The sequence below is a fragment of the Pan troglodytes genome, chromosome 19 (genome assembly GCF_028858775.2).
Source record: "Pan troglodytes isolate AG18354 chromosome 19, NHGRI_mPanTro3-v2.0_pri, whole genome shotgun sequence".
In the NCBI taxonomy this organism is placed as follows: domain Eukaryota; kingdom Metazoa; phylum Chordata; class Mammalia; order Primates; family Hominidae; genus Pan; species Pan troglodytes.
The window spans coordinates 55,767,226-55,911,404 of NC_072417.2; the positions used below are offsets into that span (position 1 = coordinate 55,767,226).

General features: G+C 38.8%; 1 long non-coding RNA gene across 1 annotated transcript; it reads right to left on the bottom strand.

The window, feature by feature from the left end:
• Window positions 1–33,180: 33,180 nt before the first annotated feature.
• On the bottom strand, window positions 33,181–100,703 carry LOC107969243 (uncharacterized). The gene is made up of 3 exons (XR_001710941.2): window positions 100,366–100,703; window positions 95,147–95,301; window positions 33,181–35,257 (listed from the first exon to the last, which is right to left on the bottom strand). It is a non-coding gene; the product is annotated as an uncharacterized LOC107969243 (long non-coding RNA).
• Between the last annotated feature and the right edge of the window lie 43,476 nt (window positions 100,704–144,179).

A 144,179-nucleotide genomic window follows, 5' to 3' on the forward strand; every position in this document is an offset into this window, starting at 1 on the left:
CACTGCAAGATAGGAGTGGTATATTCTGGATTGAGCTGGACAAGGTTCAGAGAGTATAGGTGGCCTAGACATCAGACCTCATGTCAGTTTCCTCTATTATATCAATGCCTCTCGCACAGCTCACACCTTTCATCTCAAGAATCATTCTCTATGTTCAGAAGGCAGAGGAGAAAATCTCCTGTACTTAATACATAAATGGACTCAGATCGGTAGGTTTGTATGAACTGGAGATGAACTTCTTCATTCTAGCCCCACTTAGAGGTGGCCGTGAAAAACAAATGAGAAGAAAACTTATCAGTGGGCAGAGCTTCAGGTCATGCTCATTGCCATCTGCTTTGTATGGAGGGAGAATTGACCTGAGATTAGAATATATATGGACTCAGGACCAATGCAAATGGCTTAGCTGGTTGGTTAAGGAAGTGGGAAAAGCAAGATTGGAAGAGAAGACAAGGAGATCTGAGGAAGAGTTATGCAGATGGACATGTGGGAATGGACATCAAGTGTGATCATCCTTGTACTGCATTTTATGCCCACCATAGAATATCCACTGAAGAAGAGGCACCAACACCCAACTGGAAAGGTTGATGCAACCAGTTAATGGCAGCCAACCTCATTCCCTGACCACTCCATTGTTTAGTGAGTGGGGTTGCCATTACAGTAGAAATAGAGGCTATACATCTGTCTAGCAACACTGGCTTCCTCTCACCAAGACCGAGACTTGCCAGGTTGGACTTCAACTGTTTAACATCCAACCTGCCAGTAAAAGAAATCAAATTGAGCAACTACATGGTACCATGACATCAGTAACACCAACCAGCTACTACTGTTGGCCATTCAGTTACACCAGATCCCTTCTTCTCTGGAAATAGCAATTCATCTTAATCACAATTGGTATGTATTCTGGATACCAGTTTACCTTTTCTGCCTGAAGTCGCTCTGCCAGTACCATTATTCCAAAGGCTCACGGAGGGCTTGATCTTCCAACATGTAATCTTGCATAGTACGTCCTCAGTCCAAGAGACTGGCAAAGAGTGGCACAGCAGTGGGCACATGGGCATGGTATTTGCTGGTCTTACCACATATTATACCATGTAGAAGCTACCAGCCTGGTAGAACAGTAGAATGTCCTTTGGAAAGTGCAGCTGAGGCCTCAGCTTTGAGATGACACCCTCTAAGGATGGAGATTTAAAAATGTTTGGAGTGCGTCTCCAATATAGCTATTGGAAGCAGTATTATTCTAGCGAACACATGGGTCCAGGAACCAAGCAGTAGACTTAGGAGAGCCTCCTATGACTTTCATTCCAAGAGGCCCTCTTAAGGAACTTGTGCTTCCTGCCCCTGAGTGTGAGTCTCAAGTTCTGGTTCTCAGAAGGCCTGTGCTTCCATCAAAGGACCCAGTAAACATCATGCTGAACTTTAAATTGCATTTACCACATGGTCACTTTGGGTTTCTCATGCCAATAGACCAGCAATTAAAGAAAGTAGTTACCATGTGTCTTGTGAGGGGCTATAGCCTAATCATCACGAAGAGGTAGAATTGTGATTAAACAAGGCAGGCAGGGAAGTGATCCACTGGGGTACCTCTGGGCACTCTCATGCCCAATTATAACTACAAACAGGTATAGAGAAGGAAAACGATAAAATCAAGTAAAGCCTTGAGATCAAGTACAGCAGCAGGGGTATGATTTATGCTGTTCTTATCAGTTTCCCCAGAATTTACGACCCAGCAGGATCATGGAGAAGCTGTATCCAGATGGGGGAGAACTTAGCGCCAGAAGCACCCATAGGGCTGAGAGCTAAAGGAGTGGACTGTAGTAGTTGCTATTGGTACTTATGCCACATTCCCCTTACTACCCAGCAAACCCACCCCTCAGCCCCTGCAAGTACCGTGGCTAATGGTTCACACCTGTAACTGTCCCTATCCTCTTTCTTTTGCTACTACTGTGTAGCTGCTTATGCTGCTGTTGACCCTAATGTGTTGCAACTTTAAGGAGAGTCACTTTCCTCTACTGCTGACCCCTACTTCTAACTATTCCCTAGCATCTGGGAAGAGACCCTGGTCTCCCTGACTGCTCAATCACAATCACAGTAGTAACTGAATTTCACTACTACTAACTAACTAAATTTCAGTTTAATTCAGGGAAGATGTTCTTCCTCACTCACTGGATATGGTCTACATTCCACAGCATAGAAAACTCACTCCCAAACTTCAACAGTGTCCTGATAAGGTGTGGCATGGTCAGCCTCTCAGCAACACTGTTAATCCAGGTACTCCAGCATCAAATTCAGTTCAATCCCTGCAAGTCTATCCTCTAGCACAGTGGTCCTTACTGTCTCACTTAAAGCTTCTGCATGGCTCTCAAACAAACTGGTTGGGGGCCCTATCCTTTAACAAGGAGGAGCAGTCCACTTCTACAGGCCCAGACAATTCAAGGCTCTCCAGGGCGCCCACCCAGATGTCCTCTCCAGAGTCTCAGTATCCCACCCTATAAAGACCTAGACTTTAGTTTAGGAGACTTGCTGGGGCTGATTCGTCAACCTTTTCTCAAGTTCTGGTGCTCTTACAGATAGATCGTGAGCCTGGTTCTCAGAATGACCAGCCCTCCAAATATAAGAGAGAAGCATTTCTTTAAAGGATGCCAAATAGGTCCTCTGGTGTTCACATTTTACTTTGAATTTTTGATGATCACCCTAAACCTCTCATTTTCTCTCTTCAAAGCCTCAGTGGTGTTCAGCCACCCAGTTCCTCAGTTCTTATAATTACCATTTCCCCCATGCTGCTCCACTCCCAGAGAAAGTGCACAAGCAGGGGCATATCCTTCTGCCTGTGTCCCAGCCCAGAGGCTGAGAAATCTTGCTCTAGCAAGAGGAGCCTGTCCTCCCAGTCGTAATGTGGCTTTCCAATCAAAGTCTGGCTATAAACATAAATATCTCTCTCAAGAACAAGCTATACATTTAAGGCACAGAGCAATTTAAATCTAATTTAAAGAAAGCAAGTCTCTAATTCTGTGTTAATCTTGTCCCTAAAAATGTTTTACCTAGTTCACGTAGTTGAACTGAAAGTTAATATTGCTCAATCTGAAATTATCTACATTTAAATTAGTTCACCGATTCTAGACAGCATTGGTTACATGTTTGTTTCACAGCTATGCCACAAGAGGGTTTGTCTTCCCTAAAGGTAACTTCTATCTTCCATCTTAAAAATGAGGCGAGAACTTGCAATGGCCCCAAGGACAGTTTTCTAACTTTGAAAACATAAAGATACAGCCTCTATCAAGTACCTGTTCCATTTAAAGATCAATGCATGTGTATAGACAAATTGTTACACCAAAGAAAACAAACACTACCCAAAGCTAATTACTCTTAACACGTTGATATATTTCCCACCAGTAATGTTTGCTCAGAAGACGCACATCAGAATGGATGCGTTTTCAAAAATCTCAAGGAGATAATTTATATTATTTATATTTTGTAATTGCAGTGTGAATTATTTTTGTGTGTAAGTTATTTAGAAGGTTACTTCAAGGTTTTTATTTCTGTGGCTTAATAATTTGATCATTTTTAGTTTTATTTTATTCTGGTAAGAAAAAAGGACGACAGGAAAGGCTGTACCGTTCATTTATCGTTTTTGGTTTTTTAATTTGAGATTTTTTTTGTAACCTAAAATGCTCAATTTAAAAAAATGTATTCTATAGATGGTGAATGTTGAGGTTTATTGCTCATTTGTAAGAGGTATCCATGCTACTTATTGAGTAGATTTTGTAGTTTCTATATACACACTTCATCATTGCTTGTTTGACCTATCATGAATAGTGATATATCTTAATATCCTCAACTATTACTGCATGACCATTTTTCAGAGGTTTTGTTAAATCTGCCTTGCTGTTTTATTCATCTCATACATGTTTGTACCACTCATCAAAAGAAGTGAACTTTTGCTCCCTTCAATATTTTTGTCTTGAAGTTGGTGTTTGATATTCTTGCTTGTACTTCTCCTTCCTTTTGTTTGATTTTGATTGATGTATCTTTGTCTAATATTTTTCTCTTCACGTTCTGAACACCTTTGTTTTAGATGTTCTCTTGTGGATAGTAATTGGCTAAATTTTGAAAAAAAAAAAAAAACAACTCAAGAGTCTTTGCCTTTTAAGAGCCGTTTAACATCAGCTCTGACTACCACAAAAGGCCTATTTCATGTTCTAACATATAGTTTTATACTTTTTAAATATTGTTTTATGCTGTTTCATTTGTGACTCCTATTTGCTCTATAAACCATGTTTTCTTTGCTTTTACTTTCTTTGATGTTTATCTTTTAATGTTTCAAAAGCCTCTGGCTGCACCTTGACTAATTCTCAGAGTCAAGAAGGAAAGGATCTTTTGAGTACACAATCCTCCATGTTCTCCTCTCTCCACATTTCTCAGGCTTTGTTAATATTAGCTGACGTTTTAAACTCAGATTTTTTTCATAGAATCATGAATTTTACATTATTTTAAAAGGAGCAGATGTTTTGATTTTAGATTCATTTTACAACTAGATTTACATTTATCCTGGAGAGAACAAGATAAATATGAAGCATGTTTATCTAGTTTTAGAGCTGAATCCTGTCAAATTTAATGCAAAGTCTCCATTTTTCAGTTTGTAATATTTTAGTATCTCTCAGTGAGTTGGAGATAATCTTTAAATAATTGTTTCCTATGGATTTTTTTGGAGTTCTTAATACCTACATCTTTTTTTATCACTTCCATTGATAAAAGACGACTTGTATCTCAACAGTTTTTGCTCCAAACTGTGACTGTTGCTCCACTACCTTGTGGGATTGATACTGCAGATGAGAAGTTAGAAGATAGCCTCTAATTTGCTTTTCCTTTTCTACATAACCCTTTCTTTTTTTTTTTTTGAGACGGAGTCTCGCTCTGTCACCCAGGCTGGAGTGCAGTGTCGCGATCTTTGCTCACTGCAAGCTCCGCCTCCTGGGTTCACGCCATTCTCCTGCCTCAGCCTCCCCAGTAGCTGGGAATATAGGCGCCCGCCACCACACCCGGCTAATGTTTTGTATTTTTAGTAGAGACGGGGTTTCACCATGTTAACCAGGATGGTCTCGATCGCCTGACCTTGTGATCCACCCGCATCGGCCTCCCAAAGTGCTGGGATTACAGGCGTGAGCCACTGCGCCTCTACATAGCCCTTTCTTTTTGCTGAAGTATTTTTTAGGTATATTGATCCTTTTAATTTAAACATTATTCCAAAATTAAATGAACATGTTCATACTATTTTGCCTAAGACAGCATGGGAATTGCAATCCATACACAGAGGTCATTTTTTTTTTTTTTAACCTTGGCCAGTGAAGGGTTGATTTGTATTTTTTCTTTGATAATTGCTTATGCTTTATTTCTCCCCTTGATCTTTACTCCTGGTCTTTCATCTCTGTTATTTCCTTTCTTAGTATTTCCTTTCAGACCTTTCCCTCTGTATCCTTAAGCATGGATTTAATTTGTTTTGCAGCATCAACTGTCTTCTCCGTTTTTTTTTTTTAACTTTTCCAATGATAATTCGTGGAGGTTTTCATCCATAGAAGCTCCATTCTACAAGTCTGACATCTTTGTCCTCCACTGTTCCCCTGATCCTCCTGATCTTCCAGCCTTGTGGAGAAATAGAATTGGCTTTGGGGTCCCATCTGTGCTCTGCCCACTCCTGTGTCCTTGTCCTTCCTTTCCTTAGCCAGGCTCTTCCTCTTAGGATGTATTGCACCATGGCCACTTGTCACCACTGTACACTCACTGTTCATGGATATTTAACCTCCAAATAGATTTTAGAAAGACAGGAGGTGGAGTGAAGAGAGAGAGAAGGGAACAACTGCACTCTTGGGGTCTCAAAAGAAGTTTCTTGGGTACTCTCCATTGGGGTCCTCAGAGTTCTGGTTTGCACCAGTCCTCGATTGCTTTTTCTTTTTCTTTTGAGACAAAGTCTCACTCTGTTACCCAGGCTGGAATGCAGTGGCATGATCTCAGCTCACTGTGACCCCCACCTCCTGGGTTCAAGCAATCCTGCTTCAGCTTCCCAAGTACCTGGGACTACAGGTATGCACTACCATGCCCGGCTAATTTTTGTATTTTTAATGGAGACAGGGTTTCACCATGTTGGCCAGGCTGGTCTCAAACTCCTGACCTCAGGCGATCTGCCCGCCTTGGCCTCCCAGAGTGCTGGGATTACAGGCATGAGCCACTGCACCCAGCCCAGTCCTGGATTGCTGATGGCGTATCTCCCTCTCCCTTCGGGGTCTCCTTCTCACCAGAGGAAGGTTTTTCTCAATCCATCTTCACCTGCCTCCTCACTCAAGTTTTCCTCCCAGACTCAGGCATGCAGTTGCCTGCTAGTCACAGGCAAGTCCACCTTTTAAATCCATCCACTCTGCCATCTCCGGTATCTCCCGAGAATCTTTGAGAAACTGCACCAGGGGCTGCTGCTCAGATGCCCTTTTAGAGTAGAGTGTGGTTACTCTTCTTTACAGAAAAAAATGAACAAACAATATCAAACTAGCTGTGAAGAAAAGTATGAAGGATGTAGGAGGTATCCCATAGGAAGCAAAACTTAAAAACCAAGTTACTGGAAAGATAAGGGTGATGTTGGTCCTCAGGAATAAATGGAACCAGGGACTTCAACACTGCTACAATTCTTCTTCATCATTACCTATATTTATGTGACATTTCATTCTCTCTCTCTGTCTCTCTCTCTTCCTCTCTCCGTCCCAATTCTGGATCAATCTATTGTAGCCAAGGAATAAGCTTATCTTAAAAAATGTAACCCTCCATAGAAACCATGTGTTTAAAGTGGAGGAATAAAATTGGCTGAGAAAGAACAGTTTGCATTTTCAGAATAATCATGGGGAGAAAATGGACAGAAAAAACAATCAAACAACCAACGACCAAATAACTGAATAAAAAAAAAGTGTCCACTACATCATCTTCTGTTCTTGTTCATTAAAAATTTATTTAATGATACATACATACATGCTTTAAAAACTTACAGCATTACAGTAGTGATAATGAAAATCAGCAGTCCCAAGTCTTATTCCTTCCCTGTACCCTGCCCCCTAAGACAACTGCTTTCATCTTTTAGCCAATTTTTCTAGTCTAAACCTCCATATTACCAAATACTATATTGGCACTGCTATATTTCTTAATATCATAATTGTAGACATTATTAAATTTTTAATTGAAAGTGAACATCCAATTCTTTTACATACTCACATACGCTTATTGTCTTTTCTCTACTCTCAGTATAGCTAAATCATGCTTATTGGCAAATTCAGAAGTTTGTCATGTTATTAATATTGTGATAGCGTAAGTATTATTCATTACTAAGCCATGTGGTATACTGTAAATAAATATATTTGTCTTTTTTTTTTTTTTTTTGAGACGGAATCTCGCTCTGTCGCCCAGGCCAGAGTGCAGCGGCTTGATCTCGGCTCACTGCCAGCTCCGCCTCCCAGATTCACGCCATTCTCCTGCCTCAGCCTCCCGAGTAGCTGGGACTACAGGCGCCTGCCACCATGCCCGGCTAATTTTTTGTATTTTTAGTAGAGACGGGGTTTCACCGTGTTAGTCAGGATGGTCTCCATCTCCTGACCTCGTGATCCGCCGGCCTTGGCCTCCCAAAGTGCTGGGATTACAGGCGCCAGCCACCGCGCCTGGCCATATTTGTCTTCTTATGTAATGTTTTTCCCCTTGCAAATTTGTAATTGTCTTAACTTTTTTGTTTTTTTATCATTACTACTAATACTTCCCCAAATATGTAATGCAATTATTAAACTACTAATTTTTATTTTTCCTCGTGGTCAAGAATTGATGCTAGGGAAAGCTCAGAAGTCATTGGAATGGCATAATACTGGAAAGAACGCCTTTCCTGATTTCTCAGAACTGGAAATAATTTCTCCTTTGAGAATTCCCATTGACTGTATCTCTCACGGTCCTGAACCTTTCTGACTTATCATAGCTATTTGTCTATGCATCTTATCTTTTCTACTAGACTGTTTTTGCTCTTTGAGGGCAGGATCTATGTCGAATTCATTTTCCCAAGTTCCCAATCCAGTGTTCTTATGAGAGGCCACCCCATAAATACAGAGAGAATAAATAAACTCTGCAATTCACTCTAATATTTTTACATTTTTTCTGTGTTCATGTTGAATAGGTACAATGATGCTGATGGAGGGAGATTGAATTTCATGAACTTAATCCATATGCTGTGTTGAAATACTTAACAGAGAGTTATATAAAGGAAAGTTAGTGGTTTTAAGTAGCTTCTCCAGTAAGTGGAAGAACTAGGGTTCGAAGCCAACTGTAAATCCTGTGCCCTCATCCACCACATTCCAGGCTCAGGTCAAGGCCCAAAAATAGGTGGCTATACATTAGCATGTTGCTCGGGTCTCTAAGATGTTTCCCATTTTTATCATGGTGGTGCTAACCTTTTTTTGTTCCATATAACCTCAAAGTCTGTAATTTTAAACATGAATATCCTTAAATTCTAAAAAGATTTCATTTTTAGTGGATGCGAACATTCCATCTGAAAAGCTTCTAAAACCAGTGTTTGCCATCTCTGAGCCCAGGGTACTCTTTAAAAAATTGTAATAGAAGTGAGCACAGACACCTTCCAGGATTTGTAAAGACATGAAAAGAGTTTTCTTCAATGAGGTATGGCCTGGTTTGAGCTTGTTTTCCGTTTGTAAACCCCTGAAGACAAACACCTGCATTCTAGGTCATTTCAGGAAGAACGAGGATCCCAGAATTGTAAAAAAAATCTTTCAGCATTTGGTGGTTTTCTGTCGAGTCTACCAGTAGAGGGCGCCTAACCATCAGCAATCTTCTCAGAAACTTCTCTCCATGCGCTCAGGCACCAAATTTATCTTGTACTTTTTCAAGCTGCCAATTAACAGAATGGGCAAACCCATTTTCTCTTCATTTTGCAATTGTCTCGCATTGTGTAAATGAAAATGCCTGCCTGCGGGGTGGTGGGGATTTGGGGGGCTGTGTAAGAGAGGAAAACACAGCTTTCCCTTCACATAGAAAATTGGAATAAATTATAGACAAGATGTTATTAATTCTGGCACTGTGTTTACCTGGTTCATCCATCGCAACTTGGCGACTGGCATGCGGCTTTCTCAGCTATTTATAAGGCCTTGTATATGATTATGCCAAATGTGTTTTTTTAACTCATCCCTATGAACTTATGCCAGATGTCAATGAATTATACAACCTCAGACTGTTAGCAGAGACAACGGTGATCATTAGTAGACACTGGTCAGTATACAGATGAGTAGACTGATGCCAGAGGATGCAAAGGTCTTCGCCAGGAATCCCCAGTTAGTTAAAAGAACAGTGGGTACCAAAACCCACTGCTGACCACGCACCCAAAACCACTTATTTAATCCTTTGGATGGGAAACGCATTTAACACTTCTGAGTAGGAAATCCCCTGTAACCAGTACCTGCGGGAACCCAGGTCATAATGTCAGAGCCACTGGAGCAATGAGATTAATTTATGAAGATTTTTAAGAGAGTTTAACTCAAATGCATACATGTGGATTGGTTTTAGTACTGGGGTTTAGATTGGCTCTCGCTCATGTAGCCCATTTTGCCTTCTTAACTTCTCATGCATGCCTTTGTCCTTCTGAGCTAATATTGTCCACTTTTTTCTACCCTAGGCCACCTCTAGGAGACAAGGCTTTAAAGGGAAAGTCATACCTGTTACCATGATACACAAAATCCTGCATGATCTAGCCCCTAGCTACTGACTGATCTGCACCGAAATTTGCCTGTACTTTGACCCCCTGAACTAGTGCCCTTCATTGACACTGTAAACTCATCCCTGCCGTAAAACCTTTACATAAGCTGTTCCCTTTGCCTGCAGTTTTCTTGCCTCAGATCTTCTCATGGCTGGGTGTTTCCCCTCCAAATATCAGCTCTTCCACCATGAAGCCATCCCTGACCAGTGGAACTAGGTGGTCACCCACTGATGCTTTACTCCATCAACTTGTGTTATTTATGTCGCCTTGTAACTCACTGGTAATTTTTTCAATTTTGTGTTTACTTTTGTCTTTCAACCCACTCCCATGACTAGAATGTGTATTTCATGAAAGCAGGGACCTCATCTTCCTTTTTCACTATTTTCTCTCCAACCCTCTGAACAGGTACTCAAGTGAGGCTACAGAGAAATGTTCCTCTGAGCTGTGCGTAGGGAACCTTTCCTTAAGCCTGTTGTCATACAGCATCCACAAGCCACTTTCTCTTCAGAGGGAGTTCAATGTCTTCACGGCCTTTGGAGGTTTCTTTTCTTTGAGTGAGCTGCAGGCTGCAGTTGTTGCTAACTCTAAGGTTTGAATGGCTTTGGGGTGTACCCGCCTCCTCCTCAACATGTAGACAAATCTGGTCTGGCTGCGTAATAAGCACAAATCACCTGCCTTTGCTGACTCTCCCTTGGGACTCCAGAAGTCCCTCACTAAGGTTATTTCCGCCATAAAACTCTGTGGAGCAGAGTCACATGGAGGGCATAGACGAGTTGTGGCTGATGAGTTAGGATATTATCTGGAAATTGACTTTAAGGGAATGAGCAAAAGCAACTTAATCAGTTAGTCTCATGGGACTGTGAAACATCTTGGGATATCCAAGGTATGTGATGAGGTCTGCCCACTCATTAAAGTTATTAGATCCTCTGGGAGGACAAGTTTAATAAATTTCCTTCGTGTCTCTTAAAATAAAACCTAATGTTGTTTCTTTTGGAAGAACGAGCAAGGCCCTTCTCTCTGCTCCGTATCTCAGACTTGTGCTACAATTGGTGGGGCGAAATTAGGCGTTAAGAGGAGTTTGGGAGGGTCAAAAAGGAAGGAATTCCACTGCACGTAACTGTACAGCTATCACGATTTCTGCCCTCTCTCTCTTCAACCCACGTCAAGGAGCAGAGGTACAACTGAATACTCAGTAAGGTGAATATTATTATTGGACTTGGGTATCAATGGTGTCTAATATTATTATTATTCCTAATAATTAGGACTAATAGACACCATTGCCTGAATACTTGTTCTGTGCTAGGTGCCATTCTAGATGCTTCCTATAACTGGTTTTATCTAATTCTCACAACAGTCTTATGAGGAATTAGTTTTCCATTTTGCAGATAAGAACACCAAGGCTCAACGAAATTTAGGGCTACTATCTCAGGCCACTTAGATGGTGAAGTCATGATTCAAATGTGGTCCTAGTGCCCTCCACTACTTCACAGCGTTTCCCCATACTACAATGCTGTGAGCCACCAGAATGTCTCTTTCTACAAGCACTGACTCTTTAGGGATTTACGGAAGCCAAAAAATTTTAAGGGGTCACTAGTGATCTCACAGTTAAACAAACTAAAAACACATGAGTCATTCAGACTGAAGTGTGCATGTTGGTTACACTGTTGGCAATAGAGACTTCATGGTGATAGAAGATATTGCATTTCTTTATTTTCAAGCTTGAACACTCATCAGTTCAAGTTTACTACTTTTGGTTATTTATTTAGCAAATATTAGGTGCTTAAACTGTCAAGACCAGTGTTGAGCACTGGTTATAGGGTAGTAGACAAGGTCAACATTGCTTCATTCTCTGAAATAACTTAGTTTAAAATTCTCATTGAAGGAAAATAAACAAAAATCATAACTCACATTGTCTAAATTTCCTTTAACTTGCCAGAAAATTGTTTCATCCTTAGCAAAAGTTACTAAGAAATGACTTCTGTTGTCACATTGGTTCTGGCCCTTCTCTTCAACTTGTTTCTGATATCACTCACAAGATGTGTATTTATAATAAAAGGTTCCACTATGGGGTGGCCTCTGACAGAAAGGAAGGCAGGTGGATTACTTACCCAGCCCTACTGGCCACGCTTTACAAAGACTAATGACCAGGCCCCCATTGATTCTATTCTTCATAGGGCCCCAGAGCTGGAAGAGGTCATTGCTATTCTTTAAGAGCCCCAGTAATAGAATAGAAAATACAGGTCAAAATTTAAAAAGGGAAATTTAATTAAAATGAAGAACTGAATCTCCAGATTGAATAAATCACTTTCAGGAAAGTAGTGACAAATTCTACCAACAGTAGATATATTCAGGTTATGCTAATGAAAGTCAAGGCTAAAGAAAAACTAGAAAAAAACTTATGCCTTCTTTAAAGCAGAAAATTATCATGTAGGTCTCAGGTTTCTCCACAAAGACCATTTCAACACTGTAAGAAAATGGAGTGGTGTCTACAAGTCTAAGAGAAGGAAGCACGACCCAACACTATTATACCCAGCTAAGTTGTTCAGGAGTGTAGGTAGCATGCAGTCATTCTCGAACACAAAACAACTTAGAAAGTATTGTACCCATGACTTCTCCTTGAAAAAAACAAAACAAATTTTACTTGATGAAATTTAGCAACCAATGATGAATGGAAAAGCTAGTTACTCATGCCTCTGAGGAGTTTCCAGACTTAGGAAGCAAATAGTGTTGCTTGGATATAAGATCTTGCTGAGCTTTATGAAAACTGTGTGGGATAGTAGAGAGAGCCCGGGATCCAATCTTGGTTTTATCACCAACTTACTGTGTTCAAGAATATTTCTCTTAACACCTGAGCCTTAGTTTTCTGCATCTGAAAAATGAGACTACCCTAGCTATGTACTCTCCATATACAATGAAAGACACAAATTTAGACATCCCCAAATAATGGTGCCATTTCTCTCCCATCAAATTCTGCATCTGCCTACAACCCTGGATTGGTATTCTTTTTTGATTCCTGTTTACACTCCATGTCAGTGATATTTGGGGCATTCCACAGTTGGTTATCCCTCTGGTCAGTTTACTGCTTAGTCAAGGCTTTTGTTAAAAGCCAAGGCTCATTCAATTGAGGCCTCATCTTGCTTGCTATGACATCATTAATCATGGACTTGGCTGGGCAGCCACTCTGGGACTTGGCTGAGCCCCAGCAGCTGTATTGTTAGCAGAAGGTTGCCCTGAAAATTGTGATGCTGCTTTTCTTCCTGGGTTTGCAGCAAAAGCTTCGTTTGCTGGCAAGGTTTTAGGGAGGACATTCGAAGAGAGGACTTTTTAGCTCTACAGTTCTTTGCTTTCACCTTTCCTCTGATGGGGACACTTGTGAGATCTGTCTCTCTCGAGTTTTCTTACCACACTGACAATAAAACAGCTGTCACTGCCTTCTCTACAGCAACAGATACAGAGATTAAAATGGTGAGAGGAGGGACAGGAAGGCTGACGCCTGGCATAACTGCCTGTTCTATGGGTGCCCATGACATCCTGTGATTCTTTAGATTAGAGCACTTGCCACAGTATCTACTTGTTGTATCTCTCAACAGGCACAATTCTGCATTTTATTTGTAGTGCATCACTAACAGCACATTCCTGCTACATAGGAGTGCCATTAATATTTGCTAAATAGCGGAACTAATGGATGCCAAGGCAAGGGAATCACAGGGGGAGAGTTGATGGTAAGCAATGTAGGTAACACAGGGTTTATTGATTCATTGGCACAAGTAATTCATTTGTTTGACCCAGCACACTGGAAAGAGTGTCTACAACGGACACACTCAACATCAGGTCCTAGCTATCCTTCTATCTTATACCTCCATACTTCTTTACCCTACCTTAGCCCCAACAGCCAAGGTGATGAACGTAGTCCACTGTCCATCATCTTTCTATGGACTAGAAACCATTTGACACTAGGTTCTTATTTAGCCACACGGATACTGTAGACTATTGCTTGTGTGACTGCACCAGTTATAGTAGAAATGATGGCCTGGCAGCATGCTTCTCTCTTGTATTGCTCATTTTGGAGCCAGTGCCCAGATTTTAAACTTCCACTCACTTATTTAATGAGCACATTCTTTTTGCCAGGCACTGTTCTGAGCACTAAAATGCCTCAGACTCAGTTATCTGCCCTCAGGAGGCATTAAACCTAACTATTGACTCATGCCCTCTAGTAGCACTTCTAATAACCTAATGCCTTTGGGTTGACTTGCTCATCTTCCTTTCTAGGGCTTTTTTCATTGTAATGATGGCATCTGATGAGGCAATATAGATATAAAAATGTACATGAGTTTATTTATTTGGAGTGGCCATAGCCAAGGTCAATAGGAATATAATAGGCCAGTAAAACCTATCATATATCTAAATAAACAGGACCAATTTTTCCTTCTGTACACAAAGTTCAAATTCTCCTCATAGTCTCATTTTTAGTATGTGGTACAATCTCTAATCCCCACATAATGTCTCCCCAAGGTGGAATTAGCTGGACTGTAATTTCTTTCATGAGTCTTTATGTCATTTGCGTGGGGCTCTTCCCATCATTAGAAGGGGCTGTGCTGAAGGTACCCAAGATAATGCATGCAAGGTGGGCTCTTGGTGACAAATATTTGCATTTTGTCTCCATTCTTGAGTCACTGCATTCACACCAAAGTTTTAAGAATAGAAACATTTTGCAGCTTCCTCCTCTGGTTTTTCCAAGAGGTCTTATTAATAACCTGTACCATCTTCCTTCAATTTACCAATAATACATTTCATTCCCACTTCCCAAACCTGCGTATTTTTTCCCTCCTGCAGTATAATGGATTCCTCCTCTTCCCAATACTACCTATCCAATATTTATCACCTCTAATTCCATGAGTTAAATTAAAATGAACTTCATCTTTAATACAGGAACTTTCTCCAAATTTCACATTATTCCAATGATGTCCCTATTCTATAGTTTCCTATGACAGAAAACTAGGAGTTATCTTGTTTCTTTTTCCCGTCACCTCTGTTGAATATTTTCTTGAACATTCTTTCTCTAACCTCTTTCTCCAACACTACTGTAATCTCTTCAGTCCATAAACACTCATGCAAATGCACACACCTGACCACTACCACCACACTGCCTTACATACAGACCATGACCATAGATTTTTAGCTGATCTCCCTGCTAGCACACTCTTGAAATGCTAAAGCATCCTGTGCTCTACCCCCAAATTCAACTTCCTGAAATCTTGCTTTCTGTAATTCAAAGTCAATACTTAATGTCTCCCATGGTGTTAGCCCATCTCTTCCTGCCCGTGAGACTGCCTCCATCACAAACCACCTCCTCTCAGGTGCTACTTCTGTCCATGTCTGCCAATGTTAATTTCTCCTTTCATTAAACTCCTGTCAACATCGTGTCTTTCTTTCACTCTTAATAGCTTTGAAATTATTTTCATGTGTTAATCTTGTCCATCTTCTCCTCTGGTATCCTAAAATTCAGGAGGTCTGCAAAAAATAATTTGGCATTCACTTCTTTAATATTTCACGTATTTTAGTCTTGTTGCCCCAAGCCAGATCTAGGCAAATTCATATGCCTTTTAAAAAATTCCTGAGAGAGAGTCTTTAGGTGAATTTATTCCTTAATCTTCTGAGTCACTCTTTAACTCTGGTTTTGGACAACTCCCCTCTCCACCTTTGAATTGCCTAAGAATTGCATCCTCACCAGTGAGCCCAGCCTCTCCCCCTCCGCATCCTCTCTAATCTGATTCTGATTCCACCTCAGCTGGGACAGCTCAACTTGCATCCTCCCATCTTCCTCCCTGACCTCTTCATGACTGAGCCGCGTAAGAGCAATACATACGAACAACAACTAATATTTATTTAGCTCTAACGATGTACTCAGACTGTGTTAAGCACTTTCTCTCATTTAATCCTCACAAAAAACCCCTCTGAGGTAGGTAAATGTTTTCTGGAAAGAAACCACAGAGGGCCTGTGCCACTTCCATGGAAACAAAGGCTGTTTTCAAACACTGTTAAGAAACTGTTTCTATCTTAGGCTTTCAATGACCTGGATTGTCCATGTGTGGAAGAGGGAAAAAAAGTAAGAGAGAGAAAGAAAGAAAGAAAAAAAATTGCTAAGGGAAGCTCTTCTTTTAATGCATTGGTTAATTAATCAATTAATTTTGGGTTATGCACAGGCACTTTCTTCTCTGTGATTAGAAGGGGAAAAAAAGCAGGACTTTGTACTTCTGGGGAATGCTCTGATACTGAAAGGTGCAGGCTTTTGCTGCTGAAGTTTCCCTTTTCTCCCCAAGACCCATCCGTAGGTATTTCAGTGTTGAATAAACAGGCCTGCACGTTGTGTGCCCGGCTCAGGACACCCTGCTGAGAGTATGTCCTTAATACCAACAATGCCACACATTTATTCTAAGCTGACCCCACTGACCCTCAAAAGTTTGTTCCCTCAACTGGGTCTCCTTGGTCCTTTCATTCGCCTGAATTCCCTACACAAAGCCCTTGTCACATTCACAGTTCTCTTGCAACTAAACTGGGATGGGAAGAGAGGGGGAGTGGAAAAGAAGTTGAAAATAGCCAAACCTTGATCCTCCACCTAAAAGAAAGTGAGGACATTTGCATGTTAAACCATCCGCACACATTTCAGCTTCCTCTCACCCACACCCACCCCCGTTTTAACACATTCTTTTCTAAAATCCTGAGAATTGGGGCCCACATCCCCATCTGAAGGAACTAGAGGTCAGTGTAGATAAGAAACCCCACTGCGAAGAAAGCTCTTTTCTCTCCTTTACATTTGTAATTATCAAGAGTTTTAAAAAACATTTATATTCCAAATGGAAGGCTCTGGCTTTTAGAAGGAGGAGAGAAAAGATACTCTTGGCTTTAAGGGTGCATTTTATTCCCGGTTTCTGCCCATGCCTCCTTCCCACCCCTGGCCTGTTTGTTTATCTTTGATCTGTGGAGGCAGTATTTCAAGGAAGAATGACATCATTGGCTGTGAAAAAATATTTTATGTTTTTCCTCATCGTTTAATTATCAAATTCTTCTTTGCCACTCACCCACCAGGAATGGAAACTGCCTATGAACTTAGGATGGACTGGCTTACTTCAAAGAAGAGTCTTTCCTAGCCAGCCTCTTCTCATTTTTCTTTGTTATTAGTTTTATCTCTTCAAACCCAATGTAATGAGAACGCTCCCTTGAGTACAAGTAAAGCAGATAAAGAACTCTGAGGGTACATTTGCGTTTTTCCACGTCTCCATGAGGGGAAAATAATAGGCCAATATACACTTTATTTCATTAGCATTCACACTTGAGCCGGGGAGGACTCACTTTAATTTCCCATCATGCATCGGCTCCCACAGCCCTTTGACCCTAGGAATCGCCTCTGAAGATGGGGAACAATGGTGAGAACCCTTGTGATATTTGACATCCTGATGAACGGAGATTATTTTGTTGTTGTTGTTTAACCTAGGGGAAATTCATGTAACATAAATTTAACCATTTTAAAGAGAACGAGTCAGTGACAATTAGTACTTTTACAATATTGTGCAACCATCACCTCAATCTAATCCTAAAATATTTTCATCACCCCCAGATAGAGTCTCATACCCATGAAGGAGTTTATCTCCACTGCTTCCTCACTCTAAGATCTTGGCAATCACCAATCTGATTTCTAGAATGTATTTACCTATTCTGGATATTTCCTATAAATAAAGTTATAAAACTTGTGACCTTCTGTATCTGGCTTCTGTCACACAAGACAGTGTTTTTGAGTTTCATCCATGTTGTAGAATGTATCTGCATTTCATTTATTTATATGGCCAAATAATATTCCATTGTATATACCATAGTTTATATATTCATTCTTTTCTTGATGGGCATTTAGATTGTCTTCAACTTTTGGCTATTGTTTTCCACTACTGTGAACGGTGACACTGTGAACATTCCTGTGTAAGTATTTATTTGGGTTTATTTATTTATTTTGAGATGGAGTCTTGGTTTGTCACCCAGGCTGGAGTGCAGTTGTGTGATCTCGGCTCACTGCAACCTCTACCTCCCAGGTTCAAAAGACTCTCATGAGTCAGCCTCCTGAGTAGCTGGGATCACAGGTGTGCACCACCATGCCCAGCTAAATTATTATTTTTTTGTATTTTTAGTAGAGATGGGCTTTTGCCATATTGCCCAGGCTGGTCTCAAACTCCTGGCTTCAAGAGATCTGCCCGCCTCGGCCTCCCAAAGTGCTGGGATTACAGGTGTGAGCCACCACACCCGGCCCCTGTCTTTAGTTCTTTTGGTAATTTATCAAGGAATGGAATTGCTGGGTCATATAGTAATTCTGTGTTTAACTTTTTGAGGAATTGCCAAATTATTTCCCACAGTTGCCGAACCATTTTACCTTCCCACTGCAATGTATGAGGGTTCCTATTTTTCTGCATCTTTGCCAACATTTGTTATTTTCCTATTTTTTTTTTGTTTTGTTATAGCCATCCTCATGGGTATGGCACCTAAATGTATTGTACATCCTAGTGGCATCTCAGTATAGTTCTGATATTCATCTTTTTACCTACTAGTAATATTGAGCATCTTTTCATGTGATTTCTGGCCATTTGTACACCTTCTTTGGAGAATGCTTATTTAAGTCATTGGCCCATTTTTAAATTAAGCTGTTTGTTTTTACATTGTTGAGCTATAAAAAATTCCTTATGAATTCTGGATACTAGACCCTTATTCAAGCAAATATTTTTTAATTTGATAAAGTCAAATTATCTATTTTTTTCTTTCATTGCTTGTACTTTTGGTGTCATATATAAGAATCCATGGCTAAACCCAATGCTATGAAGATTTACCCTTATGTTGCCCTAAGGGTTTGATGGTTTTAGTCTTTGTATTTAGGTCATTGTTCCATTTTGAGTGAATTTTTGTATGTTATGAAACAATCCAAGAGTGGAGTCTAACTTTATTCTTTTGCATGTGGATGTCCAATTGTCCCAGCACCATTTGCTGAAGGGACTGTTCTTTTCTCAGTCAATGGTCTTAGCATTCTTGTAAAACATCAATTGGCCATAGTCATATGAGTCTATTTCTGGAATCTGAATTATATTCCATTGGTTTATATGTCTATTCTTATGCAAGCAGCACACTGCTTTTTGTAATTTATTTTCAATTTACAAATAATAGTTGTGCATATTTATGGGATACAATGTGATGTTTTGATCTATGCATACATTGTGAAAAGATTCAATCAAGCTAATTAACATATCTATCACCTCCTCAACTTATAAGTTTTTTTGTGGTGAGGACATTAAAAATCTATTCTTTCAGCAATTTGAAATAGATAATACGTCATTATTAACTGTGGTCACCGTGCAGAGCAATAGATCACTAAAACTTACTCCTCAGTCTAAGTAAAACTTTGCACCCTTTGTTCAGCATCTCTTTTTTCCTTAGTCACCCCCGCTCTGCCACTGTATCCCCAGCCTCTGGTAACCACCTTTTTATTATGTTTCTATGAGACTGACTTTTTTGGATTCTACATATAAGGGGATTACACAGTTTGTCTTTCTATGCCTGGCTTATTTCACTTAGCATGATGTCTTCCAGTTTCATCCAGTTTTCGTGAGTGACAGAATTTCCTTCTTTGCAAAGGCTGTATACTATTTCATTGTTTGATTGCTATAGCTTTGTAGTAAGTTTTGAAATTGAGAAGTATGAGTCCTCCAAATTTGTTTTTCTTCGTCAAGATTGTTTTAACTATTTGAGATGCTTTTCAATTGCCTATAAATTTGAGGATTAGGTTTTCCATTTCTGAAAAAAAGACCACTGGAATTTTGATAAAGATTCTGGTAAATCGGCCGTGTGCAGTGGCTCATGTCTGTAATCCCAGCACTTTATGAGGCCAAGGCAGGTGGACCACCTGAGCCCAGATTGCACCACTACCCCCCAGCTTGGGCAACAGAGCAAGACCATGTCTCAAAAAAAGGCTGGGGGTGGTGGCTCACACCTGTAATCCCAGCACCTTGGGAGGCCAAGGCTGGTGGATCACCTGAGGTCAGGAGTTCGAGACCAGCCTGGCCAACATTGTGAAACCCCATCTCTACTAAAAACGCAAAAATTAGCTGGATGTGGTGGTGTGTGCCTGTAATTCCAGCTACTTGGGAGGCCGAGGCAGGAGAATCGCTTGAACCCAGGAGGCAGAGGTTGCAGTGAGTCAAGATTGTGCCATTGCACTCCAGCCTGGGTGACAGAGCAAGACTACATTTCAAAAAAAAAAAAAAAAAGATGATGATTCTGGTAAATCTACATTACTTTGGGTAATAACTCTCATTTTGAGAGTATTTACTTTTCTAATCCATGAACACATGACATTTTTCCATTAGTTAGATCTTCTTTACTTTCTATTGGCAAAAGTTTGTAGTATTTATCATACAAGTCTTTTACACCTTTGGTTAATTTATTCAAGGGAATTTTATTCTTTTGGGTGACGTTGTAATTAGATTTTAAAGAATTCTACTTTTCCATTATTCATTGCTGGTGTATAGAAACACAATTGATTTTGTGTGTTGATCCTGTAGCCTGAAGCTTTTTGCTGAATTTGCTTGTTAGTTCTTGTAGTTCGTGTGTGTGTGAATTTGTATTTTCTTTATATAAATCATGTCATTTGAGAATAGAGATAGTTTCACTTCTCACTTTCTAATTTGAATAACTCATTATTATTTTTATTGCTTAATTGTTCTGGCTAGAACTTCTAGTGCATGTTGAATGACAGTGGTGAAAGTGGGAATCTTTTTCTTGTTCTTGATCTTAGGTGGAAATTTCAGTCTTTCATCATTGGATATGAAGTTACCAGCAAGTTTTGATAAATACTCTTTATCATATTAAACAAGGTCCCTTCTATCTGTAGTTTTCTGATTGCTTTTTTAATTATAGAGGGCATTGGTTTTAATTAAACGCTCTTGCTACATCAGTTGAGACTAATTAATTTTTGTTCTATTAATGTGGTGTATTGACTAATTTCCTTTTTGAACTACTCTTGTTTTCCTGATGTACACTCTTCTTGGTCACGGCATAGAATCCTCTTAATATTCTGTTGAATGCATTTTTCTTTTAAAACACATAGGAAACAAAGAGAGGAGTTACAAGCTAATAATAGTATTAATTTTTACATTTACCTATGTAGTTATCTTTACCAGAGTTCCTTATTTCTTTAGATGAGTTCAAGTTACTAGAGTCTTTTCAGTTCAACCTGAAGAACTTCCTTCAGCATTTTTTAATAAGGCAGGTCTGCTAGTGACTAACTTCCTCAGCTTCCGTTTATCTAGGAATGTCTTAATTTCTCCATCATTTTTAAAAGGACAGTTTTGCCAGTATAGAATCCTTGGTTAATTTTTTTCTTTCAGTACTTTCAATATTTTATCCACTGCCATCTTGCCTCCATGGCTTCTACTGTAAAATTGTCTATTGATTGTATTGAGGATCCTTTATATGTGACAATTCACTTCTCTTTTGATTTTAAGATTGTCTTTTTGTGTTTGGCTTTGACAGTTTAATTATAATGTGTTCTGGTATAGATTTGAGTTGATTTTACTTAGAGTTCATTGAGCTTTTTGAATGTGTTGCTTTATGTATTTCACCAAATTTGAGAAGGTTTCCTGCCATTATTTCTGCCATTTTTTTTCTTCACCTTTGTATTTTTCTTCTCTCTCTGGGACTTTCATAGTGCATATCTTAGTATGCTTGATAAGTGTTCCATTGGCCCCTTACATTCTGTTCATTTTTTAAATTAGTTTTTCTTTCTGCTTTTGAACATGAATAAATCCAGTTGTCTTTTTTTCCTAGTTTTTGCATTCTTTCTCCTGTTTTCTCAAATCTGCTATAAAACCCTTCTAGTGAATTTTTCATTTTAGTTACTGTGACTTTCAGTTACAGATTCATTCTTATACTCTGTATCTCTCCATAATCCTTATTTACCTTTATTTCTTTATCTTTCTTCTTTATCTATTTATGGATACTCTGTATTTTTTAATACATCATTTTCCTGGTTTTATTTGTTTGTCCATGCTTTCCTGTAGTACTTTGAATATATTTAAGACAATTTGATCAATGAGTCTTTGTCTAATAAGTTCAATGTCTGGGCTTCCTCAGGGAAAGCACCTATCAATTTGGTTTTTCATCTGAATGGACCGTATTTTCTTGCTTCTTTGTGTGCCTTGTAATTTGTTTTTGTTGAAAAATGGAAATGTTTAATATTATAATTTAGTGACCCTGTGATTCAAATTATCCATTTTCCCCATGGTTTTCTGATGTTGATTGTTAAGGGCTATGGCCATCTGTTTGGTCATGTTTTTCAAACCATTTTTTCTGAAGACTGTAATTCTTGTCACATGTGTTCACTGAGGTCGCTGTTAAATTATCCCAGCAATCAACAAATGACTTTATAGAAATTTGATTATCTAGAGCCAAAAAGAAAAAAAAAGTTATTCCTCTCTCAATCTTTATATTTTGACTCTTAGCTGAGGCACTCCTTCACTGTTAAGTCAGGCTTCCTACAACTCTACCTTACCCTTCACCTCCTGCTTGCAGGAAGCTCATAATTTGTCAGAAGTGCAAGTCGAGATCTTCTCAGATTTTATCTGAGTATGAATCCAGTCCTGGCCTTACATGATGTGCTCTATCTTCCTCAGTACATTCAAAGGCTTTTCTAAACCTGTGTTCGCTCAAGAACCTCCCTCACTAGCCTTCTCTTTCCTGTGCTCTTGCATTTGCCTGCTGCTTGCTTTGTCATCCATTGATCCAGGTGGGCACTGGTAGTGTATGTTTTAAATCTTTCTGCAGAGACCATTGCTGATGCCTCCCAAAAGCCAGATCCAGCCTGAGGAAGTGTGTCAAAACAGGACTGCCAAACAGGTAAAAGTGCATAACCACTGAAATTTAAAGAGTAGGTCAATATTATCTTCTTCACACCAGCAAGACATACCAGGAATGTGAGTTGTAATAATCATGACTGCTGCTACAGTACTAGGGAACTAAGAATGGTAGGCAGGCAAGCAACAATGCCACAGTACTCTTCGTTAAAATTCACTTACTTTTTTATTTTTTGTATTTTGCCAAGGACTCTCCTGGTTGTTGCGATTCTTTTATTAGAATCCAGAATTCTAGAAGAAGTTGATTCTGTCATTTTTTTTTTGCCAACTATGGCCATTTCAGTGGAGGGACCATTCTTTGAGCACCCTACTTTGCCATCTTCCCTGATGTACCTCCCTAATCTGCTTTCATCTTTCTTATTTTGTGGGCTCCCAGAGGAAATGGCAAACCTATTGAACAATGTGTGTGTATGGTGGGGGAGGGCATATAAAAAGAGAGGTATAGTAGGAGAGAGGGGTTGTGGAAGAGGAGCAAAAATGTGAAACTCAATTTAGGACTTCCTTCTAAGAGAAGCTGTAGTTAATCTCTTTCTCTTGCATACCTTCAAAGCCCACTATAATCAAAAATATATATTTTGTTAAGGAGGTATAAATTACACAAATGCAAAAAGGACTGCTTGCTCTCAGACATGCTGCCAGAACAAAGGACGCTCTTGCGAAAATGACAAGTTAGTGCTCTTCAAATAATGTTTGATCTCTTCATGAGCTCCTGCCCAAAAACAAATTAACTTCAACTGCATACAATAGTGTGGATGAATCTCACAAAGCTAACGTTGACAGAAATAAGATGAACAGAAAAGCATACACACTTATTATCTAACTTATACACATTTCAAAAGCAGACAAAACTATTCTACGGTGCAAGACATCAGGTGGTGGTTACTATTGTGAGGGTCAATGGTCAGAAGATGCTCCTGGGGTGGCGTCTATAGTGCTGGTAATGGGACGGAGAGCTGGCACCGCATGTTCAGTGGTGCTCCAGCAGGGAAATATTGCATAACATGTTTATAGACAGAACATGACCATAAGAAAAGTTGGTCAGCCATGCAAACACAGAAAAAAGAAATATACAGAATCCAAGCAAATAATAGGAAAGAGTACTCTGCTTAAGTTCATACTTTAGTTGGGATTATTTTGATTGTACCTATCAGAAAATCTTGACTCAAATGGATGAAATAATATTGAAAATATACCTTTAAATAAGTACCTTGGCTCCAAGATTAATTCAATAATTTAACAATTAACCACAGATTCAGATTCTCTGTTTTCTTCATTTTGCCTTCTTTACTAAAATCCCCCCCGTATTCTTAATATAGCTGTTCACAGTTCCAAGTACCACATATGAATTGAACATGACATGACAGAGAAAGGAAACATGAAATCCATATTATTTCCCTGTATCTTTTTATCCATGAAGAAAAAAATGTCTAGATCTTCAAGAGTATTTGCTTCAAGTGGGAACTGCATCATATTTCACTCCTAAACCATTCAATGGCCTTGAATTCCATGTTTTGCGCTATGTTTGTCTACATCTGATTTCTTTTCAGTTTACATTTTCCTGGTATCATGGTACCTTTATTTTCAACTAGAGCCATGTTTCTTTTTTAGAAAAATCAGATTATCTTATTAAAGAATTTAACTAAAATGTTCAGAAAAGGCAAATACATATAGAGAGAAAGTAGACTCTTTGTTGCCTGGGGCTAGGATGGGAATGGGTAGTGAGTAACTGGAATGGGCGTGACAAGTCTTGTGTGAATGATGCAAATGTCCTAAAATTACATAACTCTGTAAATTTTAAAAAAATCTTTGAATTGTATTTTTATGTTATGTAGATTATACATCAATAAAGCTGTATTTTAAAAAGTGTTTAATTCATTCTCATTTGCTACAACAAATTTTTAGATCCTCATTCATCTTGTTTTGAATTTGGTTTTATTTACTTACTTATTCATTTATTTATTTATGTTTTCTTGAAGTAGCTTCCCCTGGTTTTGTTATAAGGACCAAATTTACTTGATCATGTTTCTTTAGTGGTCTTAAAATTTTACCTTATGATTTTATTTTATTGTTATTCATAACAAAATCAATTTCCTCCTACATACCAATATAAAGACAGAGACGGTAACTACTTACTTCACCTTATAAAAGATGAGATGTAAAATACCTTACTCATTACCTCTCACTCATTATCCTATCACTTCCTAGTTTCAATAAATAATTCTGGAATGTTCTGATCAAGAAAATTTTCAAATAAAATCCATATTACACAAATCCCAGATACATTCAGTTTTATAATTATGTTACACCTCCTTTCAAAGATTTAATTATTTCACCTATTTTATTGCTCACCATCACTTCTTTTGTATCCTGTTTTATCTGTTAATTTCTTAGTTCAGTATATTTTCAATAATTTTAACATTTGATTAAGCAAATATCTATTAAGAATTTAATATGAGCCAAGTATTGAGGCAGGCTCTGGGGTTATAGTAATGGAGAGGATTAATTTCCATACATACAATGGTTATTATACATTAAATGAATGGGTATCGTATTTGAACTTTAGCATTCTTACATATGGAATGAAATTTTCAGGAATGGTAAGAACTATGTGTTGTATGTTCTATTCATTATTATTATTATTTTTAATTTAGGAGGTCATTAGGCTGGGTAGCTCCAGTGCTTTAAGTAAGCAAACTGAAGCTCAATGTAAATAGTAAAATGAAACACGGGACTTTACCAATCAGAAAACAGCAACTAGCCTCTTAACTAGGGTCTTTTCACTTTAACCAATCAAATAGGCTTTCTTTCTCTTACTTCTACATCAACCTGTAAAAGCTCACTGCGTATGCTATTGCAGCAGAGCTCTTGGAACCTCTTCCAGTTCTGAGTGATGCCCATTCATCAATCTTTCTTTGCTCAAAGAAAGTCTGTTAACAAATTTGTTTAAAGCTTTTTCTTTAACTTGTTATATGTCCAAGACTGTATTTCTGTTGTTCTCCTACAAATTATAGTTTGACTGATTATAAAGTTGTCATATTTTCTTCTTCTCAAAATATGGGACATTATTCCACTTAGCATTATAAAAGAGAGCTTTCATGTCAAGCCAATTTTTTCCTCTTTTAGGCAATCTGATTTTATTTGAATTTTATTGCTGTTGTCTCTCCTCAATACACACACACACACACACAATCATTATTTGTTTTATCTTTGGAATTAGAAAAATATTTGAATGAGAATGTGGCTGAATTAGGGTCTGTTGCTTCTACCTGGGAATTAGTGAATCCTCTGAACTTAAAAGAATTTTCTTTAATTCATTCTCTATTACTTCTTCTGGTATTTTCTCTATTTTGATAAATATATGCTATAAAATATATAAATAATCTCAGATCAGTTTTACTGTTATAGCTAAGCCATGTTGCAGTTATACAAACTTCAACATTTAGGGGCTTAAGTTTTACTTCTTGCACAAGTGAAGTCTGGTGTATTCAGATCTTTCAGGGTGATTCCCTTCATAGCAAAGATCGAGAGATCTAAGATTGCTTCTATTTTGTATTTCTACTATCTTAACGTGTGACTTCTATGGTGGCTGTAGAGGATGAAGTGAGAATCCAGAGACTTTCTGCTGCTTCTTCAGTCCTGAAGCACATGACTTCAGCTGGCTGGTCAGAGCTAGTCCTGAGCTCCAACCTGGGGAGCACATGGAATATTGAATGAGCACCTCATGAGGTCATCCCTACATCCAGATGACTTGTTTTACTTTCAGAAGTGTTACAACCTTTTGATAAATGAGAGGTTCTATCAAGGGGGAATTTGATCAGATGTTTTAGATTTGTCCCCATTTCAGTTGCTTCCTATGTCCCAAATGTTCAGATTTGGGGAGAGAAGTCTATGCTTGTCCAATGTTGGAAGCTGAGATGGGTTCTCTCATGGATCATATAGGCCCCATATGAGTTTTTCAGGTCTGAATGAAGAGGGAAGTGAAGCCTCTAGTTTGATTTCTGTTTTCTTCAACTAGGTCAGAGCTTCAGCAGCTTTCCAGGGGTGAATAGCCCAAATATGAAAGATGCCAATGTCCAAGCTAACTGCAACAGGGAGATTCAATTATCTCCAGAAAATTCACAGAAGAAACGCTCACGATCAACACACACATTAAAAATCGTTTCTACCCCACTTTCACCTGGGTGGCTACTTTGTCTCTAACTGGCCGTTTTGTCCAGGAGAGCTGGCAGAACTAAATGGCAGGAGAAAATCCACCCAGCAGGATGTATGAATCCCAGTGTCAGGTCCATTTCCTAGGTCACTGGTCATCACTCACTGTCTGCCTCCCCCAGAGCCCTCACTACCAGCCACTGCTCTTAGGAAATGTTAAGGAGAACTTGTCCAGTGTTTTTTTTTTTCCCCCCTTACTTCCCAGGAGAGTTTTTTCTTCATATGTGGTGAATCGCCAGTTGGCCAAATCTTTCCTTGGCTTGGTCTTATTCATAATATAGAGAGCAGAAATACTTTTGAATTTCTACATATGGATAGAACTCTTCCATAGTTTCTAATTCTGATAGAAAACTTATATTTCTTGGCTTATATATTATTTTTAATATTTATTTTTCTGATTAGAAAAAATCAGAAAAAAAGAGTAAAATGGTTGTTGCAAACAATCCAAACATTTCCAAAATGTGTAACCTAGAAAATGGATGTCGAGTTGAAAGGGTCAGAGATAAAGACTTAAATGTTTATTGTGTGACCTTACATTGCTTAAATTTTATAAAATCTTTATACTTGTGAAACTGAAAATATACACATGCAAAATTTAATGAAAGTCTTAATTTCCAATGTAACTGCTATGTTCCTTTATATACATACTTACATACCAACTGGTTCATTTGTTAACTTGCATACATATATTTACATATTAATATATATTTATTATATTTACTGATATGGTTTGGATCTGTATTCCTGCCCAAATCTCTTGTTGAATTGTAATATCCAGTATTGGACGTGGGGCCTGGTGGGAAGTGATTGGATCATGGGGGCCGGTTCTCATGGTTTAACACCATTCCCCTTGGTGTTGTCATCACAATAGTGAGTTCTCATGTGGGTGACACTTCCCTCTTCGTGCTTTTGTTTGTTTTTGGTTTTCTGTTCCTGTTAACAGTCTACTGAAGATAATGGTTTCCAGCTTCATCCATGTCCCTGCAAAATTAAACTAAAGAGCTTCTGCTCAGCAAAAGAAACTATCATCAGAGTGAACAGGCAACCTGCAGAATGGGAGAACATTTTTGCAATCTATCTGACAAAGGCCTAATATCCAGAATCTACAAGGAACTTAAATTTCTAAGAAAAAAACAAACAACCCCATTAAAAAGTGAGTGAAGAATATGAACAGACACTTCCCTTCACACTCGTGCTCCTGCTCTGGCCACGTAAGATGTGTCTGCTTCCCCTTCGGCTTCCATCATGATTGGAAGTTTCCTGAAACCTTCCCAGAAGCAGAAGCCACTGTTTTCTCTGTACAGCCTATAGAACTGTGTGCCAATTAAATCTGTTTTTTTTTTTAATTACCCAGTCTCAGGTATTTTATTATAGCAATGTGAGAACAAACTAATACACTTATAAATGTTAAATTTATTTTACAGAAATGAGATACAAATTATATAACTAGTTTGATCTATTTAATATTTTTTCTTTTCTTCCATGTCACTACCTGTAGACTTTTCTCAGTACTTTTCATGGCAGTATATTGTACTCTTTCATTGTTTCAACAAGGATCTGGATTGAGGAGGAATTAAATATATGTTCTGAATTGTTATGTTTTCTGGAAATCTGTCTTATGACTGTTTCACAGTAAACCTCCTATTCTCTTTAAATAAAGAAGTTGATAGATTTCAAATTTCCAAGGGAGTTTGGTTTATATCACTTGTGACTGCTCTGTTCTCATGAGATGTACTAAACTCTTTCGCTTTCGGTAATCAGTCCTCACATACATCTCTCAAACTGGTATTTTTTTTTTTGAGACACAGTCTTGCTCTGTTGTCCAGGCTGGAGGGCTGGAGTGCAGTGGTACGATCTTGGCTCACTGCAACCTCCGCCTCCTGGGTTCAAGCAATTCTCCTGCCTCAGCCTCCTGGGTAGCTGGGATTATGGGTGCAACACCACCAGGCCCGGATAATTTTTGTCTTTTTAGTAGAGATGGGGTTTCACCATGTTGGTCACACTGGTCTCGAACTCCTGACCTCGTGATCAGCCCACCTCAGTCTCCCAAAGTGCTGGGATTACAGGTGTGAGCCACCGCGCTCGGCCACATCTCTCAAGCTTTCTTCCAAGATTCACTATTATAGGATATTCTGTTTGGACATGATGTACATAAATACAGTCTTCCATGTGGTCCTTTTCCATTACTGGCAACAGAAGCCAAAGAAATAAAACCTACAACAGCAACCCTGAAGGTAGAAGGATAGTGTTGAAGATATGACAACAGAATCATACCAGCCTCACCAGGAAGCTTCTGCCTATGTATTCTCATCCATCCATCTTTAGAGCCATCAGATTCAGATAACTGATGAGCTGAAACATGTAATGCCCGCCATGCTGGAATTTGCTTCTTTCTGGATCAACCTATGTTGCCGTTTCACTTGTTTTATGATAGAGTTCACCTCAGTATTTAGATTTCGTTTAAACATTAAAACAGTGAAGACAGTAAAAATAAACACTTCTCTTTAATGCCAAAGGTGAAATTCAGTTCTCAGCCAATTAAAGAACCCACACACAATAGACATGCTGTTTGCTGAGGAAGTGCTTTTGGAGAATCGCCTCTTACTTGGTTTTAGCTCTGTGTTTAATAGCAATCAAAGTTTGTCTTCTAAAAAATGTGCCACAGATAAAAAGCATTGTGTTCACAAAATAAAACCATGGACAGAATCCATGGATGTGTAACCAGAATGTAACCTAGTTCTTGTGACAGTGACTTCAGGGATCTTTCGTCTAAGGCCATCTTCCCCTGAACTTGTCTTTGTGTTAAAGGCTCACCTGATGCCCAGTGGAGACCCACCTGAGCCTTCTTTCTTCAGCTTGTTTACTTGTATAACCTTTTCATTCTCATCCTTAACACATATCAAGGTGTGTCTGTGCCTCATGATTGATCTTCAGGTGAAAAACAGCTAACCTCATCACCTAATCCATGTTGGCCACAAAGTCTCCACAGTTTTTATTGTGAAACTGAAGACATAAAAAGAATAATTTTTTAGACAGTGAAATGATGGCCTGGATTTTCATACTCTTGAAAACCTGTTCATTCATCCATTTTGCACTTCATTCACCAGTTAGAATGCATAGAGTATTGTATTATTCTTATGGCGCCTCAACTCAGGTTATAATTCACATCCAGGTGGAAAAATTAGAGACTCGACTTGGAGAAATTGTCTTTCTTTGCTCAGCTCAATACCTATGATTTTTCCTCAATCAGAATTTGCTTCATTCCTTCAACCCTATACAATCTAGTCTTTTTGTCAGCTTATAGTCCTCAGGAGGGAGGGATGAGAAACTTTATGATTGGACTGAGATACACTGAATTTAATTTAAAAATGGATTCTCTGAGGCCATCTGAGACTTCATCCTTTTAAGTCTTCTCACCTTGGATCACTTGAGGCTTGCAAGATTCTTGGCCCCACTGATCTCTATCACACACGTCAGATGGGTTCTAGTCTTGAACTTGTGTCTCCTCTGTCCTCTTCCCTCCTGGCTCAAATTTTATAAGCCTGTCTTCTTTGGGATCTTCTTTTCCCACCTTCCTGGTGCTTCTCTTGTCTTGTCCTTCTCCTCAGCCTCCTTACATTCACTTTGCCCTGGATAGAATCCACAGTATTTATCATCATTTAGTGTCATTTTGTCCACCTATAGGATGACCCAATACAAATTTTTGTTTGAAATAACATAGCTTTTCTCTGTTACCCACAGTAATACCCAGACTATGCAGATCTTGATGATGGCTGATTTTGTAAATGGTAGAAGGCAAGTACCAAGGATTTTCTTCTGTTTCTAGTTCACAAGTGCATTTCAGGAGGGGCTTCATGAAAGCGTATCTTGTGGGAAAGCAAAGCATAGCAGGATAGTGGAAAAAAATAGAGTGGAAGAAAAGCATTCAAGTTCCCCTCCCCTTACAAGTGATGCCCTCCATCTCTTGCGTACAGAGTAGTTTTGACTCAGCATTCAGGAAATGACAGTGGCTATTTTTGCTTAGACAAAATAGGCCCTTGGGCTTTGGCCTGAAGCTAGTAGAAACCCGTAATGAATAAAAAAGAATGCCCCCATTTAAAATTAAAGCAGTATCACTGCCTGTGTCCGAAGAGCTGTGCTAGGGACTAAAAGCCTACAAAAAGCTGTGTAACATCAGCTATCTCCGTTTAGGATATGCACACTGAATTGAGGAGGTATTTATGGAGAAAAAATTTTAGACATCCAATCCCATGATTATGATGATCTAATAATTAGAATTTGTAGGACTAAAAAGGTAAGGTCTACTTTATGAAATAATGGAAGCAGCTCAAGGAAAATGTAAACAGTTGAATTCTTTGAAAGAAAAAACTAAAAACAAATAGATGACTTAGATGCACACTGACTAAGAGTCAATGCAGAAGACAGGCCCTGTCCTCCAGAACAAAGCTAATGAGGGCAGCTGCAGTCAGACTCCATAGTTTAGATAAAAAATGCACATAAAACCTCAACTTGGTGACACCAAAGAAAGTCTGGCATCAAATGACTTCACAGTTCTGAGATACGCATTTGCTCCTCCAGTTGCTGATAAGTGGAGTGGGTGTGGCAAGGCTCATTCCTGACTAGATTATAAACAATCCAAATTATGGGACACTTGGAATTGAATGAGCTCATAGCATTGACAGTGAAATCAGAGAAAAGGATTTCTAGTTACAACAGTGGTGGACATTATCAGAGCTCAGTCCCCTATTAAGAACACTATATCCTAAGAGGATGTGCACCTAGTCCTGGGAGGTGCTAGGTGTTTCAGTCAAACATCAGGCAAGAAACAGGAGAGTCCTGAAATGGACAGGACATCTGTATCTTACATAGAAAACCTCAGATACTACAAACAGACCAATCTCTGTTATTTATATGTAAAGAGAAAGAATGGATGGAAATAAATATAGTGTAAGAAATTCTGGAAGAATGTAGGGATAGATGTTGAACCTTTGTTGGTCATGTAGTCAGAAGACAAATGGGCATTTAAAAAAAATTTTAGAGTGGTCTATTTTATGACAGACAGAAGGTACTTAAAACTGATGACAGGATGGTTTATCTCATGAGAAAGTGAGGTTAGGGAGGAAAAAAGTTTAATAACAATGAGGGGTTCACATATATGTTTGTAAGACAACAAAGACAGGAGAATGAGGGTGTAGGAAAAGAAACCTCCAAACGTTCCAATCTACTGGGAACATGAGAAAAAGAGGAGGAGAGATGAAATGGAACAGAGAATCAAGGGCAGGGGAGTTGGGGTGTAGGAAGAGGCAGCTAGACAGACAGAGACAAGAGGACTTTGCAGAGGACTTGCTGAGACTTTTGGGACAATGTAAAATGCTTGGTGCCCAAGGATGCTTACCCTAAATTGTGCCTTGAGATATGCAAATTCTGAGAGGAGGTGCAGAGATGATCCTGATCAGAATCAGGATCCTGATTCTTTTCAAGAATCTATAGCATCAAGATAATTTGACAAAATAGAAAAGAAATAGTCTTCATGTTATTTTAAGTGGAAAGAAAAGTCATTTTGCTCTAACATTCTCCACTATATTGTCAGGTCATCAATTTCCCTTCACATCTGAGAGGCTCACAATAAATTATTTCTTGTAATAGCTGGAGATTATACACATTATAAAATTTCAAAATATTAATTAGTTACTAGACCTGTATTAAATGAACTGTTTTTTCTCTTTGAAGGCTTGCAGACCATGTAGCCTAATCTTTTGTGATTTTTCTCCCCAAAGCCAATGGTAAACTTAAAAAAAAAAAATTAAAAGATTCCCTCATTTTCTTTTGTTACTTTTTAGAACTAAATTTCTTTTGTGATTTGGTCATGCAAGCTTTGTAACTTCTACAATAAGGCTTTTCTCTATGGAAACAAAAACAATAAAAATAACTTTTAAAATGTTACATGCAAGACATTGAAAATGAGATTTTTAAAAGGAGAAAGGATCTGGGATACAGGGAACACAATTCCTCCCAGGGCCATTTGCATCATAAAATGTGATTCATCAGCCATTACATCTGCATGGTTCTCCAACTGATGGACACTGATTGCAATAACCAGGGGACGTTGCTATTCATGGTGCGTAATGAGCAAGTCTCTGAGACACACTGCCAGTCATGGGTCAGGCAGAGGGTTGGGGTTTCAGAAAACTCAAGAGATCCAAACACCACCACCAACACAGCACCTTGCAAAAAATAAACCCAAACCAAACAAACAAAAACACCCTCTCCTTTATTTCCAGTTTTCTCTGATTTTGGAGAAAGTTGTTGATAGCTGTCTGGTATTTTGCATATAGAATATACCTTATGTAAGAGTTCAGATACTTCTTTCTATATACTTCTTGAAGAGTTTAGAGGCTCGAGCTCAAAATCTAACTAGCTTGAAACAATAAAACCCTCAAAAGATGAAATACAGCGACTAGTCCATTTCCAACACTGTAGCCTGTCTGAATCAACTACTTTCCTCGCCATTTATAGAAGATACATAGTCTCTGGAAGTTTAACAGAACTTAATTGAAGGTGTTAGAATGTGTGCTCATATATTTCTTCCAAGGTTTGCTCAGTTTAGATTATGCAAACACACCCAGTCTTTGCAGAGGCTGTAGGTTATTTTCAGAGACTTCCATTAGTGTCACTCTTTTAACCTTATTACAAAAAGTAAAGTTTACAGCATAGAATTGAAGGTTAAGAAGTGGTTACTTAATACTTTACAGATAGACTTACTTTCAAGGAGTTCATATTTCTGCTCCTGGTGAACTACCATGAGCAAATAAAGCCACATTTTTCAAAAAAATTATTTATTTTTTTCTTTTGGTAGAAAATTGTCCATTTTTTGTTGTTGCTAAAGCAAAAGTCTGATGTGAGTAAAGGGAACCATGCCTCCAAATGACTCCAAAACTAAAGAAAGATTTACTCAGCGCTTCAAAGGGATTCTGTAAACTTTTCAAGGTTTTGCAAACTATCTTCAGATTATTGATCTGCAAACACATGCAGGGGTGCAGGCACATGTACACATAGTAAGTACGTGTCTGGTTGAATTATATGGTCAGTTAAGTTAAATAACAAGGCATTTCAAACAATAAGTTGACTGATTTTGTATTTTGACTAGTTAAAATTCTTAAATGTGTTATTTTGTGAAAACTTAGACATATTCATGCCGCATTGTAAGAAGTTATAGTGGTTCCATAGTTGGTGATTTTTTTCTCCCAATGTTTTCTTTCAAGTTCAATGAAGATTTCTTTCTTTGATTCCCCCTTTTTGCAGCTGATTCTTAAAAAGAACATTATTTCTTCTTCTGAACAAGAACTATCCATTATATTTAAAGCTTATTATTTAAGGCATTTACCCATGGAGCCCCAAAGGACTATTTCTAAGTAGAGACAACTGCTCCAAATGTCCCTAGATTTGTTTTTGTCATTATGCAAAGGAAAACATAAAAGGGGAAGAATGAGTCCTCAGCGCTTTGGGACATTTATTGATCTTGCTGGAGGATGAGCTTCAAACAACAAGTCTTCCTCTGAAGACACAACTTTGTTATGACCAGATGCTTTTGAACATGTGAATTAATCCTGCATCACTGCATGGATGATTGATGTTTTTACTCTGAAAGCTCTGGGGCCCCTGTGAAATTTCTGAGGTCCAGTGATATTGAGACAATGATAACCTTGGCACCATTGATTTTGCTGTGAATTGGGATCATGTTGCAATATGTGCCATGTCAAAGATATGTACTCAAACAATACACTGTGCTATTCTAGAAAACTCAGCAAGCTTCTTCTCCCTTTAAGCAACAAAAGCTCAACAAGCTAACAGAGCAAAGCTTCCAGTGGAGATCTTTACTCTTTGATGTATGCCACATGTGTCTTCAGACTACAAATCAGAGCCCTGAGCTTCTTGGCTGGCAGTATACTTCATCAGTATTCATCTTTGTGGGAGGCCACATAATTAATAAAAAAATGAATCAAGAGTCTCTGGGTGAAAAAAATTCATATCAAGCTTGTTTAAACAAATAGGGAAATTTATTGGGTCAGTAAAAAGGAAGCAAAGAGGTGCATTTAGCTTCAGGCAAGGCTGGAACCAGGGCTCCAACTAGGTTGGTAGAGTATCTTCTCTGCTCTGCTTCAGTTGGTTTGCTTTCTCAGACAATCTCACCCAATGTGGCCACAAAATGACTACAGGTAGCTTTAGCTAACATGCTTCCAGTTTGGCAACCCTCATGGAAAGAAAATGCACTTTCCTAGTACTTCCTGCAAGAGTTCCATGCTGGATTGTCTCAGTTTAAGCCTGTGTCACCCTAAAGGGAGAAAGGAAAGTAAAGGAGCATGTATGGGTTGTAGCCCACTTGAATCTCATGGGCAGAATATTTTCTCAAATGGATGCCACACAGGAGAAACAAAATTCCTTAACCAAGCATCTCACAGCAGGGAATGTTGCACCATATTCACAGTTTATTCTTGATTGGTTTTTAATAAAATAGTTATAAAATATGAATGTATATTAATCCATTAATTTTTTAAATAATAAAATTTGTCTAGACTATTAGCTGACAGAGTATAACGTAACTCAAAACACTTATGGCCAGGTGCGGTGGCTCACGCCTGTAATCCTAGCACTTTGAGAGGCCGAGGTGGGCAGATCATGAAGTCAGGAGATCAAGACCATCTTGGCTAACACAGTGAAACCCCATCTCTATTAAAAATACAAAAAATTAGCTGAGCGTGGTGGCGGGTGCCTGTAGCCTCACTTACTTGGGAGGCTGAGGCAGGAGAATGGCGTGAACCCAGAAGGCGGAGCTTGCAGTGAGCCGAGATCATGCTACTGCACTCCCGCTTGGATGACAGAGCGAGGCTCCATCTCAAAACAACAACAACAAAAACTTATACTACTTGTCACATTTTTAAATGTGTATAAATTTGCTTGTAATTTCAAACTACGTGAAAAGAAACAAATATGTCTCAAATTTATCCTGGATGAAAGGAAATTAAATTAGAAATAATGAGCCACTCAGAAAAAAATAGCAAAGAACACTACTTGAAAAAATATTTCATAAAACAACCAAAGATTTAGTCAGAGGCAATTTCATTGCCTTGTAATTTTATTAAAATAAAAAGAAAAAAAGTAAACATATTCATTACCAAAACTAGGTCAATGAAGTAAAGAAGAAAAGTGAAAAGAAAAGTAATGAATTAGAAGACAGAGCAATAGAATTGATCAATTCAGAACTTATTCTTTGATGTATCATGAAAAAGTGACAAAAATGTCATATATAATAAAGTATAATAAATGATATGAACATAAGAAATATTTAACAAAAAAAGTACAATATAAAATTTTGAAAAATTTATATATACTAATAAAAATTCTGTTTGAAATAGATATTTTGCAGATTAGTGACCAAAACTGACTCAAAAAGTGAAAAACTATACTAAATTAGTGACAATGACAGTTTATTTAATTTATTCTAAAGAACTATCTGCAAATGAGATCCCTGGCTCAAAAAAATTTATGGGCAAATGTTTACATCATAAATAATTCTCATGCTATATAAATTGTTTCATTTGATATCAAAAGCTATTATCATCCTACTTAAGATGTCTGCAGAAACCTGAAAAAGATGCAACAGAAAAGTAGATACATATTTTAAAAATTGTAAAAATCCTCAAAAGTATAATTAAATATCTCAGAGTATTTCAAAAGTATAGCACATCAAGCCCAAGATAGGCTTTTTCTAGTAATGCAAAGATGGTTCAATATCTGGAAAACTTCTAATATAATTAATCATTCAAATAGGTTAAAAAGTTGAGGACTTCATAAAAATTTTAAAGGCTGTTTTTTTGTAAAATAAGACATTTATAAATAAATATTGGGATACATCTTTAATATAATAAAGATGTTTTCCCCAAGACCTGCTCCTATTTCAGTACTCTTAACAAGTCCAAACCAAACTCTTATTTTTCTCTTATAAAAAGCTAAGTTGTTCATATCCTTTGGATCAACGATTCTACTCTTAAGACCTTATTGTTTGATATATTCATATACATTCGTGATAAAATATATATGTTTGGAATAGCAAGGAATTGTACACAAACATGTCTTTCAGTGGGATACACGCTGGTTAAGCACATGCTACATAGAAAAAAATTTACAGCCACTTCTCCGGGGCCAGCGTTTCGCAATGCTATCGCGTGCACACCCCCCAGACGAAAATACCAAATGCATGGAAGTAATGTCTACGAACTGATGTGAAAGATCTCCAAGACAGTATATAAAATGCCCCCCTCTTTTCTCTCTCTCTCTCCTCTCTCTCTCTCTGCCTCTGTCTCTCTCTCTCTCTCACACACACACACTTCAAATAGTAAGAGTTCAGAGAACACATATAATGAGATTCTATATTACTCAAATCTATTTTATTTCTGAGTTTCAGATAGTGAGAGGAAAATCAGAGGGTTTATAAAACACAACTTGTTAGATCTATTTGGATTCCAAGTTCTGACCACGACAGTCTTGTGTGTATACACATAAGTGTATGTGTTTATGTAGATAGAATTAATTCTCAGGAGAATATACTATCAGCTAGATTCTGATTACAAGGGAAAAAAATTCAATCCAAGTTTGCAACCAGGGAATTCCTTATCTCTTATAAACTCAAAAGTATAAAATTAGACTTCACATATAACTGGGTAGGGTTCAAAACCATACTATCAGTCTCTGATTTCCTCCATATCTTGGCTCTGCATTCTGTTTGTTGGTTTTATTCTTGGGCTCTACGTGGTGTGATTTCTAACAGCTCCAGATGACATCTTGACTATACCAAATTTAAAGTGTTTTTTTTTTTCTTCCTCAGTAGTTGAGATAAACCTCCTAAAATTGAGTCTTGTTGGCTCTTGTTGGCCTGACTTGTATCATATTCCCTTTCCTGATGGAATTTCTGTGACTAGGGAACCTCATCAACTTTGGGTTAAAATCAAATCCACAAAAATATATGAACTGAGTTAAAGTGGGAAGGGATGCTTTATGCAAAGCTAAATTATTAAAGACGCTGCAGGGAAAACAATTATTTACTGCAGTGCAAAACAACAGCAACAATAACAAAAAATAGGAAGACTGGTTGTCTTTGGTAAGAGAGATAAAGCTATAAATGGAAGGAAGGGTTTCTTTTCTCTTGTGCTTCATTTATGGTTTTCCTCCATGTGCATACATTATTTTCTCAGTAGTAAAAAACAACTTGAAAATATTTATGGAGAGTGAAATAATGGTAAAATAAAATCCCTACATCACACCATATACTAAGCATACATTCTAGATAAATAATTTATACTATCCAAAGCAATCTGCAGATTCAACACAATTCCTATCAAATTACCAATGTCAATCTTCACATAATTATAAAAAACAATCCTAAAATTAATATGGAACCAACAAAAAAGCCCAAATAGCCAAAGCAATCCTAAGCAAAAAGAATAAACTGAAAGTGTCACATTACCTAGCTTCAAATTATACTACAAGGCTATAATAACCAAAACAGCATGATACTAATATAAAAATAGACATATAGATCAATAAAATGGAATGGATAACCCAGAAATAAAGTCATATACCTACAACCAACTGACCTTTGACAACATCAACAAAAATATACACCGGGGAAAAAGACAGCCTCTTCAGTAAATGGTGCTGAGACAAATGAATAGCCATGTGCAAAAGAATGAATCTGGACCCCTATCTCTCACCATACAGAAAAATTAACTCAAGATGGGTTGAAAAAGTAAGACCTGAAAAGATAAAAATCCTAGAAGAAAATCTAGAAAAATCTCTACTGGACATTCACCTAGGCAAAGAATTTATAACTAAGTCCTCAAAAGGAAATGCAACAAAAGCAAAAATAGAAAAATGGGACTTAATTAAACTAAAAAGCTTTGCACAGAAAAATAATTGACAGAGTAACCAGACAACCTACAGAAAGAGAAAATATTTGCAAACAGTGCATCTGACAATAGGCTAATATCCAGAATCTATAAGGAACTGAAACAACAAGAAAAAAAAAATCTCATTAAAAAGTGGGTGAAGGACACGAACAGACAAAACAATATTTTTTCAAAAGAAGGCATACAAATGGCCAAGAAACATATAGAAAAAAAGAAGTTCAACATCACTAGTCTTCATATAAATGCAAACTAAAACCTCAGTGAGATGCCATCTTATACCAGTCAGCCTTGTTAATATTAAAGAGTCAAAAAATAACAGATGTTGGTGAGGATGCTTATACACTGTTGATGATAATGTAAATTAGCACAACCTGTATGGAGACCTCTATGGAAAACTGTATGGAACTTTCTCAAACAACTAAAAATAGAACTACCCTCTAGTAATCCCACTGCTGGTATTTACGCAAAGGAAAATAAATCATTTTATCAGAAAGACTTCTGTGCTCATATGTATATCACATCACTCTTTACAAAAGCAAAGATATGGAGTCAATGTGAGTGTCCTACAATGCATGATTAGATTTTTTAAAATGTGGTAATACTACTTGGCCATAAAAGAGAAGGAAATTGTGTCTTTTGCAGCAACATGGATGGTACTGGAGATCATTATCCTAAGAGAAATAACTCAGAGACAGAAAGGCAAATATAGCATGTTCTCACCTACAAGTTGGAGCTAAACAATGGGTGGCTTCAGCTTGTAAGTGACATATAGAGTGGAATAATAGACATTGGAGGAGGGTGGGAGGGGAGTGAGAGATGTAATACTATCTATTGGGTACAATGTTCAATGTTGGGGTGATGGATACCTGAAAATTCCAGACTTCACCAGTATGCAATAGATCCATAACAAAACTACATGTGTACCCCTAAATCTGTAAGAATAAAAATTTAAAAAGTAAAACATATATTAAATAGTTTAAATATGAAATTACTCATTTAAACTGTGCTGAAGAATATAAAAGTAAATACTTATTAATTCTTGTATTCAGGGAGATCTTCAAAGTGAGCCACAATTGGCAAGGTCCACAAGAAAAATAATGATATTTCCAACCCATTTTTACAGTAAAATAAAACAAAAATACCAAAAAAACCAAGCTGAATATAAAGCTTGTAAGGTGAATACCCTTTTAACCACCATCCACATATAGAAATTTAACTTTGCCGCCCATACCAGAAGCCCCTCGGTATGCCCCATCTTAATCTTAAGCCCCTTCTTTTTCCCCACAAAGTAACTCCTATCCTCATTTCTATATCATTATTTCCTTCCTTGTGTTACTTCACAGTTTTATCACCCACGTGCTCAACTCGACACAAGAGTTTAGTATTGCCCATTAAAAAAAAGGATATGTCTTCTAAATCTCTTTTACTACATAGATTTTCTTTTCATTCCCTTCTTCCCTTATGATTTATTGTTGAAGAACCCAGGCTGTTGGACCTGTGCAATTTCCTGCAGTCTGGATTTTTCTGATTTTGCACCTGTGGGGCAGTTCACCATGCCCTCTACCCTCTGGAGTTCCTGCATGTTGTCCATTAGACTGAGACTGGATCAGCCTGATCCCAATGGTAAGACTGTAAGTGGAGCTGGGCTCTTTCATCAGGAGGGACATGATATCTCAGTCTCTTTTTTATGATGTTGAGCAACTCTTGATGCTTACAACTTAGATTCATTAATTCAGTGGGATTGCAAAATAGTAATATCCTATTATTTATTTGTCATTTATTAGTGGAAAACATTTACAAATAGGTACTACCCCTCATCTACTACTGGATGCCTTAAGTGAAAGTTCATACAGAAAAGACAAAATAAATGCTAGGTTCTTTTTCTTGATTTACCAGTTTTAAATAATATGTTCCCTACTCATCTCCACAGGTGACTTTTTAGGTTTAGGTTTTTAAAAATATGTTGTTATGAGTTCAAGGATTTAAATTTTTGATGGGTTTCAAGCCATTGCAATTGTTATCAAAGCTCAAATTGTTCACTTTTGACCTGTGAAAATGTCTTCAAATTAGCTTCTGCTTTCTTTTCTACATGAGTCTTGTAGTTTGGGATAGTACCCACACATTTGGTTTGAAAGATATTCCAGGGTAATCCTGTACAATTCCTGCCACAGATGTGGATCAGCTGTTTCTCGAAAGATAAAAACCAACCAAACAAAAAACCTTGATTTCTTTTAATAGAAAATAATATTTCAAGATCTCTGTGTGGACTCTAGGGATGTTCTCTATTACTTGATTGCTCATTGTTTCTAGATCTCTTCAGTAAATAAAACTAGAAAATATGTATATAGCACCTGTAAAATAAAACATCCCACAAATTCATACAAATATTTACAATACAAATTTATAAGTACAGGCTTTTTAAACAAGATTTTTGTTTGTATTGTGTGGCTACCTTCTTTCTTCAACACTGAGAATCATGGTTCTTAAGGACACAGGGGATCATAGAATTGGAATATCCTAATGATTAATTTACCTTATTACACATTACATAGACAAAAGCCTCAGTTTAACAATATATTATAGCCATCCATTATAGTTTTTGAGAATAGCTTAAAAAGTTGGTTTTGTCCATAATCTCAATATTCTTTCCCAGTTTTTGAAAAGAATTGAATAAAATTTGAAACAATTTATAAATATTTGATAAATTTAAAAAATTAATTTTATTCTTAATAACTCTATTATATACTATACATTCTGTAATGTAACCCCTTTAACTCTTAGTTCTACTAGTAACTATATGTTTATGCCCCAGTCCCTATTCCCATGTGACCTGAATCATTTTGGTTGTCTAAAGCTGGTTTTCTGGCCAGGTACAGTGGCTCATGCCTGTAATCCCAGCACTTTGTGAGGCTGAGGCGGGTGGATCACTTGAGGTCAAAAGATTGAGACCAGCCTGGCCAACATGGTGAACCCCCTCTCTACTAAAAATACAAAACTTAGCTGGGCGTGGTGGTGTGTGCCTGTAATGCCAGCTACTCTGGAGGCAGAGGCAGGAGGATTGCTTGAACCCGGGAGGCAGAGGTTGTAGTTAGCCGAGATCTCACCACTGCACTCCAGTCTGGACGACAGAGTGAGACTCAGTCTCAAATAAATAAATACATAAATATAAGGAAAAAAATAAAGCTGGTTTCTTGATTACTCCTCAAGAAGAAATCATGGGAACAAAATTCCTTGAGTTCTTGCAATTTGACAGCCAATGATCTATGCCCTTTATACTTAAAAGTCATATTTGCTAGATATAAAATCTTTAGCTCACATTTTTTTGAGTTCCTCACGTGTTATTATTCCATTTTATTCTGGCATAAATTATTGCTGTTAACAGTCAGATCATCTATTCTTTGCCTTACTGTTGTTTTGTACTCCTACAAAGCATATGGTAATTCTATGTTTAGCACTTTGAAGAAAAGTGACTGTTTTTTAAGATGTGGTAATTTTATTAGAATATGCCTTTATTGTCATTCTAGGTCAATATATTTTTTTTAACTTTTAAGTTATGGGGTACATGTCCAGGTCTGTTATACAGGTAAACCTGTGTCATGGAAGTGTGTTGTACAGGTTATTTCGTCACTCAGGTATTAACCCTAGTGCTTGTTAGTTATTTTTCCTGATCCACTCCATCCTACCACCCTCCGCCCTCCGATAGGCCCCAGTGTCTGTTTTTCCCCCTACGTATCCATGTGTTCTCATTATTTAGCTCCCACTTGTAAGGGAGAACATGAGGTATTTGGTTTAATGTTCCTGTGTTAGTTTGCTAAGAATAATGGCTTCCAATGGATCAACTCTTAAACACGTGGTGTGTTCTTGCAATACATGCTGTCGAATTTTTTTAACTTTATAAAAAAGTTTTTTTGATTTATGGTTTTTGTTTTGCATTTTGATTTTTTTCTTTGGGAACTCTCATTATCTGTTTATTGAACACTATCTTTACCATTGTCCCTTTCTCTTAAATTCATTTTTATCTTTTCCATTATTATTTTTACTCTTTCCTAACTTCTACCTTCTTGGTGTGTATTTTACTCTTTTTCTAGTTTCTTAAAGTGAAAGCTTAAATTCTTGATTTGAGGCCATTTTTTTATTCTAATATACGCATTACTTCCAAGGAAGCAGTTTTACCTGCATCCTACAAATTTTGATGTGTTAGATTTCATATTTTCTCAGCTAAAAACATTTTCTATTGTTCTCCTGAAATGTCTTCTTTGATCCATAGATTATGTCCAAATGTGCTGTTTAATTTTCAAGTATTTAGAGATTTTTCCTTTATCTTTCTGCTGTTAATTTCTGATTTCATTCCATTATATTTAGAGACCATACTATGTATAATTTTAATTATTTAAAATTTGTTGAGGTTTGTTTAATAACCCAGATATGATCTATCTGGCTGAATGTTCTGTGTGCCCTGAAAATAATGTGTATTCTGTGGTTATGAATTAGAAAGTTCTATATGTGTAAATTAGATCTCATTTTATGACAGTGTTGTTTATTTCTTCTATTTTCTTGCTGATTTTCTACTAGTTCTACATATTAGTGAGAGAGGAGTGTTGATGCTTCCAACAGTAATTGTGGATTTATTTCTTTTTTTAGTTCTTTGTTTTTGCTTCATGTATTTTTAAAGTTCTGTTGTTACATGCATAAACATTTAACTTTGTTATGTTTTCTTGGTGAATTAATCTCTTTTATTAGCATGGAATGTCCCTCTTTAACCCTGCTAATGATTTTTGCTCTAAGATATACTTTGTCTAATATTAACACAGCCACTCCAGCCTTCTTCTGATTTATATTTGCAAAGCCTATATTTATCCATGCTTTTAATTTTTTAATTTTTAATGTTCCTACAATGTTATATTAAAGTGAGCTTCTTGTACACTCATAACGTAGCTGTGTCATTTTCAAATTAATTCTGACAATCTCTGTCTTTAATTATTGTCTCTAGATCATATACACGTAATATAATGATTGACATATTTGGATATAGGTGTACCCTTTCACCGTTTGCTTTCTTTTTACTTGTTTTTCCCCCTTTTCTCTTTCGTTTCTTCTGTGATATGTGAACATTTAAAAACCTTCCCTTCTAAGTTATCAACTGTATAGTTTAGAATATCTCTCTCTATATACATATATAATATATATATAGCTGTTTTACCAATTGCTGTAGGGATTAAAATATGCATAATAATAACAGAGTTCTCAGTCTATTTGAATTAATGTTTTATGTAGAAATTTCACCACCCCATAGATCCCTTTACTTTCCCTATTTTATGTTTTAGTTGCCTTGTGTATCATTCACTGAAAATTTCACAAGACAATGCTGTGATTTTTGCTATTAGCTGTAAAGCATATTTTAAACAACCTAAGAGGTGAAGTCCAGTCTATATTTGCTCAAATATTTACTATTTCTGATATTTGTTCTATTTTTTCAATTAAAAAAATTCCTTATTTTCGCCTTCTATTTCTCTTAGGGCACTCTTTGTTTTATTCATTTTTTCTGTGTTTCCATGAGTTTGTATTTTGATTCTAATTTTTTACATTTTTTTTTCTGAGTTTTGGCACCTCATTGCTGAATATTGCAAATTCTAATTTATGTTGTTCTTTTATGATATTGTATGACACACTTAAAGTCTTTCATCTTGTTTTGAAATGAAATGTTATGGTTTTGATATGTTCAAAGGCATGCTTATGGGATGCTTTAATTATCTGCGGGGATATTATTTGGCTTCTCATTGTCCTTCATCTAATAGTAAAATTTTGTGGGAAGCTTTCTGTTTCTAGACATAATTTATTCTTGGACTAGTCCTCCTACCATTTATAACTATAAAAGTGTTACTATATATAATGAGGAAATGGCTTTCAGGCAGTGAAAAACAGGCAGTATAAGACTGCAATCATTCGGAAAAGGGAAACTCGTTAGAAACCCTATAATTGCTTTGTTCTTTTCCTTGAGACAATTTTCCGAGTAAAGAGGGAGCTGGATTCTGAGCAGAACCCAGTAGTTTTTTAACCTGGTAGGTAGTTGATAAGAAATAATTAAAAATTCAGAGCAGCTGAAGTGTCTAGGATCTGTGAGGGCAGCAGAGCTGAGGGAGCTCTATAGAGGGGCAGCCCCTAAAGTCTGTTTAGAGGAGTCTCCTGTGAGTCTGTAGCTACACATAAGAGAGCGACTTCATTCAACAGAGATCAGTTGATTTGGGGCTGAGATATAACAGATACTAGAGGTCAAGCTATGCTAGGGGAAGAGTACTGCCCAGGGATGTGACAGCTATGGTCCTACAGAGTAGAGAGATTTTCATAATTCATCAACATCTTGGCATCCCACTGAAACACCAGAAAAACTATATCTTCAGAGTGAAAACCAAGCTTTAGAATAAAACTTGGTCTAGAGCCACCCTAGCTAAGCATACAATCAAGCCCAAACAGACAGAATCTGATGTCAGGTCCTGCCAAGTTAGAGGTTCCTTGAAAGCCTACAAGCATAAAGTAATCAGCCAGTAATTTACCTGCTTAGCAGGACAAGAATGAATACTCTCTAGAGATCATTAACAGAACCCAGAATCTCTATTACATATTTTTAGAGTACTTGTATTATCCATTATGGCAATTATTTTATTTAAAAATAATGATTCACATAAAAACAAAAACAATAAAATATATTTTAATAAAGACAAATTTGTTAAAGAATTAAATAAAAATATGATCTCAGTTAATGAAAATATAGGGAATCCAAGCAGGAAAAAAAGTATTAAAAATGGAAATTCTAGAACTGAAAAGGACAAAAAAAATTTAAACTACTGGATAGACTTAGGAGCACATTAGAGATGGCAAAATAAATACTAACCCTGAAGACAGACCAATAGAAATTATCCAATCTGAAAAAGAGAGAAAAAATTAAATGGACGAGCCTCAACAAGGGAAACAGTATCTAATGGTTTGATATAAATGTAATTGGAGATCCTGAAGAGGAGAGTTATATTTGGATGGAAAACAAAACTGAAAAATATTGAATAAAAATATTTGAGGAATAATAGCTAACAATGTCAAAATTTGATGAAAAACACTAATCAACAGATTGAAAAAATTCAGCAAAATCCAACTGCAATAAGTATAAAAAGAATGGTATCTAGACTCATCCTAGTCAGACTGTTGGAAACCAAATTAAGAAAAAATGTTGAAAGTAGTAGGGGAATAAAGGAGTTTATAGAACACTTTATGTACAATAATCCTGCAATAAGAATAATCGTTGACTTCTTACTATAAGTAATGAAACTGGGAGATAATGGCGTAACATATTTACCATACTGAAAGAAAATAATTATCAACCTAGAATTTTATATCCAGAAAATATGCAAGCAAAATGAAGATTTTTTAGGTAAGTGAAAACAGAACGTATTGTAAGCAAACTTGCTTTCTAAGAGATGCTAAACTATGTCTTTCAGGCTGAAGGAAAATGATATTAAATTGCAACCTGGATCTATCCAGAATGGAACGCACTAGTAAATATTCATAGTTAGAAAAATATAAAATATCATTTTTTCATAAATTTTCTTAAATAACCAACTGATTAAATTAGAAGTAAATACACTGAGGTAAGGGTTACAATATACATAAAAATAAAAGATAACAATTGCATAAAGGATGAGGGAATGAGTAAATGGAATTGTACTGTTGTAAATATATTACATTTGTAAAGTAACAATGAAAAGCAAAAAGTAGGGAGTATCTGGTCTGAACTGAGAATAAAAAAGAATAAAGCAGGAGGTGTGAAGAATCAGGAATAAAGTGTGAAAACATACAATATTCATTCTAAGTAGACTGTAAGATAACAATGCCTAGCTAAAAGACAACAAAGAGGCTTGCCTAGGAGGCAATAAAGGAATTGTAATTTAACACTAACACTTATTCAATAAATTCAACAGAAAACGGGAAAAGAGAAAACCAACAAAAACAAGAAATTACAACAGAAGATACAAAAAAATACATAGCAAGATAACAGACTTAAACCTAACCACATCACAGTTACTACATTAAGTATAAATGTACTAAATGCCCATAGTTAAAAGGCAGATACTAAGTGGATAAAAAGGAAACACCAAACTAGAATCTGTCTACAAACTAGAAACTGCAGATTTTAGTTATAAAGATACAGATAAACTGAAAAGAAAAGGCATGTAAAAGATATGCTTTGAAATAATTAAGCCCAATAATTCTAAATATATCATATATAATTAGAAAAATGAAATATACATTTAGAATTATGCTAAATATATATTTATAATTATGCAAAGTATATATATTTAGCATAATTACAAATATGTACATATTTAGAATAATCCTAAATATAAACCTATATATAGGAATAATACTAAATATGAACATACATATTTAGAATACTCCTAAATGTGTGTATATATGTGTGTGTGTGTGCGTGTGTGTGTGTATATATATATATGCAACTAATGACAGAGAACAAAAATTCATGAAGCAAAGTAACGTGACTAAAGGGAAAATAATCATATCTATAATCACAGTTTTACACCACTTTCTCAGTAATTTATTAAGAACAAGTAGCAAAATGAGAATTCAGGAGCCTAAATTGGTACTTACAGTATCCTACATAGCAAAACTACAGTGAAAAACACTATTTTCAGCAAACGTGGAATATTCATCAAGATATGCCACATACTGGACTATAAAATGTCTCAATAAATGTCAAGAAATTGAAATATTTCAGATTATCTGATCCTGATAGAATTAAATTAGAAATCAATAATAAAGTATTTCAAAATCCACAATATTGAGCATTAGATAAAAAACTCTTCTAAATAATTCATAGACTAAAAAGGAAATTATAATATTAGAAAAATGAAATTAAACACATTTTTAACCAAATGATAATGAGAATACAACATATCAAAATTTGTGGAATGGCACTTAGCAATGCTAAGAGAAAAACATATAGCTTTAAATTCCTGCATTAGGAAAAAAGTGATCTTTTTTCCAAAATGGTGAATTAGAGGCTTTTAGCATGCCTCAGCCACTTGGAAATGGCAAGAAAGTGCATAAAGATCAGTTCTGTGAGCTTCAATTCCAGAAGGAAAATGAGAGTCCACAGGAATCAGGAAGGTCACTCCAGAATCCAGGAAGGAGAATGCGGGCAGACAGTCTCATGATGGCATCTGGCTAATAAAAGGGAATGCATCCCCAGTATGTGAGAGAGGCAGAGAGCCTCCCTCATTCCACTCCCCGACCTTTTCACTGGGCATCCGAGCAACCCAGACTGAAGGAGAGCACTCTGCTTCTCCAATGCCCTGAAGTGAACCTGGGGAGAGGCTTGGAAATGCCGTGAGGGAAAGACATTGGGGAAAAAAGCTGCAGACATTTTCTCAGGCCTGAAACAGACAGCAGAATGCCCTTGTTAATCTGGGTGCAAACAAAGTCACCCATTCCCTTTGATGACCTGGTAACATGGCCATGCAGACAATTTGGTCTCAGCCCAGAGACTGCAGTGAATGCTCTGAAGCTAGGTAGGGTCCTAGGTAAGGTCCTCCTCAGCCAGAACAATGGAAAGCATCTCACCAGTAAGCACTGGATTGTGCTCTCCCTCATCACAGGGGCAGGAAGAAAGCTGCTATAGCTATAGGTTTCTCCTGGGCAATGAGACTTGCAGAGTTAGGTTGGCAACCTGGAACTGGTCTGTGTATGCCATACTGGGTGCCCCTGTCTGCTTCTCTTAGATCGTGATGCAGTAAGGCCCTCTCTGCTTGATGCCAAGGCAGATTTCCAATCATTCAGAGAAGCTGCTCATCTGAATCATCAGCCTGAATTGCCCCACCCCTCCTGTGCATAGATTTTGGTGCAGAAGGGCCCTCTCCATTCCATACTCAGGCAGATCTCCAAGCATTTGGAGGACCCACTCCCCTGGATTTAAAGTTTAGTCTACACCCCATCCCCGTGCAGAGAACTTGGGACCAAGGAGTTTTCCCAACTCCACACCCACGGATAACTTTTGGTGCTTGGTGGCCACCCACCAGATCCTCCGTTTGTGCTTGCCATCAGCAGACCGGTAGGCCAACCTACAGGTCCAGCCCTGTCCATATTGGTCCCCACCAGCCAGGGGCTGAGCAGTGAGCTCATACCACTGTGCACTCCTTGAATCAGCTCTGTGCCTGGGGCAACAGAAAGCTTCTCCCAGTAAACAAAGATCAAGTATATACCCAGCAGTGTTGACTGCAACCAGCTCTTACCTATAAGTGCCATCTACTGGCTTTTATGTTGAACTGCACAGCCCAATATAAAACCTGCTGACCTGAGTGCATAGGGCTACAGAAGCAAAGGCAAAATACCTACCCAGCAAGCTCTACAATCACATTCTTTAGGAAAGGAGGAGAGGAAAAAGGAAAGAAAAAAGCAATAATATTATAGGGAAAGAAAGAAAAAGAAAAAAATCTACCCACACGAAAATAATTACAAAAATCAGAATTGCCAGCTTCTCCTGATGAGAAGGAACCAACATACGAATTCCGGCACCATGAAAAATCTGAAAGTGGTGATACGACCGAAGGATCACACTAGCTCTCCAGCAATAGTTCCTAACCAAAAAGGAAACTCAGAAATAACAAATAAAGAACTCAAAGCATGGATTGCCAGGAAGCTCAACAAGGTGCAAGTCAAGGTTAAAAATTAACACAAAGGAACTTCTGAAGCAACCCAAGAAATGAAGAAAGAGATAAACATCTTCAATCAAAATTAATCAGAGCTTCTGGAATTGAAAAACTTACTTAAGGAATTTTAAAATACAATTGAAAGCTGTATTAATAGACTGGATCAATTAGAAGAAAGAATTTCAGAGCTTCAAGACTGGTCTTTTGAATTAACCCAGTTAGACAAAAATAAAGAAAAACAAATTAAAAAAATTAACAAAGTCATTGAGAAATATAGAACTATGGAAAGTGACCAAACCTATGAATTATTGGCATTCCTAAGAGAGAAGGAGAAAAATTATACAATCTGGAAATCACACTTAAGTAAATATTTCAAGAAATTTTTCCTAATCTTGATAGAGAGGTAGATATCCAGATATAAGAAATCTAGAGAGTACCTGTGAAATACTACACGAAATGAACACCACCAAGGCCTATATTCACCAGAGTGTCCAAAGTCAATGCTAAAGAAAAAAATAATACCGGTAGCTAGAGAAAAAGATCAGATCATTTACTAAGGGAATTCCATTAGGCTAACAGCAGACTTCTCAGCAGAAAACTTACAAGCTAGAAGAGACTGGGGACCTATTTTCATCATTTTTAAAGACAAGAAATTCTAACCAAGGATTTCATATCCTGCCAAAATAAGCTTCATCAGTGAAGGAGAAAGAATATCTTTTCCAGACAAGCAAGAGCAAAGGGGATCCATTACCAGACCAGCTTTACAAGAAATCCTTAAGGGAGTTCTAAACATGGAAAAGAAAAAACAATATCTGCTGATATGGTTTGGCCGTGTCCCCACCCAAATCTCATCTTGAATTGTAGTTCCCATAATCTCCACATGTTGTGGGAGGGACCTGGTTGGAGGTAATTGAATCTTGGGGCAATTACCCTCATGCTGCTGTTCTCGTGAGTTCTCACGAGATCCTATGGTTTTATAAGGGGCTTTCCCCGCTTTGATTGGCACTTCTCTCTCTTGCCACCATGTGAAGAAGGATGTGTTGCTTCCCTTTCTACCATGATTGTAAGTTTCCTGAGACCTCCCCAGCCCTGTGGAACTGTGAGTCAATTAATCCTCTTTCCTTTATAAGTTACCCAGTTTCAGATATTTCTTCATAGCAGCATGAGAATGGACTAATACAGTAAATTGGTACTGGTAGAGTGGGGTGCTGCTATAAGGATACCCAAAAATGTGGAAACAACTTTGGTAACAGGCAGAGGTTGGAACAGTTTGGAGGGCTCAGAAGAAGACAGGAAAATGTGGGAAAGTTTGGAACTTCCTAGAGACTTGGAGGGCTCAGAAGACAGGAAGATGTGGGAAAGTTTGGAACTTCCTAGAGACTTTTTGAATGGCTTTTACCAAATGCTGATAGTAATGTGGACAATGAAGTCCAGACCTAGATTGTCTCAGATAGAGAAGAGGAACTTGTTTGGAACTGGAATAAAGGTGATTCTTATTATGCTTTAGCAAAGAGACTGGTGCCATTTTGTCTCTGCCCTAGAGATCTGTGGAGCTTGAATTTGAGAGAGATGATTTAGAGTATCTGGTGGAAGAAATTTCTAAGCAGCAAAGCATTCAAGAGGAAGCAAAGCATAAAAGTTTGGAAAATTTGCAGCCTGACAATGCAATTGAAAAGAAAAACCCATTTTCTGGGGAGTAATTCAATCTGGCTGCAGAAATTTGCTTAGGTAATGAGAAGCTGAATGTTAATCACCAAGGCAATGGGGAAAATGTCTCCAGGGCACATCAGAGACCTTCATGGCAGCCCCTTCCATCAGAGGCCCAGAGGCCTAGGAGGAAAAATGGTTTCTTGGGCTGGGTCCAGGACCCCGCCTGCTTTGTGCTGCCTTGGGATGTTGTGCCCTGCCTCCAACCCTTGGCCACTTCCAAGTGATGTTGAACCCAGGGGTGCACAGAAATCAAGAATTGAGGTTTGGGAACCTCTGCCTCAATTTTAGAGGATGTATGGAAATGCTGGGATCTCCAGGCAGAAGTTTGCTGCAGGGGCAGAGCCCTCATGGAGAACATCTGCTAGGGCAGTGTGGAAGGGAAATGTGGGATTGGAGCCCCCACACAGAGTCCCCACTAGGGCATTGCCTACTGGAGCTTTGAGAAGAAGGCCATCATCCCCCAGACCCCAGAATGGTAGATCCACCAACAGCTTGCACTGTGTACCTGGAAAAGCAGCAGGCACTCAAAGCTAGCTCATGAAAGCAGCTGGGAGTGGGGCTATACACTGCAAAGCCACAGGAGTGGAGTTGCCCAAAGCCATGGGGCCCCACCTCTTGCATCAGCGTGACCTGGATGTGAGACACGAAGACAAAGGAGATTCATTTTGGAACTTTAAGGCTCATAGGCGGAAGGGACTTGCCTCATGTCAGATGTGACCTTGGACTTGGAGTTTTAGGTTAATGCTGGAATGAGTTAAGACTTTGGGGAACTGTTGGAAAGGCATGATTGTGTTTTGAAATGTGAGGACATGAAATTTTGGAGGGTCTGGGGTGAAATGATACGGTTTGGCTGTGTTCCCACCCAGATCTCATCTTGAATTGTAGTTCCCATAATCCCCACATGTAGTGGGAGGGATGCAGTGGGAAATAATTGAATCACGGGTGCAGTTACCCCCTGCTGGTGTTCTTAGGATAGTGAGTGAGATCTCACAAGATCTGACGGTTTTATAAGGGGCCTTTCCCCCTTTGCTTGTCATTTCTTTCTCTTACCGCCATGTGAAGAAGGATGTGTTGCTTCCCCTTCCATTCTGATTCTAAGTTTCCTGAGGCCTCCCCAGTCCTGTGGAATTGTGAGTCAATTAAACCTCTTTCCTTTGTAAATTACCCAGTCTCAGATGTTTCTTCATTGCAGCATGAGAACATACTAATACACCTGCTACAGAAACACACTTAAGTACATAGCCCATAGACCCTATAAAGCAACCCCAGAATAGATCCTATTGTGAAATAAGATCAAAACCTCACAGATCAATATTAACCTTGAATATAAATGGCCTGAATGCCCCTGCTTATAAGGCACAGAATGGCAAGTTGAATTAAACAACAAGATTCATCCATTTTCTGTCTTCCAAGAGACTCATCTCACACATAATGACTCCCATTAGCTCATAGAAAGGGTTGGAGAAAGATCTATCACACAAATGGAAAACAACAATGAAAAAAAGCAGAGGTCACTACTCATATATCAAATAAAACACATTTTAAACCAACAACAGTAAAAAAAATGACAAAGAAGGACATTACATAATGATAAAGGGTCCAATTCAACAAGAACACTTAACACTTCTAAATAACATACCCAACATTGGAGCACCCAGGTTCATAAAACAAGTACTTTTAGACCTAGAAAAAGACTTAGACAGCCACACAAGAATAGAGGGGGACTTCAACACCCCATTGACAGCATCAGATGGATCACTGAAGCAGAAAACTAACAAAAAAATTCCAGACATAAGTTCAATGCTTGACCAAGTGGACCTAATAAACATCTACCAAATACTCCATCCATCAATTGCAGAGTATACATTCTTCTCATCTGCACATGGAACATAGTCCAAGATTGACCACATGCTTATCCATAAAGCAAGTCTCAATAAACACAAATAATTGAAATCATACCAACCATATTTTCAGACCACAGTAGAATAAAAATAGAAATAAATGCCAAGAAGATGTCACAAAACCACACAATGACATGGAAATTAAACAACTTGCTCCTGAATGACTTTTGGGTAAACAACAAAATTAAGGCAGATACCAAAAATTCTTTGAAATAAATGAAAACAGAGACACAACATATCAAAATATCTGAGATACAGGAAAAACAGTGTTAAGAGCAAAGTTTGTAGTACTAAATGTCTACCTCAAAAAGTTAGAAAAATCTCAGATTAATGATCTAACATTACATTTAGAAGAACTAGAAAAATAAGACAATACTAACCCCAAAGCTAGCAGAAGAAAATAAATAACTAAAATCAGAGCAGATCTGAATAAAATTGAGATCTAAAAATCCACACAAAGAATCAAGGAAACAAAAAATTGGTTATTTGAAAGTGAAAACAAGATCAACATACTGCTAGTTAATTAACCAAAGACAGAGGGAGAGAGAGACAGAAGAGTCAAATAAGCACCATCAGAAACAACAAAGGTGACATTACAACTGATCCTACAGAAATACAAATGATCCTCAGAGACTATTATAAACACCTCTATGCCACACAAACTATGAAATCTAGAGGAATTTGACAAATTCCTAGAACCACAAAATCTCCCAAGATTGAATCAGGAAGAAATTGTAACTCTGAACTGGCCAATATCAAGTTCTGAAATTCAATCAGTAATAATAAAAAAAAAAAAATCTCCCAACCAAAAAAAAAGACCCGGACCAGATGGATTCACAGCTGCATTCTACCAGACACACAAAGATGAGCTGGTACCAATTCTACTGAAATTATTCCAAAAACTCAAGGAAGAGGAGGAGGGACTCCTCCCTAACTCATTTTACAAGGTCAGCATCACCCTAATACCAAAACCTGGCAAAGATACAATGAAAAAAGAAAACTACAGGCCAATATTCCCTCATGAAGTAGACATACGAATCCTACACAAAATACTAGCAAACCAAATTCAACAAAACATCAAAAAGTTAATTCACCATGATCAAGTAAACTTCATTCCTGGGATACAAGATTGATTCAACATATGCATATCAATATATGTGATTCATTACATAAATAGAATTAAAAACAAAAAACGTGATTATCTCAAAAGATAACGAAAAGTTTTTGATAAAATCCAGCATCTCTTCACAACAAAAACTCAAGAAACCAGGCATTGAAAGTACCTAAATAATAAGAGCCATCTATGACAAACCCACAGCCAAAATCATATTGAATAGGCAAAAGCTGGAAGCATTCCCCTTGAGAATTGGAATAAGACAAGAATGCCACTCTCACCATTCCTACTCAACATAGTACTGGAAGTGCTATCCAGAGCCATCAGGCAAGAGAAAGAAATAAAAGACATACAAATAGGAAAGGAAGAAGTCAAACTATCTCTCTGCACAGACAATATGATTCTATACCTAAAAGGAACCTAAAGACTCCACCAAAGGGCTCCTGAATCTGATAACTGACTTCAGTAAAGTTTCAGGTTACAAAATTAATGTACAAAAATCAGTAGCATTTCTATACACCAACAACATTCAAGCTGAGAGCCAAATCAAGAATGCAATCCCATTTATAATAGCCACAAAAAATAAAATACCTAGAAATACATCCAACCCAGGAGGTAAAAGATCTCTGCAAGGAGAACTATGAAACACTGATGAAAAAATCATAGATGACACAAAAAATGGGAAAACATTTCATGCTTCTGAATTGGAAGAACTAATATTGTTAAAATGGCCATACTGCCCAAAGCAATCTACAGATTTAATGCTATTCCTACCAAACTACCAATGTGATTTTTCAAAGAACTAGAAAATTCTATCCTAAAATTCATATGGAGCCAAAAAGGGCCTGAATAGCCAAAGAAATGCTAAGCAAAGAGAACAAAGCTGGAGACATCACATTACCTGACTTCAAACCATTACCCAACTTCAAACTAAACTATTGGGCTACAGTAACCAAAATAGCATTGTATTGGTATAAAGACAGACAGACAGACAAATGGAAGAGAATAGAGAACCCGGACATAAAGCCACACACACATCTATAGCCATCTGATCTTTGACAAAATAAAAAAAATGGAAAACAAGGAAAAGACTTTCTACTCAATAAATGGTGCTGTGACAGCTGGCTGGCCATATACGGAAGAATTAAACTAGATCCTACCTTTCACCATATATAAAAATTAATGCAAGATGGATTAAAGATTTAAATGTAAGACCTCAAACTATCATAATCCTAGAAGAAAGCTTAGGAAACATCATTCTGGATATCAGTCTTGGGAAATAATTTATGACTAAATCCTCAAAAGCAATTGCAATGGAAACAAAAATTGATGAGTTGGAGCACAGGAAAAAAAATCTGCCAATAGAGTAAACAGACAACCATAGAATGGGAGAAAGTATTCACAAACTATGTACCTGACATAATCCTAATATCCAGAATCTATAAGTAACTTCAACAACTGAGCAAGCAAAACCCAAATAATCTCAGACAAAAAATAAAGGAAACAGCCAGGTGCGGTGGCTCATGCCTGTAATCCCAGCACTTTGGGAGGCCAAGGCAGGTGGATCACCTGAGGTCAGGAGTTCAAGGCCAGCCTGGCCAACATGGTGAAACCCTGTTTCTACTAAAAATGCAAAAATTAGCTGGGCGTGGTGATGGGTGCCTGTAATCCCAGCTACTCGGGAGGCTGAGGCAGGAGGATTGCTTGAACCCGGGAGGCAGACGTTGAAATAAGCTGAGATCACGCCACTGCACTCCAGCCTGGGTGACAAGAGTGAAACTCTATCTCAAAAAAAAATAAAAATAAAAATAAAAATAAAAAAATGAAGAAAACAAAGGCAAAAGTTGATTTATTACAAATATTGGTAAAATAAAAATCTTTAGCAATAATATTCAACAAAAAATGTTGGAGTAATAGAAATACAGAAAATTGGAACTAGAATCCAGAAACAGATTTTCACTTATAGAATAACTTGACACGTTTCAATGTAATTTGTTTTCATCTTTGACAAGACAAAAATCCGTATTTTATAATTTGTTAACAGCTTTATTGAAATATAATTCACATACCATAAAATCCACCCACTTAAAGTATACAATTCAACGATTGTGCTATATCGCATTATTAACCTTTAAAAATTATAGTAATATATAACAAGATTTGCCATTTTAACCATTCTTAAGTGTACAATTTAGTGGCATTAATTATATTCACAATCTTGTGTAGTCTTCATCACTATCTACATAAAAACTTTTTAATCATCCACACACAATAAGTCTGTCACAATCAAGCAATAACGCCTCACTCCCCTTCATCCCTAGTTCCTTCACAGCCTCTAATCTACTATGCTAGATAGTTCATGTAAGTAGAACCGTACAATAATTTTCCTTTTGTGTTTTATTTCACTTGGCATAATGCTGTCAAAGTTTATGCATGTTGTAGCATGTTTCAGAACTTTATTTCTTTTTATAAAATATAGTAATCTTCCGTTATATGTAGAGATAACATTTTGTTTATCCATTCACGTGTTTATCACCTGGGTTGTTTCTACCTTTTGGCTATTGTGAATAATGCTGCAATTAACATGGACATACATGCATCCATTCAAGTCCCTCCTTTCAAAAACACTGGGTATATACACCTAGGAGTTGATTTGCTAGGTCATATGACATTATGTGTTTCGCCTTTTCAGGAACTGCAGAACTGTTTTCCACAGTGGCTGGACCATTTTATATTCCCACCAGCATTGTATGAAGGTTTCAATTTCTCCACATTCTCACCCACACGTGTTATCATCTGACTTTTCAATTATAGACATTTTTATAAGAGTGAAGGGCTATCTCATTGTGGTTTTGATATGCATTTCTCTGATGACCTATGATGTTGAACACTTTTTCTTGTCTTTTTTTGGTCATTCGAGAATCTTCTTTGAAGAAATTTTTATTTCTATGTGTTGCTTATTTTTTATTTGGGTTATTTACCTCTTTATTATTGAGTTGTGTCATTTATATATTTTAGACATAATTTCCTTACATGAATGACTTGAAAATATACTCTTCCATTCTGTAGTTTGTCTTATCACTTTCTTGATAATGACTTTTGATACACAGAAGTTTTTAACTTTGATGAGGGTAAATTTACCCATATTTCTTTTGTCGTCTGTGCTTTTGATGTCATATCCAAGAATCCATCACCAAATCCAAGATCATAAAGATTACTTCTATGCTGTCTTCCAAGAATTTTATGATTTTAGCTTTTTAAATTTAGGCCATTCATCCATTTTGAGTTAATTTTTATATATGATGTTGAGGTAGGAATCTAATTTTATTTTATTTTATTTTTGCACATAGAAATCCAAATGTATTAGCACCGACTTTTGAAGATACTATTCTTTTCCCATTTGTTGGTCCTGGCACCCTTGTTGAAAAATCGGTCGTCCATTGATATGTGTGTTATTTCTGGATTTTTAATCTATTCCATTTTTCTCCTTGTCCACACTGTTTTGATGAATGTAAAGCTTTTAATAAGCTTTGATGTTGAAAAGTGTAAGTACTTTAATTTTGTTCCTTTTCAAGACTGTTTGGCTATAGAGCATCCCTTGTAATTCTTTATGTATATGAGGATTGTCTTTTCCACCTCTGCAAAAAAACTTGCTAGAGATTGCATTAAGGGCTGGGTGGGGTGGCTCATGCCTGTAATCCCGGCACTTTGGGAGGCCGAGGCAGGTGGATAACAAGGTCAGGAGCTCGAGACCAGCCTGGCCAAGATGGTGAAACCCCATCTCTACTAAAAATACAAAAATTAGCTGGGCGCAGTGGCGGGTGCCTGTAATCTCAGTTATCCGGGAGGCTGAGGCAGGAGAATCACTTGAACCCAGGAGATGGAGGCTGCAGTGAGCTGAGATCGAGCCACTGCACTCCAGCCTGGGCAACACAGTGAAACCCCATCTCAAAATAAAATAAATAAATAAATAAATAAAGAGATTGCATTAATCTATAGGTTGCTTTGAGTAATACTGACATCTTAACTGTGTTACGTCTTCCTGTCTGTCAACATTGGGGTATCTTTCCATTTATTTTGGTCTTATTTAATTTTTTTCAGCAAAGTTTTTTATTTGTCAATGTACAAGTCTTTTACCGTTTTGGTTAAATTTATTCCCAGGTATTTTATTCTCAATGTTACTGATTTTGGGGTTTTAAAAATGGTGTTAGAACAACTGGATATCTATTTTAAAACGGATAAGCCATGCCTTCTACCTCACATCTTACAAAATTACTTGAAGTGAATCACAGACCTAATGTAAAAACCAAAACTGTAACATTCCCAGAAACACAGATGGGAGGAACTCTTGCAAACCTGGAACAAGAAAGGATTTTCTAGGATACAAAAAATATTGACCATAAATGAGAAAACTTTTGTTGTTTAAATGATACACCCAAGAGAATTAAAAAGCAAGCCATACTCTTAGAGAAAATATTTGCAACTCATATATCTGGCAAAGGGCTTTGACCCAGAATTTATAGAGAATTCTTACAACTCAGCAATAATAATAAGAAAACCTAAAAATGATCAAAATACTAAGTAAAGTCAATGGGAATGGAGAAGTAAGGACCTCTGAAAACCATCTCACTCATAAAAGCAATAAGAAAACTGGCAAAAATGCTCAGAATCAGTTTTTTCAAAACTCTGGAAATTAACCAAAGGCTTGTTTGCAGCAATCCAAAGAGTCTCACTCACACACACACACACACACACACACACATGTCTTGGTAAAAACAATGAGGTTTGTGTTATTTTATTTTAATAATATGTAGTCCCATTCCCTCCTCTCCTCTTGAGATTGCCTGTAGTTTCACATAGGACAAAATCAACCCTCCGCAATCACAGCCCCAGGAAGGAGTAGAATGCAGTAGGAACTCCTTCCGAGTTGCAGTTTGAGAATTGTTATTTGACCTGTCGGATGGTTTCCTGGAAGACCTCACCTACCAGGTTTATCTTTCTTGCACTAACCTCAAGGTCACTTAATGTGAACAGACTTAGGGCGTTTGCCAAAATCAATCAGAGTTAATTGTTAAACATCACAGCTGCCTGAAGAAATGGATACTGTTTGGACAAACAATGGGTTGGCAGAAAACTTAAAAGGAAAAGCTGGGGTATGAGACACCCAGGGGGCTTTGAAACGCTCCAACATATTCTGGGACTCTGGAAGGCCATGTGCACATGCAGGGCTGTGTGTAAACCCAGGACTGTACACATGCTTAGAAAGGCCCAAGAAGGCCTTAAATCCTCACCTCTGGCTGACTTTGAGGCTCTGCATTAGCAAAAAGTGAAGACTAAGGCAGGGCTGTCAAAATTGCATGGCTGAGTGTTAAAGGCGTGCCCCAACACACAGTTTCTCAACAAAGACTGGGAGACTTACTTGTTACTGGCATTAAAAAAAAATGTCAGTCCAATCATTGACTGACTACTAAGCTAACCAAACACAGATTTGAATGGCCACGCACAACAAAGAATACAGACTTTGAAGAGTTAGTTCAGAGAGGTCACTAAACCAATAAGCAGCAGGAACAATAAACAGCATAAACAGCAAACTCTGTAGAAGGGGTAGAATCTGATTTCGAGTTTTCACATGATATTATTAAAAATGTTCATTTTTTAACAAAAAATTATGAGACTACAAAGAAACAAGAGATCAATCTCTCCACTTCAGAATAATTAACTTAGAGCATAAATTCTACTTCTCTAAAAGTAGACAGTAGCATTGTCTCTAAATATGATGCGTCATTCTTTGTTTTCTAAACTGGAATTACCTAGTTCACAGAACTACAAACAGTAATCTTGTAGTTGCACCAAGTTACTGAAGCAAGAAAGAACACAGAAATACAGTGCAATGAAAAATGTTTGTTGTAGAATGCTAGACATAAACAAAATTACCTCATTTATTTTAAGGACCATTACCCTATTTTTTTTTTCTCTTTAGCCAGACCATTATTCTATTTCTTTTTTCTCTTTAACCCAGAAGTGATGTTCTAGTAATGATAATCACAGGGTATAGATGTGGTCTTTATCTCATGGATATTTTTATCTGGATTGCTAAATGGTTGCCCTTTTCTGAGAAAGGTATAGTAAAACATCCTATCATGCTCTCCTTTTTATTGTCCAGAAGGTCCAAAGGGACTAAGGACTCTCGGAGGGACCAATGAAGAGGCCCTCTGAGCTAATCATTAATAAAGGTTGTCTTTAAGAAGCTCAACTTGTTTTGGGCCGGGTGCGGTGGCTCATGCCTGTAATCCCAGCACTTTGGGAGACCGAGGCGGACGGATCACCTGAGGTTGGGAGTTTGAGACCAGCCTGACCAACATGGAGAAACCTCATCTCTGCTAAAAATACAAAAATTAGCTGGGCGTGGTGGCACATGCCTGTAATCTCAGCTACTCGGGAGGCTGAGGCAGGAGAATCACCTGAACCCAGGAAGCGGAGGTTGTGGTGAGCTGAGATCAAGCCATTGCACTCCAGCCTGGGCAATAAGAGCGAAACTCTGTCTCAAATAAAAAAAAAAAATCTCCGTTGGTTTTGACACTGAACAATGAGGATCGTGGATTTGAGCTTCATTCTGTTCACAGACAATCTCATTTGCAGATGATAGCATAAGCCTGTCCAAATTTATTACTGCAAATGATGCAGCCAGTGTATGGAGGACTCAGGACGAATTCCTCTCTCAGAAAACCAGCAGCACATCCTAACAATGTGCTACTCATCTCACTCTTTAAGGCACAGCAGATCACAAACTTGAAGATTATACAGAGAAAGAAAGCCATAGATCCCACAGCCGAGCAACTTGAATCCGAAATATCATATCTGCCTGCCTACTTCTCTGAACTGACAAAACTACAAAGAGTATACATTCTGCCATTAAATTCCCCAGACCTTTAAAAAATTCAGCCAACTATTTAACTACCCTGTTGTAAAATCTGATGTTAAACCACCACCAAAAAGTTTGAATTACACAAGTTTCCATAAAAGCATTTTTCTCACTACACATTCACTTTATTATCCTTTTTATTGGAGGACTGAAATAGTCGGGTCTCACGTCCTCACTGCCATCTGGTCAGAACAGCTAGTGACCTCGGTCAAGGTTTATGCTGACAGTTGAGCATAAGAGTTTTCTTAAACAGCACTTTTCCCAAAATTTACCTTATGGCAATGTGACTCTTAAAGCTAAAGGTTCATATTTGATTTAGGGATAATTAATGAGACTATATTATGGCACCAAAATGCATTCAATGGGAATGATGAGTAGGTAAAGCATGCAAGGCTGCGAAGGTAGACATGGGGCAGAACATGGTTGGGGAAAGGGTTGGTACACAGACATAAATCCTGGAGAGAATTTGTTTGTAGCTCTATGAATGGAGGTGAATTTGCTTCCACTCCCATCCCCAACTGAGGGTAGAAGCGAATGTACAAATCAGAATGCCAATTATGTGTCAACACCAGGCACACACTGTCACATGCATTTTCTCATTTGTGGCATATGAACCCGGAGTAACAGTTTATGGTTTTCTGCTATCTGGTGGCTTTGGCTGGCATATTAATACTTACGTAGAGCAGGCAAAGAGGAACAGACTTTTTAAAAAAAACTATTCTTCTCACCAAATCTTATGATGACTATCTACCATAAAATGAGTAGATAAGTGTCCAAAAAGTGTTGACAAAATTAAAAAAAAATGCTACATGTAATAATTTAAGTCTCATAGATTAGATACCATTTTTCAAGAATCAGCTGTAAGGATTTTGGCTGCCAATTTATGGCTATTCCAGCTGCATCTGAACTTTCCTTTAAATATTTCCCTTTCCCTTTTCATTAGGGTTCTACCAACAAGCAGTTTTGTTTCTGAAGTGAAGGACAGTTATATGTATATTTTTTATGAATAAATATACATTTGTAAAGAAGCAAAATCAAGAATAGGACTAAATATTTATGAGAATTCAAGTCAAAATGAAAAATTTATCTTTTACTACCTTATAAAACTCTTTAAATGATACAAATTTTTGAAAAATAATAATTTGAGTCAATAAGACATCACAATACCTGTTCAATGAGTAAAAGATTCACAAGCAAAATATCAAGAAGATATTTTATTACTAAATTCAAGAAAATATTTATCATGCTAGATATTTATCTTTGTATAGGCTAAAGCAATAAAAACAAAATAAAGCCCCAAATGGCTAAATTATTAACTGAAAATAATCAAATCTGTTTTATTTCCACAATGCCAGACACTAAAATTTAGAAAAATGAAAATCATTGATTCTGTTCTTATGTTGTGAAATTACCTAGGTTTCTGCTTTGTTTCAACAAATCTTTAAGTGTCTATTGTGGACCATAAACTTTCTAAGTATCTGGGATACAGAATAAGGTATGATCTCTTCCTTTGCAAAGCTTAGAATCTGGTTGTAGAGATAATGCTGAGCAAACGAGCCCACAAATAAATAAGAACTTAGAACGCCCATGAGTAATCTGAAAGAGTAGCGGAAGGTATTAGTGATGGCATAGAAGGGAGGAGTGGGCCATAACAGGCAGGTCAGAAAAGACAGCTTCGAAATGTGCCACTTAACACAGGGAGCTCAAAGAAGAAGAACTCAAGTCAGCTAAGGAAAGGATTTGAAGGAGGAAGATAGGTTCAGGTAGAGGGACTGTCACATATACATCCTGAGTTCAGATGGAACATGTCATGCTTGTGCAACTACAAAAAGACACTGCGGCTAGATTACAGAAATAGCATGTAAGAAAGTGTGGATTGAGATAAGACAAGAAAGGTGAGTTCAGCCAAGGAAGGTTTTATGGATTACATTAAGATTTCTTGCCTTCAACTAAAGCCTGGGAGAAGCTTAAATATGTTTAGAGTCGTTTAATGGGAATAAAATCCAAGGAATAAAGTTAATTTTAAATTTCACCAAATTCAAAGCAGCATAGGACTTAACTTTAAACTATTTATTAAATCTACTCTAAGTTTTATGAATTCCAGTTGGTAAGATAGCAAAGGGAAAATTACTTAAAAATATATTGCATAAGCTATGAGTCACTCTTCCCTAAATGGACACATCATTACAACTTCTATTTCATAGATTTTTTTTTATTTGGAATGTTCCCAATCTTTTTTAGTATATTTGGTCCTGGATTTCAGTAATGGTTGACAAACCTGCGTAGAGTTTTGTAAGTTCTGGGGAATGGTTAGGCCTGTGACCCAGATTGTTAAGAACTTGGAAATCTATACAAATTCACTGCACTTAACTACAAAGAAAGAAAGAAGGGAGGAAAAGAAGAAAAGGAAGCCAGCAAGCGAGCAAGAAAGAAGCCTGGGGGAGGGAGGAAGGGAGAGAGAGAAGGAGGGAAAAAAACAGGGACACAGTCAAAAAGAGAGGATTAAAAAGAAGATGGAGAAAGAAGAACAGAGAGCAAAAAAGCAAGGCAATATAGCAAATCCAAGAGTATGTTGAGAAGGAGTATTGGCAGGTGCTATCAACTTTAATCAAATGGAAATGCTGGCTAAGTTTTGAAGAGAATTGCATCACTGAATAAGACAGTGATTTCAAACAAGCTTGGGACCCCAACTATGATCAACAGGTGGTATTCTGATGTCCTGTTTAGAAGTGGTCACAGTGGGACAAGAAAAGGGAGAACTTCTCAGAAGAAGAGAATTGTTCCAAGGGTTCTAAGGGCTCCAAACCAGTAGACAGCTTAGTGAGAAATGCAGAAATGTTCTATAACCTCAGGGGAGAGGTCTCCACAATGATTTCCCAGGGAGATTTCAGAATTGCCATCGAGTGGTGATTGCTCTTTTTTTTTCTCATTCTCCCTATTTCACTATTTTATATTGAGTATGTGTGGAGATAATTTGTCTTTTAATTTCAAAGGGCTCTAGACCAAGAGGAATCACCTTCAGTCCTAATAGAGAGATTGTGAATATCACTTAGAGATTCCAGACACCAGACACCATGGTGGATGCAGTGAATTTTGTTTCCTGTGAATGAAGAGAAGGTGTGTTCTGTTTGTGAAAGAATATTTTGTGGGAAGAAGAGCAGATAATAGTAGGTATCAGTGTGGTCCACGAAATATCCGTTTTTTCTTCTTGCTGTGAGGCAGTATGCCTTTCCCTGCCCTCTCAAGGTTGAGTTTGGCTATGTCTGACTTGCTTTAGCCAATAAAATAGCAGATGTGGTATTATTTCTCTTGTATATAGAGCTAGCAGTGCAATTGCTGGGTCGTATGGAGACTTTACATTTAGCCTTTTAAAGAACTACTAGACTCTTTTCCAAAGCAGGTGCAAGATGTTACATCACCATCAGCAATGAATGCAAGAGTTTCTTTAAATTTCTTCACATCCTCACCAACACTTGTTAATATCTTTTTTATTAAAGTCATGCTAGTGCGTATTAGACTGTGATTTAGATTTGCATTTCCCTGATTACTAATGAGGTTGAGCATCTTTTCATGTGCTTATTGACCATTCATATATCTTTTTTGAGAAATCTCTATTCAGATCTTTTTCTATTTTTGGAGATCTGTTATTATCCTTGTGTTGTAGGAATTATTTATATATTCTAGAGACAAGTTCCTTATTATATACAGTTGACCCTTGAACAACCCACGTTTGAACTATGTAGGTCCACTTACATGTGGATTTCCTTCCATCTCTGTCCTCCTTGAGACTGCACGACCAACTCCTCCTCTTCCCCCTCCCTCCCCCTTAGCCTACTCTACATGAAGACAAGGATGAAGACCTTTATGATGATCCATTTCCCCTTAATAGTAACTATATTTTCTCTTCCTCATGATTTTTAAATAACATTTTCTTTTTTCTAGCTTACTGTATTATAAGAATGCAGTATATAATACATACAACATACAAAATGTGTGTTAATCAACTGTTCATGTTATTAGTAAGTCTTCAGGCCAACAGTAGGCTATGGGAAGTTAAGTTTTTGGAGATTCAGAGTTGAATGTGGATTTTCAACTGTGCTGAGGGTTGGTACCCCTAACCCTTTTGTTGCTCAGAAGTCAGCCGTATATGATTTGCAATTTTCTGTCATTCTGTTGTCTTTTCACTTTCTTCATGATGTCCTTTGAAGCGTGAAAGTTCTTAATTTTGATGATGTCTAGTTTATTTATTTATTTACTTTTTAGATGGAGTCTCACTCTGTTGCCCAGGCTGGAGGGCAGTGGTGCGATCTCGGTTCACTGCAACCTCCGCCTCCCGGGTTTAAGTGATTCTCCTGCCTCAGCCTCCCGAGTAGCTGGGATTACAGGTGCCCACCACCACTTCTGGCTAATTTTTTTTGTATTTTCAGTAGAGACAGGGTTTCACTATGTTGGCCAGGCTGTTCTCGAACTCCTGACCTCAGGTGATCTGCCCGCCTCAGCCTCCTAAAGTGTTGGGATTACAGGCATAAGCCAGCACGCCTGGCCCAGTTTATTTATTTTTTTCTTCTTTTGTTGCTTTTGCTTTGGGTTTTTTTTTTTTAATCGCCTAATTCAATGACATGAAGATTCACATCTGTTTCTTCTACATGTTTTGTAGTTTCTTCTCTTACATATAGGTCTTTGATTCATTTTGGGTTTATTATTGTATGTGGTATGAGATATGGGTCCAACTTCATAGTTTTACATATTCAGTTATCCCAGCTGCATTGGATAAAGAGACTCTTCTTTCCCCCGTTAAATTGCCTTGGTGCCGTTGTCAAAAATCAATTAACCAGAAATGTGATAGTTAGTTTCTTGATTCTCCATTCTATTTCATTGATCTATGTCCTTATGTCAGTACCCACTATCCTGATTACTTTAGCTTTGTAGTTAAGTTTTAAAGTTGGGAAGTGTGAGTACCGTAACTTTTTTCTTTCTTAAAGATGCCTGACTATTCTGGGTCTCTTGAATTTCCAAATGAATTTTTGGACCAGTTCGTCAATTTCTGTAAGCAAGCCAACTGGGATTTTGATAAGGATTATGTTGAATCCGTGGGTCAATTTCAGAAGTACTGTCATCTTAACAATGACAAATCTGATTTATGAGGATGGGGTGTCTATTTACTTAGTTTTCAATGTTTTGACATTTTTTATAGATTTCAACAATGTTTTGCACTTCTTTTGTTATATTTCTAGGTATTGTATTATTTTATGCATACATTGAATCACTTTCTTAATCTTTTTTTTTTTTTTTTTTGGCGTTTGGGTGGGGGAACAGGGTCTCACTCTGTCGCTCAGGCTGGAGTGCAGCGGAATGATCTTGGCTCACTGCGACCTCCATCTCCTTGGTTTAAGCGACTCTTGTGCCCCAGCCCCACCAGTAGCACGAATTACAGGCATGCACCACCATGCCTGGCTGATTTATTATTTTTTTTTTTTAGTAGACATGGGGTTTCGCCATGTTGGATAGGCTTGTCTCGAACTCTTGACCTCATGTGATCCACCTGTCTCTGGCTCCAAAAGTGGTAGGATTGCAGGTGTGAGCCACAACACCCAGCCTGAATCACTTTCTTAATTTCAATTTCAGTTTATTCATTGCTACTGTATAGAAATACAGTTACTTTTTACATATTGATCTCGCATTCTGCAACCTTGCTGAGCTCATATATTAGTTCTAATCAATTTTTAAATGGATTCTTTAGGGATTTTTATATAGAAAATCATTTCATCTGCAAATAGAGATAGTTTTATTTCCTCTCTTCCAATCTGGATGTCTTCTATTTCATTTTTCTTGCCTAATATGCTCTCATTAGCCTATCCAATACAATGTTAAATAGAAGTGGTGAGAATGGACATTCTCCTTTCCTGATTTTTCAGTGTGAGGTTAGCTGTGAATCTTTTATAGATTCTCTTTATCAGGTTGAAGAACTTTCCTTCTATTCCCAGTTTGTTGAGTATTTTTATCATGAAGTAGTACTGAGTCAAATTTTTTTGTGTTGACTGAAATGTGTTAAAAAATTTTTAATTCAATATTTGTTTTATCATTGAGTTTCCTTTGAACCCAGTTTGAGAGACTTGTTTAAATGACATGATAACCTCAATACAGAGATACGCAGGCTACTGGTAGGGTTAAGATCTGAAGGTGTATAAAGAGTGCAACTAAATTTGTATGTGGCACAGTATGAAAAATTTTCACAAACCAGCTGAAAAATTACATTGAGTAGTGTTTTAAAAGAATAATACATCATGAGTAGGAATGCTAGGAGAGCTCAATATATGATCTATTAGTATTATCTTTTATAAGCAGAAGAGAAATGTCTGAAGACTTAACGATCATCCCTTGATGATAAGAAAACATTTGGCAAAATTTCCATTTACAGTAGTTAAAAACATTGCAGTATCTAATGCATTTCTGGCCCCTGCTCACTAGTACCAGTAGCACCTCAAGGTTGACATAGAAAATGTAAAATAAGCATTTTACTTAGCACTAGAGGCATTTCTATTAAAAATTGGGTGCTCATTATCTTTCCTATTATAGCCATTATTCAATATTGTGAAAATCTCAACAAATGCAATTATACATGAAAACAAAAACTTGTAAATACTGGAAAAATCAACAAAGTATTATTTTCAGATGCTTTCATTGTCCACCCAGGTAATCTAAGGGCCAAGTAGGAAAGTGCCAAAGTAAGATTTCAGTAAGATTGCCTGTGAAAAAATGAAATGCCAATATCTATCCAATCAATATATCAGCCATATATAAAGAGAGGAAACAATGGGGAAAACGCACTTATAATGGATAGCGTAATTATAATATGATGTCCAGGGAAAGATGGAGCCATGAGAAGTGGCACCTGTTTGACGTGGTCAAAGGTGAGTTAAATAGCATGAAACCAGAATCGCACTAAAACTAGAGAGATGTGTCATAGACATGCCTCAAACTTTGAGGAATTTTCTATAAAACACAGTGCAGATAACAACAAATTTAATGAATTCACTAGAACTAAGTAATAATTCTTTTTTGTGAGAAAGAAGTGTAGTACCTAGGGAAATAAGTAAAGAAAATCTTGGCAGAAGGCCACCAACACCTTCTAATTTGGAGGCACTAGTGTTCTGGCAGCAAGAGCAGGAGTAGGAATAACCCTGTCTGGAGACCCTCTTCCTGCTACAGATCAATCCATGCAAAGACAGCTGCACCACAGACCTGAGAGCAAAGGTTATGGGGCCGCCATGTCAATGCTCGGACAGTCTCCAAGTGGCCAACCACTTCCCTGCACATCTGGCGCTTTCTCCAAAACAGGGGGCTTTGACTCTCAGTTGAGGAAACTCATGAGGAAAAAGACATTCATTTGACAACATTAAAACCACAACAACCATGACAATTCAAAAGCAATTCAAAATAACATGAATATATTTGCAACACAATTAGATGCAGTGCTAATATTATTAGTATGCAAAGACCCCTGCAAATGAATTAAAAGATCACCCAGTAAAAACGGGCCGGGATGGATGAGCAGTAAACTCACATCCACCCAAACACAGAAAGACCAGTATGCCAGTATGTGCCAAGACGCTCCCCTTCATTAGTAATAAAAATATTTAAACGTAAACATTGAGAATTCATTTATTTGACACATATTTTCAATAGTATAATACTTCAAAGAGTACATATTGCCAATGGGGCAAAAATCGGAACAACTTATCTAGAGGAAAGTGTGGCAAATATTTCAAAAGTCTTGAAAATGTTCTTATCCTAACCCAGTAATTCCAGTGCAGGAAATTTAACTGTAAGGACATAAGCATAGATTTAGTTATAGGAATGTTCACTGCCGTGCACTGCGGTTTGGAGAGTGGAAATTTGGAAACCACTTACATTCCTGACAAAATGAATTGCTTTAAAACATTAGAGAGCTGTCATATAAATACCAAGGAACTATGAAAACACAGCACGTGAATATTGATATTCAAAGAAGAGCTTCATGACCATTTTAAAATCCAACTGAAAACATGGTTTTATACACTTGTACACGTATGAGAAGCCAGAGTGCGAACTTAGTTTTTCCTCTTGATGGTGCATTATTACTTTGTTGTTCATTTGTAACAGCAAAAGGAATAAAAGCTCATAAATGGATAAAAACGAACTAAATGACATTTAGGAAAAGGTGGGCCCAATGAGAAAGGAATCCGTTATTTTTTCGGTACCAATCATGAGGACACTTTTTTTTGTATGTCCCAATCAAAGAAAAAGTGTCAGACTCCAGATCTTGCCTAGCGAGTAATTTGTTTGGTTTGGACTTCATTCAATGTGTCAAGGAAACTGTTTATTCTCTTTCTGAGTGGACTTTCAAGCTTGAATCCCAAATAGGTAAGGCTGATTGGATAATGCCCTGCTTGCTCAAACATCTGCTGACTTGAATCTGCTGCTTTTGATGGTGGTACCCATTGTCTGAACTGCAAACAAATCAACCTTTAACGATGCATCCAACCAAACAAAACAAGCAGGTGCAGCAGCTCTGGTTGTGGAGAGGTTTCTTGAGTGATGGGCTTTGCACTGTCTGCCTCTTTGACATAGCTAAAGACATCTATAAGGGACAGGGGAGAAGAGGAAGAGTTTAAAGGTTCTTGGGTAGGTAGCCCAGGGTAAAATGTGGAGTCTATAATCCTTGCAGATTTCAGTGTGAATGCTAGCCCTGACTCACCTCATTCTGTGCAATGGGATTACAAGAGCACTATAGCACTATAGGTGGACACACTGGCAAGGTTGTTAACAGATCTGATCAGGCAAAAAGAACATCGTAAATGGCACAAATTCCTGGAACCAATGAAAGTTACCTGGGCTTTATAACACAAAGCGTTTTACTTGTGTTATCTTAAATTCTCACAATAATACGGTGAGGAAAAAAAGAGCAGGAATTTTTTCTATTCTTCTGATGTAGAAAGTTAGAATTTTAAATGATTTGTTCAAGGTCAGATAGGGCTTCTGGGTATCAAAAGAAAGTTTTCTAAAATCGCAGAATAGGGTTGTTTCCACCTATTATTTTGAATTCACACAGTAACAAAAAAAATTTGTGTGAAGAAGCTTTGAATGTCAGAGTAAGAAAGTGGCAGGGGAAGGGGTACAGAGAGAAAAATGAGTTGCATTCTATTTGGGGAGGAATAAATGAGCATGTCAGCATGATGTGGCTTGCTTGACTCTGCTCCCTATTTTTTGTTTGTTTGTTTGAGATGGGGTCTCGCTCTGTTGCCCAAGCTGGAGTGCAGTGGTGTGATCACGGCTCACTGTAGCCTCAACTTCCCAGGCTCAAGTGATCCTCCTACCTCAGCCTCCCCAGTAGCTAAGACTATAGGCATATGTCATAATACCTAGCTAATTTTTATTTATTTTTTGGGTCTCACTATGTTGCCCAGGTTGTCTCAAACTCCTAGGCTCAAGTGATCCACCTGCCTCAGCCTCCCGAAGTGCTGGGATTACAGGTGTAAGCTACCATGCCCAGGCCTGCTCCCTCATTTTTTCAACTGCTATGTATTGATCACCTATAATGTGCTGAAAATTGGGATGGAGCTTTCAAGTATGTGCATACAAGCATGTCTGGAAGATGGAATGGCTTTCAAAAATCATCTCAAAACATTCCATTTCAATAATATAAAATGATATCTCTTTCATATTACTACTGACTAATTCTTCTTTATCCAGAGATATATTTTAAATGCTAAAAATCTTATTTCTGAGTATAAATTGAAAACCACTGCTGACTAGAAAAACTTCTATTGAAAGAGATTTTTACCTGTACTATAAATTACAAAGAATCTCAAATGTAGAGTGCAGGTACAATAATGCATCTACTATGCTTTACTGGTGAATGAGGTCTTGTCAATGGTTGTATGACAGTTTTTTTCATAAAGCCAATTACAGTTTCCATAAACAGAGATTCCTAGCAATCTCTCATAGATGTTTCTATCAGTGAAATGATCCTCACACTGGATGTCTGCACATAGTTTACAGTAGTAATTGTCATAGTTATGTCTTCACATTTTGACTGATGGCACTATTTTCCATAGAACTTATTACATCAATGCATAAAGGTAATTTTCACTAAGATAGATAGATATGAAGAATGAAGATAGATAATTGCAGGCAGTGAAAACCTAAATATAAAATACTTGTTGAGTTGCAAAAGCAATAAATGCTGATTATAGAAAAAGTTAGATAATATTGGATTGAAAGAACAAGACTAAAATCACCTGTATTGCTGTTACCCCAGAATCCCACTGTTAGAATTTTAATATATATAATTCTAGAACCTATTTATGCGTGCACAAATCAATACGTGAAAAGGCCTGTACTCTATTTAGTTCTTTAAATTTCACCATTAGATTAGCATGTAGGCAAAAACATATTCTTAATATGAGGCTTCAATTTTTCTACTGTATAGATGTACCATAATTTATCCATTCTCTTATACTTATTAGCATAATTTTCTAGCACTAGAACTTTTGGGTCAAAATTTACAAACATTATAAATACTTTTAAAGTACATGTTGCCAGTTGTCCTGCAGAAAAATTATATTTTACATTCTCAACAGCAGTACATGTAAGAGCTTTGGTTACTCAAACCTTAGCCTGCAGTGGACTTCTCAAATATTTGCCAATCTCATTAGCCAAAGTAATAGCCTTCATATTCAGATTTTCTTTTCTCTGATGACTGGCAAATGGCCTACTATTTATACCCTTATATAATTATTCCTGTGACCTCTTTTTATATTGGTGTGAACTCTTCCTATAAGAGATTATCAGCCCCTTGCCATGTGTAGCCAATGCTTTCCCAAATCTGACATTTATGTTTCAGCCAGTTGACCTTCTGATGTCAGCCTTTCCTCTCCTCATGACTCTCAGTTCTTGTTTCAGAGAGGCCATGGTTCCCTGTGCTTTGAAATCTAAGATATATTATCTTCCTTGGCATACCATTGCTTTAAAACCTCAAATGCCATTCCATTTTCTATCTGTGGTGTGATTTTCTCTTTTCTTCATCTTTGTCCAAACTGTTATGTGAACTCTGCTAACCAGTCAGGATAAGTGGCTTGCACTTGGCCCTGCAACCCTTCTTACCTTCACTTGCCCAGTGACAAACTGCTTCTCAAAGTCAGAGGTAGGAATGCAGGTTGTTGTGCATGGCTTCAAGTCCAGGCCCCAGTTTATAACAGGATCTAGTGTATCCCTGCACCTTCAGGAGAACGCATCTTCCTCTTTTCTCATTACCTGGTCCTCTTCTTCTCTGATCTGACATAGGCCAATCATCAGCAAGCATCTCCACCACAGTCCTTCCTATCTCTTCCCCTACCACTTGACTTGAAGCTCTTTTCTTCTCTGTAGGCACTGGGAGTTGCCTATTCTGCAGCTTCTGCTTTATTCCTAAATGTTTTGTGGGATCCTCAATCTCTGTCTGGTTGTAGAAGTGCATCAGGGCTAGAAGGTGGGAGTAGCAGGTCAGGGGAGAAGAGGGAAGAGAGGCAGAAAACTACTGTATTTTGATAGTCCCAGGGAGCAGCATCAGAAAACAGAGGAGGCCAGTTGCCCCATGTTTTGGTCAATACTCACTCATCACCTGTCCCCTGATTCAAGGTACCTTCTACCATTTTCCGTGACCTCTTGTTTTCATGATTCAAAGTTCAACCATGAGCTGAAGTCTGAGTAGAACTTTTCTTAATCCACTTCTTTCTGTCTTATAACTAATACCACTTCTTCAAAATTTCAGGCATACTTAGTGGAGAATTCAATGACCTTCATAGTTATTTTTGAAACAAAAGCAGAGAATAACTGAAGTGCAACAACTGTTAACATGTATCTTCTATCCACAAATGGTCTCTGGGCCTCTTCTCCCACTTCCTGTGTAATGGTTTACTTTTATAGAAGATTCTCACTGCATAAATAGATATTGTATCATGGCCCTTAGGTTATGGGGAACACAGGTAAGGCAGATTTTAAAAAGTGATTCATGTGCCACACCTTTTGAAAGGATTCTTATACAGGAGAGATTGTACAACATATAGCTAGGAATAATTTTTTTAACCTTGAGGTAGTGGGCTAATGTAAGAAATAGCATGTTTGGGAAGGTAAAGGGCAGATTTCAACTTTCTAATTCGAGAAGAAATGAAACAAACATCTGAGCATCCACCACTTGTGTATTAGTTACTTATTGCTGTATAATAAATGATCCCAAAACTTAGTGGCTTAAAACAATGAGAAACATTTATTGTAACATGCAATCATGAGTTCAGGAGCAGCTTGGCTGGGTAGTTCTGGCTTGGGATCTCTTTTGTTATTGCAGTTTGATGTCAGCTAGGGTTACAGTTATCCAAAGGCTTAACTGGGGCTGGAGGATTCTTTTCCAAGGCAACTCACTTACAAAGCTGACACTTTGGTAAAGGATTTTGGTGGGAGGCTTCAGGGTCCTCCCCATTTGAATGTTTTCATAGGGCTGCTTGAGTGTTTTCATGACATGGCCTGTATCCAAGACAACAAGGCAGAAACTGCAATGCCCTTCATAATCTACTCTGATAAGAGAAGGCTAGTCTTGGCCTCACAAGACTAGCTGTGATTGAGTGTAGAAGGACACCTCACAAGAACGTGAACACCAGGAGGTGATTATTGAGGGCCATCTTGGGAGATGGCTACCAAAATACGTCAGATCCTCTTTTATTTCTTTTTATTCCTATCCATTTTGTGTAACACATGGAAAAAATAAAGCACAGAAACTGGTAAGTGACAGACGTAGGATTTAAACCCAGAATTCTCTGGCACCTAAATCCATGCTCTACCCACTGCAGTGGGCTTCAGAGCAGGTGGCTGTGTCTCTGTCACCTGGGATTCTGGAGGAGGAGCCTGAGGCAGTAGTAGTCTCAAGGCATCATGGCTTTCCAGGGTTAGTAAGTGCCTGAGTAGGGGTTCACAACCAAGGATAGTTGAGTTTAATTTGTAGCTTGAGACCACATGGAATGTATGAAAGGAGGACATGGAGCAGATTGGCTCTGGAATGAACTACAGGTTGAATGGGCAGGAGAGGTGACCAGGAGTAGAGCAGAAGAGTATGTGCATTAGAACAAAGGCTAGAGTGATTTGCATTGTCTAACAATCACTTTAAGGGAATGTAGGGCCTGTGGTTATGGGGATAATAATGAGGAAGATAGTTTCAATCAAATTGTGTGTAAGACAAAAATGAGGCTAGAGTAGAGATGTCATCTGAATCCAGGTGTGTCAACTTACTTGGTAACAAAGGAACAGCTCCAGTTCTGTTTAGAGTGTGAGAGTACACAATGATTATGCTCCAAAGGGCCCCTCTGACACAAAGCTAGTTGCCTGAAACAACCTTGAAACAGACCCATGATCTCTCTTCCAGGTAGTTCTCTTCTGAAATTGGGCATGTTTTGGAAATAATTTAGCTCCTCTCCCTTCTGATGTTTCTCATTCGGAGAGCTAAGTGGATTTTAACTATGACTTGTCTGATGATTATCTGCTTGGGAAAAATGGCTCAAGCCCCTGAAAAGTTTCCCATGGAACATGCCTAGTGAGAAATGCTTAGTTTGTGGGGAAGTTGATCTTTTAGAGGTAATGATGCAGTTCGGGCTCTATTACCTGCTTTAAGCTTCAGAGAAAATATTCTTTAAATGGAAACAGATTGAGAGGGCAAATGGCAAACCTGTGGCTCTTGAGCTCTTCTTCCCCATTAACCAAGACTAAAAGGCAGGCCTTGGAAATCCCTTTTCAAGAGCTGCCAATGACATAACTTCATTTTAATGTACTACAAGTCCTTACGGGCACATGCTTGATTTCATTTTTTCATCTGAACTTCTGATGTAAAGGAACCCAGTGCAACTTTTAACTTGGCCAATGTCTGAAAACCAGGTTGCTGGATTCTGAAGTACATCATCAGTGGAATGAATTCTTTTCATCTTTGTTCTCTACTTTTTATTTGCCTGCATAAAGGAGAGAGAGTCCCTTTAATGTTGTGTGGATAAAAGCCACAAGAAAGAGATAAAGCATGGAACATGCACGGGGCCCTCGGGGTAGACAGAGCAAGGAGTTTTGGATGGCTCTTTTCAACAAAGAAAGGCACATTGCTAGTTTAGACAATTACAGACAAGACAACTGTGGTTTAATTTGCATTAATTGAGAACTGTCCCATTGTGTACAAGGAGATTTTGGCAATGACAGATTAAGACTGATGTACATCTATAACCAACAGTCAAACAGATTATTACATTGAGGGGAAAACAAATAGCTTGAATGTTGCTTTAAAGCTATTCACTTTTGGCCCTAAAAAGTCACCAGAATTTCCAAGCGTGGCTTAAAGCAGAGTCTTTGCCGTCTTCCTGCTTTCTCCAAATTCCTTATCAAAGGTCAAGAATGCAGTGCCCTTGGCATATTATCATGTCTGCATGTGTTCCTTTTCAGCCACTGACCTAGTGTTCATTTTAAGGGCCCAACTGTGGATATTCCTACTGTGTCCACCCTCTTGTCTGACTATATTTCATTAGTCCTACTTACTACTTTTAAGACCAGCAGAAGGAATGATTCATCCCTCTCCTTGTTAAATTTAGGAATGTGTTCTTTTCACATTACAGCAGCAATGGCCACAGAAGAGAATTTTATTAAGGTGGACAAAGCCCTCCCTTAACTTCCTTTAAATTCCAACGTTCAGTTAAGTGGAGTGAGATCATCCTCCTCAGGGAAAACTATTAAGCCCTTAATTCATCGAGTTAATTTTTGTATAAGGTGTAAGGAAGGGGTCCAGTTTCAGTTTTCTGCATATGGCTAGCCAGTTTTCCCAACACCATTTATTAAATAGGGAATCGTTTCCCCATTCCTTGTTTTTGTCAGGTTTGTCAAAGATCAGACAGTTGTAGATGTGTGGCATTATTTCTGAGGCCTCTGTTCTGTTCCGTTGGTCTATATATGTTTTGGTACCAGTACCATGCTGTTTTGGTTACTGTAGCCTTGTAATATAGTTTGAAGTCAGGTGGCCTGATGCCTCCAGTTTTGTTCTTTTCGCTTAGGATTGTCTTGGCTATTCATGCTCTTTTTTGGTTCCATATGAAATTTAAAGTAATTTTTTCTAATTCCGTGCAGAAAGTCAATGGTAGCTTGATGGGGATAACATCGAATCTATAGATTACTTTGGGCAGTATGGCCATTTTCATATTGATTCTTCCTACCCATGAGCATGGAATGTTTTTCCATTTGTTTGTGTCTTCTCTTATTTCTTTGAGCAGTGGTTTGTAGTTCTCCTTGAAGAGGTCCTTCACATCCCTTGTAAGTTGGATTCCTAGGTATTTATTCTCTTAGAAGCAATTGTGAATGGGAGTTCACTCATGATTTGGCTCTCTGTTTGTCTATTACTGGTGTATAGGAATGCTTGTGATTTTTGCATATTGGTTTTGAATCTTGAGACTTTGCTGAAGTTGCTCATCAGCCTAAGGAGATTTTGGGCTGAGACCATGAGGTTTTCTAAATATACAATCATGTAATCTACAAACAGGGACAATTTGACTTCCTCTCTTCCTATTTGAATACCCTTTATTTCTTTCTCTTGCCTGATTGCCCTGGCCAGAACTTCCAATACTGTGTTGAATAGGAGTGGAGAGAGGGCATCTTTGTTTTGTGCCAGTTTTGAAAGGGAATGCTTCCAGCTTTTGCCCATTCAGTATGATATTGGCTGTGGGTTTGTTATAAATAGCTCTTATTCTTGAGACATGTTCCATCAATACCTAGTTTATCGGGAGTTTTTAGCATGAAGGGGTATTGAATTTTATCAAATGCCTTTTCTGCATCTATTGAGAAAATCATGTGAGTTTTGTCACTGGTTAAGTTTATGTGATGGATTATGTTTATTGATTTGCATATGTTGAACCAGCCTTGCATCCCAGGGATGAAGCCAACTTGATCATGATGGATAAGTTTTTGACGTGCTGCTGGATTCGGTAAGACCTAAAAATATAAAAATCCTAGAAGAAAACCTAGGCAATACCATTCAGGACATAGGCATGGACAAGGCTTCATGACAAAAACACAAAAAGCAATGGCAACAAAAGCCAAAATCAACAAATGGGATCTAATTAAACTAAAGAGCTTCTGCACAGCAAAAGAAACTATTATCAGAGTGAACAGGCAACCTACAGAATGGGAAAAAATGTTTGCAATCTATCCATTTGATAAAGGTCTAATATCCAGAATCTACAAGGAAGTTGAACAAATTTACAAGAAAAAAAAAACAACCCCATCAAAAAGTGGGTGAAGGATATGAACAGACACTTCTCAAAAGAAGACATTTATGTGGACAACAAACATATGAAAAAAAGCTTATCATTGGTCATGAGAGAAATGCAAATCAAAACCACAATGAGATACCATCTCATGCCAGTTAGAACGATGATCATTAAAAAGTCAGCAAACAATAGATGCTGGAAAGGATGTGGAGAAACAAGAACGCTTTTACACTGTTGGTGGGAGTGTAAGTTAGTTCAACCATTGTGAAAAACAGTGTGGTGATTCCTCAAGGATCTAGAACCAGAAATACCATTTGGCCCAGCAATCCCATTACTGGGTATAAACCCAAAGGATTATGAGTCATTCTACTATAAAGACACATGCACAGCTATGTTTCTTGCAGCACTATTCACAACAGCAAAGACTTGGAACCAACCCAAATGCCCATCAATGATAGACTGGATTAAGAAAATGTGGCACATATACACCATGGAATACTATGCAGCCATAAAAAAGGACAAGTTCATGTCCTTTGCAGGGACATGGATGAAGCTGTAAACCATCATTCTCAGCAAACTAACACAGGAAGAAGAAAACCAAACACCACACGTTCTCACTCGTAAGTGGGAGTTGAACAATGAGAACACATGGGCACAGGGAGGGGAACATCACACACCAGGGCCAGTCAGGGGGTGGGGGACTAGGGGAGGGATAGCATTAGGAGAAGTACCTAATGTTGATGACGTTGATGGGTGCAGCAAACTACCATGGCACGTGTATACCTATGTAACAAACCTGCATGTTCTGCACCTGTATCCTAGAACGTAAAGTATAATAATAATAATAATAATAAAAGAAATTAGTAAGCCCTCACATTTCTTTCAGGTGTCTTACTTTTTCATGAAGCTTTCCATATCGACCCATTCCATAGATGAGCAAATAGAGACTTGTGAGACCTGCAAAGTTAGGCAACCCGAGGGGAAGTTTCTGGTAATACAATCCAGGTGAATTTTCTAACACCCTATGAATGAGCTGCAAGCCTAAGGCTAAACGGAAAACCAAGCCCCAATAATTTTCACCTTTCCTTCAAATTAAGGAGACAGTATTTTGACATTTGTACAGCCCCAGAGAGATCTCCTGCTCGTGAGCTGAGCTTTAAAGTATTATTGCATATGCTCCATTGAGTCTTCAGGTTTGAGCAGCATTTATCCAAAAGGCAAAACTTCAACATATTTCTCTGAAAATCACCCTGGTTTAAAATATCCAGGCTGCTCTGTGAAAGCACCTTTGCCTTTTCTCCTCTCAAGCTTTCTTCATATGCTCAAGTAAACAAGCCACGCTGAAGCTGAAGGACTCAGACCAAAAACAAAAGTCAAGGGGAAGGCCCAGAAAGCGCGGCCAACACATTCCCACATTTCCATATTTCCAGATTTGGGGTTCTGTGTTCAGAGCATGAACTCTCTCAAACGTTCTGCTCCCATCGGTCTGCCTTTTTAAGCAGCAAGATTTGTTGCTGGATAATTCTAAATGACCATCGCATACTAACAAAGCCATCCTATTTAGACATGGGCAGATGAGATAGAAAATGGGTGGTTCGGGCAGATTTCATGAGGTCTAATAAATCTTCAGTAAATTAAAGCTCATCCCCCGCTCCTCCCTTCGTGGGCTCTTTGTCTTGCTAATACACATTAGGCCTTGCCTGGCTTCACACTTTCAGGCATTTCAGAGGTGAGGCCTGTACAAAGCTGCAGATGTGGAGACGGAGGAGACCTTTGCCCCAAATGTTACCCATTAACATTAGCGTGGCCCACAGAAGAATTTTACTATGGTTCTCCCGTCTCAAAAGAGCTCCCAACCAGCAACTTGGGAGCTTAAAGCAACAAGAAGAGAGGTGGTGAAGAAGCAGAGAAGGCCACTGTATATCTCTGTTTCCAAATTGTGTGGTCCTGGTTCATTCTTTTAAAATATCCAGAGAGAGAGAGAATGAGACATGGCCTTTGTAATTACAAAAACAATACAGTTTGAGTATGTATAAATGATAGTACTGACTGGTGTAGAGTGAAAAGTTAATCACCCTCTCTGCCTACATTTTGATAACTAATGTTAAGTTTCTTATGTATGCTTCATGAAAATTTCTAAGCACTTGTAAGCACACAACCACCTTTGAAAAAGGAACACATACAAATGGGATCATACCGTCCTGCAGGTTGCTTGATGCAAGAAAAGTAGCAAACTGGAAAAACATACATGACAGAAGACTAATTTCCTTAATGCATAAAATACTGGTGTAACTCAATAAAATAAGGAGTAGTTACCCTATGGAAAAATGAGCAATATATTACAAAAGCAGCCAACAACAACAAAAGAAGTGGCCAAAGAAAAGTTTCCCATTCAATTGAACAAATAAAATATTAAACAACAAGCTGCTACCATATTTCTCCTATCAGCGTGGCACAAATTCATAAGCTTACTAATTAATATCCAGTGTTATCAAGGATGCAAGAAAACATATTCTTATAATCGGAGTAGAAATTTTTGGACAGCAATTTGACTAGGTATCAAATGAAATATCCATATATCCTTCGACTTAGCAACTTTCTATTGGGGTTTTTCTTATTGACAGAACTTTGTACGGTCCTACAAATGTATGTACAAGAATGTTTACTACAAGCAACACTAATAGGAAAAAAGAGAGGAAATCTATATTTGCATAAATAAGAAATAGTTTAAATACAGACTCTCTATGAAATGGAACACTAAAAGTAGAGGCTGTCACAGAAACCCTCCTTCAAAGGGATAAGAACTAGGAGGGGCCTTAACCGATTGTTCGGATTTGGCCAGGTAGATGAGAGGAGAGGAGGGAAAGGGTATTCAAGAGTGGTTTGTAGTGAAGACCGCTCCTCTCCCAACAATCCTCCAGATTCAACCCCATCTAGCCCCATGGCTGCACAATCTGGAGGGTAGGTCGGAGGCAGCAGCAATAGTAGAAGGATAAGCAAGGATTTAAAGTGAATCTACCCAGAATCAGAAGGCACAGCAATTAGGAGCTATGGTGACAATGGGGGGGTTCTATTTTTCCTACTCACAATAGCTCATTGGGCACCTGCTGGCCAGGCAATGCACTCTGGGAGAAAGAGTCATGCATATGCCAGGAACAAAGTCCTGTTCTCATAGAAATTCATGTGTTTTCTTTCTCATTCCATGTAGCAAATATTTTGGTCTGGGAAAATGAGCACATGCTTCTTTTCTGCACCTATCTCTTTACCTATAAATTTAGCCTCTCATTTCACTTGTGGCTTCTGAATTGCCTGGATCGCAACACGCATTAACAAACACACACACAGTTATAGCCAAATCCACCTATAGGAATTCTGAAGGGGATTAACCTCACACAGGTCACATTCTGAGCAAGGCGTGGCCACATCTCCATCTCCTTTCTTCCTGTGCTGTCTTGGGCTGTTTCTATCTTAGACTTCCATGGCTTCATTTTCTTCCAAATATTTCCACTGTGCCTTCTGCAACTTTGTCCCATAATAAATAAATTCTGTCTCTTCACAGAACATTTCTCCAACCTTTCCTACCTGGCCACAGCTCAGAAGTGGAGGAACCATTGTTTCACCAAATCTTGCAAATTCCAAGCATTTCCTTGTGCTTTTGTTCTTGCATTACACTCAACCAAGAAAATCCCAAACCTGGGAGAGTCTAACAAAAGCCTCCCGAGGGCAGCCCTGCACAACTAAGTCCTGCTAGAAAAAAGACTCACAACAGAGCAGATGGATAAGCAAAGATTTGAAGTGAATCTACCCAGAATCAGAATGCATCTCCTGATGTGTTCTGCTTTCTGTAGTGACTGTTGTCATACCTCCTTTGCCACTCCTTTTCACCTTTGACTTCCGCCCATACCAAACAAAGACCAATTTCCATCACCACGACTACAACCCTCGCTCCCGCCTCTGCACTCATTGTCTTCTCTCTCCAGTTAGAGTGCAGGACATTCCTCTCCTGCATTCTAAGACCAACTCCATCCATTTTGCCTCCTCACTGACCTCATTTCCTCACCCACATGCATTTTCAATTTTCTTCTCTCTCTCTTACTCTCTTCTCCCAGATCACTGCCTTCAAAAATCAAACATGTTCCAGGTTCTCCCATCTGAATGAACTCTCACTGCATCCTGCATCTTGAGCTGTTCTAAACAGTTGTAGATACATACCATCTTCTCTTCCTCCTCCATTCAATCTCGCACCCTACCATTCTATTGAAATTGCCTCAGGAAAGGTCAGCATTTCACTCCATGCAGCTAAATAAGAGACAGTTTAATCTTCATTTGTGCTTTCAAGGGACTCCTTCCTCCTTCTAGAACTTTCTCTTCTCTTAGTTTCCATGACACCTCTCTCTCCTTTCTTCTATTTCTCTGGCATTTACCTCTCAGCTAACTTTTCTGACTCACCCTCTTCTACTAACTCCTTAGAAATTGGGGCTTGCCCACCTTCTTGCTCTGTACTTTCCTTAGGCAAGTTTATCAGTCTTTTACATTTAAATAATATCTCTATAAATAATGTTATTACTACTATTTACAAAACTAATAAAATTTATCAAGTTATTTGCACATCTTAGCTTATCAGTAACTTATCACAAAAACCCTATACAAACAATAAGCATATTACATAAAAAACAGGAACTGGCTCAGTAGGGTAAGATTTGCCTAAGGTTGCACAGTAAATTGTAGACCCTGTTGTCGCTAGTCAAGTCCCAGGCTACTTGACTTCAAAACCTTATTCTTCATCATTGTACTCCTAACAATCCTACTGATAGGATTTCAAGTTCCTATCTCCAGTCCAGGCACTTTTTTGGAACTTCAGGATCAGACAGTCAAGTGCCAGTGTACCTACCACCTGCTTCAGTTCAACATGCTCAGAACTGAACTCTGAACGCCTTCCTCCCCCAGATCTCTTCCTAATCTGCTTTTGCCTTGAATTCCCCATCTCAGTAGATAACACCCTGATATGGTGTGAATATTTGTCCCCTCCAAATCTCATGATGAAATGTAACCTCTAGTGTTGAAGGTGGGGCCTGCTGGGAGGTATCTGGATCATCAGAGTGGATCCTTCATGAATGGCTTAGCCAATCCCCACGGCAATGAGTGAGTTCACAGGAGATCTGGTTGTTTAAAAGTGTGTAGCTCCCCTTGTCCCCCCTCCTCCACTTGGCTCCTGCTCTCATCATGTGAGGCACTGGCTCCCGCTTCACCTCCCACCATGATGGTAAGCTTCCTGAAGCCCTCACCAGAAGCAGATGCCAGCACTTGAGCACAGCTTGCAGAACTGTAAGCCAATTAAACCTCTTTTCTTCATAAACTACCCAGCCTCAGATATTTCTTTAAAGTAATATAAGAACTAATACACACCCTGTTCTTCCAGTTGTTCCAATTTGGATTCATTAATGATATCTTCTATCATCATTTATCCAGCTAACAAGGCCTGGAAATACACACACTCACACACACACATACACATATGCACACACAGATTTCTCTCCAGCTTCTTAAATAGTGCAAATTGATTGTCATGTCCCTCTTAAACTCCCCCTGAAGCTCTACAATGATTTAATGATAATGTCAAAAATTATTTCCATGATGCACTACACTCTCCATGATTTGTCTTCTTCTTACCTCTGTAGCCTTATCTCCCAAACTCTGTCCGGTAATAATTTCCAGCCACCCTGGCCTTCTCTGTTCTTCACATGTGCTCTTTCCATGGGTAATTTTCCTGCTAGGTCCCTTGTTTTCCTATTATCCCACTTCACATCCCTCTTCTTAACCTTTAAGAACCAGATTAAACTTTTTTTCTCATTTAATCTCATTGCACCTTGGACATTTCCTTCATAGCACTTATTACAATTATAAAATTGTATATGTTAAACACAATCATGTTTACATGATTAAACATGATTAAACACAATCACGTTTAATATTTATTTCCCAATAGACCAAATGCTCTATAAAAACAAGGAATGGCTATCTGGATAACTTATGCATCCTGAACCTTGCATAGTGCTTGAAATATACTTGAAATTCACTAAGTATTTGTTGAATGAATAAATAAAGCAAAGGTATGACGGCATACCAAGCAGAAGTATCAAAGACTAGAGAGCAAGGTCTAGGTATATGGTTCTCAAATTGGGGTTCCCAGACCAGCTTATGATGTTGCTGCTGGTTCCAGTGCTTGTAGGCAATAGTTTTATCTGTGAAATGGGAATAATTTCTCTCAAAAAATGCTATTGGGAAAATTAAATCCTAGTATATGAGAAAGCACAGTGTCCTATAAAAAATTAGTATGAAATAAATGCTAATATCTTTCCTTGGTCTCTATTGTTCCCCCCAAACAAGTGTTATGCTATTTAAAAGGCAGCCTAAGTAAAAAGATTATTTGGGTAACTGTTATCTGTGCTGAGACTTTTAGAAGCGTAAGGTAGAATCAAAAACCTCCCTGGACCAAAATGGAATATATAAAGTCTTTCAGGACCACTCCAACCAATTTCTTTGTTTGGAACAAACAAACAAACAAACAAACAAACTTTCTTTGTTCTTTTCAACTGGATTTTAGCTTAATAGTAACCTAGGACATCTAAGTAACACTTAAACCTTAGTAAGTAGATAACGGTTCCCAGGAACTGACAGTATTTCTGGAAAAGGAAAAGATCAAAAACTAAAAGGATTTTCTACACTAAAGCTCCGATCCATGAGCTCTTCTTATGTTGCATCCTGTTGGATCCAAGAGATAGGCTAACATCTGCTTCTAAAAGATAAACTTAAGATAGTGTGATTGAATGTGTATGATATTCCCCCCCTCTGTTAGTCTTGGTCTTGGCAGACTCCAGCTTCCAAATTTATGGGCTGTAGGATACTGATATCTAATGGGTTTAGGAAATGTTGGCTGGAAACATGACCTTCTTGGTACAGGTCTTGCCATCAGTTAACTACTAATTTAAGATTCAGTGAAGGAAAATAAATTCAGATCTCAGTGACAAAAATTGCCCTTAACGTCTTTCTTCTTTGTTGTTAATGCTAATGGCTAATAAGGGGTACAGAATCCTTAACCCAACTCTGTCATTTTTATGGCACAGGGCAAATGGAACACCCTGGAGTTTTAAAGCCTAACAGCTTTAAGATTGTGTTTTTGTTTTCAAATCTCACTGCCTTAGTTCAGTTTATTACCACCTCTCTGCTGATGATATCACTTCTCATCAGGTTTTTTGGTGCCCAGTCTCTTCCTTTCCCAAGAAAAGAGGATTACTGCCCTATTCATCCCAATTAATATCACCCAGTGAGATTACACATAAAGGATGCAGCCAGCATCTGGCATGTCCACTTCTATAGTGAGTTATTGAAAGTGAGATATTAGAGATAGACGTCTTAGATTTTCATGCCAATCCCGAAGGGTGAAATGACTTCCAAGGTTACAAAGACTGCTCGTGGCAGAGAGGAGAGTAGACAAAATGTCAAATTCTTTCCATCACTACTTTTAGTCTGGACTTTTTTTCCATCCTAAAGATCAAGATCACTAATTATTCTTGTAATAGTAACAACAGTACATAGATTCTAACATTAAAGGGTATCATATAGAAGCAATAAGAGGCATTCACAATTTTCCTTATTCAACTAATTTTTGAGCATGTATCATGGGTTAGACACTTTTCTAAATGCTTCTGATTCATCATAAGCAGAAGAAAATCCCTTCCTGCATGCAGTCTGCAGACTGAGGGCGTGTGTGTGTGTGTGTGTGTGTGTGTGTGTGTGTGTATGTGTAGAGAAGTGAACCAATTAGAAAACAAATGTAATATGTAACTTGTTAGATGATTAAAAACTATGGGGCTAGGGGTGAATTAGAACAAGGTCATGGGCATTGGGAGTGCCAAGGGGATTACAGTGTTAATTAGGATTGTCCAGGTAGGCTACAGTGACATTTTAGAGAATACTTACAGGTGAAGGATTTACCTGAGTGAATATTTAAGGGAAAAGTTTTCCAGGCAGAAGAAATAGCCAGGGCAAATGTTCACATGATAAGTCCCCTTAACAGACAACTTAGCTTTATTAAGATCCCCCTGCCCTTTCTGCCACCATTGTCCTTATAGTGATGTTGGGGACCATATGTTAAAAGAAAGACACATGAAGCATTAACCCCTCCTTCTAAGAGGACCCCCACCCTTACCGGCAGTTGTTTGTGGCTTCATAGAATATGACTAGCAGCCCTTTATCATCTTCCAGATGCTAGGGATATAGAGATCTCATAGAGATTGCGTAAAGATCTCATTCAATCTCACAACCACCCAAGGAGTAAGTTAGGTGCTGTCTCCACATTACAGAAGGTAGAATCGAGAGTCCTGGAAGAGATATCCCCTACCCAAAGGAACATTACTCTACTTTCAAATCCTATAAAACATTTCTTCATACCAAGCTTCTTTCTTTACAAATTATCTATATTGCAAGTATATACATTTTCTATATTATTATTATATATTAATGTTCTAAAGAATATGGAAAGGTAAAAACTAAAATTTGTCTTTTCAAATCCTTGGACACCAAAGCCATCTTTTTGGTAGCAGGGACATTAAATCCCAAGTCACGTTTTGGGGGGCCCTTCTCCCTCCCCACATTGCTTGGAATCTTTACAGTCTTCTGCTGTCCAGACAACTCAGAGAAGGATTCTCTGGTTTTCAGTCCATATTGGTCACCTTTGATGTGATCATTGTCTGGATTTCTATGTTTTCTTGAAAGCAAGAGAAACTGATCTCCACTTTAGGCTCAAGGGCAATGTCCAAGCCTGATAGCCTCTCTGTTCCTTGCCTGGCCTGCCTGGGGACCCTCTACCCAGTCCCATCTGATAAAAAGCCCCCTTCTTGGGGGAGGAGACTTAAGTCCTTACTACTGCTCATGGAAACTGCAAAACCTAATTCCCCTAGGTTTTCAGTCTTTGAGGGCTCTACAAGCATCTGAATTTCTAGAATGAGTCACTTCTACCCTTCTAACTCCAAGCACTGGACTCCAATTCCACATACCTGGACCCCCACATTAGTGTCCTTCATGAGCCTGACACTGTAATAGCTTTCGTACTCTTTCAAGAAGGAGAATATAAAAAAAGCACAGACCTTTAGAGAAACTAAATTCTCTGCATGTGGGAGAAGAAGAAAAAAAAGGAGATAAATATAATTTAGTTCTTTTTCTTTAATAATTCATATATTTTTAATTATATAAACAAGTTCATTTCATCCTCATATAAAATCTTGTACCTTGTTTGGTCTCACTCAAAATTACCTCTGAGATCTTTTATCAGTTTATGCATAACAATCCCTGTACTTTTTGAGAGCTGCATTGTATTCTAATAGCAGCTTCCATATTGACAAACTTGTTTCCCATTTTGTGACTGATTACTAACAATGCTGCAGTAAGCAATCCTACACAGATAATTCAGTGCACTTTTATGAATATAGCCATATAGTTAAATCCTAGCAGTGGAACGGCTGAGTCATTGCTTGGGGTATGTGAACTTAAATATAGTCAGATATTTCAGACTAGGCAACATGGCAAAACCGCATCTCTACAAAAATTAGCTAGGTGCGATGGTGCCTGTTTGTAGTCCCAGCTACTCAGCAGGCTGAGGCAGGAGGATCACTTGAGCCCAGGAGTGGAGGTTATAGTGAGCTAAGATGGCACCACTGCACTCCAGCCTGGGTGACAGAGTACAACTCTGTCTCAAGAAAATCAAAGAAAGAAAGAGAGAGAGAGAAAGAAAAGAAAGGAAGGCAGGAAGGAAGGAAGGAAAAGAAAAGAAAGAAAGATATCATTAACTGTCCTCCAAAAAGATTGTTCTAAGTTCCCAACAAATCAAAATTGTAGCTATTTTTTGCACACTCCTTCAAAGTCTAACATTTATTTAGTGCATCCTATGTGAAAGGCTCTTTTCTAAGTGCTTTTTGTATATTTTCTCACTCTATCTTCTTCACAACTTTGTAAGTATTTTTTTTTCCATTTTATAGAAGAGGAGTCAAGCAGAGAGGCTAAGTAATTTACCTGAGGTAACCCAGCTAGTAAGTGGTGAAACCAAGCTTGGAACCCAAGGGTAGTCTGATTTAAGATGCTATATATTTTTTTTACCACCTATAAATCTTAATATTTACCAATTCTGATAGGTTAAAAACTGGCATTGCATGGTTATCATATTTGCTACTTTAATTATGAATAAGAGTTAATGTATTTGTTTGCTATTGATATTTATTTCTGTGAGCTGTTCATGTATACACGTTTTTGTTTGTCTGTCGGGTTATATGTTTCATTGATCCGTATGAGTTCTGCATGTCACAAAAATTAGCCCTTCATCACATGCTGTAAGTTTTTCTTCCCCTTATACTGTTTGCCTCGACTTTGTATGTAGCATTTAAAAAGAATTTTGCTATGTATTATATGAGTTTTAAATTATGTGATTAAACTGATCAGTTTTGTAGGGACTTCTAGAGGGGGAAGGAAGGAAGAGGGAGGCAGTAAGGGCTGAAAAACTATGGGGTACTATGCTTACTACCTGGATGATGGGATCGTTTGTACTCCAAAGCCCAGCGACAGGCAATTTACCCATGTAACAAACCTGCACATACATCTCCTGAACCCAAAGTAAAAGTTGAAAGAAAAAAATAATAAAATTATCAGCTTGAGTTTGGAAGATTTTTATAATGCTTTAAAAGGCCCTCCCACAATAGGATGATAAAAAATAGTTTGCCTGGGTTTTTTGTAGAATATAATATTTTATTCAATATGTATATTTTCAATAAATTTGGTATATTAAGCAAAGGGATGCTCTATTTTTTCCTACGCTATCAATTCATTTGAACCAATGTTATCTAGAAATTTCAGAAGTGTCACCTTTATCATATTCCGAATTCATATTTATATATTCTAAAATTAAGTGGTTTTTAGTATATTCACAAAATTGTACAATTATCACCACTGTCTAATTCCAGAACCCCTATATATTTTGAGGCTAATTCTAAACCTGCATTCAGTTAAAGATACCTGTGTCTATTGGTGCCTGTAACACCAGAATCTTTTAACTACTAAAGCTGTAGAATGTACATAAATCAATGAATTTACTCATATGCTTTTTCCTTTCTGGAAGGCAGGGAAGCATGGATAATTCTGCAGAGCAGTTATCATTTATGGGATACAAGAAACCCCAATATTTTTACTTTAATGAAAACTGAGATTGCGACGGTGCTTAACTCACCACATTGAATGTATGCCTCTTATCCCTTACTGATTCCGGTTTGAATTCAAGATCTGTAATACTTTGTATCACTTGTGCTTATTAATACAGGAAAAGTGGCCCCCTCTTTATATAATTGGTTTAAGTACTTGGACTTGTGTTTTCCTGTTTCCTTATGAGTATTTCACAAGCTAATCACGTTTTTTTCTCTATGCATTAAAGCAAGACCCTCTCTGCACATCTTCCCTTCATCTGTTAACATTGTTTGTCCAGCCACCCCCATTTATGGAAACATTTACTGACAGTCTGGTGTTTGCTAGGTAATATATGGCAGGAGATAAAATGACAAAGAGTCTTTGCTCTTAATTTGGCCAGGAAGCACTTAATAATGAGGACTTTTTTTTTTTTTTAACAAAGAAAAGGTAAAGCAAATTCTGAGTCTTCCACTTTTCACCACTTCAAGCTCTTATTTCTGGCTTAAGGACATTTTATTCTGAATATAAACTATTTCTCAATTAACTGAGGATAAAGTAGCAGTGGCCGCTTCCCTTCCACCCCCATTCTCTATCATGCATCTATCACAAGCAAAACCTTAAGTGAATACCAGGATTATGACATCTGCATAATTTACATAGTTGGCTTCCATGTGTCTGCATCTGTCTGCATGTCAGTATGGCCTCTCCCCATGTGCAGGTTGGAACTGCCGATTTCAGATGTCACGTTCCTAGAGAACGAGCAAAGCTCTGTTCCACTTTGCTTGCCAGTCCCCACGACAATCCTGCACAGGTGGGAGCTGGCTCCCTGAAGATAAAGTAGTAATGAGCACCTAATTATGGATAATTGCATAATGAAGGGCTCTCTCGCTTCTGCCAGTTCACATTTGCAGCTGGTACCTGAACGATTTCTGCTTGTGGCAACAGGTTACTTTCTTCTGGAATCATTTGAGGGAAAAAGGCAGCATGCCAGCACACCAGCATGGATTAAATTATCCCCAACAAGTCTGTACCTGATTCCTATTTCTCAAGGGCAGGATGGGGAACTTGACTAGTCATTCTCATTATCCAGGGAGATTAGTTTGCACACCCAGGCTATGGACTAATAATAATGTCTTCCATTTGGAGAAGGCTTTAAATATTCAGGCTATGCAACCACACCTTTCTGAATTTCTGTAACAAGCTGCCCATGTGCCAGTCTGTAACTGCAGCAGTGGGCAGTAAGCTGTAGCAGTGTTCTTCAAATTTGTCTGCTTATAAGACTCATCTTGTACATGTATTAAAAATATGCATTTCCCAATGCTCATCCGAACGTACTGAATAAAAATCTGCCAGGGTAGTTAAATAGACTCAGGTTCTATTCCCAGATCTGCCACTAATCATGACCTGGGTAAGTCACAACTTTTGTGGGTCTTAGTTTTCTCAACTGTGATATGAGATACAGAACTCCAAGATCTATGAATGTGATTAGATAATACATTATCCTCCAGATAGGAAGTGTTACTTGACCACTCTCCTAAACCAACCACTGATTCAAAGTGCAGCAGATTGCATTTTTCTAAAAAGACTGCCAAAAAATATTTCCCATTCTATTTTCTTCCTCCCTCCATTCCTCCCTTCCTCCCTTCCTTTTCCTTTTCCTCTCCTTTCCCTTTCTTCTCTCTCATCTTCTAGAGTGATCTTGATTCATTCAATTGAATAAAGATCTTTATTTTCTCCCCTAGAATTTGGGTGCTCTTGTGACTACTATTTAACTTCCAAAGGTAGGTAATAAAATGTGATACAGTTTCCTCTTGGTTCTCTTAGGATGCTGACACTTGGAACCCAGCTACCATGCTGTGAGGAAGCCCTAGCAGCCTGAGGACGTGAAGAGACACCATCCTGCAGTCTTGGCTGAGCACCAATTTGCCAGCTATGAGAGTGGGCCATCTTCACAGTGGATCATCTGGCCCCCAGTCAAGCTGCTCCAGCTTATGCTGCATGTAGACTGGACTAGCAGTCTTCACATAGTCCTTCCCAAATTGCAGTGTCGTGAGCAAAATAAATAATTGTTGTCTTAGCCTGAAGATCTGCGATGGTTTGCTACTCAGCAATACAAAACTGATGGACCACATGACTGTGAGTGTAAAGTATATATTTGAGCAATGAAAATAAGATGGGTGAGTGGTATTGGGCCCAATTATGGATAACCCTTATGAGGGAATCAGATGTGTTCTACTTGGCAATATTAATTATAAGAGGTATACCAGATAGAAGAGATTAGAAATGACATTAAGAGACCAGAATTATGGTTAAGAGGCCACCTCATTAACTCCAGCATGAGTTGATAAAGTCTAGCATTAGGTCTATCATGGTAGAAAAAAGCAGATAAGGCAGTTGAGACATTAAAAATTACCAATAGTACACATTTTCTGAATAAAAATGAGCTATGAGGTTGGGATTAACACTGCTGAGTCTTTGAGCTGTTTTTTTTGAGATGGAGTCTCATTCTGTTGCCAGGCTGGAGTGCAGTGGCACGATCTCGGCTTACTGCAACCTCCACCTCCTGGGTTCAAGCGATTCTCGTGCCTCAGCCTCCCAGGTAATTGGGACTACAGGTGCATGCCACCACGCCCAGCTAGCTTTTTTTGTATTTTTAGTAGAGATAAAGTTTCACCATGTTGGCCAGGATGGTCTTGAACTCCTGACCTCATGATCTGCCTGCCTCGGCCTCCCAAAGTGCTGGGATCACTGGCATGAGCCACCGTGCCTGGCCAAGCTTGTCTTATTGAGAATCCTGGTATTCTTGACAATAATGGGAAAACTTGGAAACTGGCATAGGAAAATCCTTCCATTACTAGCAAGTTGAGTCAAGTTCAAGTCAACTTGAATTTACTGCGAGTTTCCATAATGACAGACATCTGACCCATAGCAAACATAAGGCATCTGTAGACACGCAAAGGAGAAAATGTTGGGTGAGGTTGGAGCATTGTCAGGAGCATGCAGGAATGTCAGTCATCCACAAGGCCTTGTCAGGTGGAGTTTTTGGGTGAATTTACTCTGGTCCAGGGTTTGGTTCTTAGCCTGACAAGTTTAGAAACTTGTCCTTTTGGCGTACTGGGACTGAGGGGAAAACACATTAATCAAACTCAAAAGACTGAGCTATAAAACCAGTGTTCTAATTTAACCATTTATAACAAAAGATGTGTCACCCACCCGGAATATGCCTTTCAGCATGACCAGCACATTCCTTCCTTATGGGCAAACCTACATATGAAGCCAATTCATAATCATGAATCTTGTTGGGCATGAAATCAAAAGGGGAAGCAGCTGAAGTGACTGTCTAATTAGCAAGCCTAGAATGCCTGATGCAGATATGTCCGTGATAAGATGGGCTTTCAATGGGCACGAACTAGACAACTCACCTGTCTCCCTCTCTCTCCCCTAGACTGTGCCCAAGGCATTTAGAGACACTTTCTCTGAACTTCATTGGAGGAACCACTCCATGTCCCTTTTAGAGTGACGCATTTCGCTTTAGACGAGGGGCTACAGTAAAATGCCTGGGATCATTTTGGTTTTTCTTCCCTAGGGTCTCTCTGGCTGAATCCATTTTACAGCAATTTCAAAATACTAATGAAACTAATCTAATTTTCAGATTTTTGTTGGGGTAACACCTTGTGGTAGTTCTGACTATATCCAACCAAATAGAGCCATTTTAAAGCTGTTGGAATTGGAAAACAAAGGAAATTTCTGCGAGAAAGAGATTTCTAAGCCAAAGAAACAAAGAGAATGGTTGGAGGTTCGGGGGGGCTCTTCCAAGGAAAACTGCACAGAGGGGAGTAAAAGAGTTAAAACTTCAGGAACATAAGTGTGGGAAACATAATGTGTAGGCTAACAAGTACCAGGGCAATGGGGACAAGTAGTGACAACTGTCCAAGGGGTGAGAAAATGTTTGTGACAGAGAAGGTAAAAAAGGTGTAGGTTATCGGTGTAGCCACAAGGAAGTCTTACAACAGAGCTTCTTTGTATATTTCAGCTTGTTTCCTCTTCAAGAGTTTATTTCTAGACAGTGTCCCTGAACTTTGGGAATGCCAGGTGAACACCTGCCAGTCTCAACAACCAGGTCTGTGTGATTTTCCATGTGGCTCCTTATAAAAAAATCTTTTAACGGAATCAACCTAGGTGTCCAACAACAGAAGACTGGATAAAGAAATTGTAGTATATATTTTGGAATGGAATACTATTCACCCATTAAAAAATAAAATCCTGTCATTTTTGGCAACCTGCATGGAATTGGAAGACATTATGTTAAGTGAATAACCCAGGCATAGGAAGTTAAACACTGCACGTTCTCACTCATATGTGGAAGCTAAGTAAGTTGATATTATAGAAGTAAAATGTGCAACAGAGGATATTGACGGCTGGGAATGGGAGGAGATGAAGGGGGTGGATAGAGATTTGTTAAAGAATACAAAATGACAGTCAGAAAGGAGGCATAAGTTCTAGCATTCTATTGGACTGTAAAATGACTATAGTTAACATAGTTTCCAGTAGCTGGAAGAGGGATATCAAATGTTCTGAACACAAAGAAATCTTAAAGGCTTAAGATGACTGATATGTGGCCGGGCGCGGTGGCTCACGCCTGTAATCCCAGCACTTTGGGAAGCCAAGGCGAACAGATCTCAAGGTCAGGAGATCGAGACCATCCTGGCTAACATGGTGAAACCCTGTCTCTACTAAAAATACAAAAAAAGTAGCTAGGCGTGGTGGAGGGTGCCTGTAGTCCCAGCTACTCAGGAGGATGAGGCAGGAGAATGGCATGAACCTGGGAAGCAGAGCATGCAGTGAGCTGAGATTGCGCCATTGCACTCCAGCCTGGGCAATAGAGCGAGACTCCATCTCAAAAAAAAAAAAAAAAAAAGATGACGGATATGCTCATTACGCTAATCAGATCACTATACATTATATATGTGGAAACATCACTAGGTACCCCATGAATATGTACAATTATATCAATTTTAAAAATAAAAGGAAAAAGATCTTTTAGAGCAACAGGTATGTCAACTGTAATTAGAGATACATTTAAACGCTACCTTGGGAGGTAAGTTTAAGCACTTGGCTATTATTGAGGTGCTTTGCATTTATCAGTGCTGAATCTAATCTTGAGGTTTAGGTGTAAGAGTTGATCTAAATGTTGCTTCTGACTTCCCCTGAATCGGTATTTTGAAGTCTGCACAAAAATTCAGAACAAACTTTCTAATAAAAATCCTCTCAGCAGTTTTCTCTTACATCTAGAAGTTTATCTTAGCAGCCTCAATCATATATTACTTGTATACCATAATCAGGATGTTACGACTGTATAAAACATAAACTTTGCATTCTTTATGTATTAGTGTCCCACCAAGTATCACTATAGGATCCTGTGTTTTTTCCTTAATCAGACATTTTCCTGACAATTTATTATCCTAAGAGGACTGAAACAGCCTCCTTTCTCTTCTTCTCCAGGTCTTCTTTATCCAGTAATTACATGATTTGACAAAATGGTAGCAATCCTCTTAAGAACTTATTTAATGACTTACTTCTGATGAAAAACTAGGTTTATACCAGAATAAGTAGGGGAGGCTGACTCTTGGAGCACATACAAAAATTTCCATTTAAACAAGAATTTAACATATATTATTTTTAAACAAAATGACTAAGCACCGGGGCATCTATAATTTGAAGAAAGATTCCAGATTTACCACAAAGTATGTGACAATCTTTATGAATTCATGTCAGTTAGTGGTAAGAAAAGTCAAACTGAAGGGAGTTTTGAAAGAAAACACTGGTTAAAAAAAATTGTGTCCCAGAATAGTCTCTCTAAATTGTCTTTAGGTAACAGTCTCTTGGCCTTTTGACTTAATTCTTTCCTTCCTTAGTCTGTTCAGGCTGCTATAACAAAAATACCGTAGACTGGGTATAAACAACAGAAATTTACTTCTCACAGCTCTGGGAGCTGAAGTCTGAGGGTAGGGTGCTGACATGGTGGAATTCTGGTGAGGACCCTCTTTTGGGTTGAAGACTACGGACTTCTCTGTCCTTACGCAGTAGAAGGTGTCTCTCTAGGGCCTTTTTTTGTTTCTAAACTAGTTTACTAATTATTTTAAATTGACAAATACTTGTTTTGAAATGTGCTTACACTGTGGAATGGCTAAATCAAGCTAATTAACAAATGCATTACCTCACATACTTTTTTTTGTGGTAAGAACTCTTAGAATATACTCTCTTAGCAATTTTCAGGAATGCAATGTATTGCTATTAATTATAGTCACCATATTATACCACAGAGCTCTTGAACCTATTGTTCCTAACTGGTTTTTTCTTTTGATCAACACTTACCTCACATCAGGCCTCTTTCACTGATCCCATTCACCAGGCTCCATCCTCATGACCTAATCAACTCCCAAAAGTCTCACCTTTAAAAGCGTTAAAGCCTTTAACACTGTTGCTGCTAGCATCACTTGATCATCAATACTTTTCCAAGGGAAATTAACCTGTAAAAAGAAAAAAAAGATTCAATAAGACTCAAAAAATATATATAATGCTTTTTTTTAAAAAAAGGAATTATTAATTTAAATAAATGATTTTTCCCTATGGCATAGGACTCTCAGTTGGAACAATCCTTCAGCTTACCACATAAGCAATTATTTTTTAGCCCTTGTATTAGTTCATTCTCATGCTGCTACGAAGAAATATGCAAGACTAGGTAATTTATTAAGGAAAGAGGTTTAATTGACTCAGTTTCACAGGCCCGGGTAAGCCTCAGGAAACTTACAATCATGGTAGAAGGGGAAGCAAACATCCTTCTTCACGTGGTGGCAGGAAGGAGAAGTGCTGAGCAAAGGGGGAAATGCCCCTTATAAAACCATCAGATGTCATGAGAACTCACTCACTATCATGAGAACACTGTGAGGGTAACCGCCTCCATGATTCAATTACCTCCCACCAGGTTCCTCCCATGACCTGTGGGGATTATGGGAAGTATAATTCAAGATGAGATTTGGGTGAGGACACAGCCAAACCATATTAATTCCTAAAATAGACCTCAGTGAAATTAGAAAACATCTGAGTTCCATAGCAGACCAAAACATGAGGGAAAAAGAAAAAGCTTTTTTTAAAGCCTGGAGAAAAAAGGAAGAAAAAGATTTTTAGATATGGACAACAAATCCCTCAAGTTGGCTAATTTCTAGGACCTTCACAAATATTTCATGGACTCATTATCTTTCATAAATTAGGCATTCCCTGTGTCTGCATGACCTATAGATCTACAAGGTGACAAGAGACCCACACCCAGCCCCCAGATAGGGGTTGTTTACCAAAGGACCGGGGAAACATCTTGTATTTCCAGGACTTCCAGAAAGCTCTTTTTGGGCTTCTTCCCTCTCAGTTCCCCAGCCCCTGAAGCTTATGATTCCCCCTGCTGCAGTGATAGGATTGTCCTGCTCTTTTCTTTCAGGATATTTTTCCTGTTCCAGCAGACAATGTCTTTGAGAGAAAGTAGCAGAACCTCTGACAACTTGGGCTTTGCAGAGCTCAGCAGTAAGATATGCCCTATGCCCCTTCCCCAACCTGTCTGGTCTGCAGTTTTTTTCCATCCCCTTCCCAAACCTATCTTCTGTCTGGGCCTTCTCCTTGTGTCCTGGCTCCTGACTCATCCTCCAGAGGTCTTGGGGAGGGCTTCACATCATGCTGTAAACATGCCTGTGCAAGAAGTATTTTTGCAGACAAAGGTGACCAGTGCTCAGCAGGTCTGGCATCAGCACATCCCTATGGTTTGCCAGGGCAGAGCAGGTCTAAGATCAGACTCTTTGAGATCAAGAGAAAGGAGGCTTACTGCCGTGGAGAAACGCCTCTCATCTGTACTCTGCCATTTTGTGGGCCTCAGGTGAGTGAGTGCTTACAAAACTGTCCCTGGCCACTGGAGAAGGCAGCGGCGTTCAAAGAGAAGATGTCATTGACAGGTTCCATCAGCAGCTGTTTTGTAACAACCTGCTTGTGTGCCAGATATGATTTATTGCATTTGAAACAACTTCTAAAGCCAAATGTTACAACCATTTCATTCATCAATTATTAGATCCAGGTACAACATAGTACATCACCCATTGTTCTTGTGGGGAAGAAGTGATGGCTGGATATTCTTGTAGACTCCAAAACAAAAAATGTCTGCCTCTGCAGAGAACTTAAGTGCCACTTGCCATAGGAGACCAGGCCCTGGGTATTAAAATCCACTGCACTGCCTTCAGGAAACCTACCCATCCATGTAGAGTGACCACGGGGTGTTCAGTCTCAGAAATGAGACAGTGCAGGGCTGGGGGAAGTGCTGCTTGTTCTACTGAGCAGACGTCGCTGGCAGGACCAGTCCAACAGCTGGAGATGTGAGTTGCTGCCTCACTGCACAGTCCCTCAAGCCTCAGCCTCCATGGGATGGACAGAGAAGCATGGAAATATTAATGGTTGGGTGCTTATGGTGGGCCTCAGAAAATGCAATTCTCCCGGTTATCCAGAGAACCAAGGACTATTATTCCACTCTAAAATGAGGAAACAGACTGAGGTGAGATGACCTAGGTAACAAATGGTTCAGCATTGAGACCCTTAAGGGAGAATATCAAAGGCACCTAAGTACCCAAGGATTCTAAATACCTACTAGTTTGCACAGTCCTTTAAATTGGTAACCCTCAACTTAGAATGGGTTTTTGGTATGAAAGGTTTATGCTGGACTTTCCAGAATAACTTCTAACCTGTAATGGAGGATTTCACTTTTGAAGGATTCGTCTCCTGAGTGGACCATAATCTAAGTAGGGATTGGCTACACTTTAGAATCACCTGGAATATTTGTTTAAAATACAGATGTCCAAGCTGTTATCACCAAAGACTCTGATTTAACTGGTTTGTGGTGGGGTATTTTTTAAAGTCCCTCAAGGGATTCAGACATCCAGCCAGGATCTGGGCACTCCTTAAGGTGGATGGAACCACTCCCCGAGTCTGAGGGGACACCCTGTGACTTTGTACTCTCCTTCCCATCCCTTGTGGACTACACCCGTCTTTTTGACCAAAAATTGGATCTGAGAGGTGAGGGTGTGGTCACTATAAAACGCTTTGGAAAGCTTGCAAAATAAGTAGATAGCTTCCATTTGTCCTTGGATGGGACAAGTCAAGTGGCTCTGAGAGACAAGGGAGAGTCGAAGTTGGAAGACAACTGGTTTAGAACAGGCAAGAAACAGAGGGGAAGGAAGCCCTGGATTCAGTGGAGAGTTGACTCAGTGGGCATCTCCACTCCTTTTGCAATGTTTTGGGTAACCTCATGACTGACGGGGTTCAAATGTAAAGTGATGCCAGCCTATTCTCTTAATACATCTGTGAGTAGGGCAACAAATTACTCATTGGAACACATTTTCAAGGGGGAAAAATGATGTAAGTGGTCTCTTTGGGGCATGTAATAAGCACCTGTTGTACCACGAGACAGGTCTATGGAGACCTGCTAGCCTGTTGAGGACTGCCCTTTCCACAGCGTTCCATTACACTGAAATGATTGCTTCGGCAGGGACAGGCACATTTGCTTAATAGCTGTATTTGCTTCCCATTGCTGTTATGACAAGTTACCACTAATTTCGTATCTTAAAGCAACACACATTTATTTTCTTACAGTTCTGAAACTCAGAAGCGTAAAACAGGTTAGCAGGTCTGCATTCCTTCTGAAGGCTCTAGGGAGAAGGCGTTTCCTTGCCTTTCCCAGCTTCCACAGAGGCTTCCTGCATTCCTTGGCTCACAGCTGCATCACACAACCATTGCTTCTGTTACCACATCACCTTCTCTGACTCTGATCTTCCTGCCTCCCTCTTATAAGGCTCCGTGCAATTACACCCGGCTCACCAAATAATCCAGAATAGTCTCCCCACCTCAAGATCCTTAACTTTGTCACATTTGATATATCCCTTTTATCATGTAAAGAGACATATTCATAGGATTGAAGTCTTAGGACATGTACATCTTTAGGGGGCCACTGCCCTGCTGACCAGAGGAACTTATATGGGGAGGAGATAAATCAGGACACCTAGCGTTCTGAAATTCAGTGTTATCAGAGTCTCACTCATGGATTGAGATGGTCCCAAGTAAGTACCCTGCCAGGAAACGATGCTAAGGTCCCCACAGTGCATTGCCCTGTGGAGGAAGGGGTGTCTATGTGGGTTGCCTAGCAATGCACGTTAGGCAGAGTAACAATGAGAGACCTCCAGACCCCGCCACTCTGACACAGGGCCATGCTTTGGGAACAACGTCCTGGAACAAAAGAGCAACTTAGTTGAGCCCAACTCAGGGAGTTCATTGGCGATCTGCACCATCAAATGCATCGCTGTAGCAGAGGACCTGCATCTGCATGGTAGATGTACCTGACAGCAACCACTTAAGAACACCTGGGGCCGGGCGCGGTGGCTCACGCCTGTAATCCCAGCACTTTGGGAGGCGGAGGTGGGCGGATCACGAGGTCAGGAGATTGAGACCATCTTGGCTAACACAGTGAAACCCCGCCTCTACTAAAAATACAAAAAATTAGCCAGGCGGGGTGGCGGACGCCTGTAGTCCCAGCTACTCGGGAGGCTGAGGCAGGAGAATGGCGTGAATCCGGGAGGCAGTGTTTGCAGTGAGCCGAAATCACGCCACTGTACTCCAGCCTGGGTGACAGAGCGAGCCTCCGTCTCAAAAGAAAAAAAAACAAACAAACAAAATAAAATTTAAAAAAACACCCTGAGAACAACCCTGTATGGCAGATGCACCTGAATGTTTGTTCAGGGTTCCAAGCTAAGGGAATTGGGAGTAGCCAACCAGGAAAATCCTTTTTTTTTGAGACGGAGTCTCTCTGTTGCCCAGGCTGGAGTGCAATGGCGGAACCTTGGCTCACTGCAACCTCCGCCTCCCGGGTTCAAGAGATTCTCCTACCTCAGCCTCCCGAGTAGCTGGGATTACAGGTGCCCGCCAGCACGCCCAGCTAATTTTGTGTATTTTTAGTAGAGACAGGGTTTCACTACGTTGGCCAGGCTGGTCTCGAGCTCCTGACCTTGTGATCTGCCCACCTCGGCCTCCCAAAGCACTGGGATTACAGGCATGAGCCACTGCACCTGGCCAATTCCTTTCTTATCTGTAAGGAACTTTTAAGGCCCTAGCTCACCCTGTTAAACACAGATGGGCTGGTAGAGGGGATCAAGGCCCTTTGGGGTTAAATGAGGCTTACCAGGTGGCGGTTGTTAATGGGAGGGTGCTAAGTGAAAATGCCATATATTCTATGCTTTTTGCAAGCGGTGGTGGTTCTTCCATCCAGCTTGCCGCCACTGGACCACTCTATTTGTAAATTTCCCACTCATAAAACCCCATGTCTCACTTGTTAGCTCCAAGGTTCTGGCTTCCTGAACCTGATGCTATGTCTCTCGAGATTAATAGGGGTTTGGCACCACAGGATCTACAAGACGATGGACCTCTCTGCCCCAGTGCCTCTTTGGAGGCAGCCACCAAATAACTCGTGGTGGGGACTGATCAGTAGCAGAAAAAGGGAAGAAGAAATAACTCACAAAGCTGATGGGTCCAGAATTGGTTCCTTCCGGTGGGCTCTTGGTCTCGGAGACTTCAAGGAGGAAGCTGCGAGGGTGGAAGCCACGGACCCTCGTGGTGAGTGTTACAATTCTTACATTTGGTATGTCCAGAGTTTGTTGCTTCAGAGTCTGGAGTTTCTTCCTTCCGGTGGGTTCGTAGACTCGCTTGACTTCAGGAGTGAAACCACAAACCTTCACCGTGAGTGTAATAGCTCTTAAAGACGGCTCGGACCCAACAGTCAGCAGCAGCAAGAATTACTGCAAAGAGCAACAGAACAAGGCCCACACAGCAGAGAAGACGACCCAACCAAGTTACCGCTGCTTGCTTGGGTGGCCAGCTTTTATACCCTTATTAGTCCCCACCCACATCCTGCTGATTGGTCCATTTTACAGAGAGCTGATTGGTCCATTTTACAGAGAGCTGATTGGTCCATTTTATGGAGAGCTGATTGGTCCATTTTTGCAGAGTGTTGATTGGTGTGTTTACAAACCTTTAGCTAGACACAGAGCGCTGATTGGTGCATTTACAATCCTCTAGCTACACAGAAAAGTTCTCCAAGTCCCCACCCGACCCAGAAGCCCAGCCGGCTTCACCTTTCAGTGAGACTTGAGCCTCTCTGCTAATATGTACAGATGGTATGTGTGCAACTATGTGCAGAAATAAAAGATTGACCACATTTGTATCCCAAGGTGGTGACGGGTTGGGGGGGAATGTGAGACCAGAAACCAGTGCTTTGAAAATCTGATGAAGGCAAGCCCAGGATGAGAGGACCGAGGCTTCATAGCTGGGCCTCTGTAGGTTTAATGTGCACTGGAGTCTCCTAAAGAATTTTGTCAAAATGTAGACTCTGGTTTGGTGGGTATGGAGTGCAGCCTGAGATTCTGCATTTCTAATTAGCTCCCAGGGGATGCTGATGCTGCTGACTCTGAACTGTATTTTGAGGAGGAAGGGCTTTGAGCAGGGCCAGCTTTCTGGGCCGGTGACCTGTGCAGTTCTACAGGGCCCCACCCTTAAAAGGGCCCTGTGCTTGGTTTGGTGCTCTGTGGTTGCCATTTTGAAATTCTTAATTTTTTTTAACAAGGAAGCCCGCGTTTTCATTTTGCATTAGTCTCTGCAAATGGTATCCAGTCCTAGTTCAGAGTCAAGGTAGGGTTCAAATCTTGGCTCTTCCTTTCAAGAATGTCATGAGCTGGGGAAAGGTCCTTCGCTTCCATGCATCTGATTTCCTTTGGTTTAAATAAGGCTAATGGTGTTGGTGGGAGGCTAGGTGGGATGTGTAAGATCCGGGCTCTGAGGCTGCATGTGATGACAAGCAGCTGCTGATATGACCCGGGCAGATACTGCTCCCATTAGCAGCCATTCTTGAGCACAATTTGTGCCAATACTACACTATTAGTATTACTATTTTTCACATTTAATTCTTAGTAATCATTTCCTGTTTAATCTCATGTAATTGGTATTAAAGCCTTGTGGTTACTCTTGTTTTAAGATGATCAGGCGTCATTGGATGCTTAAAGGAAACAGGAGTAACTGTTCAAAGGGAAACTATGTAACCCTGAGGCCAGCCACTTCCTCATAACTGTGTCAGCCACAATTGCTTCTTGATGTTAGTCTCAAATCCTTACCAGGCTGGCTGGCTGCACCATTAGATGTCGTAAATTTCCCCTGAAATCCGCTGCCTGGAGACTGAGCCTTTCTGGCCAGGTAACAGAAAAAGGTTTAGGAAAGAGTTTAGTTTAGGTTTAGGTTTAGGTCAGAAACTAGAAGCTCCGAGGCAAAAAATCAAGGCGTGTGTGAAAAATTAGTTTGGTCCTATGTGAAACGAGAATGAATAAGAATAAAGCATAGGAAGAGTAAATCTGTAAGTGCCGATAAGTTTCGTCAACAATATCCAGAAGCCACTAATTGGTTAAATCGATGCCTTGCTTTAATTTCACCTGCCTCTTTCTTGGTTCTGGCTTTCCTGGAGCAATGTCTTATGTACTTGTCCTTCCTTAGTGCTCCCTTCCCAAACGTGTACAATGTAGCCATAATGATGCTGTCATCTCAGTTGCTTTAAAAGAAAAAGCAGGCCGGGCGCGGTGGCTCACGTCTGTAATCCCAGCACTTTGGGATGCCGAGGCGGGCAGATCCCGAGGTCAGGAGTTCGAGACTAGCCTGGTCAACATGGTGAAACCCTGTCTGTACTAAAATACAAAAATTAGCTAGGTATGGTGGCGAGCACTGGCGAGCGCCTGTAATCCCAGCTACTGGGGAGGCTGAGGTAGGAGAATGGTTTGAACCTGGGAGGTGGAGGTTGCAGTGAGCCAAGATGGCACCATTGCACTCCAGCCTGGGCGACAGGGCGAGACTCTGTCTCAAAAAAAAAAAAAAAACAAATAAATAAAATAAAAATAGAAAATAAAGCAAATCTGGAGGGTCAACATAGTCACCTGACATTTTAGCACAGTTGTTCTCAATCCTGCCCACATATTACAGTCACCGAGGGCACTTTTAACACATACCAATGCCTGGGCTACATCCCCAAAGATTTTCATTCAACTTGTTTGGGGATGGTTCAGGTATTAGCACTTTTTAGAATCCCCTTAGGTGAGTCTAAAGTGCAGCCACGTTTTAAATTGACAAGATTGTTTCAACCTGAGCCAGTAAGCAAGCATCAGAGCCTGGAGGCCAAGAGCACAAATGCTGGACTCACGCTGATTGGGTTCAAATCCTTGGGCTGTCCCTTCCTGGCTGTGTGACCTCGGCAATTTCCTTAGCTTCTCTGTGCCAGTTTCTTCACCTTATGAAATAGGGAAAAGAAGAGTTCCTACTTCATAGGGCTATGGTGAAAATTAACTGAGGGTTTTTTAAATCTGTAAAGCACTTCAAACAATGTCTGGCACATGAGAAGCACCTTGCAAGCTTTTGATAATTAAATGTACTTTACACACAGTAAAACATAATATGTGATTTATAAGGAAGGTGTGCTGTTAATGTAAGGTACTTTGCTAATTACTTAGATTAAATGATTTAAAACATTTGTTAGGTTTAACTTTTTTTTTTAATTCTAATTTTGATGACTTTCTTCAGGCTAGTTTTCCTCATCCCTCTAGCTCTGGAATTTAGCCTGTGTTACTAAAGCAGAAAAAAAAGGATGTCAGCTTTTCTTTGAGCCTCCTAGCACAGACTTTATTGCTCAGAAGTCTGTCCAATTAGAGCTAATTAGCAAATGTATATTTTTCTTCTGCACAATAGTGTATAGAGAGCTTTCTCATCATTAGCAAGGCTTAAGTCCCAAAGCCTCTGATCCTTGCAGAGAATTCATACGGGTGGAAGTAGCAGGATGATGTTGGACTTGAAATCCAATTCCTGCATCTAGATTGAGCTCTGGGGAAAGTTGATTTAAAAAAAAATCATGTTAGTTACTTCAGTGCAGCAATTCTCAAAGTGTGGTCCTGGGACCAGCAGCCTCAGCATCCCCTGGAAAGTTGTTAGAAATGGATATTTGGGGCCCCACCCCAGACCTACAGAATCAGAAACTTGCAGCTGAGGCACCGCAGTCTGTGTTTGACTCTGATGCTGCCAAAATTTGTAAAACACTCTCTAGAAGCTTTTCTTCAATTTTAAAATTATGCAGTTCTGTTTTTGCAGTAGATTAAAATGAGAAACTCCCTACAGCAATTCCCACCAAATTCATATCTTAAACCTTTAAAAATATATTTTAAAACCCCACAGCTGTGGTATAAACCAGAACAACTGTAATTTTAATTGAAAGTATTAGTTAGGACCAGCCGCGGTGGCTCACACCTCTAATCCCAGCACTTTGGGAGGCCGAGGAGGGCAGATCAGGAGGTCAGGAGTTCGAGATCAGCCTGACCAACATAGTGAAACCCTGTCTCTACTAAAAATACAAAAATTAGCCAGGCGTGGTGGTGGATGCCTGTAATCCCAGCTACTCAGGAGGCTGAGGCAGAAGAATTGTTTGAACCCGGGAGGCAGAGGTTGCAGTGAGCCAAGATCGCGCCACTGTACTCCAGCCTGGCGACAGAGCAAGACTCCGTCTGGTGACAGAACAAGACTCCGGCTCAAACAAACAAAAAAAGTATTAGCTAGTGATTCATTTGGTTGACATGTTTTAGAAACATCTAGTTAATTTATTGTCAATGCCTCTCTAAATTCTGTCCAAGGGCCTTAGCTGTATATTTATAACATAGCAACATTTCTTTCCTATTATGAAGTTCTGCGTTTTATTTACTTCCTCCACTTTTAGCTATTTTTACCATTTTTGAGGGATTATGCTTTATCAACATAATGTTTTTATGGATTTGTTTCCATTATGGTCAGATTAAGGCTTTTAGAATAATCTGTCATAACTTTACCGATGTGATTGACACTTGGAAACAGTTGATAACTAAAACAAACAATAGCATGAGATGTATTTGCTTGGTATGAGATGTGCACTGACATATCTTTCAATATTTTTTGCCTGAAAAATATCTATTTTCCTAGCAAATTAAAATAAGTAATCATAAAAATGATAAACAATGCACAGTGTGTTTAGACAAATAAAGACAAATCTCAGGGCAAATGTCCAAAAGTAATAACTATTAAACTGTGTTCTTAGATTTACAATTTTAGTACTCACTGCGATGTTTTGGTATGATGCGTTAGTTTCCTCTTAAAGAAAATTAAAGAAAATATTTCTACTAATATCTTAATGAATTCTAAAATTTAAATAAAAGTGACCATTCTTTTAAAAAACATATTAGTTAATATATTTTATACAAATATCCAAATTGACATAAGTTAAAATTTTTGAGTTTTGTGGCTTGTATCAATGGATCTCTTTACAGTTTCTCAATATATACTATAAACACGGGTCTAGACATTTAAATATGAGGGATACCTTCCACGTATCAAGAAACTGACCTCTTTAGAGGTTCAGGGAAGAATTATATGCATAAAGCTTTAGTTTCATTGTTTCTAAAGGATTCTGTGAATTTTGGCAAAACCATACAGCCCTTCAGTTGGTATTACTCTGTGATGAATGATCCTACTTTCTATTTGTGTAATGTTTTATAGTTTTCAAAACTCTTTCATTTGGATCCACTGAGCGATCCTGGAAGATAAGCAGGACAGATATTACAATTGCTTTCTCCCATTGAGAAAACTGAGATGAAAACACTGACTCCCTTTTTCAGAGCTGGACTGCAGGTGAGAGCTTGGGACTCAGAGAGGGTTTGCTGCTTCCCACAATTCTTATTACACCAAGACATTCCATCTAAACCAGAAGCAGCTCCTTAATGCTTCATGAAACGTAATTTCACAGGACAGGTGGCAGTGACTCCATTGCAAAAGTGTATCCATTCATTGAGAGCCAGGAGTAAGAAATAGAAATGCTTTTGAGATTGCTATTAGCTTCAGATACTAAATAGCTGCTTCTGCATAACCCATCATACCCACACATGAACATTAAACAAATGGTCTTTGACCAACAAAGATTACTAAAGAAAATGGAACCTCATGAACTTTTTATAGGTCTCAGATATGGTTTTTCAAGTATTCAGAATGTTTTCTGGCTTTTCTTGGGACTTATGGGAGAGGATGAAAAGACTCTGGACAAACAGAGGTACTGGGGATCGATCAAGGTGGTGATTCAAGTAGGGACTGGGGGTCCTGAGGAGAGTAAGTTCTCTTTTATATACCCAGAATCTGTAGAAACCTGGTAGGACAAATTGATAACGTACAGGATTAGAATAGAAGTTCATAATCAGTGTGTGGAGGCATCTGCATTAGGCATTTCCCCCAAATGTTCAACTGCTACATTTTAGAGATAGACAGTGAACCATCATCATGAAGAACCCAAGATTGGAGTCAGGCTGCCTGGGTGCAAAACCCGTCTCTAACACCTACTTGCTGTGTCTCTTACCCAAGTTATTCTCTCTGGGTCTCTGAGTCTTCATATTTAACATGGGAACAAGAACCAGGGCGGTGCTGAAGCCAGCCTTCACCTGCCTGTGACAGCCAGCGGTACATATCTTTTTCCCAACTCTGTGTTCAGCGATGTAATGTTGGCAGCTTGAAATTGGCCATGGTGGGAGTATTTACACCATTAAAATTGGCAAAAGCTGCAAGGCAGGGCTTTTTTCTCTTTACATATTTCTATATAAATATATATGAAGAGCTGGTTGTTAAACATTTAGCAGCACTGAGAATATCCCTCCACAATTGTTGACAGCATTCATTGAAATACCACAGACTGGCATAGTGGCTGGGACATGACAGGAGTCCAATCAAGGGGAGGTGTTAATTTTAATAATAGAATAAACAGTCACAATAAGAAGACTTAGGGTCAGGCCCTAGCTCCATTTTTGAGTTTGGGCAAGTTGACTTTCTCTCTTTTTACTTACTTGGACTCCACCTTTTTCCAGAGGGAGGTGAGATAACAATTCCCTACGCTTCTCTTTCTCCAGAATCCCTTTTTATCTCCCTGGATGTCCTGACATTTTTCCCTATGATACTTTTAGCAAGAGCATCCAAGAAAGCACAGTCAAAATTTCAAAAAGAAATTATATACTTGGCCTATTTGGACCTAGTACCATAGTTTCTGGTTTTGTCTTTTGAACCGGTGGGTTCGCATTAAGGCAAAGCTCACCAGACACCTGGGAACCTCTCAAAGGACATATCCCGGAGTTTGCTCTCATTTCGATTTAAATGACTCTTGTTTCAAAATGGCTAAGATAAACTCAAAGTAAAAGAGATGAGAAGCTCTTTCTCTCCAAGTAGGTAACAGAAGTTCATAGACTGCCCAGAAAATCCTCAGGAGCCACATTATGAACTATAGAGCCCTGAAATGCACCCCCTCCCACATGTCTAGAAGTTAAAGAGGACATCCTGACATGTCAGAGCTGCAAGAGACTTTAAGAGTGATCTTATACAATCCTCTCCTTTAACAGAAGAGGAAAGGGATGTCTGAGACTTTATGAAACCTGCCCAAGGGCGCACAGCTTGCTGGAGGCTCCAGCAGAAGGAAGCCTTGGGTCTCTTTCCAGTCACAATGGTGTGGAGGTTGCTGATCCATTTTTCAAACTCAAGAGTATCGACATCAAAGCAAATTCTATGTGACCTCAGGGGTTATCTTTTGTAAACATCTACTAATTGGTTTTGCCAACCTGAGACCTTTATGGTCTTTCCATCTAATTTCCCTTGTTCACTGCATTTCTTCCTCTATAAAAATATCCATCTTTCCTCCCTGTCACATAGATGCACTCTCATGGCATCTCCTTTCAGCTCCTCCCTCCATTGAGCATATAAAGCTGTCAGCTCCACCAGTGACAAGAACCAGGCGGACTGCTCTTCCTTTGTCTCTTCCAAATGGGGGAATCGGAATCATGTGGGTGTCCCGCAGGCTGGCTCTCTCTGGAAGCTGATAAACCAGAGAGGACTGGGTGCTGAATCTACTAGTCTTGATGTAGTCAGGGTACCTACCATAAAGGAAGTCCCCAGACTCACGCCTTCCACCTGTGCTAATATCTAAGTCCGTGCTCTAGAAGGCAACTGGTGACAAGTTCTCTTTCCCTCTAAATTAAGGTAACCTTCTAGCAATTTTTGTAATAAGTTGAGGCAGTAGTTTTCTATTCTGGAATGATTTTATGTCCATATAAAGCTACTCAGCTTTCAAAAAGTCAATGTTGGGCTAAAATGGTCTCCCTATTAGTATGAGTTGATTTGTTTTTCTTTGGATCAGTAAGTGCTAATTTTTAAAAATTTAAAGCAGTACGTGCAGGAACGATGTTTAATGAGAAGACTGAATGATTGTGTGTGACATTTTTTCTGTAATAGAGAAGGGATAAAAATAACCAACTACACCTCTTTGTCCCTTCTGAATATTCTAATGCGATTACAAATACACTCAAAGCCAGTGGTCCTCCAACTTGAGCATGTATCAGACTCACAGGGCAGGCTTATTAACACTCAGATTTGCGGGGTCCCAACCCCCAGAATTTCTGATTAGCAGATCTGAGTTGGAGCCTAAGAATCTAAATTTCTGACAAGTTCCCAGGTGGTGCTGATGCTGATGCTGCTGGTCTAGGGACCACATTTGGAGAAACACTGTTCTAAAATGTAGGGGCCAATTTTCTTCTTGGTGCAGATGGGCCTTCCCAGGTATTGAATCCCTGCACTTGGCCTTTTTGAGCAATAAGCTTACATGACTGAGCTAATTAGTCCATATGCAGGACACAGCACAGCTGCACTTAATTTCAAAGCAGGCAGTGTGCTTCTGTTAGACAAGGGCTGTGGCTGTGAGTGAATTTTAGAGAGCAATTCACAGCCCAGCTTTGGCCTGAGGACAGGCAGCATGATCCGTCAGGGTCACATTCATGGGTCAGAGAAGAGCTTTCATCTGTGAGGAGTCCATGGCAAGAGCAACTATATTTATTGCACATCATTTAGTTTCTACTTAAAGAAGTGTCCCTCAAGGAGGAGAAAGCTGGCTCTGAACTTGCCAGGAAATGTGTGCTACTTAAAAATACAGCATGGAAGAATATAAATCAGTGCTACTTAAATTATAGGTAACATAGTGGAAAATTTGTGGTTTTCAGAATAAAAAATCTAGAGTTTATACATGAGTTCCAACACTTATCAACCTGTAGCTCAAAGGAGTTATGTTATCCCTTTAAGTTTCATTGTGTAAAAAGGTGAAACCCATACTCAATCAAGAGTTGATGGGAAGGTTAACAATTAAGCAGATTTAAAGTTCACACTGAAGGGGTAGAGCTGATACTAACCTCTAGAGACCTACCATGCCAGCTATGATCATCAGCAGGAAACAGTGGTAGTAGGTGTGCAGCCTCACATAAATCTCAATCTTTCTGCTCTGATTTAGGCCTTTTTGGTTCTGGTAAGCCATGGAGGCCTGCCCATGCAACATGCACCTTGCACAAGTGGATTGTGAGGAAAATGACACATCACATACCCTGAAATATCTTTATAGTCCAATTACAAGCACACCCTCTCTTGAAAAAGATAAATCAACACACACACACACACACACACACACACCCCAAAGCAAAACCAAAAATGCTAGCATTATTCCTTTCTACAACTTCCTCCATGTTTCCTTCAATAACTCAGTATTTGCTAATCATCTATTTCCTTTTCCTGACAATTGGGCCAGACCTGCAACTTCATCAGCACAACTTTTCACAATCTCTCAGTCAACTCAGTCCTTGTAAAGTTAATTCTTACACTGATAAATGGTAAGCATTAAATAGTAATTTTAATTTTTATTATGAGAACATAATAAAGCACACTACGACAATCGTCTTGCTCCTCTTCTCTAGGGGACTTCTCTAAAACAGTTCTGTAGAGTACAAGGATTTTACCTTCTCAAACATGTGGAAAGAATGGGGACCTAGCAATAACACCACTCTTAAGTATTAGCTGAAAATGTTGTGGTATTAAGTATACTGAGAGAATAAGTGTCAGAGGCCCCAGAACTAGAGGACAGAGCACAGGATTATTTCCTGCTGAAAATGTCAAGATTGAGGAGTACAAGGTGAATAGAGGATGTGTTAGTCCATTTTTGTGTTGCTGTGAAGAAATACCTGCAGCTGGGTAATTTATAAAGAAAGGAGTTTTATTTGGCGCATGGTTCTGCAGGCTGTACAAGCATGGTGCCAGTATCTGCTTGGCTTCTGGTGAGGCCTCAGGAAGCTTTAACTCATGGCAGAAAGTGAAGGGAGAGCAGGTGCATCGCATGACAAGAGAGGGAGCAAAAGAGAGAGCAGGGGTGCCAGACTCTTTAAACCACCAGCTCTCAGGTGAACTAAAAGAGTGAAAACTCATTCATTACCATGAGGAGGACACCAAGGAATTCATGAAGGATCTGGCCCATGACCCAAACCCCTCCCACCAGGCTCCACCTCCAACATTGGGGATTACATTTCAACAGGTAATTTGGAGGGGACAAGTATCCAAACCATATTATAGGCCTCCTTGAATCCTCTCTGCTACCGTGAAGCAGAACAGTCTCTTCATAACAATAGAAAGCTTCCCCATAGCTATTAAGTTTGATCAATTAAAGAAAAGTAAAGGACAAGTCTTCTGAGACATACAGCTTCATGGAAAGCCAGGGAGAGAGCCTACAAACATGAAGCATGCGTCTCCTTGGAACAAAATGAAATCTGCATTAGTTATTTGTTGCTGCGTAATTAATTATCCATGAACTTAGCAGATTAAGACAATAAACACTATGTCACATCATTTCTGAGGGTCAGGAATCTAAAACAGCTTTGCTGGAGGGGTTTGGATCATAATCTGTCATAAAGTGCAGTCAAACCATTGACAGGACCTCCTGTAGGCAGTAGGCCTTAGTTCTTTGCTTGTGGTTGGCACAGGCCTCAATTCCTTGCCATGTGGTCCTCTCCATATAGCTGCTTGGTTTTCCTCATGTGATATGAATTCTCCAAGAGCAAGTAATCCAATACAACAAAACAGAAGATGCAAAGCTTTTGCCTTAGAAGTCACACTGTCTTTTCTGCAATTTTCCATTGGTTCTATATGTCAATCCTATTTAACTATTCAGTGCAAGAGGGCACTACACAGTGACATGAATGCCAGGTGGCAAGAATACCAGGAGGTGAGGATGAGTGAGGGCCATTTTGGAGGCTGGCAGTTACAGTTAGGAGAATTATTTATGAGAAAAGAGAGCAAAAATTAAACAGCCTGTTAAAACAGCTTATTCTCTGGCTCGAATGCTTTCACAAATAATGGCCACAAAGAACTAGATCTGTACATATATAAGTAAACACTAAAATTTGCCAGCCAACAGATATGCTGTGATACTGTGTATGTATAATTGGTATCCCAAAAGGGACAGAGAAAGTGGCAAAATAAATATTTGAAGAGATGACAGATAAGAATTTCTAAAATAAATGAAAGCAAATTATAGGTCCAAAAACTATAAAAAAAAATCTAGCACAAAGAAAAACATAGCCTGATACATAATAGTCGAACTTTTGAAAGCTGATGATGGAAAGAAAATCTTGTAGGCAGAGGAAGTGGAGCAGAATACAAAGGAATGAAGATGAAAATTCCAGCAGACTTCTCATCAAAGTATGGAAACAAGATGACAAAGTAGAAACATCTTTACCAAAAGAAAATAAAACAGCAACATCAACTCAAAATGCTATACCTAGCAGAAACACCATTCAAAAATTAAGATGAAATAAAGATCTTTTTCCAAACGAAAGCTAAGATAATTTGTTATATAACAAGACATGGTAAGGAAAGTTCTTCAGGTAAAAGGAAGTATGATAGATGAAAATTTGGATCTTCATAAGGAAATGAAAGTTGAAAATGTAAAAATAAAGGCCACTATAACAAACATTTTTATTTTTAATCACTTTAAATGATAACTATGTAAAACAAAAAATAATAAAATGTAGTTTTCGATTACAATTTAACAAAAATTGAAATGAACAATAACAAAGGTAAGCAGTGTTTCATGTATTTGGAGCCTTAAAATTACCCTTATAAATAATTCAAGAGTCAAAGAAGATATCTTTAAAAAAATAAAATTAGAGAATGTGTTTAGCTCTGAATGACAATGATGACACTATGTATTTAAGCCTGAGAAATACAGCTAAAATGGTACTTTACAGGGAAACAGCTTTCAATGCATAGAAGATACTATTGAAAGTTGATGAGCAAAGCATGTAACTCAAGCCTCCAAATTAAAATAAAAAACAAAAACCAGACTACATCCAAAAAGCAGGGGAAATAAAATAGTAAAAATAGAATAAATTAATATAATAGATGATAGACAAAAAACGATGAAGAGTGTCAAAAACAAAAGGATGAAAAAATACATTTCCAGAAAAATTGTTCTGTAAAGTTGAATGCGTTACTGTAACTTTGTAATATACATTGATGTCAGGAAGTGTGATGCCTCCAGCTTTGTTCCTTTTCTTCCAAATTGCTGTAGTCTGTGGAGCTCTTTCATGATTCCATATTAATTTTAGAGTTTAAAAAAAATGCCCGTCAATATCTTGGGGATTATGATCAGGATTATGTTGCATTTATAGCAATGAATTTGTAGATGGCTTTTGGTAGTGGATATTTAACAATATTAATTCTTCCAATCCGTAAATAGACCACGGGATGTCTTTCTATTTATTTCTATCGCATTGGATTTCTTCAGCATTTTATAGTTTTTGGTGAACAAGTGTTTCACCTCCTTAGCTAGGTTTATTTTCCTAAGTATTTTATTATTTTTGGTGCTATTTGTAAACGGTATTGTTTTCTTAATTTCCTTTCAGGATAGTTCATTATTAGTATATAGAAATGCAACTAATCTTTGTAGGTTGATTTTGCATCCTGCAAATTTTCTGAATTTTTTCTAACAGTGTTTTTGTGGCTTTTTTTTTAAGGGTTTTACATATAATATGTCATCTACAATGAGATGTAACTTTACTTAATTTGTTGAGAGTTTTTATTGTGAAAGAATATTGAATTTTGTCAAATGCTTCTGCATCTATTGAGACAATTGTGATTTTTGTCCTTCCATTAATGTGATATAGCAGCATTGATTGATTTGTGTGTATTGAACAATCCTTGCATCCCAAAGATAAATCTCAGTATGCTACTAGCATAAAAATAGACATATAGACCAATGAAACAGAATAGCTATCCCAGAAACAAACCCATGCATATATAGTCAACTGATCTTCAACAAGGATGTCAAGAAGGTACAATATGGAAATGATAGCCTCTTCAACAACTAGTGTTGAGAAAACTGGATATCCTCTTCCCTCACCCTCAAAATGAAATTGGACCCTTATCTTTTACTATGCCCCCAAATCAACTCAAAATGTATTAAACATTTCAATTTAAAATCTGCAACCGTAAGACTCCTAGAAGAAAACATAGGGGAAATGCTTCTTGGCATTGGTCTCAGCAATAATTTCTTAGATATGACACCAAAAGCACAGGTCATTCTCTCACATGGCCAGTAAATTGTGACCAGTTTGGAGACCAATTTGGCAGCATATATAAATTTAAAATGGGCACCCTTGCTGACCCAGCAATTCTACTTCTCATAATTTAGCATGCACATATTAGGATGTTCAGTGCCACGTTGCTTTTCTTGGCAAAACGTAGGAGACCATCTGTGGGTCCATTATTAAGGCACTCAGCAAATAAATTGTTATACCTCTATATGGCCATGCCAAAAAAAAAGAGGTTAATATTTACGAACTGATATCTTTTAAGTTCTTCAAATATTTAAGCAAAATAATCAAGGTATAGTACAGCATATACACTATATTCCTGTTTGTATAAACATGGGTGATGATATGAGTATTATTACTAAAAGCAATAACATATATTCATATAGTAAGCTGATAATGCATGTAGGTTTGACTGTCAGTAGATGGTAACATGTATTTATTCTACTGCCTGAAAAAATATTTCTGGAAGGCTAAGTTGGTTGCAGCAGTAGTTTTTTCTGAGGAACGGGACTAAGGAAATCTATAAACAAGACAGACTTGCTTCCCGTTCTATATACTTTGTGCTCTGGAAGTTTTTTCTAAATGCGATGTTAATTTTTAATTAAAAGCAGTTAATCAAAGAACCCATATGGAATAATGAGTCATTGAGATTTTTGAAAATTGAGAATGAATCATAAACCTCCCAAAGGCAGATATTATCTGTTATTAAAATGTTCTTTACATGTCCTCCTCTGTCTAGGAACTATAACTGCTCCTGTTATCTACACATAGAAATTAGTTTATGCAACATGATCTCAACTAGCAAAGCAATGCATACATGCACACACATATACAGTCACACTTGGCCAAAAAAAAAAAAAAAGACTGCATAAACATATAAAAAATGTTAGGTGCTTATCTATCTTTTTCTATCTTTTTTTTGAGATGGAGTCTCACTGTGTCACCAGGCTGGAGTGCAGTGGTGCCATCTCGGCTCACTGCAACCTCTGCCTCCCAGGTTCAAGAGATTCTCCTGCCTCGGCCTCCTGAGTAGCTGGGATTACAGGCGTGTGCCACCACGCCTGGCTAATTTTTGTATTTTTAGTAGAGATGGGGTTTCACCATGTTGGTCAGGCTGGTCTCAGACTCCTGACCTCGTGATCCATCCACCTGGGCCTCCCAAAGGGCGGCTCCTCAGCAGGGATGTGAAGTGGATAAGAGAAAGCAAGAAAATGTAACCGTTTCAAACCAAAGTGAAGCCCAGGACCAGCGAGATGCACAGCCGAATTCTACCATATGTATAAAGAATAGCTGGTACCATTCTGACTGAAACTATTCCAAAAAATGGAGGAGGAGAGACTACTTCCTAACCCATTCTGTGAGGCCAACATCATTCTGATACCAAAACCTGGCAGGGACACAACAACAACAACAACAACAACTTCAGGCCAATATCCTTAATGAACACAACACAACATTCTTCAACAAAATATTAGCAAACTGAGTCCAGCAGCACAGCAAGAAACTAATCTATCACAATCAAGTCGGCTTTATCTCTGGGATGCAAATTTGGTTCAACACACACGATTCAATAAATGTGATTCATCACATAAACAGAACTAAAAACGAAAACCACACAATCATCTCAATAGATGCATGAAAAAAAGGCTTTTAATAAAAGTCAACATCCCTTCATGTTAAAAACCTTCAAAAAATTAGATATTAAAGAAATGTACCTCAAAATAATAAGAGCCATCGATACAAACCCACAGCCAACACACTGAATGGGCAAAAGCTGAAAGCATTCCCTTTGAGAACCAGAACAAGACAAGGATGCCCTCTCTCTCCACTCCTGTTCAACATAGTACTGAAAGTCCTAGCCAGAGTGCTCAGGCAAGAGAAAGAAATGAAAGGCATCCAAATAGGAAGAGAGGAAGTCACTTTAACTCTGTTTGCAGTTGATGTGATTGTATAGCTAGAAAATCCCATAGTCTCTACCCAAAAGCTCCCTTATCTGAAATACAAAGTTTCAGGATACAAAATCAATGCACCAAGGTGAGTAGCAGTCCTCTACACCAAAAACATTCAAGCTGAGAGCCAAATCAAGAATGAATACCATTCACAATAGCTACAAAAAGAATAAATACCAGCTGAGCATGGTGACTCACACCTGTAATCCCAGCACTTTGGGAGGCTAAGGCAGGCGGGTCACTTGAAGTCAGGAGTCCAAGACCACCTGGCCAATATGGAGAAACCCTGTCTCTACTAAAAATGCAAATATCAGCCAGGCCTAGTGGTGTGTGCCTGTAATCCCAGCTACTCAGGAAGCTGACGCACGAGAATTGCTTGAACCCAGGAGGTGGAGGTTGCAGTGAGCCAAGATTGTGCCACTGAACTTAAGTCTGGGCCACAGAGCGAGACTCTGCCTCAAACATACAAACAAACAAACAAACAAAGAAAATAAAAGAATAAATACTTAGGAAGAAAACTAACCAGGGTTTAGATTAATATGGAACCAAAAAAGACCCTGAATAGCCAAGGTAATCTTAAATAAAAAGAACATATTAATAGTTGGAGGTATCATGATAACTGACTTCAAACTATGCTGCAAGGCTACAGTAACCAAAACAGCATGGTACTGGTACGAAAACAAACACATGGACCAATGGAATAGAATAGAGTCCAGAAATAAGGTGGTATACCTCCAACCACCTGACCCATGACAAAACTGACAAAAACAAGCAATAGGAAAAGGACTCCCTATTCAATAAATGGTGCTGGGATAACTGGCTAGTCATATGCAGAAGACTGAAACTGGAGCCCTTCCTTACACCATATACAAAAATCAACTCAAGATGGATTAAAGACTGAAATGTAAAACCTAAAACTATAAAAACGATGGAAGATAACATAGGAAATACTATTCTGCACATAGGCCCTAGCAAAGATTTAACGACAAAGATGCCGAAAGCAATTGCAGCAAAAACAAAAATTGACAAATGGGATTTAATTAAAGAGCTTCTGCACAGCAAAAAGAAACTTTCCACAGAGTAAACAGACAGCCTACATACAGAATGAGAGAAAATATTTGCCAACTATGCTTCTAATATCCAGCATCTATAAGGAACTTAAAAAAATTTACAAACAAAAAACAACCCCATTAAAAAGTGAGCCAAAGGACATGAACAGATGCTTTTCAAAAGAAGATATACATGCAGCCAACAAGCATATAAAAAAATGCTCAACATGAGTAATCATAATAGAAATGCAAAACCACAATGAGATACCATCTCACACCAGTCAGAATGGCTGTGATTAAAAAGTCAAAAAATAACAGATGCTGGTGAGGTTGCAGAGAAGAGGCAACACTTATACACTGCTGGTAGGAGTGTAAATTAATTCTGCCATTGTGGAAAGCAGTGTGGTAATTTCTCAAAGAATTTAAAACCGAAGTACCATTTGACCCAGCAATCCCATTACTGGGTATATACTGAAAGGAATATAAATTGTTCTATCATAAAGACACAAGCATTTGTATGTTCATAGCAGCACTATTCACAATAGCAACGTCATGGATTCAACCTAAATGCCCATCACTGATAGACTGGATAAAAAAAAAGTGGTACATATACACCATGGAATACTACACAGCCATAAAACAGAACAAGATCATGTCCTTCACAGCAACATAGATGGAGCTGGAGACCATAATTTTTTTTTTTTTTGAGACAGAGTCTCACTCTATTGCCCAGGCTGGAGTGCAGTGCAGTGGCATGATCTTGACTCACTGCAACCTCTGCCTCCCGGGTTCAAGTGATTATCCTGCCTCGGCCTCCTGAGTAGCTGGGATTACAGGCACGCACCACCACGCCTGGCTAATTTTTGTATTTTTAGTAGAGACGGGGTTTCATCATGTTGGTCAGGCTGGTCTCGAATGCCTGACCTTGTGATCCACCTGCCTCGGCCTCCCAATAATTCTAAACAAATTAACACGGGAACAGAAAACCAAATACCTCATGTTCTCACTTATAAGTGGAAGCTAAACATTGATCACACATGGACACAAAGAAGGGAACAACAGACACCAGGCCTACTTGAGAGTGGAAGGTGGAAGGATGAAATAATCTGTATACCAAAACCCTGTGGCATGCAATTTACCTTATATAACAAACCTGCACAAAATCAAACAAACCCATGACCTAAAACTGAACAAACAAAACAAAACAGAACAGTCCTGGTTTTACATTTATGAGAGAGAGAACACCATAGTTAGATAAAACACAATCCAAGAAGAGTTAAAGCATCGTAAAAGAAGGTGCTAATGTATATTTACGTGCATGTATTCCTTTAACCTTTGTTTAGTAGCATGGCTATACATTTACATTATGATTAAAGTACTTAACAATAATCGGTCTTTTGTGGAAAGTGCGTGCTAGCACAACATCACTGCAAGTTTTTTCAGAGACACATTAACATTTGTTGATTTTTTTCCCCAACTTTCCTGACTCACTTGGCAGCTACATGAATATTGCATCCTAATGAGGATAGAGAAGGAATGAGACGTAGACAAAAACGAGGTGCTAGAGGGCATTTAAAATTTTATAAAGATATGAGTATTAGATTGACATCTTCAGGAAAAAATGGAAAGTCATATATTTACTTCTAAAAAAGAATAACATAACAAGCACATATATACCAAATACTCAAATTTAACAAGTGTCAACATTTTGTCACATTTGTTTCATGTTATTACTTTTAAGAAATAAAATGTGATAAAGTTGAGGTCACCGTTGTACTTCTCTCCTGTATCATTTCCCATCCCTCCTTCACCAGAATACCATTCTTCTTCTCATGTATGTAAATCTCCACAAACAATAGACTCTACTGTTGTGTATAAATTTAAAATAGGTGGAAGAATGCCATCTTGTATATATCCTCCCACAAATTGGTTTCTTTGTTCCACACTATACAGGATTTGATCTGCTTGCTACATCAAGATCTGGTTCATTCATTTCAACCGCTTTAACGTGTTCTGTGGATATAGCACAATTTATCAAATCTTCCATTGATGCATATTTAGGTCTTTTCACATTTTTTTTTTTTGCTTTAACAGGCAACACTGCCATGAATATTCTTTTATCTCCACGTGAATCTGCTCTAGAGTTTTTTAGTACAATTACTGAGTCTCAGGGATTAGGCAGCTTTAGTCTTAATAGATGTTGTCAAATTGTTCTTCAAATAGTTTTATACATTTATGTACTTCCATTAGCAAGACATTAGAGTTTACGTTTTCCCATATTCTTGTCCATTTAGAATTTCCAATATTTAATTTTTGTCATTCTTTTGAGTGTGAAATGTTACATCACCTTTGTTTGTTTTCACTTCCATTCTCCTGCATGAAAGCAACATTATTATCTGATTCATATGTTTATTTGTCAATAGGTTTCCTCTTCTATTAAATGTCTATTTTTTAGATTGTTTCCATTTTTATTAATTTGTAGAATTAAAAAATATATTTCCTGGACACTATATCTTTGTCAGCCATGTAGGTTGAACTATTGGGTTTACTATTATTATACAAATTTTAATATTATTATAATATTTTGGGTCCCCTGAATTTGTAATATCCCTATTTCCATTCTATGACTTTTTTCCTCTAAAGCATGCTTAGAAGCCTAAATGAAGCTGGCAAATGTGATAGTAAGTCGGAGTGGTAATAATAATAGCAGCTATAGTATCCATGATGTCGTTACATGCTCTTAAAAGGCAGAAACTCATTTAATCCTAATAGTTCTATGAGATAGGCAATCTATAAACAATATAAATTAGCCCAATCTGTAAACAACATAAATTTGTTCACATTATATTTTTTGCCCATTATCTTATGAAAAGATTTTAATTTACATTGAATCAAACATAAAAATGTATCCTTTCATGGTGTGTGTTATTTTTCACTGTTAAGAAATCCTGCCCTATCTGAAGTCATAATGATATTCTCTTGCATTTCTTTCTAAAAGTTGTATAGTTTAGATTTTCATATTTTGCTTATCTATTCAATTGTAATTTAACTTTTTGGATGGTGTGGAGTAGAGAACTAATTTCATTTTCTTCTTTAGAAATAGCCTTTTTTGGGTATGCTGCTTATTGAATAGTTTATTGTTTCCTCAGCAATTTGCTGTACCACCTCCACCTTTTATCACATTTCATGTGTGGGTTTGTCTGTTTTGGAGATCTCTATTCTAACCCACTGTTTTATCTATTCCTAGGTTATTACCATACTTTATTAATATGGTTTTATGATAAACCTCAATAAATGAAAACGCAAGTCCTCTCCCCCACATTTTCTAAATGCTTTACTGGTTGTGTTTCTTTATTCTTTCATACAAATCTTAGCGTCTTAATTTTAGTGAAAGACTATATTTGAAATTTGATTTGAATTGCATTGAATTGATGGGTTAATTTGGAGGGTTAGTCACCACGCACATGCACTTCGAAATCTATACCCGTTTTGATCTATTCACTTAACAATGTTTACCGAGAGCTTACCATATACCAGGCCTGGTTCTAGGCATTAGCTATACAGAAGTAAAAACATAAAATGTACCTACATCCTGCCTTTGTGAAACATAAATAAATGACTAAATGAGTGTGAAAATGAGTAAGCTTACATGAGTAAGCTATGAGTGTGAAAATGAGTAAGTGATATGGAGAAATACAGCAAGGAAGAGGGATAGAGAGTGGCAGAAGCAGGGAGAGATACGAGTTTAATGAGGCCTGTTTATTTGACAAGGTTCAATCAAGCAAACAAAAGCCATTCAACCTGTTTCAATAAAGAAGATTTATCTACCAAATCCTGATAGCAGTGCTGAGGAGGCATATACGAGACTATGAGGCAATCCAAAAATTAGCACCAGTTGGAAGCTACTACCCCCATTAAGGAAATCCACACAATGCACCCAGAACCCACTTCTGTCAGTTCAGTGGCACGAGGAGGCCCAAATCGTCTCAGCTGCTAATCTGATGGGGGCCTTTCTATGTCACCAATGGAAGCAGTCCTCCATTATGAAATCAGAACTTTAGACTGGAAGAGTCCACAGGAATCAAAAGTACAGTACCTATGAGTGGGTTACTAAGTGTAACCATGACTTCAACCTTTTGGTTCCTGGACTCATTATTTTGGCTGCTGGAAAAATGGCACCATGTATTGATTGCTGTTTGAAATTGTATGCCACAAAACTGTGGAGACAGTAAAAAGATCAGTGGTTGCCAGGGAGTGTGGGGAGCAAGGGATGAAGAGGCAGAGCAGAGAGGACATTTAGAGCAGTGAAAATACTTGATGACACTATTATGGTGGGTATATGTTATCATACATTTGTTTAAACCCACAGAATGTACAACACCAAGAGTGAACCACATGTAAATTATGGACTTTGGGTGATAACGATGGGTGAATGTAGGATTATTGATTGTAATAAATGCATCCTCTGCTGGGGGATGTTGGAAATGGGAAAATAAGGAGTATATGTAAAATCTGTATCTTGTCTTCAATTTTCCTGTGAAACTAAAACTACTCTAAAAAATAAAGTCTTAAAAATTTTAAAAATAATAGTAAACGTATGATACATCTTGCAGGGCAGTGCTCCAGTGTCTCAGGAGACTGGAGACTGTTGTTGTTTAATAGCTGGCACCATAATAGAGAGTCTCAATTAGGATCTCACCAGGGGACAAATGATTCAATCATTTGACCAGAGCAAGTTGGCTACAAAGAATTATTAACTATGACGCGGAGTTGGAGGAATGAGGGATTGTCTGGAAGGAGGTGATGAGAACTCTAAATAGGAATAGAACATATAAGGAATATCCTCTACCCCTAGGGATGAGATAGAGCAACCAAGGACAAGACCCGCATCTCCCCTAGAGCTTAGCCTCAGATCACATTGGGGAAGGAAAGACCGTGGCTCCCTGAATGGCAGAGAAGAGTTTGTAGTGCTGCGCTGGCAGAACTTGCTGGAAACCTCCTCTCCAGAATTTGCCAGATATCCTCTTTCTAAGACAGCAGGGGGCGCTTTTCAAGGGGCAGGTTGAAGGAAGTTGCTGGCCCCGGGGCTGCCGCTGTGCATGGCAGGAACCTGGTTCCCGGGCTGCCGCTCACACTGTTCAAGTCGAGCACTGGGAGCTGCGTGCTCTGCGAGCTGCTTGCACTGCAGGGGACTGCTAAGAGAAGACGCTAGAACCGACAAAGACCCTTCTTCCTGCACTGTCTCCCCAGTACACTCCATTGACAAGCCAGCTACCAAAGGAAAAAGAAAAGCGGGTACCTTTCAAAATAGCTAGAAAAAAATAATTCGAATGTTCCTAGCATAAAGAAAAGATGAATATTTAAGGTGATGGATATCTCAATTACTCTGATTTGATTTTTACACATCACATGAATGTATCAAATTATCACATGTACCCCCAAAATATGCACATCTATTATGTATCAACCAAAAAAATCAACAAAAAAGAAAGCAGGGAATGAAGAGTAAATTTGGAGAGGAGAGGCAACACCTTTGTAACTGGAACAGAGAGTATCCTGCAAGCAATTCTAAATGGATGCGGCCAGCTGCTTCCGGGTGATGGTGAGCATAAGAAGAACCCTTTTCTGCACTCCTCTCTCAGTGGAATGTGTTCCTTGGGCAGAAGCATTTGAGGGTTAGAGTGGAAGGACAGAACACCATGACGGGTGAGACACTTCATCCCAAGCAAGCGCAGATAACACATTTAAATAATTGTGACTCTACCATATGCTATGGGACATTCATAGTTCCCCACAATTCTGCAAGGAAACCACCACACTCAAAGACGTGAGCGCTGCATCCTGAAAATCTGATTTACTGGGGCCAATTCTGGTACCAATAACTGTAGTAGTATCCAACTGTGCTAGTATCCAACCAGGAAGATGGGAACCACTCTGAATATTTAAAACAAAGGAAATCTAAGATAGGAAGGTTGTTGCACAAGTGTCGGAAGAGCTAAATCAAATAGAAAACAGTAAAGTCACCTAAACAGTAGTAAGAACAGGAAGCCACTATCATCCGAGGCTGAAGGGACACAGCAATGAAGTAGTAGGACTGGCATCCAAGGACTTTCCATGGGGCAAAGGAAGGGCTGGTCATCCCTGTCTGAATAACATTCTGGTTTACCCATAGAGGCATCCCCCTCTGGCCTGTTCAGAGGAAGCTGAAACCTCACCACTATCATGGTTACTGCTGGAGGTGACACCAAAGTCAGGGGGACGGGAGAAACAACTGCTTAATCCCTTCCTCCTTCCTCCAAATTTCCCTCTTCCTGTTTTCCAGCTGACAACCTCTCTGCAATACAGAACGAAGCAGAGGAAATGTGAGCGAAACAGCCTGAGGACGGACACACTGAGTATCTGTAATTTTTTTTTAAGTATTCAGGTGGGGCTATGAATTAGCCAAGTTTGTGGACCATTGGTACATCCCAGTATTAGGTTATGTTCCCAGAAGGCAGGGCCTCATCCTATTTATATTCATATCTCCAGAAATTAACAGGATGTGTGGCATGCAGTAGATGCTCATAAATGGTAAATAACTTATTGAATGACTAAATTAATGAGATGCCTAAATTAATAAAAGCTACAGAGATGAAAGAAGGATCTGCATGGGGGCTTGAAGAAAAGAAGGGTCAGGGGAGGGTACTCCAAACGAGAGGAAAAGCAAAGAGGCAGGAACATACAAGATACAAAGGAAGTAATACGTAGATTAAATTGGCCAAAGAGGCTGGTTCATTCTGGCTTCCCTGCGAAGAACATATCATAGAAGGCAGGCATAGAAAAGTGATCATTGGTCACGCTATTTGACATTGCCATCCAGAGAAGAGACGGCAGTGGTTGGCCAGGATGGCGGCCATGGCGGTCAAGAAGGGCACATGTATCAGATGTATTTTAGACACCTTGCTGACTTCATGCCTTGCACTGGAAATACAGAAATGAAAGACATGAACCTTGCACTCACAAACCTCACAATCCTAGTGGACAAATAGTGGAAAGACAGGAAATTCAGGCAACAGAAGCCAGAGCACGACTCAAGCACAGGTTCCATTTGAGTTCAAGATTTCCCATCAACCTGTCGTCGCGTGGGTCCCATGACTGGCAGAGTTCACCTGAGCCCCTTTCCATGGGGCAAAGGAAGGCCTGGTCATCTCTGTCTGAATAACATTCTGGTTTACCCATAGAGGTAACCGCAGCCTTCTGTTTTTCATTAAAATGTTTTTTAAGGCTTATCTTCTTTATGCAAGAGACACTAGGCCTGAATCTGTTATTTACTGATATAAAGTATCATATTATGTACATATAATAATCTGTTATATCTGTTTTATATATATATGATTATTTTCCAGTTTAGTCTTTTTTATACTAGAAAACTAATTGATTTTCCTTCTTCTAGATGACTGATATATATATATATATTTGTTGTTGTTGTTGTTTTGTTTTGTTTTGTTTTTGAGATGGAGTCTCGCACTGTCGCCCAGCTGGAGTGCAGTGGTGCGATCTCTGCTCACTGCAACTTCCACCTCCCAGGTTCAAGGGATTCTCCTACTGATTTTTTTTTTTTTAACACAGAAACACAGCCATTGTTTGTGTGGATCAGAAAACCGCCATTACCACTTGTCTTTGGTATTCATAGCCACTGAATAAAAAGCAAAGTGAAAGAAAGACTGAGAGAACCCATCACACACGCTTTGTCTCTGTGTGATGCTCTGTTATAAGCATCCTTAGGCTTCATTTGATTCCACAATCTCAGGCCTGTGACAGGAACCCGTGTCTTTAGATGCAGCCTGCCATGCTCCAGGCCTCCCACTAACTGGAACTTTCTCAGCCTAAACATTTCTTTCTTAAATTCCTCCTGAAACTTGGAGTTATACCCTTGATACCACCCACAGATGTCTTTCTCCTTTGGCTGTTTATTCTATTAGCAGTTATTGCCTCATCAATCCCCCTCTTTCACTGGGTGTTCCAGAAAGAAATGTGGTTTGTATTAATATCTTCAATCATCCTTCATAAAACAATACTCAGAGTCACTTAATTATCTTTATTACTTTTCTTTCCACTCTTTGCTATTTACTATACTTGTCACATGCTTTTCCAAACAAACATTTTAGGACTGTCAGAGGTGTCAAATGAAATAGCCACTGGCATTTAGTAGGGTTCTCCAAGGAAAACCTTTACCAATGAAGCTGATTGTGTTGGGGTATGAATTGGTACAAATTTATCATCGGATCCAGGAACTGAGAAGGAGGGCACAAAATGGACTCAGGCTGAACACTCCAAGCCATTTCCCTAAGTGATTGAAGGAATATAGGGGGCACAAAAGCCAGAAGATAATTTAAGTAAAAATACTGGTACAGTTCTCCTTATCATGACCAAAAGGATCAAGAAAAACAAAGTTGGGGTGGAGTGAAGAGATGGGGAATCAGGGCAGGGTGGTAACAATATACCACAAGGACATTTTTCCAAATACAATAAAAGTTGAACTAAAGCTAAGGAAGATAAAAGCAGATGAGCAGAAATCTTGAATTATGATAAAGTTAAATGTACCATTCTATTCCTTTATGGATAGTACCTTTTGTATCCTGTCCAAGAGATTTTTTTTTCTACCCCAAGGTCACTAAGGTATTCTGTTTTCTTCTAGAAGTTTTATATTTCTGACTTTTGTGCTTGAGTTGAGGTGACTATGGTCCACTTCAAATTAAGTTTTGTGTATGGAATGGTTAAGCTTTTTGTCCTCATACCTTTATCTAGTTGCTCCAGCATAATTTATTTAAAAAGGTGTCCCATTTGCCATTGAATTGACCTAGCTCCTTAGCCAAAAAGCAATTGACCATATGTGTGATTCTTTTTCTGGGCTCAATCTGTTCTGTTGCTTTAGTTGTCTGTCTTTATGCTCATACCATACTGTTTTGACTACTTACCTTCAAAGTCAAGACAGTATGGTGTGAGCATAAAGATAAACAACTTTATTTAGACAATTTCAAGTCTTGAAATCAGGTAGTGTACATCCTCCAGTTTTTTAGGACATTCTAGATCCCTTGAATTTCCATATAAAGCTTAGAGTCATGGGATTTTGGTAGAGATTCTCCCCATTTGGGAGAAAAAATATCTTAACACTGCTTTCTTCCGGTCTGTGAAGATAATATCTGTTTACATTGATTTAGTGTATCTTTACTTTTCTTTTCAGTAATGCTTTGTAATTTTACCTATAGTTATATTAGATCTCTATTGTAAGATGTATTCCCTTGTATTCACTGGTTTAATGGCATTTTAAGATCAATTTTGTTGTTAAAATAAAGATACACAATTTATTTTTCATACATTGGCTTTATAGACTTTGGCCTTACTAAATTTACTTATTAGTTATAGTAGATTTATTTGTAGGTTCTACAGTGTTTTCAGCACATATAATAATGTTATTCTGGTAAAAAAGACATTTGATGTTTTCCTTTCTAACCTTTCTGAACTTTCTTTTTAATTCCCCCACCTTTTTGCACTGACTAGAATGTCCATTATACTGGTGAATAGTAAGGATAATGAACATTATTACCTTTTTTTTTTGGTCTGAGGAAAAAAGGGCTTAATATTTCACAATTAAGTATTATGTTAACTATAGGTTTTTCATTGATGTTATTTATCAAACTGAGTAAATTTTATTTTATTCCCACTTTTCTCAAATTATTTTTTAAAAATTGTTAATGAGTGTTGCATCTTGTCAAATGCAATTTCTGTGTCTAAAGAGATGATGTTTTATTTCTTTATTCTGTTCATGTGGTAAATTACATAGATCAATTTTTAAACTTTGAAACCACTATGCATTCCTGAAATTAATCCCTAATTGTATATAATGTGTTACTATTTTGATATGTTGCTAAATTATATTGGCTAATATTTTGTTGGGGCATGTTTAATCTATGTGTATGAAGGATTTAATCTCTAATTGCCTTTTCTGGCAACATGTTTGCCAGGTTTTTATATCGGGCTAATGCTGCCCTAGTAAAGTGAATTTTGAAGTTACTCTCCTCCTCCATTTTCCAAAACAGTTTGCATATAGTTGGTGTTATCCCTTCCTTAAGAATTTGATAACATTCACCAGTGAGTATATCTAAACCTGCAGTTTCTTTGGTAGGAAGATTTTTTTCCTATTATCACAAATTCAGTTTTTTAATAGATATGGAGTTATTTAGGTTTTCTGCATCTTTGCATGTCAGTTCCATATGTTTTACCAGGGAATTTGTCAATTTTGTCAAAGTTGTTCAGTTCATTGACATAACTATGTTTATAATGTACCATAATTTTCTTTTTAGTGTATGTAGGGTCTGTAGTAGTATCTCCTCATTCCTTCTTGATCTTGGTAATTTGTATTTTTTTATTATTTATTAATGTATCTGAAGATTTATTCTTTTCATTATTTTTTCAAAAAAGTAACTTTTAACTTTATTTTCTATGCTGCTTATTTTCTGCTTTATTGATCATTATTATTTAAAAAAATCATTTCCTTCCTTTTACTTTAGGTTTAGTTTTCTCTTTGTACAGATTAATGAAATGGAAACTTAGATTATTTTATACCTTCTTTTCTAATACAAGTATTTAAAACTATCAAATTTCCTTGCAACTACTAACTTAGCTGCATTTCACAAACATGATGTGTTTTGATTACCATTCAGTGTAAAATATTTTCAAATAATTCTGCAATGTTTTCTTAGACTCTTCAGCTATTTAGAAACGTGTTGCTTAATTTATAAATATTTTGGACTGGGGGTATTTTTGTTATTGATTTCTAATTTATTTTATTTAATTTTTTGAGACAGGGCCTCACTCTGTCACCCAGGCTTCAGTGCAGTGACATGATCTGAGCTCACAGCCACTTCCACCTCCTGGGCTCAAGCAATCCTCCCACCTCAGCTGCCTGAGTAGCTGGGACTACAGATGCATGCCACCATGCCTGGCTAATGTTTTTGAATTTTTTGTAGAGACGGGTTTCACCGTGTTGCCCAGGCTTGTCTCAGACTCCTGGGCTCAAGAGATCCAACTGCCTCAGTCTCCTAACATGTTGGGATTCCAGATGTCAGCCACCGTGCCTTGCCCTGATTTCTAATTTAATACCATTGTGATCAGATAATATACTCCATATGAGATGTGTTTCATAGCCCAGCACATGAAACAGATTTCACCTGTAGGCACAGATATGCTCTGTGTCTAGGGCTCCTCAGAGCTCTAATTCATCATGCTGTCCTACATATTCCTGCCAAAAGTATTTTCACTCTTCAGTCAGATTCTCCCTACTCTCTTTCATGGTGCATTCCTTCTCCTATCTGTGGTCTGACAGGCATAAGAGCAGCCATGCTCTTATGCCTGAAGTTTATGAACAGATTTTCTGAAGTTTAGTTCACCTAACTTTCTCAGCTATTTTATTGGCTCCAGGAAGAAACCCTCTATGACCAGTAGTTTATCTGGCTTGTCTAGGTTATTAGATGAGACATAATCTCTTATAACCTTATACATCCTTCCACTCAGGGTCTTTCTTTCTTTGCTTAGAAATTTAAAATTTTTTTAATTTTGATAATATATACATAACACAAAATTTACCATTTTAACCACTTTAAGTGTACAGTTTAGTGGCGTTAAGTATATTTATATTGTGCAACCATCATCACCATCTCTCTCTGGCACTTTTTTATCTTTCCAAGCTGAAACTCTATACCTATTAGCAACTATTGACAAGAATCTCCTGATGTCCCCTTGGCAACCACCATTCTACTTTAAGTCTCTATGAATTTGGCCACTCTAGGTACTTCATGTAAGTGGAATCACATAGTAGCTATCCTTTTATAACTGGTTTATTTCACTTAGCATGATGTCCTGAAGGTTTATCCATGTTATAGCATGTGCCATAATTTCCTTCCTTTTTAAGGCTGAGTAACATTCCATTGTATGATGAACCACATTTTGCTTAGCTGTTTATCCATTGATGGACACTTGGGTTGCTTCCACCTTTTTTGCATTGTGAATAATGCTTTTGTGAACATGAGTGTGCAAATATCTGTTGAAGTTTTTACTTTTAATTATTTGGAGTGTATACCCAGGATTAAAATTACTGGATGATATGATAATTCTATTTTTAATTTTTGAGAAACCACCATATTGTTTTCCACTGAGGCTGTGCATTGGGATCTTTTTAAAAACAATATAGTTGGATTAACAGATTAATTTTAGTTGGAAACTCTTAAATCTGGCTTAGGAAGAGTAGGCTTTTGGATCAACAGAGTTTCCAATTCACTTGTAGCTTTTCTGTAGACCAGCAGCCTCAGAAGAAACAGACAAATATATGACTGCATTTTCCAAATAACACATTGCTAGTAAGGTTTCTATTATTCTGTAAGCAATAAGCCTGTGTCATTTCAAAGCTGATGATCAATCTTGTGCCACTGGGACATCCTCTCAAAGGGAAAGGCTACTTCTCCAACTTGGTAGAGATGGTACCTTATAACATGGTTACATAAAATATAGAAGAAAAAGTGTTCAATGGCAAAGTTACTTAGCTTCTGTGACCCCTGTTCCCACCTCCAGGCTCCTGAAATTCTGGCTAATTATATAAACTTGAACCAGCCTTCACTCTGTGTCCTCCATGGAGGATATTCAAAGAGAGCCCAGGTAAATAAGAAGGAAACCCAAAGTAAATCTACCCACACTTTTTATGATAAATAGGAAGACTGGATAGATTAGTATCCATTCTAAAATAAGTGAACCAAAACAACAACCAAAAAAGGAAACACAACATAGGATTTGTACAAAATTTTCTAACACAACAAAAAAAAAAAGAAAATAAACATAAGCAGTAAAAAGAAGACGAAGAGAACACTTCTAAAAAGACATATTTCTGCAACTACAAGACAGGTTAGAAGAGTAAATGCTTTACTTTTCAATATAATTAAAATTAATGGGCAAGCACTCTACAAAGGTGAAGAGAAAACTGATAGTGCTAAGAAAACAATGGTAGGAGACAAAGCCCCTATGAAAAGGAAAGAAATAGTAGAGAACATAAATTAAGATGGCATAACAAATGGAATTATGTAGAGGATGTTAGCCAGAAGGCAGAGGAAAATTTTAAAAACACATAAAGGCAGCTAGATAGCAGGAATTTTTCTGAAAAATTATTGATAGGCCCTAACATGCAACAGGCAAATTATTAAAAAATGACTAAAATCAAGACATATCTTGGTGAACTTATTTAAGAATGAATTGTCCAAGCATTTAGATTAGGGTTTCTCAACCTCAGCACTGTTGACATTTTGGAGCAGATAATTCCCTGCTGTGGGAGGGGCCTGTTCTGTGCATTGGAGCAGATAATTCCCTGCTGTGGGAGGGGCCTGTTCTGTGCATTGTAGGATGCTTAGCAGCATCCCTGAACTCTACCCACTAGATGCCAGTAGCATCCCCAAGTTGTGACAGCCAAAAATGTCCCCTGCAGGGCAACATCATCCCTGGCTGAAAATAACTGAAGCAGGGTAAGCATGTCACCAATAAGACAAAAAGTAGTCTATTTACAATATTTACAACTTTATACACCAAAGGCCTGGGAGGCAAGGTCAACAGTTTTGAAGGAAATATGATGTGCCCCAAGAATTCTCTACTCAGTTAAGGTGCTGTTCATCAACTTTTGCAGAGTTCTTAAAAATCGCTATGAAAATAGGAGTGGCCCCTGTAATAAAATGGGCAGACACAAACAGAAAATTTACAAAAAAAAAAAAAAAAAGAAAAAACACAAAAGCGTGAAAAGGTTCAGCTTCATCAAATGAAAGTAAATTTTAAAAATTCTTTTTCAAAGATCAAATTAATAAACTGAATAAAATAGAAGACACTACAGTGTGGGCTAGGAGTGCGCAAACATTTCTTTTACTATTCCGATGGGTGATTGGGAAATATTTATCAAAAGTATTCATTGCATTGTTGCTTATCATAGGGAAAAACTGGATTGAACATAAATGCATTACAATAGAGAATTGATCAATACATCTATACGGCAGTCATAAAAAGTTGTTTTGAATAAGGATCCTTATTGGCATGAATAAAATTCTAATTGTGTTTTAAAAAGAAATATATAAATGCACATACACACAGATAAAGTAACTGACTTAAGGTACTTATGCCAAAAGGCCACAGTGGTTAACTGGATAATAAGATTCATTTTTTTCTTTTTTATTGTGATTTATCTGTATTTATCATTTTCCATATTCTGTACTTATCATATTTATTGTTACTTTTAAAATTTAATTTAAAAAGCCATTTTGAAATAAAAGTTTTAAGAGGTTTTTATGGAACATTTACTCTGAATTTGGATAAATCCACTCAGGTGATGTTAACGCCATAACAGAGTCAGCAAATCCATCCTGACTGGGTCCCTCTCTGCCAGCTTCCTGGTTCTCATTTGGGCTGACATTGGACATGCAATATTTCAGATTCCACGGAATCACCCATGTCATGTTATCATAACAGTCATAATTAGAGCAGTATCCAAAGATACCAAAACATGCCAGGGACGTCAGCTAACAATTACTCCTGCTCCCTTTTAAGAATGGAGTGCGGTGATCCCCACAGACCCGGGAATCCACTCTTGGATTCAAAGTCTCACTTGAAAAACCTCTCTGTTACATGAGGAAATCTAAAGTGCTGGAATATGATTTACAAAAATTAAATTGGCAAGGAATGTGGCAATAAAGTTGTCTAATGTGTTCCAGGGTGATGGTGGGGAGATGATTTAAAGACGTCAAGGGCAAGAGCGGTTTAAAATTGGCTGCTGAGCAGTGAACACTTTCAGAGCTGTCTGAGTTTTGGGTTGGGTGTGCAGCATTTTAGTTCAAAGGCTGTAGTCCATTTCAGGGTTTGACAGGAAGAAGTAAGACGCCAGCTGAATTCTTGCCAGAGGATATAACAAAGAATTCAGAATCCAATACCCAGCCGGCTCACACTCACACACAAAACAATGGTTCTTTTTCCCCTTGTTTGAAACGCAAACCAGTCATTTTTCTGTTCCTACAATTGTAACTAATGAAATCATCTTTGCAGAGCTCTTACAATGGCTTCCCTTTCTATCTCTGGGGCACCCTTTCCTTATTCTTGCTTCCTCCTTCCTCCAAAACTCAGGCCTCTAAGAAGAGTTATAATGGCTAGGACATATTGTTCTTGCTTACTTCATTAGCCTGGATCCTGGAATGAGATGATAAGGACAGGTAGCAGAGCCAGGGCACGTAGCATGAATCAAAATAAAATCTTTGTATTATAAGCCACCGGTATCTGAAATTGTTTGTTATTGCAGCATGATCTAGCCAAAGCTGACCAATACACAGGCAATTTATCCTATAACTGGCATTAATATATATGGATACAAATGTGCTCCCAGCATAGTATCTGGGGTGTGTGAAGTGGGCACTCAATAAATATTTGCAAAAATAAATGCAGGCCAGGCACAGTGGCTCACGCCTGTAATCCCAACACTTTGGGAGGCTGAGGCAGGAAGACTGCTTGAAACCAGCCTGGGCTGACATAGCAAGACCCCGTCTCTATAAAAAAACAAAAAATTAGCCAGGTATGGTGGTGTGTGCCTGTAGTCTCAGCTACTTGGGAAGCTGAGGCAGGAGGATCTCCTGAGCCCAGGAGTTAGAGGCTGCAGTGAGCTAAGATGGCACCACTGCACTCCAGCTTGGGTGACAGAGCAAGCAAGTCACCCTGAGTGACACAATCTCTAAAAAATGAGCGATACAAAAGAAAAGAAAAAAAGAAATGCAAGGAAAAGATCTGGTTTCCAATGCCAGGTTTGTCATTTTCCGATTGCAGGACCATCATGTAATTTCATCTGTAAGTAAGCATACAATTAGCTGCTGTCTGCTCCAAGTATTGCGATGCTCCAAAAAGCATTTGGTGAAGCACAGAATAAGCCATAAAGTGTTGTACAAATGACCTTACCTATTTGAGGGGTTTTTACTCATTTATTTTTGGTTGAGGCATAAGTTGGAAAGTTTTCTTTTGCCTCTAAATAAAGGAGAAAATGGAGAAATGGAACAAAGTATATAGGAGTCCAGAGGGCTAGTGTCTAAACCAGGTTAAGTCATCAAGTAGCTGTGTGGACTTAGCCAAGTAACACCCCTTCTCTGGACCTCAGCTTCTTTATCTACAAAATAAAAGAGTTACCCTAGATTTCATACGAGTTCCTTTTCAAATCTACCCTTCTAGAATGGACTTCATGTGGTCATAGACCTCATGGAGTTGGGCTTCCCAAAGCTGTAATGGTGAATTGATCTGCAGCCTCTCGATGTCTTTGGTCAGTGCTACATCTACCAGCATTTCTAGATGAAAAGTGTACAATGATTGAGTACTTAGATGCTCCTCAGCGCTGAGCAGTTTGGCATGGAGGCCTGGTGAAATGGTTTCAACTTGTGCCCCTGCCCAAATCTCATGTCAAATTGTAATCCCCAATGTTGGAGGAGGGGCCAGGTAGGAGGTGATTGGATCATGGGGGCACCCTTTCCCCTTGCTGTTCTCATGAAAGTGAGTGAGCTCTCTAGAGATCTGGTTATTTAAAAGTGCATAGCACCTCCCAGTTCTCTCCTTTCTGCTCCAGCCACGTAGGCTGTGCCTGTTTCCCCTTCACTTTCCGCCATGATTGTAAGTTTCCTGAGGCTCCCGGCAGCCATGCTTCCTGAACAGCCTGAGGAACCATGAGCCGCTTAAACTTCTTTTCTTTATAAATTATGCAGTCTCAGGTAGTTCTTTAGAGAAATGTAATAACAGACTAATACACCTAGCAATTTAGTGATTGACTAAATGTGTTCATTTTTCACCCAGACTTTTTGTCTTGTTTCCGATGCAGTCTCTTTCTCCAGACCTGGAAGAAATTGACCTATGATGATGTGAAGACCCAAAGTCCAGACCAAGAGAAAAGTGTGAGCTTGGAGCTCTTTATCATACAGAGACTTGGTGTAGATAAGAGGGGCAATGGGTTTCCTGCTTTCCCTCAAACTGTCCTGCTTTGGTCTCTCAGTCTAAATATATTCATGACTCTAGATGCTTTGAGCCCCTAGAAACTATAGAGACAAATGACATCCACAAGCAGTTTTACCTTGGCCCAGTCACCGGGTAAGTCAAAGACTGCCTTCAGTCTCTCTTTCTTGGTTATCCCTTCCTCTGCTCTCTGTACATAGCTAGCATGGACATGCCTCAAGTTTCATTTCCTGACCTTTAGCTCTTCTTATTTATCATCTTCAGAAAATATGTTAATTTTCAGAACTTCAGGAATCACCTTAATAATAAGTATAGAGGGAGAATAAAAATGAACTTAAGTTGCCCTAACACCCCAAAGCAATGTCTTCTTCTAAGTGGGGGAAGCCCACTGCAACAATTGAAATGTGATATATGTTCCAAATATCCACAAAAACAGTTATGGATATTGTAAAGCATAATATGTGTATATTGGTTTGGTGAAAGCAAATTTTGCCAAATTATGTAAAGATAGGAAATAAAGAAATAAAGAAAAGCCATTCATTCTGCTTAACAAATATTCTTTGAGGACTGTGTCAGTGCTCCATATTAGTCATCTAGTACCATAATGCAGAATAGCAACTCATCCCTCAAACCAGTGATTTAAAGCAATAAATATTTATTTAGCACATAATTCTGAGGGTCAGCAGTTTGAGCTGGGCTCAGCAGGGCAGCTCTTCTAGTCATGGCTGGACTCACTCATGCACTACAGTCGGTTGTTGTGTTGATTGAGGACTGGCTAGTCTGTGATGGCCTCAAATTAGAGAGCTTATCTTTGCTTATCATGGTCTCTCATCTGGTAGTCGATTATCAAGGCTAGTTCTCAAAGTCCTAGGCAGTGTTCCAAGAGAGAATGTGGGAATGTGGACAGTGTCATTAAGGCTTGGGCTTGGAAATGGCACAATATCACTTCCATCATTTTCTGTTGGTCAAAGCAAGTCAAAGATTAGCTCAGATTCAAGGAATAGTAAAATAGATTCAACTTTGTGATGGGTGGAGCTATAAAATCAAATTGCCTAGATTATGAATATAGAGAGAGGTGGAGAATTAGGACTATTCTTAAAGCAATCCATCACACCCCTTCCCATCTATTCTCTACCCTTCTCCACTCTAATTTCTACCCGAGAGACTGACCTGTATGGGCTGCATCAATGAAGTCCCCTGTGCATTGCCTTCTGAATGGACACAGCCAGTGGGAAACTGGAGAGAGGGAAGGTTGGAGCAAGAAAGAAGATAGTGCATTTGTTCCCTGGTTTCCTCAGGCTGGCTTTTTCATGCACAGAAGATCAGCGCTCCTCTCAAATTGGCCACCAGGGGTAGATGCCAGGTATTAATGGGGCCTGGGACAGTGTGGAAATGTGGGGCTGGGATGTGTTCTTCTAGTTGACATGGTTATGGAAGATCTTTCCAAGGAGGAGGGTTTTAAACAGGTCTGAATGCTGTGAAGAATGAGCCACGCAGGAAAATAAAGATGTGGGAGTAAAGCACTCCAGGCAGAGGGAACAGCCTATGAATGATGTTATAGACAAGACCCATCACCCATCACGGCTCCCGATTCACAGCTGCTGGCAGGACATCTGATGAATACCCTTCCATCCTCCCACTCAGCATCTTCCCAAGTAAAACGATCATCTTTTTATCCTCCTGTAAGTCTCACTGTCCTATTTCATCGTTCTTAGGATTTTCTGCATTAGAAATTTACAGTCAATTTTGGTGTCATTCGAATTCAATATTTGTTTATTTTTACATGTGATGAATTAACTTAGAAACTGAAGTTCCTAGTAATACTAAGATTCTATGAGCCACCTTCACCTTATCTGAAATAGATAACAATAGACACAACATAGTTGTAATAAGAATCGAGACAATATAAATGATCTGGTTTGGCATGATTTCTGGTACATAAACAATGTGCACATATACACCATGGAATACTATGCAGCCATAAGAAATGATGAGTTCATGTCCTTTGTAGGGACATGGATGAAATTGGAAATCATCATTCTCAGCTATCGCAAGGACAAAAAACCAAACACTGCATGTTCTCACTCATAGGTGGGAACTGAACAATGAGAACACATGGACACAGGAAGGGGAACATCACATTCTGGGGACTGTTGTGGGGTGGGGGGAGGGGGGAGGGATAGCATTAGGAGATATACCTAATGCTAAAGGACGAGTTAATGGGTGCAGCACACAAGCATGGCACATGTATACATATGTAACTAACCTGCACATTGTGCACATGTACCCTAAAACTTAAAGTATAATAATAATAAAATAAAACAACAACAACAATGCACAATAAATGTTCACTTCTTTGCATGGATACACAAGAAATTTTACAATACATTTCGTTACTTCTTTTTAATTGTTTTTGTATCAAAGGGTCTGGGCTCAGGAAATGATACCTAAAATGAGGCCTCAGAAGCTGAAGTTTTTCTCTGACCTTCTCCTACCCACCTGTCTGTGGCTCTTCATTCTTCCCGGAGGTTAACAGTAGAAACTAGAATCCTTCTTCTCCAAGGCAGCTCACAGTTCAGAATGCGTTTTCCCCAAATACAGCCATAAAACCTAAAATTATTATTCTAACTTTCCATCTGCCTTTCTATGTAAAAACTGGCCATAAAGAAATTATCTGACCCATCATGTTTGACTAGGGGCCATAAGACCCCCATTCCAGAGAGGGATCTGTCTCGTATCCAGAAGGAAGGCATGCTCAGAAAGGCCAAGAAGAATTTACACAGACAGACCTTGTGGGGTTCCCCCATTCAATCTATGAGCATTAGATCATACCTTTTGGTCCAATCCTATTTCTTTTCTTTTCTTTTTTTTTTTTTAGATGGAGTCTCACTCTGTTGCCCAGGCTGGAGTGCAATGCCGCAATCTCAGCTCACTGCAACCTCCACCTTCTGGGTTCAAGTGATTATCCTGTCTCAGCCTCCCAAGTAGCTGAACTACAGGCACATGCCACCATGCCCGGCTAATTTTTGTATTTTTAGTAGAGATAGGGTTTCGCCATATTGGCCAGGCTGATCTCAAACTCCTGACCTCAGGTGATCTGCCCGCCTCGGCCTCTCAAAGTGCTGGGATTATAGGCGTGAGCCACCGTGCCCGGCCAATTTCTATACGGCTGTCCATACTTTGTTGAGCCTAAGAATAAAAATGGACAGTTCCATCTGTCACATAAAACTGTGATCAAATAAATTCATGTGCTCGTGTGCTAGGCCGGGCGCAGTGGCTCATGCCTGTAATCCCAGCACTTTGGGAGGCCGAGGCGGGTGGATCACGAGGTCATAAGATCGAGACCAGCCTGACCAACATGGTGAAACCCCGTCTCTACTAAAAATAGAAAAATTAGCTGGGCGTGGTGGCACGTGCCTGTAATCTCAGCTACTCGGGAGGCTGAGGCAGGAGAATTGCTTGAACCTGGGAAGCGGAGGTTGCAGTGAGCCGAGATTGCGCCACTGCACTCCAGCCTGGTGACGGAGCGAGACTCCGTCTCAAAAATAAATAAATTAAATAAATAAATAAATAAATAAATAAATTTGTGTTCTTTTTCTCCTATTAATCTGCCTTTTATCAGTAATTTTCAGCAAACCTTCAGAGGGTGATGGGGAAGTTTTCCCTGTGTCCCCCTAAGATTAATATGCACACAGGGTAGTTGTAGCAGATGCTGTCCGTGCCCCACCCAATATCCATGCATCCACACCATTTCCATGTGGTCCCCAACACTGCTGACTGGCACCATCCCCATCTCTGCGCCTGAGCGCATTCTTCCTAGAACCACGGCAGGCTGTCCTAGAATCGTGGGCCACAGTTGCTGGGAAATTAACAACACTCTGGGAGTCACCCTCAGCTAACAGCTGATAGGGATTGGCATAGAAATAGCCCCCAGCTCCCTTGCTTCTCAGTGGGGGGTATGTATAAGATGTTTTCCGGTTTCTCTTTGGAATGAATTTTCCTTGTTTGCTGTGGTGTGCTGGTTTAATAACCGAGTCTTTCTGGTTCTCATCCTGCATTATATCATTTCCTCTCCTCCCTGGCAGCTGTGCCCTGCACCACTCAATAGACAGCGTGCCTCCAAATCCTGGTTCAAGGTTTACTTCTAGGGGGACTCAAACTAAGATAATAACAGTTAAGCAGCACAGAATCTTCTGTGATAGAAGCCAAGGACCTCATTCCTCCTTCTATGTCCTACTCTGCAGGGACGAATTTTATTTACTCCTTCGGTTCTTAAGGTCTTCACAACTTCAAATTGAATGCGTGTATCTCTCGTTTGTCGATTAAAATATTTTGACAATATCCACAGACTCCCTCATGCGAGATGAATATTTAGTCACTTGTAATACCATCCTCATTCTTCAATATTTGACATGTGAATTTTAATATTTGGTTCTCATATGGGCTACATTCTATTTTAAAATAATATATTCAAACATTTCTCTATTTCTCAAGAAATCAACTTTAGACAGTGTACATGAACACCCTACTTAGTAAAGTGAGGCGAGTTCCCCCACCTTCCTTACCCACACTCCCATTATCCACTTTCTGTCAATTCCACTTTTACTCTCACTGTTTCAAGGTTGTTAACATTTACCTTTGTGCCTACAACCTCAATGAAGCTTTCCGTGCTTTATGCAAAAGCATGTGGAGACTGCAGGAGAGAAGGTAAATGTTAACAATCTTGACACCGTAAAAGCAGAGTTGGCAGAAGTTAGGTAAATATATAAAATCACATGGGATTGTGTTTCCATTTCAATAAGCCCAGAGTCATAATTCCTGGCCCACTAAAAATGGAATGTTCCTAAAGTCCAATGAGCTCTTTTATCTTAGATTCCATCAATTGCTTAAAAATCATACCACATTTAAGTTTGTTTCACTGTTGTTGGATCATGGCCTTTTGGTCGGTTTGGTTTTTGTGTGTGTGCGTTCTTTGTTGTGTTTTCCAGAGGATCTAATCACCTACTTTTTTCTCCGTTTGTTTGCCTTTATCATGTCCTCGTTAGTTTTCACAATAGCTCAGTCATACGCCCTATTCCCAAATTCCTTTTCTTCCTGGAGACTTTCCTACTGCCGAAGAGATGGAGCCTGAGTTCCAGCAAACCTCTGGATGGAGCTACTGATGTGCTGGAGATCCGGGCAGTACAGGAACGTGGTAAACACACCAGGAGTGTGCCCTCAGCAAAGTGCAGACCATGAGACATTCAGGTTAAAGGGCTTCTTCGGCAGATAAATTGTAAGTAAAAGAAAGTGACCAATGGTTGGTGTGTGTGTGTGTTTGCAATGGGGAAAACTAAATTCTAGTGTCGGGACACACTTTTCCATAAGGAAATGTGATGAAATGTGTTCTATAAGATGAAGATAGTGATTTCTTTTATAGGGAGGCAGGGGGCCAGGAGTGGAAGGTGCTCATGCAGTAGCTTGGGGGTGGTTCGGGTGGGGGCTGGCAAATCTGTCTTTAGACTTGGGTGATGTTTTACAGGGATGTTAACCTTTTAGTAATTCACTAAGCTATTTGTGTTTATATTTTTGTGGCTTTCTCTCTCTCTGTGTATGTGTGTGTGTGTGTTTATTCAATACATGTTTTGGGAAAAAGAAAATTCCAAAAAAAAGGCTGATGTGGAAATAATATTTTTAACAAAGTGTAAAGAGGGGTTAAGTAGCGTTAAAGTCATTTTATTGTGATAATAAATACATAAATGTCAATATAAATTATCTTATTAATGACTCAGTGAGTAAATGTGAATATAAATTATCTTATTAATGACTCCATGAGTCTATCAACAAATACCTACCATTTTAGAATATCTTTTCTGTTCTATGGGGATGTGGAATAAGCAGAAGCACAGGATATATTTTCTTTGCTAGAGAGTTTACAGGTAACAGAAAAGCATCTAGGGGGTGTGTGTGTGTGTGTGTGTTAGAGACAGGTTCTCACTCTGTCACCCAGGCTGGAGTGCAGTGGTGTGATCACAGCTCAAGGCAGCCCCAACCTCCTGGGCTCAAGCCATCCTCCTGCCTCAGCCTCCTGAGTAGCTGGGATTACAGACATAAGCCACCATGCCTAGCTTGATTTTTATATGGGACAAAAGGTAGAAAAAGAAAAGTCTGTGAGGCTTTGGAAGATTTTGCTTTATTCTGCTAGTTTGGTGAGGTGGAGAGTGTTATATGAAATATTTAGTGATCTGTGCCTTGGGCAAGAAGATTAAGAAACAGTAACACAGTAACATACTCAACCCCTGGATCTGCCACTAAACCAAGACGTTTGTTTGCTTGAATAATTTAATCTCTCTATGTGTTAACGTTCTTGTCTGTAAAATGGAAATGGTCTCTATCCCTAACCCTCATGAGAGAGGAGGGAGCCCTTTCCAAGCCTTCTCAGCTGTTTCTTGGAACCACGATGCAAGTTTATGTGCCAGCTTGAGCAGGGTTGTGGTTGTTTGGGGGGACAGAAATGATTGGAGGCATGTAGGCAGCAAGCAAAGAGAGGCCTGGGGAGCAGCCTCTAAAACACAGTGGGCCCATTCTCCCCTCTCTTTGCCCACTAGCATAAAAGAAGAAGAGCTGGAGGAAGCCTGGTTACCTGGAATACTGCTGCCCCCTCTGCCCACCTCATTTATTTTGCTTTGCAACCTCCTTCCATGCTCTCACACACATAAAAAACAAAAACATGTGTATGTGCTCAGGTAAGTGCACTTTGGCCAGAGAGGACCAGCCTGGAGTCTAACGCCACCCCATGGGCTGAAGGGATGCATGTCTCACCCACACAGAGCCCTCACCATGGGCTGCAGGTGAGAAGTTCTGGTCTAACTTGCAGCAGAAATGGTAATGTAGTTAACTCAAAGCAAATGTATGAAAAACAGGAACTCAGTTTCTTAAATGAAATTCTCTACCTCCCAGTGAATGATGTAATTGATCAGGTTTTCTAGACCTGAGATATGCTGGGGCCATCTTGTCCCAGCTCTCAAGAGCCATGTGTATGCACCTCTTCCCAAGCCGACAGCACACTGGGGCCTAACACAGAGGAAGTATTTCCACCACAGAGATAGGCAAGTGCTCCATAGGAGCTTCTTTCTTTCTCTTTTCCTTCTTCTTTAAAATCTTATTAAACATTCACCAGCACCCCAGAAACCAATGTAAAAACCAATACCATTGCAGAACTATAGTTTTACTGATTTTCTTTGTGCAGTTAAAAATTAGTTTGTTAATGACAGCTTCTGCTTCAAAATGTCGTTCTTATTTGTTTGATAAATAATTATTTAACACTGACTATATGCCAAGTACAGCCAAGTAATGAGGTTACATACAGTGGTGAACAAAAGACTCCCAGTCCCTTGCCCCAGATGAACAGATTGGAAAGATAAAACCAAGCAAGTAAGTAAAAGATTACAAACAGACACGTGCTCTGAAGGAAAAGTACAGGGTGTTTGGAGAGCTCACAAGACAGGAACTTGATTCAGATAAAAGGGCCAGGCAAAGGATTTTTGGAGAAGTGATATTTACTCCAAGATACAAAGAATGAGTGAAAATTAGTAATTAGTGTGATGTTTGTGTGTGAGTGTGTCTCAGGAGAGAGGGAGGAGCAAATAAATACAAAGTCCCTGAGGCAGGAAAGTGCTTGACATTGTTAAAAGAAGAACCTTAGCCAAATTAAGTTTTACAGAGTTTAACCAGGGAAAGAATCATTGGTGAATCACGCAGCTCACAAAGGGGAATAGGTTGAGAGAGAGTCCAGTGCAGCCACGTGGTAGATTTCTGGACAGAAAAGGGAAAGTGATTTGAAGAAAATGGAAGTGAGGTAGAGAAAGAGCGGGATTGGCTGCAGCTCCGCATTTGCCTTATTGGAACATGGTTTGAGCAGTTGGCCACATGTGATTGGCCCAAACTCAGTGATTGGCACAATCATAAAAGTAGGTTACACAGCCCCCCGCGCAGTGGCTGCCGGCTGGAATCCCAGCATTTTGGGAGGCTTAGGCAGGAGGATAACTTGAGCCCAGGAGTTCAAGACCAGCCTGGGCAACATAAGACACCTCATCTCTACAAAAACGAACAAAAAAATTAGCCCAGCACGATGGCAGCGCCTGTAGTTCCAGCTACTGGGGAGGCTGAGGTGGGATGATCACCTGAGCCCAGGAGATGGAGGTTGCAGTGAGTCATGATGGTGCCACTGCATTCCAGCCTGGGTGAAATAATGAAGGCCTGTCTCTAAAAGTAATTACAATTTAAAAGTAGTTTATGGTCTGTGTACACATCCAGTTAGGTTACAGTTTGCTATTTATGGAGAAATCTTTAGGCTGAACTTAAAGTATGTAAGGAGGCAGCTTTAGGCTAAACTTAACAACATCGTGAACTGATTATGGCAAGCCTTGGATGCTATGATGAAGACTTCGGATTTTATCTAAACAGAGGAGGAAACCACCAAAGAAGTAAGACGTGAGTCACGTGATGCAAGAAAACAGAGGAAGGGAATTCCAGACTTTGAGGGTAGGACTAACAAGGATGATTTTGTGACTAATCAATGAGATCATGTGCATTAAGTTCTTAGCATAGTGTCTGGGGCATAGAAAGTGTTTGATAAATACTGGGCATTATTATTATTATTAATCGTAATTATCTGGGAAATGATTTAAACTGAGTGTCCAGTGACTGTCTTGTAAATTACGGGTAATACCCATCCCAAAGTGTAAATACAAATGGGAACCATGTAATAAACTCTAAAGCACAAGTAATTTTTGGTACTGGGTGGATGTGGCTGGCAGAGTGGCCTCATTTCTCCTTCATCTTCAGGATATTTTCACTGGTGTGGAAATTGCTCTAGGCTCTCAGAAAACAAACCAGCGTTTGCATGCGGCTTAGCTTTGGAAGTGCAACTGGTTTTCTTAGCTTTGACACAAGTACTTTTCTTCCTTAACACTCACCAGATCTCTCGCGTAGGAGTAAAGGTGTCTGCCAGGAGTTGCAGAGTAAGCTTCCAGCCCGGGTGCCTGGGCCTTGGCACGCTTCCCATCAATGGTTGCCAAGATATCCAAACCTGAAACTAGCGGCTCAGTAGGCTTAACGATCCACTGATGGAAGCTTTTAGAAATGTGTGGTTTCTATTTGTGCCAATGGAGTGTTTTTCCTCTGGTCCCCATTTTCTGCAGGTGGTCCACTTAATTATTTAATTTCACTTCCAGCCACTACCTTCTGCATAGATTTGGGGAAGTTACTTGTCTTCCCCATACATTTGAAATTCCAGAATCCTTTACATTTCCTGTGCTTTTTCCTCCTGCTCTCATCCCCTCCACCCCCAAACTCCAGTGTTTAAAAAAAAAAAAGGATTTTTAAAAATCCTGTAGAATAAAAAATGTCCATGAGTTTGAACCAAATCTGGCATCATTTATACCTGCGCAGCTATTTGACTCTGTGGTCGGAAATGGTTTGCTTCAACACCTGAAAATTTTTTTTCTTTTTAATGATCTTGTTTTAATGGTTCGATTTTGACAAATCCGGAGTTCCTGCTGAAAGGGCTACATGAGACACCTCATTCCTCTAACTGGTGACAGGACTTTATGAAGTCTGGGCTGGTACAAATGCTAAGGCAATTGTAAGAAATGAATAGGAGTTTTCAGTTTGGCCCAGCCCTGACGGGGTGAGGGCCAGGGCAGACACATCATTCCTGTGAGTATAGGAGGAAGGCTTCCCGGAGGAGGTGATGCTTCAAGGGACCAGGTAGACGATCAGAAGGCAGACACCTGGAAGGACCTTCAAGATGCAAGAGAAACACCAAGGTAAGACTGCAATGAGTAGACAAAGGAGGCTTTCAGTAGGTTATCCTGGGAGGGGCTGAAAAAATACTCAAGGTGAAGGAACATGGAGCATGTGGCAGGGGTTATGGCTTAGTGAAGGACCTGGAACAGAGGCGAGATCCACCCAGCAGGTAAGGGTGTGCACGTGCATGAGCGTACATGTGGGTGTGTGCAGGTGTGTGCAAATACATTTAAGCAATTTAAGTTGTTTGCTTCACAACCCTTTTTCAGAGACATAGCAGGTGTTAGGCAGCCACAATTATTTAATTATTCACCTTGGAGACCTGAAGGGCACAGTGACAGAGCTTTCTGCGGCTTGTTGAGAAGGGAAAAATGATTTAACAACCAAGGCAATAGGAGCCCTCTGAGCTATGGGAGACAGCTTATTCACTGGGGGACCTCAGTTTCTTTGAGGAGCAGCGTGCCGTAGTGACCGAGTCACACAGGCTGTGTGACTAGAAAAAAACCTAACACATCTCGGTGCCTCATGTCCCTCATCTGTGAAGTGGACATTGTTGGGGTGCTCTCCATCAGAATCGGGGGTGGTGGGGGAGCATTCCCTGCTCCTGATTCAGGATTAGGGGTCTGAGCTGTTGGTCACTCCAGAAATAAAATAAGCAAGGCAATGTCTCTCGCCTGCCTGTACTCATCTGTTAGTTGAGGTCACAAAGCAATCACCTCTCTCTCTCTCTCTGACTCAGCATACCCCCAATCCCGTTTTCTGCTGGTTGCCTGTAGACTGTAATATGATTTGAGGGGTTTGTCTGCTGAGTTTCTGACGCCTGAATATGGGAGACAGGCGTTCAGTAAAGCCTAGGACCCCAGTGGGTGTGGGTGGGGTGTCAGAACACAGCACAGGCTCACAGAAGAACACACACATTCCCACAGACTAAGGGGCGAAGTTTGCGTCCGGCGCTGGTCCCCAGGGGTTGGTGGGG